Source organism: Heteronotia binoei, chromosome 1 (genome assembly GCF_032191835.1).
Source record: "Heteronotia binoei isolate CCM8104 ecotype False Entrance Well chromosome 1, APGP_CSIRO_Hbin_v1, whole genome shotgun sequence".
Lineage (NCBI taxonomy): Eukaryota > Metazoa > Chordata > Lepidosauria > Squamata > Gekkonidae > Heteronotia > Heteronotia binoei.
Window position 1 is genome coordinate 265,642,506 of NC_083223.1, and position 136,690 is coordinate 265,779,195.

The 136,690-nt window shown below is 48.8% G+C and overlaps 2 protein-coding genes and 1 non-coding gene across 3 annotated transcripts; 1 reads left to right on the forward strand and 2 right to left on the reverse strand.

Annotated features, from left to right (window-relative positions):
- Positions 1 to 35,556: 35,556 nt before the first annotated feature.
- Positions 35,557 to 35,623, reverse strand: TRNAS-GCU (transfer RNA serine (anticodon GCU)). The gene has a single exon. It is a non-coding gene; the product is annotated as a tRNA-Ser (tRNA).
- A 4,217-nt stretch (positions 35,624 to 39,840) lies between these two features.
- TRIM46 (tripartite motif containing 46) lies at positions 39,841 to 79,392 on the reverse strand. The gene is made up of 10 exons (XM_060255274.1): positions 79,234 to 79,392; positions 70,409 to 70,664; positions 67,047 to 67,393; positions 63,344 to 63,487; positions 61,109 to 61,204; positions 54,774 to 55,027; positions 51,479 to 51,600; positions 47,420 to 47,719; positions 44,284 to 44,581; positions 39,841 to 40,411 (listed from the first exon to the last, which is right to left on the reverse strand). The coding sequence occupies exons 1-10, from the start codon at positions 79,294 to 79,296 to the stop codon at positions 40,036 to 40,038; spliced, it is 2,256 nt and encodes a 751-aa protein (XP_060111257.1). The 5' UTR covers positions 79,297 to 79,392; the 3' UTR covers positions 39,841 to 40,035.
- Positions 79,393 to 80,345: 953 nt separating this feature from the next.
- Positions 80,346 to 97,704, forward strand: KRTCAP2 (keratinocyte associated protein 2). The gene is made up of 5 exons (XM_060260651.1): positions 80,346 to 80,449; positions 85,929 to 86,082; positions 88,906 to 88,970; positions 93,275 to 93,341; positions 97,477 to 97,704. The coding sequence occupies exons 1-5, from the start codon at positions 80,446 to 80,448 to the stop codon at positions 97,595 to 97,597; spliced, it is 411 nt and encodes a 136-aa protein (XP_060116634.1). The 5' UTR covers positions 80,346 to 80,445; the 3' UTR covers positions 97,598 to 97,704.
- The last annotated feature ends 38,986 nt before the right edge of the window (positions 97,705 to 136,690 follow it).

Here is a 136,690-nt window from a genome sequence, read left to right on the forward strand (position 1 = left end):
TGTATGAGAGTGGGAGATAAACTGTAACGAATGAGCAAGCTACGGCTTAGATAAAGCTTACAGCAAATCAGAGAAACAGACTGGTTTTGCCTGTCAGCTCTGTGTTTTTGTGGGTGCTGTGTGGTGTTCCAGGTTTTTCACCCACAGTTTTTGCTGCATCACCTTACAAAACTTCATACTCACACGCAACACATTCAAAGAATTTTCACTGCTCACCCGAATTTCAGTTCCTTCATACACAGACACGAAGTTCAGCGCTTTCACAAATAAATCAGTTGGGTTCTCAAACCCCTTCGCAAATGGAGGGTCCTTTGAGTCAACTCATCTCCCTTTGGGTCTTCCCCTTTTCCTGCGACCTTCCACTTTTCCCGTCATGGATGCAGGAGGGAAGCCATGTTGGTAAAGCAGGGATGGCCAAACCTGCTTCATGTAAGAGCCACATAGAATAAACGTCAGATGTTTGAGAGCCGAAAGACATGAACATCAGGTGTTTGAGAGCTGCAAGCAGATGGGGGAAGAGAGAGGTAGAAAGAAAGCAACTTTAACTTTAAATGCAATCTCCAAGCCAGCCAATGAGGTGTTGGGGGCCTCGAGAACTACATGAAGAGTGTGCAAGAGGCATGTGTGGCTCCTGAGCTGTAGTTTGGCCACCCCTGGTATAAAGCAATAGGAGAAAGTTTGAATCCAGTGGCACCTATCATTCTTTTCACGTTTGGCTACAGCTCTAGTTTTTTTTTCACACTCTGAAAACTCACCTCTGAGTTTTTGCTTTGCTTTATTTATTTATTTATTTGTCTGATTTTTTTTCTTGCAGAAGGCTTTAGTAATTTTGAATCTAGATGGCTATGCTTTCTCTTTAAGTTGTAATAAATAATCTTTGATAAGGTGCTCTTTGTACCGTACAGCGGCCCCATGGCGCAGTGTGGTAAAGCAGCAGTACTGCAGTAGTGTGGCCTGAACTCTCTGCTCACGACCTGAGTTCGATTCCGGAGGAAGCCGGATTCAGGTTGCCGGCCCAAGGTTGACTCAGCCTTCCATCCTTCCGAGGTCGGTAAAATGAGTCTCCAGCTTGCTGGGGGGAAAGTGTGAAAGAATGGGGAAGGCAATGGCAAACCACCCCGTAAAAAGTCTGCCGTGAAAACGTTGGATGTTGGATGTACCTGTTTGTTTTCATATATTTATCTCAATAAAAACCATTTTTCTGTTAAAAAAAGAAAGAAGAATCCAGTGGCACCTTTAAGATCAATAAAGTTTAATGCTAGGGTAGTCTGTATATTCCCAGATGGTATTCCCAGTAGTAATGTATGGCTGTGAGAGCTGGACCATAAGGAAGGCCGAGTGCAGAAGAATAGATGCTTTTGAGCTGTGGTGCTGGAGAAGACTCTTGAGAGTCCCTTGGACTGCAAGAAGATCAAATCAGTCAGTCCTAAGGGAGATCAACCCTGACTGTTCCCTGGAAGGTCAGATGCTGAAGCTGAAGCTCAAATACTTTGGCCACCAAATGAGAAGGGAGCACTCACTGGAGAAGACCCTGATGCTGGGAAAGACAGAAGGCAAAAGAAGAAGGGGACGGCAAAAGACGAGGTGGCTGGATAGTGTTACTGATGTAACTAACACGAATTTGAGCAGACTTCAGAGGATTGTGGAAGACAGGACCTGGGGTGACTTGGTCCATGGGGTCGCAAAGAGTCGGACTCGACTGCGTGACTGAACAACAACAAATAAGCTTTCATTGGTGTTCAAGGTTCCACTGAATTCACACTTTGTTTTACTTTTCCTAGCATCGTCTTTTTCAGTGACTCCCGTCTTCTCACAATGGAACTGAAGTTCAAAAGTCTCCGCTTGGTCATTTTAGCTTCCAGGGAGAGTCCAGGCTTGATTTGATCTAGAACCCACTGATTTGCCTTTCCGGCTGTCCAGGGCCGCATGAGTAATAAAGAAAACACACCATCAAGCAGAAGCATAAATTATGGTGCATAGAAGCAGAGCAGTTCAATAACATTAATTGGAATGCACAGAAGCAGCAATAAGTCACGTACAAAGACATTCATTGTAATGCCCAAACGGACGCAACAGTAGACGTTGATGGTAGCGCGCGAAATATACAGCAGTGATTGAGAGGCTGGGCCTAGGATTTCATGCATGGGTCTGGGGACACCCCATTTTCGAGGCCGGTGCATGGGAGTAGGCCATGTAGGCAGCTGCATAGGGCACTCCTAGGCACCCCCTCCCCAAACACCAGCTGGCCCACAGGGTCTTTCCCCCACCCCAGAGCGGGGCAGGGGAAAGAGGCAGCTTGGCTTTGCTCCCAGGCTGCCTTCCCTTGTAAGCAAGGCAGCCTGAGAGCAAGGTGGAGGCCCCACACCGCCTCTTTCCCCCGCTGGAGGCTTACTCGTGCCGCAGGAAAGTTGAGGGGGGGGCCTTTGCACGGCAGGCTCTTCAAGAGGAGCCCATTGCGCAAACAGGGCTGTCCGGCCCTGCTCGGCTTCCCTGCGCCATGGGGAGACTGAGCGGGGGGGGGGGACACGTTTGCCCGGAGGACTCCATGCAAATAGGGCCATCCAGCCCCGCTTGTCTTCTCTGCTCCGCAGGGAGGTCAAACGGGGGTGTGGGCACTTGCATGGAAATTAGGCTTCCCAACCCCCCCGCCCTGGCGGGGGACCCCCGAATTTGCAGCCTCCTCCCCCACTCTCCAAAAATCCGGAAGCGGGGGTGTGTGTGTGTGGGAAGAACATGCGTGTAGGCATCATGTAGTTGTAGAGCTTCTGATCCGTTTGTAAAATGTGTGCCTTCAAGGCTGCGCAGGAAACAGGAAGGGCTTCATTGGAAAGGGTCAGTAATAGTTTCCATGGAGAAGGGCCCCTCCCTTTCTTTTGCTTTCATTTTCACAGCAAGTGAAGTTCCGCAGGAAGAAGATCTAGTAAGTATTTGTGTGTGAGAGAGAGGGAGGGGGCAGGGGATTCCCTGGTTTGGAGGCCCTCCCCCCCTTTAGAAAGCGTGGGGGGAGGGAAATGTCTACTGGGCACTCTATTATTCCCTATGGAGAATGATTCCCATAGGGAATAATTGGGAATTGATCCGTGGGTATTGGGGGCTCTGGGGGGGCTATTTTTTGAGGTAGAGGCACCAGATTTTTTGTATAGCATCTAGTGCCTCTCCCCAAAATACCCCCCAAGTTTCAAAACGATTGGACCAGAGGGTCCAATTCTATGAGCCCCAGAAGATGGTGCCCCTAACCTTAATTATTTCCTATGGAAGAAAGGCATTTTAAAAGGTGTGCTGTCCCTTTAAATGTGATGGCCAGAACTCTCTTGAAATTTAATTATGCTTGTCACATTCTTGTTCCTGGCTCCACCCCCAATGTCTCCTGGCTCCACCCCCAAAGTCTCCTGGCTCCACCCCCAAAGTCCCCAGTTTTTTCTTTAATTGGACTTGGCAACCCTAATGGAAATGGGCCCACATTTGGGTGGGTGCTGGGGGCCCTCCCCCCACTGGAGGGGCAGGGGACGGAGCCTTGCCAGGGCGGCAAAAGCCCCAGTGCCGGCCCTGCCAACTTTGGAGCAATTAGAGTAAGAACTGGGCTTTGGATCAGGAAATAGCATCTGTCCTATTGGAGGGGGGAGGGCAGGCAGCCATTCCAGTTTCTTATCATAGAATCATAGCATCATAGAGTTGGAAGGGACTTATAGGGTCATCTAGTCCAACCCCCTGCACAATGCAGGAAACTCACAAATACCTCCCCTTAAATTCACAGGATCCTCATTGCTGCCAGATGGCCATCCAGCCTCTGTTCAAAAACCTCCAAGGAAGGAGAGCCCACCACTTCCTGAGGAAGCCTGTTTCACTGAGGAATTGCTTTAACGATCAGGAAGTTCTTCTTAATGTTGAGCTGGAAACTCTTTTGATATAATTTCGACCCATTGGTTCTGGTCCTACCTTCTGGGGCCACAGAAAACAATTCCACACCATCCTCTATAGGACAGACCTTCAAGGACTTGAAGATGGTGATCCTATCACCTCTCAGCCGCCTCCTCTCCAGGCTAAACATGCCCAGCTCCTTCAACCTTTCCTCATAGGACTTGGTCTCCAGACCCCTTAACATCTTCGTTGCCCTCCTCTGGACCCGTTCCAGCTTATCTATATCCTTCTTAAAATGTGGTGCCCAAAACTCAACACAATACTTTTTTGCAATACAGGCTTCTTGGTGGCAAACAGAAGTTTGTAGTGCCAGAACCAGTGTTTCAATTGGGCATTGCTGCATGTCTCCTCATACGGGGCAGTCTCCGATGCATAGGAATGTGTGATTTTGGGGTGCTCCGAAGATGGTCTTGACCGGGCACCACTGTATGTCTCTGTGTAGGGGGCAATGTCTGGAGTGGGGGGGGTATGAGTTCGGGTGGTCCAAAGATTGTTTTGGGGTGCAGTTTGGCCCCAGGGACAAGGAGGAGAAGGAGATTGGATTTATACTCCACTCTTCACTACGCAAAGGAGTCCCAGAGTGGATTACAATCTCCTTTCCCTTCCCCTCCCCACAACAGACACGCTGTGAGCAATGTTCCCTCTAAACTGCAGTCTTGTGAGCTTCTGGCATTCAAGTTGTGGGCTACTGCAGAAATTAGTGCTCTGGGGCCATCCTTCCTGAGCGAAGGCAAAAATGTGTGAGCTGGAGGCTAAAAATTTGTGAGCTAGCTCACGCTAACTCAGCTTAGAGGGAACACTGAGGTAGGTGGGGGTGAGAGAGCTCTGAGAGAACTGGGACTGACCCAAGGTCACCTAGCTGGCTGCCTGTGGAGGAGGAGTGAGGAATCAAACCTGGTTCTCCAGATTAGAATCTGCCACTCTTAACCACGGCACCAAACTGGATCATATTTATGAGCATGAGTAATAAACAAAACAACACAATCAAGCAGAAGCATAAATTATGGTGCATAGAAGCAGAGCAGTATTCAAAAACAGTAAGAGAGAGAGTTTGGTGTGGTGGTTTAGTGCGCAGACTCTAATCTTGGAGAACCGGGTTGGACTAGATGACCCTGGAGATCCCTTCCAACTAGGATTCTAGGATTCTATGGTAAGGGTGGGAGCGAAATGTGTGTGTTTGCCTATGCAATTTCAATCTGGACTTGGGCGTTTCTGAGGTGGCCCAAATTGACCGTCTGGACCCAGCCTGAGTCTCCTTCAAATAGTGAAGGGCAGAGTATAAATCCAATCTCTTCTTCTTAATTGGAATGCACAAACCCAGCAATGAGTCATGTACAAAGACATTCATTGTAATGCACAAAAAAAACACAACAGTAGATGTTGATTGTAGTGCACAAAATACACAGCCGTGGAAGAAATGCTGGCTCCCATTTAAAAATCTCCTTCTTCCAACAGTGACCTCCTGCTTTGTAGCTTTCAGTCAAATTGAGAAGAACATCCTCCTATGTTGAGCTCACTGCCACTAACAGCCAAATTGAAGGAATTATCCTATGTCAGGGGTGGGCAAACTGTGGCTTGGGAGCCACACATGGCTCTTTCACCCACATTGTGTGGTTCTCAAAGTCCCACCCTGTCACTCTGTGTCACACAGTGGCCAAAAAACTAGGTGCCATCAGGAGGTCCATCAGTGAGGCCAGGACATGAGAAGCCATTCCACTGTTGCCCTACCCCAAGCACCCAGAATACAGAGCATCACTGCCCCAGACAGAGAGTTCCAACAATACGCTGTGGCTAATAGCCACGGATGGACCTCTGCTTCAGATGTTAATCCAATCCCCTCTTGAAGCTGTCTGTGCTTGCAGCCGCCGCCACCTCCTCTGGCAGTGAATTCGTCACCCTTTGGTGAAGAAGCACTTCCTTTTATCCGTTCTAACCCGACTGCTCAGCAATTTCATTGAATCTCCACCAGTACTTGTACTGTGAGAAAGGGAGAAAAGTCCTTCTTTCTCTACCTACTCTATCCCATGCGTAATCTTGTAAACCTCGATCGTGTCACCCCTCAAATATAAAGCCTAATCTTCTAAGCGGCCATTTTCTCCAGGGGAACTGATCTTGGTCTTCTGGAGAACTACTGTAATTCCAGGGAGAGGTTCTCCAGGCCCCAGCTGGAAATTGGCAACCCTCTCTTGTATCCCATTTCCAGTTGCGGCTAGCCAGATGCCCACTGAAAGCTCCGCAAGCAAGGAACGGCTGTAAAGTCTCCTTCATCATTTGCTCCTGGAATTCAGGGGTACGCTGCCCCTGCCCATGGAGGCTCCACGACAAAGAGACTCCAACGGACCCATCCTTTGCGAGTTGCTGAGATCCTCTTTTAAAGCTAGCCTGCAGGGACTATTTTTTTGGAGAAGGGATGAAAAACCAAACCGAGAAGGCTGGGGGCGGGGGGGGGAGGTGGCAAGAGGGGATGTTTTTGTTTTGCTGCGTGGTTACCCTTGGCAACGTCCAATAGTAAACATTCCTTGTTCCAATTAAGGACTGGTGAATCGTTTGGCTGTGAGAATGGACCTCTGTGTGTGTTTGTGTGTGAGTGTGTGTTTTGCAGGAAGCATGCAAGAGAACTGTTGTTGTTGTTGCTTTTCCTGGCAAGGCACTGAAGCTTTTAATTGGCGGGCCCTGGATTCAGAAGAGAGAGAGAGAGAGACCAAAGGAAAAGCATTTGTCCATGCAATGCATAATTGGCTTCAGGAATTTGCCCAGCTGCAAGACCCGTGCATGGCCGGCCCTAGACTATCTAGCAACCTAGGCAAGGCTAACTTCTGATTCCCCCCCCCCCGGCACTGATGATGTCACCGAGTCACATGGGGGAACCCAATTCGGTGCCCTCAGAAGGCCAGTGCCCTAGGCGATCACCTAGTTTACCTAGTAGCAGAGCCGGCCTGCACCCGCTGTGGCACAGGCTTAGTCAGCTTTCAAAGGGGTTAGGCCAGCGGTCCCCAACCTTTTTGGAACCAGGGACCAGTTTTGTGGAAGACAGTTTTTCCAGGGACCAGGGGTGGGGGTGGTGGTTTTGGGATGATGCAATTGTGCACTTTATTTCCATTCGTTTGGCACGGTGGTTAAGTGTGCAGACTCTTATCTGGGAGAACTGGGTTTGATTCCCCACTCCTCCACCTGCAGCTGCTGGAATGGCCTTGGGTCAGGCATAACTTTTGTAGGAGTTGTCCTTGAAAGGGCAGCTGCTGTGAGAGCTCCCTCAGCCCCATCTACTTCACAGGGTGTCTGTTGTGGGAGAGAAAGGTAAAGGAGATTGTGAGCTGCTCTGAGACTCTGAAATTTGGAGTGGAGGGCAGGATATAAATCCAGTGTCTTCTACTTATTATTATTATTACTACATTGCAATATATAATGAAATAATTATACAACTCACAGCCCAGTTGCTAACAGGCCACGGACCGGGACCAGTCCACGGACCTGGGGTTGGGGACCCCTGGAAGAAGATAGGGCTCTCTGGGGCTATGGGATCTTAGCAGAACCTCCAGGTTCAGGGCAGTGTACCTCTTTGGGTTGCCAAGTCCAATTCAAGAAATATCTGGGGACTTTGGGGGAGGAGCCAGGAGACTTTGAGGGGGTGGAGCCAGGAGACATTGGGGTGGAGCCAGAAGCAAGGTTGTGACAGACACAATTGAACTCCAAAGGGAGTTCTGGCCATCACATTTAAAGAGATTGCACACCTTTTAAAAGCCTCCCCTCCATTGGAAATAATGAAGGATAGGGGCACCTTCTTTGGGGGCTCTTAGAATTGGATCTCTAGTCCAATCCTTTTGAAACTTGGACAGTCTTTTGAGGAAAGGTACTAGATGCTATGCGGAAAATTTGGTGCCTCTACCTCAAAAAAATAGCCCCCTCCCGAGCCCCAGATACCTGTGGATCAATTATCCATTAAACTCTATGGGAATTGGTCTCCATAGGGAGTAATGGAATGCCCAGCAGACATTTCTCTCCCCCCCCCCCTGCTTTCTGATGACCCTGAAGTGCGGGGAGGGCCTCCAAACCAGGGGATTCCCTGGCCCCACCTGGGGATTGGCAACCCTAGGCCTTCATAACCAGCTAATGGCCTTGCTGTAAGGTTGCCAGCACTGGGGTGAGCATAGGGTTGCCAACTCTAATTCAGGAAATATCTGGGGACTTTGAGGATAGAGCCAGGAGACATTGGGGGGTGGAGCCAGACTTTCCCATTTCCAAAATAAATGCATAAAAATACAGCAGTGCAGTTCACCTGAATAGTCATCATTTCCTCATCCCCCAGTAGCTGCAATTCTAGTAAATGAAAGTGTAAACACACAGAAAGCAGCCAAAATGCACAGAGTTTGCAAGCTCACATTTTTGTGATCTCACTGGAGCTTTATTCTTCAGGCGAATACAGGCAAATAAAAAGAGAGAGAGGTGGAGTTTTCCTCCATCCCATAAACAAGCTTCTATACAAAGACTCTGAAAACAATGCAAAACAAGCACAGACACACACTATTACTGCCTCCCCTACAAAGACTTCTGAAAAGTACACACACACTCACTCTCTCACTGGGTCTGGTTTCTCCACAACGACATCTGAATATTACAGGGGCTACGCTGCTCTCTCTCTCTCTTTACTCACACACACACTCTTACTTGCACTGAAACGAAAGCAAAACAAACTGAGGGACTCTGTTCCCAGAGACTGTGCTGCTGACCCTTCCCCATGAAGTACTTCCTGCTTCCTGCTCAACTTTAAAGGCACGCACACACACACACATTTTGAAACGGGACCTGTTTGCAGGTTTCTAAACCTGCGGGAGATCTAGAGGTACTGGTGGCTTTGGGGGTGGGGCTTGCCCCTGCCAGCCAGCTGGCTGGGGGCAAGGGGAAGCCTGTAGAACCTGGGGATTCCTGGCTGGGACCTGGGGATTGGGAAGCCTAGGTGAGAAATACCTGGAGATTTAGGGGGTGGAGCCTGGGGAGGATGGAGTTTGGGGAAGGGAGGAGTCTTCAGCAAGGTCCACCCTCCAAAGCAGCCATTTTCTGCAGGGGAACCTATCTCTGTGGTATAATTCCAAGGGATCTCCAGGTCCCTCGTGGAAGTTGGCAATCCTACCTTGCCAGCATGAGAAGAAGAAGAGGAGGAGATTGGTTTTATAATCTACCCTTCACTACCTCAAGGAATCTCAGAGCAGCTTCAATATCCTTCCCTTCCCACAACAGACACCCTGTGAGGTAGGTGGGGCCAAGAGAGCTCTGACAGAAACTGCTCTTGAGAGGAACAGCTCTGAGAGAACTTAGGACTGGCCTAAAGTTACCCAGCTGGCTGCACGTGAAGAGTGAGGAATCAAACCCAGTTCTCCAGATGAGAGTTCGCCCCCCCCTTAACTACTACACCACAGCTGGCTCCCTCAAATGAAACCTCAATACAAAGCCTCTTACAAATAACCCTCCGCAATACTGAAAGAATTCTGCAAGAATGAACTCTCAAAGCCGTCAAGAGTCAAAAAGCCAAACCAAAAATGACTCAGTAGTGAAACCACAAAAGCCTACTGAAAAATTTTTTGGTTCCAAAGGCTCGTTGAAAAGGATCGCCTTACAAAGCTTCTCAGATCGTGCCAGAGAGGTTACCTCATGAATCTCCTTTTGCTTGGGTGCCAGAGAGTGCTGGAGAGTTACACAAAAAGAATCCCCATGTAACCACAGTTACGATTGCATCAAGGCTGAGTTTGGGAAGGGCAGTTTGGTCAGCGTGTTCTTGTGGCACTCTCGACTCAACCGCTAGGGAAACTGAGGGGCCATCACCTACAATGCCAGAATTAGAGGGGGCCCCAAAAGCCTGTGTTGAGTGAAAGGAGTGATGTCTTACACCAGGGATACCAACACAGTGCCCGTAGGTACTGTGATGCCTATCAATACTTCTTTTGGCAGCCAGGAGCTTTTCAGAGCTGCTTACAATCCCCTCCCCTTCCTCTCCCCAAAACAGACACCCTGTGAGGCAGGTAGGGCTGAGAGAGCTCTGAGAAGACTGCTCTTGAGAGAACAGCTCTGAGAGAACGGGCACTGGCCCAAGGTCACCCAGCTGAATGCATGTGAAGGAAGGAGGGGGGAATCAAACCCGGTCTTCCAGATTTGAGTCCACAACACCGCTCTTAACCACTATAGTTTCATTTAGGTTATTCGATTTATATCCCGCCTTCCCTTCCAAAGCAGGCTCAGGGCAGCTCACAATTCATAATAATAAAAACAAAATCAGTATAAAAAACATTAAGCTAAAATGTTACGATCAGGTGCTAATTACAATAAAATTAAATAAATAAATAAATAGGTGACATTCAGAAAGTCTTAACCAGGGCTTTTTTTGTAGCAGGAGTTCCTTTGAATATCAGGCCACACACCCCTGATGTAGCCAATCCTCCAAGAGCTTACAGGGCTCTTAGTACAGGGCCTACTGTAAGCTCCAGGAGGATTGGCTGTATCAGGGGTGTGTGGCCTAATATGCAAAGGAGTTCCTGCTACAAAAAAAAGCCCTGGTCTTAACAGACATCCTAGTCTTAATAGACATCCTATATCACACTGCCTCTTTTGTTTCAAAACAATTTATTGTAATATATTGTAATAGCATATTTTCGTTTGTCATTAAATGTTAATACACAAATATCACATTGTCCCCACCCCACCCTTTTGTGACCCCCAACAGTGCATGTTCCCCCTTATCAAACGTCCCCATATTATTATTTAATCTAATTTGTTATAAGGTAAAAAGCTTTACCTCATAAGGTAAAAAGCTATTAGAAAATCTTTCTCCAAAAAACTCAAAAGTTATAATCCATCTTCATGGTATTTCTTCTTAATCATTTTCTTTTAAATTATAATCCATACATCGTTTCTTTAAAGATTAATCATTGTCAAAAATCACCAAATGTCCTTTAACGTTCCATTGTTTTTCAAAAAAATTTTGAAACTATCCCGAGTCGTTTTTAAATTTCTCTAAATCTTATTCTTTTAAGATTCTCATAAGTTTGTCCATTTCACTCCAATGCATAAGTTTCAAAATCCATTCCCATATTTCTGATATTTTTTCTTGTTTCCACATTTGCACATACAATGTCCGTGCAGCTGAAAGCATATACCAAATTATTTAACCATTGTCAAAGATCGCCAACTGTCCTCCAAAGTCTTTATGCTCCCTCAAAAAATTTGTCATTTGCTGAATGGTTGTGATGGTAAATATCCATCCTTTGAATTCAAAACTCAAACCTCTGGAAGTTCCCATCTGTATCTTATTTCTTTTTCTCTCAGCTTTTCTGTCAGCCTTTTATAGTATCTCCTGTCATTTCCAGTATCTCCTTTTCAGCCATTTCCCTATCCTCCTTCAGTAATCCTTTGACCCCTTGGTCATCCAAGGGCCCCACTGCCTCCCGGGCTGGTTTCCTGCTTCTAATATATTTGAAGAAATTTTTATTGTTGGTCTTTATGTTTTTTGCAATATGCTCCTCATAGTCCCTTTTTGCCTGCCTGATCACAATCTTGCATTTGATTTGCCACTGCCTGTGTTCCCTTTTATTAATCTCACTTGGACTAGCTTTCCACCACTTAAAGGAGTCTTTCTTACCTTTTACAGCTTCCATTACTTTGTTTGTTAACCATGCAGGCCTTCTCTTATACCTGTTTGTCCATTTCCTAACTTGTGGTATATATTTTATCTGAGCTTCTAGGATTGTAGTTTTAAACAGCCTCCAAGCTTCCCCAGGGGTTTTGACTGTATTTACCTTTTCTTTCAGTTTCCTCTTCACATGCCTCCTCATCTCAGAGAATTTACCCCTTTTAAAGTTAAACATGGTTGTGCCGGTCTTTTGGGGCAACTCTCTATTTATACAAATGGTGAAATCAATAACGTTATGGTCACTGCTCCCAAGCAGTGCGATCACTTTTACATCTCTCACCAAGTCTTGGGCATTACTTAGGACTAAATCCAAGCTCGCCCCACCCCTGGTAGGTTCTGAGACCATCTGCTCCATAGCACAGTCATTGAGAGCATCTAGAAACTGAATCTCTTTCTCTCGACCAGAACACATATTGACCCAATCAATCTGCGGGTAGTTAAAATCACCTATTACGACACAGTTTTTACGTCTAGCCATGATCTTTAAGCCTTCCATCATATTACAGTCGTCCTCTATCTTTTGATTTGGTGGGCGATAACAAACTCCCATAGTTAAATTGCCCTTTGGGCTCTCTATTTCAACCCAAAGCATTTCTAGAAGGGAGTCTAATTCTCTGACCTCAGTCTTACTGGACCGTATGCCCTCTCTGACATACAGAGCCACCCCACCTCCAACCCTTCCCTCCCTATCCTTCTGGTATAACTTATATCCAGGAATCACCGTGTCCCACTGATTCTCCTCATTCCACCAAGTTTCTGAAATTCCCACAATGTCTATGTTTTCTCCCAACACTAAACATTCCAACTCACCAATTTTACTTTGAAGACTTCTAGCATTTGTGTACAAACATCTATAATTTCCCAGGCAAGCTAGGCCCGCAACCTTCCTCCTGCTGCCTCGAGACTTTGGCAGACAGTCCATTCTGTTTGTCACCATCTCAGTGGACAACTCTGATCCATTACCCGGTAGAAAAGTATCAGCTAACCCTTCATCTCTTTGAGATGAGTCTTCCCAAACAAGAGACATTTCATCTCCTGTCGGCTTTCCCCCAAGATTTAGTTTAAAAGCTGCTCTGCCACCTTTTTGATTTTAAGCGCCAGCGGCCTGGCTCCTTCTGGGGACAAGTGGAGACCGTCTCTTTTGTACAGCTCCTGCTTGTTCCAGAAACCATCCCAGTGCCTAACAAAGTTAAACCCTTCCTCCTTACACCATCGTCTCATCCACACATTGAGACTTCTAATTTGTGCCTGTCTCTCCAGCCCTGCACGTGGAACAGGTAGCACTTCCGAGAAGGCCACCTTGGAGGTCCTGGCCTTAAGTCTCCCACCTAGCAGCCTAAATTTTTCCTCCAGGACCTCACGACTGCATTTCCCCACATCATTGGTGCCAACATGAACCACGACCACCGGCTCCTCCCCAGCACTGTCTATCAGCCTACCTACTACACACGTAATGTCCGCTACCTTCGCACCAGGCAGGCAAGTCACCATACAGGCAGGCAAGTCACACAACCAGGAAAAGCTTGACGTGACTTTCAGCCAATCCCTCTCTCATCCTAACCCACTTCACCGGGTTTTTGAGAGCATAAATGAGGAAGAGGGAGCAACATCTTGTGCCCTTATGCCCCCTGAGGGAAAGAGGTGGGTCAACAATGTGACAGGCAGATCTAGCTTGCCCCTCTTTGGAGCAGGAAGCTGGGCTAAGGGAACCTCTTACAGGATGGTTCTTTCTAATAGCATAGCAGGGAGAAATGTCCACAGGAAGAAATACACACCGCAAAAGGTGTTATGTGCTTATTACTTGCCCGTTACACAACCGGAGGGAATGTAAACACGTTTGGGAGGGAGGTGTGACGAAAGGCATGCAACCTCTCCTCTAGATAATGCCATAAAATGGTGCAATTGTGTCAAATTCTGGGTTGGGTGCGGCAGGTGAAAAGGTAAGGAGGTTGGCTGTGTGGGGGGAGAAGTAGGTATCAGTGAAGTAGAGTGACTTTGAGAAACAGAATGAGAGAGGAAGAGCCAGGGAGAGAGAGAGAAAGAGAGAGATCAGGGGTGTGAAGTCATCTGACTGGACAAAAGCAGGGTTGTCAACTCTGGATTGGAAAATACCTGGGGATTTTGGGGGTGGAGCCTGAGGAGGTGGAGCTTAGAAGATGATGAAGAAGAAGATATTGGATTTATATCCCGCCCTCCACTCCGAAGAGTCTCAGAGCGGCTCACAATCTCCTTTACCTTCCTCCCCCACAACAGACACCCTGTGAGGTGGGTGGGGCTGGAGAGGGCTCTCACAGCAGCTGCCCTTTCAAGGACAATTTCTGCCAGAGCTATGGCTGTCCCATGGCCATTCCAGCAGGTGCAAGTGGAGGAGTGGGGAATCAAACCCGGTTCTCCCAGATAAGAGTCTGCACACTTAACCACTACACCAAACTGGATTAGGGAGGGGAAGGACCTCAGTGGGGTATAATGCCATAGACTCCACCTTCCAAGGCAGCCATTTTCTCCAGGAGAATTGATCTCTGTTGCCTGAAGAAATCTGAGAGATCTCCAGGCCCCACCGGGAGGCTGCCAGCTGTTGTCTTGTATTAGAATTAGGCTAGGCAAGTAGGATTTTTGTAAAGTGAGGCAGTTCGGAAAGGAATATATTTCTGCCAGGGTTTGGGAAGAACAAAGTTTGACTCCAGTGGCACCTTTAAGACCAACAAAGTTTTTTTCAAGGGATAGGCCTTTGTGGGCATGAATACTTTAGATATTTTCATAGCATGTTTTAAAAATTAAGTCTGTTCCTACTTGATTTATTTTTATAAACACTGGGCCCTCAAAAGTTCTTCTCTGTCCTCAGTGGTTTTGCTGAATTGAATTGCCCCCCCTACATTAAGGCTACGTCATCTGTCTTATACCAGCTGGGGGATGCGTGGGAGGAGTGGATGCAATGTGATATCGCCTTCTGCAGAATTTGACTTGTTTTTAGATTGTCGTATTATTTTATAAGGGTAAAGGTAGTCCCCTGTGCCAGTCGTTTTCGACTCTGGGGTGACACATCACAACATGACGTTTTCATGGCAGACTTTTCTTACAGGGTGGTTTGCCATTGCCTTCCCCAGTCAAGCAAGCTGGGGACTCATTTTACCGACCTTGGAAGGATGGAAGGCTGAGTCAACCTTGAGCCGGCTATCTGAACCCAGCTTCTGCTGGGATCAAACTCAAGTCGTGAGCAGAGCTTAGGACTGCAATACTGCAGCTTTAGAATCATAGAGTTGGAAGGGACCTCCAGAGTCATCTAGTCCAACCCCCTGCACAATGCAGGAAATTCACAAATACCTCCCTGTAAATTCACAGGATCTTCATTCCTGTCAGATGGCCATCTAGCCTCTGTGTAAAAAACTCCAAGGAAGGAGAGCCCACCACCTCCTGAGGGAGGCTGTTCCACTGAGGAATCGCTCTAACGGTCAGGAAGTTCTTCCTAATGTTGAGCCGGAAACTCTTTTGATTTAGTTTCAACCCACTGGTTCTGGTCCTACCTTCCGGGGCCACAGAAAACAATTCCACACCATCCTCTATATGACAGCCCTTCAAATACTTGAAGATGGTGATCATATCACCTCTCAGCCACCTCCTCTCCAGGCTAAACATGCCCAGCTCCTTCAATCTTTCTTCATAGGACTTAGTCTCCAGACCCCTCACTATCTTATTCGCCCTCCTCTGGACCCGTTCCAGCTTGTCTATATCCTTCTTAAAACATGGTGCCCAAAACCGAACACAATACTCCAGGTGAAGTCTTACCAGAGCAGAGTAAAGCGATACCATCATTTCACGTGATCTGGACACGTTGATACAGCCCAAAATTTCATTTGCCTTTTTAGCCATCACATCACACTGTTGATTCATGTTCAGTGTATGGTCCACTAAGACCCTAGATCCTTTTCGCACATACTACTGCTAAGACAAGTCTTCCCCATCTGATAACTATGCATTGGATTTTTCCCACCTAAATGCAGAACTTTACATTTCTCCCTGTTAAAATTCATTTTATTGATTTTAGCCCAGTTTTCCAGCCTGTCAAGGTCATCCTGTATCCTGTTTCTGTCTTCTACTGTATTTGCAACCCCTCCCAATTTAGTATCATCTGCAAACTTAATAAGCATTCCCTCTATTCCTTCATCCACATCATTGATAAAGATGTTGAACAAAACAGGGTCCAGGATAGATCCTTGAGGGACTCCACTTGTTACTCCTCTCCAAGAGGATGAGGAACCATTCACAAGCACTCTTTGGGTGCGATCTGTCAACCAGTTACAGATCCACCTAACGGTAACAGGATCCAAACCGCATTTTACCAACTTGTCAACAAGGATAGTATGTGGAACTTTATCAAAAGCCTTACTGAAATCAAGATAAACAATGTCCACAGCATTCCCCTGATCCAGCAAGGTAGTCACTTTCTAAAATAAAAGAGATCAGGTTCGTCTGACATGACTTGACTTCACCACTCTGACATGACTTTGCCACTTTGTGCCACGGGGCTCTTCATTGTTTTATAGTATGAATTAATTTTAACTCTGTTTTTGTATTAATTGTTGTCACCTGCCCTGAGCCCATTAAGGGAAGGGGAGGTTATAAATCGAAAAGAAGGAAGGAAGGAAGGAAGGAAGGAAGGAAGGAAGGAAGGAAGGAAGGAAGGAAGGAAGGAAGGAAGGAAGGAAGGAAGGAAGGAAGGAAGGAGGTTAAGGTTTTCAGCTATAACCCTCACACTAGTCGCTCTTAGTTACCAGATGAGGATTGAACTGAATGTGGATCCAGTGTGATCCTAATGGTAGAGTAGCTTGAGAGAATTAGGAGGCAAGGAGTGAGGGGGAAACAGCATTTCAGTGAGGGGAGTGTTAATGGAGGGAATGAGCAAACACCAGCAGACAGGAAGGAGGGAGGCAAAGTGGCCCCATGAGCATAGGAAAATAGAGACATAGAGCTGGAAGAGACCCCCAAGGGTCATCTAGTCCAACCCCTGCACAAGGCAGGAAACTCACAGCTACCTCCCCCTCCCCTCCAGTGACCCCCAGCTCTATGCCAAGAGGAAGGCAAAAAACCTCCAGAATCCCTGGGCCCAACTGGCCTGGAGGAAAATTCCTTCCTGACTCCAAAGTGAAGATTGGCATTTCCCTGGACATTCAGAAATATCTGGCGCATCTACATGACTGGGCAAACCACGGACACCTGGCCCTGGACCTTGCACTGCGCGCTTTACTTTACTCTGCACTGACTAGCCGACTATTGACTGTGATCTGTATATCTATCGGTGGCTGCTAACCCACAAAACTGCACTCACATTGCACTTTAAGATCTGCCAACCCACTCCGGAACTGAATAGTTGGTAATTTATTACTAATTAACTCATAGATTGATTATTATATATTTGAATTAGATTATACAAACATTTAGCAAATTGATGGGAATTGGGGAGGGGTAAATTAATTGCTCTTAGAATAAGTTTTTATCAAATATATATAGGGAACTGGAGGGGATTTTGGGTTAATTGGAATTGGGGTCTAATTAGACGGAGTGAGGAAGGTGTGTAATTGGCTGCCAGCCTGATAACGGTTTCATTGCAGCTGCTGCCAGCGAGGAATGGCTGGCTCAGGGATTCCGGTGCTCCTGGGGAGGGGGAGGTATGGCGGTGGGAGCAGATATTATAAGGGAGGTGGACAGAGACAAGTCGGTGCTCGGCCCCCCTCCAGTCTGCGGCCCATCCCAAGGGTGACAGGTAGCAGGACCAGGAGTAACCCGCCTCCGTCATTGGTGTTATGCAACGCCAGGTCCATTAATAACAAGACCTCAATTCTCCGAGAGTTCATGCTCGAGCAGAATGCGGACCTGGCTTGCGTGACCGAGACCTGGATCCGGGAGGGCGATACAGTGGCCCTCTCGCAAACAGCTCCCCCAGGTTACTCGGTCTTCCATCAATCGCGGACTAGCGGGCGGGGGGGAGGAGTGGCATTATTTGCACGGGAGGCTTACTCCTTTAGGGCGCTCCCGGCCCCAAAGATTGAGGGCATTGAATGTGCCGGACTGGCGTGGGGGGATGAAGAGGGGTTGGCGATTTGGCTGGTGTACCGTACGCCTAACGCACCGGCCAACGCCTTGCCGTCCCTGCTTGAGGCGGCGACAGGCTGGGCGCTGGAGCACCCAGGGTTGATAATCCTGGGTGACTTCAACGTCCATGCCGATGACCCGTCCTCCAGCCAGGCGATGGACCTAGTGTCTTCCATGGCGACACTGGGACTCTCTCAATTTGTTGTAACCCCCACCCACCAGGCCGGGCACATGTTAGACCTGATCTTCGCGGCCGGGATTGTAGTGAGCGATATAACCACAGAGGTTGTGCCATGGTCGGATCACTTCGCCCTCAAGGCCCGTGTAAATATGCCCCCCCAAACCTGTTTAGGCGAGGAGCCGATTATGGCTCGCCCGCGGAGCCAAATGGACCCGGAACGGTTCCAGATGGCCCTGCGGGACTCCTGGCCCTCTGGTGACTCTCTTGATGGCCTGATAGAGACCTGGAATAGCCGGCTCTCTGGGGCCATCGAGGAGATCGCACCTCGGCGCCCTCTGCGACCTCGGATTAAGCTGGCTCCGTGGTACACCCCGGAATTACGCCAGCTGAAACAAGGCCTTAGACGGCTAGAGAGGCAATGGCGACGCACTCGTGACGAGGCGACTGGAACATCTTATAGGAAGTTTATGAAATCCTATGAGATGGCAATCAAGGCTGCAAAGAAAACATACTTTGCAGCTAGGATTGCATCTGCAAATTCGCGCCCAGCCCAATTATTTAGAATAATTCGGAATTTGACTACATTGCCTCAAGGCAATTCTAAAGCTAAGGAATTGGAAATTGGCTGTGAGGCTTTTGCGAAATTCTTTGCGGATAAGGTCCAATCGCTCCGCCAGGACTGCCCCGCCAATTTGGAGGCAGTAAGTGGACTCGAAGCCCAATGCGTGTCTTCTGATTCAACTCTGGATTGCTTCGACCCGCTCAGCTTGGACGAAGTCGACAGAATTCTTGCCACTGCACGTTCCACGACTTGCGATCTGGACCCTTGCCCCTCCTGGCTAATTAAGGCCTGCCAGGAGGAACTAAGATATCCTATACGGGATATTATAAATCGATCCCTTTCAGAAGGTGCCTTTCCAACACCTCTGAAAGAGGCATTGGTCCGCCCTCTCTTGAAAAAACCGTCATCAGACCCGGCCGAATTGGCACACTACCGGCCGGTCTCAAATCTGCCTTTTTTGGGCAAGATTATTGAGAGGGCCGTGGCAGCGCAGTTGCAGGAATTCCTGGAGGACGCTTCCGTCCTAGACCCATGCCAGTCCGGCTTCCGCCCGGGCCATGGGACAGAAACAGTCCTGGTCGCCCTCATGGATGACCTCCGACGGCAACTGGATCGAGGCGGCTCGGCAGTATTGCTGCTGTTAGACCTATCGGCGGCGTTCGATATGGTCGACCACCGGCTGCTGACCCGTCGCCTCGCCGACGCAGGAATTCGGGGGCTAGCCTTACAGTGGCTCTCCTCCTTTCTTGAAGGTCGGGGACAAAGGGTGGCAATTGGGGGGGAGCTGTCTCAGAGATACCCACTTCATTGTGGAGTGCCTCAGGGAGCAGTTCTCTCCCCGATGCTGTTTAACATCTTTATGCGTCCCCTTGCCCAGATTGCACGGAGGAATGGGCTGGGTTGCCATCAATATGCAGATGACACCCAGCTCTATCTATTGATGGACGACCGGACTGGTGATGTCCCAGCAAACCTGGACCGGGCACTACGAGCCGTGGCTGACTGGCTCAGGCTGAGCGGGCTGAAGTTGAATCCGGCGAAGACTGAGGTCCTTTGCATGGGCCGCGGCGAGCCAGGAGGGGAGACTATTCTACCGGCCTTCGACGGGGCGCCACTGGTACCGGTGCGCAAAGTCAAGAGCCTGGGAGTGCTACTGGAGTCCTCCCTATCAATGGAGGCCCAAGTAGCTGCCACTGCTAGATCCGCCTTCTTTCATCTTAAGAGGGCGAGGCAGTTGGCTCCCTTCCTGGAGCGCGCCGACCTAGCAACTGTGATCCACGCAACGGTCACTTCGAGGTTAGACTACTGCAATGCCCTCTACATGGGGCTGCCCTTGTACCGGACACGGAGGCTTCAGGTAGTCCAGAACGCGGCGGCCAGGCTGTTGGAGGGACTACCACGGTGGGAGCCTGCACGGCCTGGGCTGCGTAATTTGCACTGGCTGCCGGTTGTCTACCGTGTCCGATATAAGGTGCTGGTTATCACCTTTAAAGTCCTATATGGCCGAGGACCTGCCTACCTAAAGGACCGCCTCTCCCCGTATGTACCCCGGAGAGCACTGAGATCTGGTTCCCAGAACTTACTAACAATCCCTGGGCCAAGAGAAGTTAGGTTGAAGGCCACTAGGGAGCAGGCCTTCTCGGTGATAGCCCCTCGTTGGTGGAACGATCTACCAGAGATGGTGCGAGCCCTGCGGGACCTGAACCAATTCCGCAGGGCTTGCAAAACATTTCTCTTTCAGTTGGCATTTGAGACAACATGTGGTAATTGAATTGATATAGAACCGGATCAACGAATGAACAGATATTTAGCCATCCTAAATACATCTGGATTACATCATTCTAGCACCTACCTTAATATATCTTATTATATTTTATTTGTTTTTATGTATTTTAAATAACTATTTGTAATTAATGTCAAATTATTATGTTTTATGAATCATGGGACTCCCATGTCTGTTATACTGTCCAATAAGAATCATGGGATTCCCGTGCCTGTTAGCCGCCCTGAGCCCGCCTGGCGGGGAGGGCGGGATATAAAAATAAAATATTATTATTATTATTATTATGTAAGAGACAGTCATGAGGACTAAGCCCTTATGCGACCCTTCCTGCCCTCCTTCTCATGATCTGCCTAATTCACAAAATCAGCATTGCTGTCAGATGGCCATTGAGTTTCTGTTTGAAAACCTCCAAGGAAGGAGAGCCCACCACCTCCTGTTCCACTGAGGAACCACTCTAACGGTCAGGAAGTTCTTCTTAATGTTGATCCGGAAACTTAATTATTTATTTGTTTGTTTGTTTTATTCAATTTATATCCCTCCCTCCCCACCAAAGCAGGCTCAGGGCTGATTTAATTTCAACCCATTGATTCTGGTCCTGCCTTCTGGGGCCACAGAAAACAATTCTGCACCATCTTCTGTATGACAGCCCTTCAAGGACTTGAAGATGGTGATCCTATCACCTCTCAGTCGTCTCCCCCCCAGATTAAACATCCCCAGCTCTTTCATCCTTTCCTCATAGGACTTGGTCTCCAGACCCCTCACTGTCTTCGTTGTCCTCTTCTGGACACATTCCAGCTTGTCAACATCCTTGTTAAACTGCAGTGCCCATAAACAAACACAAGTGAGGTCTAACCAGAGCAGAGTAAAGCGATAACCGTCACATAACATGATCCAGACACCAAACTTCTGTTATGCAATCCAAATTCAGAAATTTGGTCAGAAATTCCACTGTTGAACAACTCTTACAGTAATTTTTGCACTAATATCCAGCCTCCTCTGATTTGAAAGCAAATCAGCCAGTATCATAATGCTCCTGTATACTGTGTGCAATTCTGGTCACTGTGCCTCAAAAAAGATATTATAGCATTGGAAAAGGGCAACTATAATGATTCAAGGGTTGGAACACTTTCCCTATGAAGAAAGGTTAAAACACTTGGGACTCTTTAGCATGGAGAAACGTCGTCTGAGGGGTGACATGAGAGAGGTTTACAAGATTATGCATGGGATAGAGAAGGTAGAGAAAGAAGTACTTTTCTCCCTTTCTCACAATACAAGAACTCATGGACATTCAATGACATTGTTGAGCAGTCGGGTCAGAACTGATAAAAGGAAGTCCTTCTTCACCCAAAGGGTGATTAACACATGGAATTCATTGCCACAGGAGGTGGTGGTAGCTACAAGCATAGCCAGCTTCAAGAGGGGATTGGATAAACATATGGAGCAGAGGTTCATCAGTGACTATTAGCCACAGCGTATTGATGGAACTCTTTGTCTGGGGCAGTGATGCTCTGTATTCTTGGTGCTTGGGGGGGCACTGTGGGAGGGCTTCTAGTGTCCTGACCTCACTGGTGGACCTCCTGATGGCACTTGGGTTTTTTTGGTCACTGTGTGACACAGAGTGGTGGACTGGATGGGCCATTGGCCTGATCCAACATGGCTTCTCATCTGTTCTTCTGTTCACCCTTAACTTAAATCCATTACTGCAAGTCTTCTCCTCTGCTGCCAACAGGAACAGCTCCTGCCCTCCTCTAAGTGACAGCCCTTCAAAGACTTCAAGAGAGCCATCATGTGTCCCCCGTCCCCTCAACCTCCTCTTCTCCAGATTGAACATTTCCAAGTCTTTCAGCCTTTACTCCTAGGGCTTGGCCTTGAAGGAAGTGTGACAGCAAGAAGTAGTTCACCCAGCTTCCAGGTCTTTCCAGACAACCTAGTAGCAGCCAGGCTTCCTTTTGGCCTAGGATCTGCGAGTCCTAGGTTCAGATCACCACTCTGTCATGGAAGCTTGCCGGATGACCCTTGGGCCAGTCACTATCTCTCAGTCCCACCAACCTCTCAGGGCTGTTGTAGGAACAAAAGCAAAGGGAGAAAGAACCATCAGCTGCCCTAGTTTCTTTGGAGGAAGGGTTGGATTAAAATATATTGATCTTTGTTGTTGTCGTTCAGTCGCACAGTCGAGTCCGACTCTTTGCAACCCCATGGACAAAGTCACGCCAGGCCTTTCTGTCTTCTACCACCCTCCAAAGTCTGCTCAAATTCGTGTTAGTTACATCAGTAATGCTGTCCAGTCATCTCATCTTTTGCCGTCCCCTTCTTCTTTTGCCTTCTGTCTTTCCCAGCATCGGGGTCTTCTCCAGTGAGCGCTCCCTTCTCATTGGGTGGCCAAAGGATTTGAGCTTTACAGTTGTAGAAATTAATGATAAAGCTTCAGTCACCCGAATACCGCAAGAAAAGTACGTGTTCATCTTTGGTCACAAAAATAAACTTAGAATCTTACGGCGCCTGAAAGATAAACAGATTTATCGGGATCGAAGCATTTGTGGCTTTGAGCCGGTTTTAATTGCCGAACTATCCGATTAGTCTCTTTTGATAATGTATAATTTCGAAACTCTCATTATCTTGGGCTTATTTAACATGAGATAATATGGCAATATTATGGCGTTACAATTTATAATGGTTTACAGAGCTGAACAACAGCTGAGCGTAACTTTATTGACACTGGGCTACGAGATTTCGGCTGCAATCCCAGCACACAGCTATCAGGAAGTAATTCCCATTGAGATTGATCATGGCATATACATGGGTAAGCTCTCACTGCTTATGTAACATTCTTTGCATGTTGTCCAATGTTTTCACAGCTCTGAACATAAGAACATAAGAGAAGCCATGTTAGATCAGGCCAATGGCCCATCCAGTCCAACATTCTGTGTCACACAGCAGCCAAATATAAACCACACACACACACACTGTGGCTAATAGCTACTGATGGACCTCTGCTCCATATTTTTATCTAACCCCCTCTTGAAGTGGCTATGCTTGTGGCCGCCACCACCTCTTGTGGCAGTGAATTCCACATGTTAATCACCCTTTGGGTGAAGAAGTACTTCCTTTTATCCGTTTTAACCTGCCTGCTCAGCAATTTCATCGAATGCCCACGAGTTCTTGTATTGTGAGAAAGGCAGAAAAGTACTTCTTTTTCTACTTTCTCCATCCCATGCATTATCTTGTAAACCTCTATCATGTCACCCCGCAGTCGACGTTTCTCCAAGCTAAAGAGCTATAAGTGTTTCAACCTTTCTTCATAGGGAAAGTGTTCCAGCCCTTTAATCATTCTAGTTGCCCTTTTCTGGACTTTCTCCAATGCTATAATATCCTTTTTGAGGTGCAGCGACCAGAACTGCACACAGTACTCCAAATGAGACCGCACCATCGATTTATACAGGGGCATTACGATACTGGCTGATTTGTTTTCAATTCCCTTCCTAATAATTCCCGGCATGGCGTTGGCCTTTTTTATTGCAAACGCACACTGTCTTGACATTTTCAGTGAATTATCTACCACGACCCCAAGATCTCTCTCATGGTCAGTCTCTGCCAGTTCACACTCCATCAACTTGTATTTGTAGCTGGGATTCTTGGCCCCAATGTGCATTACTTTGCACTTGGCCACATTGAACCGCATCTGCCACATTGACGCCCACTCACCCAGCCTCAACAGATCCCTTTGGAGTTCCTCACAATCCTCTCTGGTTCTCACCACCCTGAACAATTTAGTGTCATCTGCAAATTTGGCCACTTCACTGCTCACTCCCAACTCTAAATCATTTATGAACAAGTTAAAGAGCATGGGACCCAGTACCGAGCCCTGCGGCACCCCACTGCTTACCATCCTCCACTGCGAAGACTGCCCATTTATACTCACTCTCTGCTTCCTATTACTCAGCCAGTTTTTGATCCACAAGAGGACCTGTCCTTTTACTCCATGACTCTCAAGCTTACTAAGGAGCCTTTGATGAGGAACTTTATCAAAAGCTTTCTGGAAGTCAAGGTAAACAACATCTATCGGGTCTCCTTTGTCCACATGTTTGTTCACCCCCTCAAAGAAATGTAGCAGGTTAGTGAGGCAAGATCTTCCCCTACAGAACCCATGCTGAGTCTTCCTCAATAACCCGTGTTCCTCATTGTGCCTACTCATTCTGTCCTTGATAATGGTTTCTACCAACTTTCCCGGTATTGAAGTCAGACTGACTGGCCTGTAATTTCCCGGATCTCCTCTGGAACCCTTTTTAAAGATGAAGATGACATTTGCTACCTTCCAGTCCTCAGGAATGGAGGCAGATTTCAATAAAAGATTACAGATTTTTGTTAGAAGATCCACAAGTTCAACTTTGAGTTCTTTCAGAACTCTCGGATGTATGCCATCCGGACCCGGTGACTTATTAGTTTTTAATTCGTCTATTAGTTGTAGGACCTCCTCTTTTGTCACCTCAATCTGACTCAGGTCTTTCAACATCCCTTCCAACATTAATGGTTCTGGGGAGGGCAAACACTTCTCATCTTCAACGGTGAAGACGGAGGCAAAAAATGCATTCAGCCTCTCAGCCATTTCCCTATCCTCCTTCAGTAATCCTTTTACCCCATGGTCATCCAAGGGCCCCACTGCCTCCCGGGCTGGTTTCCTGCTTCTAATATATTTGAAGAAATTTTTATTGTTGGTCTTTATGTTTTTTGCAATATGCTCCTCATAGTCCCTTTTTGCCTGCCTGATCACAGTCTTGCATTTGATTTGCCACAGCCTGTGTTCCCTTTTATTAATCTCACTTGGACTGGTTTTCCACTGCTTAAAGGAGTCCTTCTTACCTTTTACAGCTTCCATTACTTTGTTTGTTAACCATGCTGGCCTCTTCTTATACCTGTTTGTGCCTTTCCTAACGTGGTATGTATTTTATCTAAGCTTCTAGGATTATAGTTTTAAATAGTCTCCAAGCTTCCCCAAAGGTTTTGACCGTATTTACCTTTCCTTTCAGTTTCCTCCTCACATGGCTCCTCATCTCAGAAAATTTACCCCTTTTAAAGTTAAATGTGGTTGTGGCGGTCTTTTTGGGCAACTCCCTATTTATACAAACGGTGAAATCAATAAGATTATGGTCACTGCTCCCAAGCGGCGCAATCACTTTTACATCTCTCACCAAGTCTTGGACATTACTTAGGACCAAATCCAGGATCGCCCCACCCCTGGTAGGTTCTGAGACCATCTGCTCCATAGCACAGTCATTGAGAGCATCAAGAAACTCAATCTCTTTCTCTCGACCAGAACACATATTGACCCAATCAATCTGCGGGTAGTTAAAATCACCTATTACGACACAGTTTTTACGTTTAGCCGCTATCTTTAATCCTTCCATCATATTATAATCGTCCTCTCTCTTTTAATTTGGTGGGCGATAACAAACTCCCATAGTTAAATTTCCTTTTGGGCCCTCTATTTCAACCCAAAGCATTTCTAAAAGGGAATCTAATTCTCTGACCTCAGTCTTACTGGACCGTATATCCTCTCTGACATACAGAGCCACCCCACCTCCAACCCTTCCCTCCCTACCCTTCCAATATAACTTATATCCAGGAATCACTGTGTCCCACTGATTCTCCTCATTCCACCAAGTTTCTGAAATTCCCACAATGTCTATGTTTTCTCCCAACACTAAACATTCCAATTCACCAATTTTACTTCGAACACTTCTAGCATTTGTATACAAACATCTATAATTTCCCAGGCGAGCTAGGCCCGCCACCTCCCTCCTGCTGCCTCGAGAATCTGGCAGACAGCCCATACTGTTTGTCACCATCACAGTGGACAACTCAGTTCTGTTACCCGGTAGAAAAATAGCAGCCAACCCTTCAACTCTTTGAGACGAGTCCTCCCGAACCAGAGACATTTCATCTCCTGTCAGCTTTCCCCCAAGATTTAGTTTAAAAACTGCTCTGCCACCTTTTTGATTTTAAGCGCCAGCAGCCTGGTTCCATCCGGAGACAAGTGGAGACGGTCTCTTTTGTACAGCTCCCGCTTGTTCCAGAAAGCATCCCAGTGCCTAACAAACTTAAACCCTTCCTCCTTACACCATCGTCTCATCCACACATTGAGACTTCTAATTTGTGCCTGTCTCTCCAGCCCTGCACGTGGAACAGGTAGCACTTCCGAGAAGGCCACCTTGGAGTTCCTGGTCTTAAGTCTCCCACCTAGCAGCCTAAATTTTTCCTCCAGGACCTCACAACTGCATTTCCCCACATCGTTGGTGCCAACATGCACCACGACCACAGGCTCCTCCCCAGCACTATCAGCCTATCTACTACACGCGTAATGTCCTCTACCTTCGCACCAGGCAGGCCAGTCACCATACGGTCAGTATGCGGTTTTGCCACCCAGCTGTCTACTTGCCTAAGGATCGAATCACCAACTACCAAGACCCCCCCCTCTCCCTCTGCCCAGGGATGGCTCCTTGGCGCGAAAGGATACCTGCTCACCAAACGAAGAAGAGGTCCCTTCTGAGGGCACATTCCCCTTATCCTCAGCAAGGTGCCCTGTTCCCTCTCAACCCTCACGCTCTTTGGCAGCAACCGGGCTGCCACGTTCAGAGCGGGGCTCATCTAATATGCCCCCGAGAGTCTTCCCCAATTGCCTAACTGACCGTCTCTGCTTCTCCAGGGCAGTCACCTCGGCCTCAAGGGTACGAACTTGTTCCCTGAGGACCAGGAGCTCCTTACATCAAGCACACACCCAAGACTTCTGTCCTGTGGGCAGAATAATTCAGCTCCAAAATGTAGGCACAAGAGGGGGGAATCAAGGAGGAGGTCTGTGTTGAGGGGAAGATGTGGGGTTGCCAGTCCCCAGGTGAGAAGAAGAAAAAGGAGAGAGGTCACTTAAAGACTGAGGAGAAATACACAACCGCACAGTTATAGTGACCATATAACGAAATAATAATGCTAGATATATTAACAACAAAAATTGAAATAGACAACAATAGGAGTCCCAGTGTGCAGGGGGTCAGCTTGAAACTTTCTGCTTCGCTCAGTCTTCGTACATGGGGTACTCCAATAAAGTTGATTCGAAAAGACCCCGACTCAAAATTAACACTGATATTTCCACAGCGTTCCGTGACCGCAAATGGTTGGCTCTTCATAAGAACACAAAAGTGTTTCTAACAAATTTCAAAAACCGGCACTACACAGGCCTGTGAGCCAGTGTGAGTGTAGCGCCAGTTTTTGAAATTTGTTAGAAACAATTTTGTGTTCTTATGAAGAGCCAACCATTTGCGGTCACGGAACGCTGTGGAAATATCAGTGTTGATTTTGAGTTGAAATGGAGTCTTTTTGAATTAGCTTTATTGGAGCACCCCATGCATGAAGACTGAGCGAAGAAGGAAGTTTCAAGTCGACTCCCTGCACATCGGGACTCCTATTAGAGAGCCAGTTTGGTGTAGTGGTTAAGTGTGCGGACTCTTATCTGGGAGAACCGGGTTTGATTCCCCACTCCTCTGCTTGCACCTGCTGGAATGGCCTTGGGTCAGCCATAGCTCTGGCAGAGGTTGTCCTTGAAAGGGCAGCTGCTGTGAGAGCCCTCTCCAGCCCCACTCACCTCACAGGGTGTCTGTTGTGGGGGAGGAAGGGAAAGAAGATTGTGAGCCGCTCTGAGACTCTTCGGAGTGGAGGGCGGGATATAAATCCAATATCTTCATCTACCTCACAGGGTGTCTGTTGTGGGGGGGGGGGAGGTAAAGGAGATTGTGAGCCACTCTGAGACTCTTCAGAGTGGAGGGCGGGATATAAATCCAATATCTTCATCTACCTCACAGGGTTTCTGTTGTGGGGGAGGAAGGGAAAGGAGATTGTGAGCCGCTCTGAGACTCTTCGGAGTGGAGGGCGGGATATAAATCCAATATCTTCATCTACCTCACAGGGTGTCTGTTGTGGGGGAGGAAGGGAAAGGAGATTGTGAGCCGCTCTGAGACTCTTCGGAGTGGAGGGCGGGCTATAAATCCAATATCTTCTTCTTGTTGTCTATTTCAATTTTCGTTGTTAATATATCTAGCATTATTATTTTGTTGTATGGTCACTACACAACCGCTCTGAGACTCTTCGGAGTGGAGGGCGGGATATAAATCCAATATCTTCATCTACCTCACAGGGTGTCTGTTGTGGGGGGGGGGGAGGTAAAGGAGATTGTGAGCCACTCTGAGACTCTTCAGAGTGGAGGGCGGGATATAAATCCAATATCTTCATCTACCTCACAGGGTTTCTGTTGTGGGGGAGGAAGGGAAAGGAGATTGTGAGCCGCTCTGAGACTCTTCGGAGTGGAGGGCGGGATATAAATCCAATATCTTCATCTACCTCACAGGGTGTCTGTTGTGGGGGAGGAAGGGAAAGGAGATTGTGAGCCGCTCTGAGACTCTTCGGAGTGGAGGGCGGGCTATAAATCCAATATCTTCTTCTTGTTGTCTATTTCAATTTTCGTTGTTAATATATCTAGCATTATTATTTTGTTGTATGGTCACTACACAACCGTGGGGTTGTGTATTTTTTCTCAATGCCCAGGTGGGAGAAGGGAATCCCCCGGTTTGGAGGCCCTCCTCCTGCTTCGGGGTCATCAGAAAGTAGGGAGGGGAGGGAAATGTCTGCTGGGCACTCCATTATTCCCTATGGAGACTGATTCCCATAGGGCAGGGGTGGCCAACGGTAGTTCTCCAGATGTTTTTTGCCTACAACTCCCATCAGCCCCAGCCAGCATGGCCAATGGCTGGGGCTGATGGGAGTTGTAGGCAAAAACATCTGGAGAGCTACCGTTGGCCACCCCTGCCATAGGGTATAATGGAGAATTGATCTGTGGGTATCTGAGGCTGAGGTAGAGGCACCAAATTTTCAGCATAGCATCCGGTGCCTCTCCCCAAAATACCCTCCAAATTTCAAAAGGATTGGACAAGGGGGTCCAATTCTGTGAGCCCTCAAAGAAGGTGTCCCTATCCATTATTTCCAGAGGGAAGGCATTTAAAAGGTGTGCTGTCCCTTTAAATGTGATGGCCAGAACTCCCTTTGGAGTTCAATGATGCTTAGCCTTAGAGCTGTTCCTCAGTGGAAAAGGCTTCCTCGGGAGGTGGTGATTTCTCCTTCTTTGGAGGTTTTCAAAGAAAGGCTAGATGGCCGTCTGACAGCGATGCCGATTCTGTGGGTTACAGAATTACAAAATGATAACACCTGTTGACCATTTACAAAACCGTTCCAAACAATGTCCACTGAGAATCTTCAAAGTATATCAGTCCGTATATCTTGCAATCCTGAGCTGACAAGTTTGAAGCACGTGCTCCTTGTTGGAAAAGAACTGTTTGAATGAGTGGTTCCAAATATAGAAATCTGTATGTTGTGAAAACAGCCTCTGAAGAAACTAAAGTGAAACGCCTACAATATCCAGGATCGGCATTAGACTGTAATCCATTGAGACCTTAGAAACACAGAAATAGGAACCTTCTGTATATTCGAATCTATCTGTCTGTCTGTGGTGGCGGCCACAAGCATAGCCACCTTCAAGAGGGGTTTAGATAAAAACATGGAGCAGAGGTCCATCAGTGGCTATATATAATTTTTTTTTTTTGCCACTGTGTGACACAGAGTGTTGGACTGGATGGGCCATTGGCCGGACCCAACATGGCTTCTCTTATGTTCTTATGCCCACTGTGTGACACAGAGTGTTGGGCTGGATGGGCCATTGGCCTGATCTAACATGGCTTCTCTTATGTTCTTATGGCCACTGTGTGACACAGAGTGTTGGACTGGATGGGCCATTGGCCGGACCCAACATGGCTTCTCTTATGTTCTTATGGCCACTGTGTGACACAGAGTGTTGGACTGGATGGGCCATTGGCCTGATCTAACATGGCTTCTCTTATGTTCTTATGGCCACTGTGTGACACAGAGTGTTGGACTGGATGGGCCATTGGCCTGACCCAACATGGCTTCTCTTATGTTCTTATGGCCACTGTGTGACACAGAGTGTTGGACTGGATGGGCCATTGGCCTGACCCAACATGGCTTCTCTTATGTTCTTATGGCCACTGTGTGACACAGAGTGTTGGACTGGAGGGGCCATTGGCCTGATCCAACATGGCTTCTCTTCAGTTCTTATGGCCACTGTGTGACACAGAGTGTTGGACCGGATGGGCCATTGGCCTGATCCAACATGGCTTCTCTTATGTTCTTATGCCCACTGTGTGACACAGAGTGTTGCACTGGATGGGCCATTGGCCTGATCCAACATGGCTTCTCATGTTCTTATGGCCACTGTGTGACACAAGAGTGTTGGACTGGATGGGCCATTGGCCTGATCTAACATGGCTTCTCTTATGTTCTTATGTCTGTCTGTCTTTATTACCTATATTAAGAGCCCCATGGTGCAGAGTGGTAAAGCTGCAGTACTGCAGTCCTAAGCTCTGCTCACTACCTGAGTTCAATCCCGGCGGAAGCTGGGTTCAGGTAGCCGGCTCGAGGTTGACTCAGCCTTCCATCCTTCTGAGGTCGGTAAAATGAGTGTCCAGCTTGCTGGGGGGAAAGTGTCGATAACTGGGGAAAGCAATAGCAAACCACCCCGTAAAAAGTCTGCCGTGAAAGCAACATCACCCCAGAGTCGGAAAGCAACATCACCACTGCCTGCACAGTGGACTACCTTTACCTTTTTTCTTTTTTTACTATCTATCTATCCTGCCTTCCATTTCAATGTATCTGAAGAAGTGTGCATGCACACAAAAGCTTACACCCAGAATTAAACTTTGTTGGTCTTAAAGGTACCACTGGATTCAAACTTGCTTCTGCTGCTTCAGACCGACACAACAACTCATTTGAACACACACACACACACACACGCCTATAATATACACACGCATATATGTGCTGCAACGTTTTCTCTCTTTGCTGTTCTGTACCATGTATCTGTCTTTGCCAAAGGAGGATACATTTCATGCATCTGAGAAAGCCAGATCCCCCAAAACTCTTACTCCCATCAGCCTTTAGACGCCACAAACTTCTTTTTCCTGAAAAGCTGGTTTAGTGAACTGCCCACTATATTATAGGCTTGGAGCCACAGCCGGACAACCAAACAAGTGTAATTCCTTTTTACAGCGATGTCTCCTGAAGATTACAAAAAAACCACAAACAAACCACCACCTTGCAAAATGACACCCGACCTCTTTCATGACGCAAGTCCAACCAGGCTTTGCTGAAGCAAAAGGCAAAGGGGGCGTTTCAGAAACCGGCTCACCTCCTTGTGTTTTGAGAGCTCTTTGAGCGTTCAGAACGTTTTGTGCGCGTTATCTAATCACAGTCCTTACGACGGCCCTGCACAGCAGTGCGGCCGCACTACCGTTTCTGCGGCTTGCAGAAGGGCCCCTGAATGAGTTTCCCGCGGCATTTCTTTAAAATATCCCTACCTCTCTTTTCTCCTGGATTCAGATATATCATTTGAACCCATAGCCTCGGGAAACACAGCTTAACTGTGACTCTGCACCAGCTCCCAGTGCTCTTTGCCTTCCTCTCTGCCTTTAAAGTCCACTCTCCAAATTCAAGGAAGCCACAGAATGAATGCACAAGCTTGGCCTATGTATAGTTGCCACCTTCCTATTACTTTCCCCGCTCCTGTGCTTTTTACAGTGGCCTACTGTTAAGGGGGAGCGGTGACAGACTTCACATTTCTGGGATCCAAGATCACTGCAGATGGTGATTGTAGCCATGAAATTAAAAGATGTTTGCTCCTTGGGAGGAAAGCTATAGTAAACCTGGGCAGTATAATAAAAAGTAGAGACATCAGTCAGCCAACCAGTGTCCGTATAGTCAAAGCGATGGTATCCCCAGTAGTAATGTATGGCTGTGAGAGCTGGACCATAAGGAAGGCTGAATGCAAAAGAATAGATGCTTTCGAGCTGTGGTGCTGGAGAAGACTCTTGAGAGTCCCTTGGATTGCAAGAAGATCAAATCAGTCAGTCCTAAGGGAAATCAACCCAGACTGTTCGCTGGAAGGTCAGATGCTGAAGCTGAAGCACAAATACTTTGGCCCCTAAATGAGAAAGGAGCACTCCCTGGAGAAGATCCTGATGCTGGGAAAGACAGAAGGCAAAAGAAGAAGGGGGCGGCAAAAGATGAGACGGCTGGACAGCGTTACTGATGTAACTAACACGAATTTGAGCAGACTTTGGAGGACGGTGGAAGACAGGAGGGCCTGGCGTGACTCGGTCCATGGGGTTGCAAAGAGCCGGACTCGACTGTGTGACTGAACAACAGAAACAAAAAATGTTAAGGGGGGAAAGGATGTGTTTTACCTGGGGCTGCAGCACCCTGGGCTCCAGGGTGTCAGGATGCTAGACATATATGCCTGAAAAGGGGCAGGAAGGATCAAAATATCGTTTTGGAGTATGGGTACCTGACCCCTTGCGGTCTTGTCCACACAAACACTGCGCTGCAGTATCAGACTAACAGCTACCTAGCAGATGTGGCAAGCAGCCATGGAGAAACCTAGGGATTTAGGAGCATGCTGCAAGAAATATGTTCAGTCAATACTGAAAGACTCCTCTCTGAGATCAGCAGCCATTTGCATCTCTGCATGAGTCTCTGGTCTGGGCATGCCTGTGTCCGTTCAGCCTCTGCAGGGGTTGGGGAAAAGGTAATTCTGCCACATCTGGATGCAGTCGAATCGATTCCCACCCCCTGCATAGAGGCCATGGGATGGCCCATTCTGAAAGGCTGGATGCTGTGTCTCTGTATGAGTTGCTGCTCTGGATCGGTCTTCTCCCAGTCAGAACATGGGCACACACTCATGAGAAGAATTGTCTACAAGGAAATCATTCTGTTGTACACGTATTCTAAAAATGGAACATTTTTCGATGTTAAATGAGGGACGTCCTCGTTTTAATTCAGGGGGAAGAAAAGACATCCTTTCCAGCTCTCAGATATTTTAAAAACTTGAATTTTCTTCATTTGGTCCTGCTAAATTCTTTGGACAAGAACTCAGCCTGGCCACTTCATCATCCTTTCTCATGGTTCCGCCTGCCCAGCAAACTGGAAGGTAATAAAACCAACCGGCCCCGCCTAATGACTTTACACATAGAGATAAGAGTCTGGACAATTACTTGTACTGAATCAAAAGCCAAAAATAGAAACAGATGGCACGCCATCTCTGCCTGCAGCCCCGCCTAGGACTGTATACTTAGGGCCTTCTTAAGAGAAGATGTACTCACTGTTGCGTTGTTAGCCACATAAACAGTTTCCTGCAATGACGAGATTCTCTGATACCAAGACAAAGCACCAGGCCCCATTCGTGTCAATCAGCTTGGGAGAAAAAGCAGTACGGACATATTTAAAATAAAGCCAATCAGAATCTCCATGTTCAGTAGCGTTCCAAGGTCCAATTCAAAAAATATCTGGGAACTTTGGGGGTGGAGCCAGGAAACATGGAGGGTGGAGTCAGGAGCAAGGTTGTAACAAGCGGGACTGAACTCCAAAGGGAGCTCTGGCAACACATTTAAAGAGACCTCTCTCTCTCTCTCTCTCTCTCTCGGCTTGACTTCGCGAACGAAGATTTAAGAAAGGTGCAGTAGTCCACGTCTGTTGCAGGCTCGCTGGTGGCTGACAAGACCAATGCGGGACAGGCAGGTCCGGCCACAGTGGCTGCAGGGAAAAGTCTGATTTGGGGTTGGTGCTGTAGCAGTACGATTCTGCCTCGATCTCCTTTTGTCCTCAAGACCAGCTATGCGTGCGTTCTCGAAGGAAGAGACAGCCTGGTGGATGGTGTGCCTTAAAGAGACCACACACCTTTGAAATGCCTTCCCTCCATCTGGAATAATGAAGGATAGGGGCACCTTCTTTCGGGGCTCATTGAATTGGACTTTCCCAGTCCAATCTATTTGAAACTTGGTGGGGGGGGTATTTTGAGGGGAGTCAACAGATGCTATGCTGAAAATTTGGTGCCTCTACCTCAAAAATACAGCCCCACCTCAGAGCCCCAGTTACCCACAGATCAATTTTCCATTATACCCAATAGCAGGGATGGCCAAACATGCTTAACATAAGAGCCACAAAGAATAAATGTCAGATGTTTGAGAGCCACAAGACATGAACATCAGATGACTGAGAGCCGGAAGGGAGGGAATAAATACATAGGGAGGGGGAAAGAAAGCAACTTCAGATGCATTCTCCAAGCTACCAGCCAATGGGGCGGTGGGGGTTCCAAGAGCGACACAATATGTGTGAAAGAGCCACAGTTTGGCCACCCCTGCCCTATAGCAGGGGTGGCCAACGGTTAGCTCTCCAGATGTTTTTTGCCTACAACTCCCATCAGCCCCAGCCAGCATGGCCAATGGCTGATGGGAGTTGTAGGCAAAAAACATCTGGAGAGCTACCATTGGCCACCCCTGCCCTATAGGAATCAGTCTCCATAGGGAATAATGGAGTGCCCAGCAGACATTTTCCCATCCCCATTTCTGATTACCCTGAAGCAGGGGGAGGGTCTCCAAACCGGGGAATCCCCTGCCCCCAACTGGGGCTCGACAGTCCTATACCAGCTACCAAATGCAACTGAGAAGGCCAAGAGTTCAAGGCCCGATTCCCCCCACCTGAAGACTAGAAGACCCACCCTATGTGCTTTTGGGGGGAGGGGGCAGTCACACACGTTTGTTTTTAATGTTTAAAAAAACATTTCTGGCATGCATTCTTACAGAGGACAAGGCCACCCCTTGCTGCTGTCCCACGGACAAGCGGCATTTCGAGGCATATGCTGCCCCTGAACATTAGGGTTGGCACCCCTAGGCTGGTTCCTTCTAGCTACACCCTGCGCAAGACCAGCCTTTCTGGAAGGCAGCGGTTAGTGGCCTGTTTTGTGAGTGGGGGGTTTTAAAAGGAAAATTTGCAATCAGCTTGTCTTGTCCGATTCTTCCCTGCTTCGTTTGCATCTTTAAGGAGAAAAAAACATATATAAAATATTTAATGTGCTCTTAAGTTGTCTCTCCCTACTATACAAATAGAACAAAAGGTAGAGTCCAGTGAAACCTTTAAGACCAATAAAGTTTCATTCAAGGGGAGCTTTCCTGTGTTTATTGCAAGGGTTACAGTGCCCTCTGGTGGCTACTAGTAGAATCACAAACTCCTTTAAGGGAGACAAGGGTCGGTGTGCTTATTTATTGAACATATATGAACATATGAAGCTGCCTTATACTGAATCAGACCCTGGGTCCATCAAAGTCAGTATTGTCTACTCAGACTGGCAGCGGCTCTCCAGGGTCTCAAGCTGAGGTTTTTCACACCAATTTGCCTGGACCCTTTTTTGGCGATACCAGGGATTGAACCTGGGACATTCTGCTTAGCAAGCAGATGCTCTACCACTGAGCTACCGTCCCTCCCCTACTTACTTTATATCCCATCTTTCTTCCTAACAGGAACCCAAAGCAGCTCACATCGTTCTCCTCTCCTGTGTTTTAATCCTCACAACAACAACCCTGTGAGGCAGGTTAGGTGGAGAATGTGTGACTGGCCCAAGGTCATTCAACAAATTTCCATGGCAGAGTGAGGATTTGAACCTGGGTTTCTCAGGTCCTGGTCCGACACCATTTAATGATAATGATTAAGACATTAATTCATAGAGTTGTCATAAGTTAGAAGCAAAACCTATTTCAGAACCAGAAACTTATTTCATCCCTTTCATACTTACAGCTTATAGCAATACATTTTTACGTGCTTTTATTTAGAAAGCATTCTAAGTGAAAAAAAAGAGAAGAGGTTGGATTTATACCCTGCCTTTCACCGAGTCTCGGAATGGCTTACAATCTCCTTCCTTTCCTCTCCCCACTACAGATAGCCTGTGAGTGAAGTGGGGCTGAGAGAGCTCTGAGAGAACTGTTCTTGAGAGAACAGCTCTGAGAGAACTTATGACAGACTTATGGTGACCCAGCAGACTGCATGTGAAGGAGGAGTGGGGAGTCAAACCTAGTTCTCCAGATTAGAGTCCACCTCTCTTAACCACATCACCAAACTGGTTCTTAACAAATGAAATGTGGGTGGCCATGGATGGTGCATCTGATGTAGACATATTTCTGTAAGCAGTGGTAGAGCACACACAATGCCATGTTTGCAAATAGCAGGAAAAGAGGCCCTGGAGCTGCTGCAGCTGAGTGTTTCTGGACCAGGGGTGGCCAAACTGTGGCTCAGGAGCCACATGTGGCTCTTTCACGCATACCTTGTGGCTCTCAAAGCCCCCACCACCCCATCGGGCAGCTTGGAGAAAGCTTTTCTGTCTTTAAATAACTTCTCCAAGCAAAGCCAGCCAGTGGCTTGGAGAGTGCATTTAAAGTTAAAATTGCTTTCTTTCCATTTCTCCCTCCCTCCTTCCTCCCCCTATTTATTTGCCTTCCTTCCTTGTCTTGCAGCTCTCGAACATCTGACATTCATGTCTTGCGGATCTCAAACATCTGACGTTTATTCTATGTGGCTCTTACGTTAAGCAAGTTTGGCCACCCCTGTTCTGGACTGTGTGGGCAAAGATGCCCGCCAGCCAGAAGGAACCAGCCACAAGCGTTCCTTGCCCCTCTAGGAAAGGCAGTTCAGCCTTGGTTTTGATGTGATTTGGGGCAAGCAAGGAATCCATTCCAAAATTCAGCACTCCCGTTTCATTCCCAGCAGATCAATGCTCATCCTATGGCCATAGTTGCCAACATCTTTCCCTGGCTGAGTTCCTACACTTTTCTTTTTTCTTTATATCCCCTTTTCTCCTTAATGGAGACCCTTCACCTGGTAGGCAAACACTGAGAGCCAGTTTGGTGTAGTGGTTAAGTGTGCGGACTCTTTATCTGGGAGAACCAGGGTTAATTCCCCACTCCTCCACTTACAGCTGCTGGAATGGCCTTGGGTCAGTCATAGCTCTCGCGGAGCTGTCCTTGAAAGGGGAGCTGCTGTGAGAGCCCTCTCAGCCCCACCCATCTCACAGGGTGTCTGTTGTGGGGGGAGAAGATATAGGAGATTGTAAGCCACTCTGATTCAGAGAGAAGGGTGGGGTATAAATCTGCAGTCTTCTTCTTCTGAATGGATTCTTGCCCCCCCTCCACTTTGGCTGAAGAAATGAGGGGGCAACTTTGCCCACTAAAATGGCTGCCTCTCAGGCAACTGTTTAAGGAAGAGGAATGAGGAAAAGAAAAATGTGGCAACCTCCTCTATGCCTCTTTTAAACTTTAAAATAAAAAGGATGACTGCGCTGCGATGTGAGAGATAATCCATTTTATCCTTGTTGGAAATTAAATATATTGCATTTGTTGTTTGAAGGGGGGAAGAGATGCATCTGTGTTTTGAAGAAGCAGGGATGTGAAATGAGGGAATCGCCTGAAAGAACCAGAATGGTCTGTTGTGAAAGGCTTTATGCCTTATATTCTATTTGGGGGGGGGGGGGGGTGTTAAAATGATTGTTTCCCCCACTTGTGATCCTGAGTGAAGGAATGAGCAGCCCGTATGCCTCAAGAAACCCTCCTTTCCACTAAAGCCTGTGACCTTTTGTGTAAATTTTCCAAGAGGCCTACACTTCCCCTCGAGCCTTGGGATTGGACTGGGAGGAAATGGAGGGAAAAGCAGAAGCCAATCACTGGTGAGGAGGCAGATCTGACAGAGCATATAAAGGCCCCAAGGCAGAGACTGAGGGCACTCTCTGAAGTTGAGCAGTGCTGAGGCTGGTTTTGGAGGGAGTTGAGCCCTTGTCTTGTGGTGGGGTCAGTCTGGCCTCCTGGGATCAAGCAGAGAAACAGAGCAGGAACCAAGTAAGGCACTTGGCATGAGGGAGTTTTCTTGGTTGGTTTCTGGCTAGCTTCCTTCTTCACGAGTTTTGCCCTGTATCAGTTCCTCCCCATTTGTGTAACTTTGCTCCTATTATTTTGCTTGTTATGCTATTTGTGCTTGTTCACCCTGCCTGACTTAATACCTAGGGTTGCCAAGTCCAATTCAAGAAATATCTGGGGACTTTGGGGGTGGAGCCGGGAGACCTTGGGGGTGGAGCCAGGAGCAAGGTTGTGACAAGCATAATTGACCTCCAAAGGGAGTTTGGGCCATCACATTTAAAGGGACTGCACAGCTTTAAAATGCCTTCCCTCCACTGGAAATAATGAAGGATAGGGGCACCTTCTTTTGGGGCTCACATAGAAAAAGATGATATTGGATTTATATCCCGCCCTCCACTCCAAAGAGTCTCAGAGCGGCTCACAATCTCCTTTACCTTCCTCCCCCACAACAGACACCCTGTGAGGTGGGTGGGGCTGGAGAGGGCTCTCACAGCAGCTGCCCTTTCAAGGACAACCTCTGCCAGAGCTGTGGCTGACCCAAGGCCATGCTACCAGGTGCAAGTGGAGGAGTGGGGAATCAAACCCGGTTCTCCCAGATAAGAGTCTGCACACTTAACCACTACACCAAACTGGCTCTCCCTCTGGTCCAATCCTCTTGAAACTTGGAGGGTGTTTTGAGGAGAGGCACTGGATGCTGTGCTGCAAATGTGGTGCATCTACCTCAAAAAACAGCAACCCCCCCCCCCCCAAGACCCAGAGACCTGCAGATGAATTCTCCATTATTACCTATGAGAAATCTCCTAGGGTTTCCCAAGACAGAGATGGCAATGCTTCCCACAATAAAGTCCTATGACCCGAGTGATGGCAACTAGGGAAGGCCTTTGCTTGCTCCAGGACTGAAGCGGGCAGGAGGAAAGGAACGTTGTGTGTGAGGAGGGAGAGATCCTTGGAAGGGAGATCTCATCTGTGGCAAACCCTACTCAGCCCCATCCCAATCCACGATAACCCTCCCAGCCGCCAAGTGCCCCTGACAAAGGGCCAGAGAGAAGGGTGCAATTCATTGTCAGTTTAATGGGCATCACAATGATCTAAAAGTCTGCAATCGCATCTACAGTACAAAAGTCATACTCGCCTAAAAACAGTTTACACTGCCATGGCTTCCCTCCCCACCCCCAGGAATGCTGGGAATTGTAGTTTTAGAACTCCTTCCTCAAAACCGTCAAATCCTCGGTCGGGAGCAGAGACTGTTCAAACAGCTTGTAATGTGTTGAAGATTTGACGTGGTGGATAGCCAGCTTCAGAAGAATAGGGATCTTCGTGGGGGAGGGATCGTTTAAAAAAAAAAAAAAAAAACAGTTCAAATCCGGTCACAGTCAAGACTCAGGAAAGGTGGGAGCCAATCACCCCGCCAGGGGGGTCAAGGGAAGGGGGATGGAATAACACAATTTGAAGAAGGACATTAAAATATCTCAACCCGCCCCCACCCCACCCCCATGCACCCAATCAACCCCCTTCCCTTCCCCCAAACAGATCAAGACCTTAGCCCCACAGCCTGCGAGAGTCACCGGAGCAACTGGAGAGAAAAAGGTGCTCTTCCAAGGCACAAGGGAAAATGCGTGCCCTGCATAGGATTTTCGTGGGGGCAACACTGCTCTCGGCCCCTTCCTTTTTTACGGCAACCTTCAAAGAAACTCATTAAGCCTCGGGGGCTCCATCTCTGCCCCAATGCCAGAGACAGAGTTTGTCTCTGTCTCTCTCTCTCTCTCTCTCCTGGAAGCACGATCAGTCCACCAAAGGGAACTCTTAGTCCTCCTGCTCCACAGTGGAGGGGCAAGCCTTTTGCAGGCTCCAGCCAGCCTCTTCCTCTCACTCCCCCCAATCCCCTTTGCAACATGCCCTGGAGGGGGACCATCTCGTGCACTGCCTCGGTAAACTTTCTGGCCCCGAGGAGCCATCTTGCGCAACATGCCAAGCCCCTCATGGGCTAGCTCAGTCCAGCTTGGAGAATCCGCCAATGGTCACTTTCCGCTCCTGGCGGTTAGCTACCAGCTCCTGGAGGTGAAGGGCACCCCCGCCGATGAAGCAGAAAGCCGGGCAGACGGGCCCCGAGCAGTCGATGCCACATTCCCACAGACTGCGGAATGACACGGCGTCGTAGAACGTCACCTTGCTGTGCTCGTAGTCCAGGCAGATGCCCACCCGGGGTGGCAACGGCACAGTGCAGTTGCCAGGGTCCCGTGAAGTTAGCGCCACGCCGTGCGACAAGAGGATTTTCCCCATGCCAATGGTCAGGAAAGCGAAGGGCGGTGCCGTGTCCAAGGTGGTGTCCTCGGCCCCACTGTCATGGCCACTGTCAGGGTCATATCTGAGCCAAGAGAGGTGAGAACAGAAAATGTTAGGTTTCCATAGCAACACAGACACATGTGCAAATGCTGCCTACTATGCCTTTCAGCAGCTCTCTATGGTTTAAGAAACAGAAGAAGATATTGGATTTATATCCCGCCCTCCACTCTGAAGAGTCTCAGAGCGGCTCACAATCTCCTTTCCCTTCCTCCCCCGCAACAGACACCCTGTGAGGTAGATGAAGATATTGGATTTATATCCCGCCCTCCACTCTGAAGAGTCTCAGAGCGGCTCAAAATCTCCTTTCCCTTCCTCCCCCACAACAGACACCCTGTGAGGAAGATGAAGATATTGGATTTATATCCCGCCCTCCACTCCGAAGAGTCTCAGAGCGGCTCACCATCTCCTTGACCTTCCTCCCCCACAACAGACACCCTGTGAGGTAGATGAAGATATTGGATTTATATCCCGCCCTCCACTCCAAAGAGTCTCAGAGCGGCTCAATCTCCTTTCCCTTCCTCCCCCACAACAGACACCCTGTGAGGAAGATGAAGATATTGGATTTATATCCCGCCCTCCACTCCGAAGAGTCTCAGAGTGGCTCACAATCTCCTTTCCCTTCCTCCCCCACAACAGACACCCTGTGAGGTAGATGAAGATATTGGATTTATATCCCGCCCTCCACTCTGAAGAGTCTCAGAGCAGCTCACAATCTCCTTTACCTTCCTCCCCCACAACAGACACCCTGTGAAGGTAGATGAAGATATTGGATTTATATTCCGCCCTCCACTCCGAAGAGTCTCAGAGCGGCTCACAATCTCCTTTACCTTCCTCCCCCACAACAGACACCCTGTGAGGTAGATGGAAGATATTGAATTTATATCCTGCCCTCCACTCCGAAGAGTCTCAGAGCGGCTCACAATCTCCTTTCCCTTCCTCCCTCACAACAGACACCATGTGAGGTAGATGAAAATATTGGATTTATATCCCGCCCTCCACTCCGAAGAGTCTCAGAGCGGCTCACAATCTCCTTTACCTTCCTCCCCCACAACAGACACCCTGTGAGGTGGGTGGGGCTGGAGAGGGCTCTCACAGCAGCTGCCCTTTCAAGGACAACCTCTGCCAGAGTTATGGCTGACCCAAGGCCATTCCAGCAGGTGCAAGTGGAGGAGTGGGGAATCAAACCCGGTTCTCCCAGATAAGAGTCCGCGCACTTAACCACTACACCAAACTGGCTCTCCAAGCTCACCCAGCTGGCTGCATGTGGAGGAGGACTGGGCGAATCAAGCTCTGTTCTTCAGATTGGAGACTGCCGCTCTTAACCACTAGACTACACTGGCTCTCTGTAGACCAGACTGCAGTAGTATAATCTACATGGAACCAGGTCATGCACGACAGTGGCCAGATCTTTTCTGCTTAGGAAAGGCTGCAGCTGGTAAAAGGCACTCGTGGCCACAACTCCCACCTGCTTTTCCAATAGGAGGCCTGGATTCAGGAGAACCCCTGGACAATGGACCTGTTCCTTTACATATTAAGCCACACACCCGTGATGTAGCCAATCATCCAAGAGCTTACAAAAAAAGAGCCTTGTAAGCTGTTGGAGGAATGGCTACATCAGGGGTGTGCGGCCTCATATGCAAAGGAGTTCCTGATAGAATTCCATCCCTGGCGACAACCGTGCCCAAATCTCTGGATGACTTCACCCAGCAGTTGATGCTGAAGAGCAAAGGGACAAGATGGAACCTTGCAGGATACCTTAAGCCAAAAGCTAATGGGCTGAAGAGCAGTTCCCCAGCACAGCCTTCTGAGACCTACCCTCCAGGTAGGACCAGAACCACTGCAGAACAGTACCTCTGTGGTCCAGAAAGGCAGTTCAGAAGAATGCCATCACTGCTGTTATTAAAAACCACAGAAAAGTCCAGGAGAATCAACAGTCATATCGCACTGTCTCCTGGTCCAAGTGATCCATCAGGCTGTTTTAGTCTCATAACCAGGCCTAAACCCAGTTTAGAAAGGATCTAAACAATGTGCCTTATCCAGGAAAGCTAGGAGTTGTCCAGCCACCACCTGTTCAGTTACCTTGCTCAAGACTGGAATATCTGAGGTTGGTCAATAATTATTGAGATCTTCCGGGTCCAAGGCAGGCTTTTTCGGAAATAGATGCCCCACGTCCTGTTTAAAAGCTGGGCAACTGGTCCCTCTCTTAAGAAAGTATTAACTACCTCTCAGAAGAAGATTTAAGCAACCAGAAAGCGGGCAAAGGTGGTAGGGCTCAAACTTCCAAGGAAGTAGCACCATGAGGCATTTTTCTGCCCCCCCCCCCACCTTCTTGCAGGTGGGCATGCCTTTTATTGGCCCTTTTTTTTGGGGGGGGGGTCTCAAACCCTTAGGCTCTGAATTTATTTGCAATGTGCTTGTTGGAAGGAATTTCCCAGCCACTGCCTTGTCTGTGGACTACCCGTTCCCATACAAGCATGCTTGATAATTCAGATCAGCATTTGAGGCCGTCTGGGTGTGTCCCTGCACTTTTAAAAGCATGAAAGGTGGTAACCAAAGAGGGATACTTCTTGCTAATGTCATCCCAGCTGTGGAACACGGCCTGTTATCAGTGGTTCATCCGGCACCTCACTTCTTTGTTTTCACCCCGGAATGAAAACTTTTTTGCTCAGGTTTTGGGTGTTGTTACATCACAGTGCTGTTTTCTAATCTCACTCCTTTTATCATTGCTGTTGGCTGCATACTTCTGAGAGCATCTCTAATGGAGTTTTCTTAAACAAACTCTCAGAAACTTTGATACGTTTGCACCACGAACACCTCTCTTGAGAAGGCCATGCCATTTCTTCGCTATTTTAAACACATCACTTTCCCATTTTTCCTCCAGGCACAATTCACGGCGTTAGTTTAAAGCCATAACTGGCTTAGGATCCCAAGAAGGACCTGCCTTGGGAGGAACCTACATACACAGCATTTGCGTTCCATCACTGTCCAAAGTTTGGCATGCATTTACAAGCAGGGTCTTTGCAATAGTGGTGCTGGGAATTACCAGGACCATTCATTTGGTTCTGTGCCTTTCAAGTTTTAGAGGATCACCAAAAAACAGTTTTTGGGTTTTTTTACAATTTAAATTTTATTAAAACTTTTATGTGCAAACCCAACACAAACAACAATAAAAAAATAAAACAAAGCACATAGTGCATAGTTACATCGTAATATAAATAAAAAGCAAGGAATAAAAAAGTTGTCCAATACACCACCACGCCATAAGGCAAAATAGTGCACAATGTTAAGACATATAGTTAATAAATCATAATATTAATGTATTTTAGTGGAATTTTGCCAAAATTAGATTCCTTATTATTTACGTATTCTAGAAAGACAAACCGTTTTTCAATAAACCAGTCACCCGCTTTGGAATTATCTTGCAGTACGATACTTGGGAGCGAATTTATCTTGGATCAGAATATCCCAAACCTTGTTAAACCAACATTTTAAAGTAGGAACTTTAGATACTTTCCAGCGACTGGCTATAACAATTTTTCCTGCCAGTAAAAGTAAAGCAATTAACTCTTTTTTGGAGTGCAAAGAAGTTAGAATTAGGCCAAAAATTTAACAACAGAGATTCGGGTGTAAATGGAATTGTAAACCCAACTATTTCTATTATTTTTTCCAGGACCTCCTTCCAGAAAGCCAGTTCTTTTTAAACAAGAATTCTGTTTGCAGTGTTGGTCCTCGGTACTCTTTTGGCTTTGTTTGAGTTATCGGATGTTAAATTAGGACATACACACTTGGTAAGGGTTTGTTTATAAATTTGCCAGTTCCCTACACCGGAGTATATCCACCCAAAAACCTCTTGACACCAAGCAGCAGAGGCAAGGAATGTGGGCACTGGCTCACCTGGGGCTCACCACGTCCTGGGGCACCTGGAACCACTCCTGCAGCTTGCTCTCGAGCCCTACGCCCACCTTGACCAGGTACGAGCTGGGATCCACGCAACAGGCCCAGTAGCTACGCCCTTGGGTGACAGCCACGTCTCCGATCACCAGGTCAATGGACAGATGGCAGCTGGTCATTAGCCGCTCGGCGGCAAAGAGCATGGGCAGCCCCGGAACGCTGCGGACTGCCCGCTGGTCCTTGCTGATAGCCAAGCGCTCGCGGTTGAAACCCCACCGATTGTCCAGGAAGAAATTCAGCACTGAAGGGAGGGAGGACATAAAAACTGGCATCAGAAACATTCAGCTTTAAGAAAGGCTAAAGCATGGGAGTCAAACTCATTTGTTATGAGGGCCAGATCTGTCATAAATGAGACCCTTCCGGCCGGGTCATGTGTCATAAAATGCAGTGCCAGGTAGTGGAGATATAAACTTTATAAAGGACACAATTAAATTATACAGAACAAACACAATTAAAGATTTTTTAAAAAAACATGATTAAAAGATTAGCATTATTGCAATATTTTGTTTAACAGTCTCTGATAACTTGACACCTCTTGCTCTGAATTATTACATCAAAATCTGGAGACAATGTCTGTACTGTAGCAATTTTGAGTATGCTGTTCAAGTGTTGATCAGGTGCATATCTGTAAGTTGCAAACTTACTTTTGATTTATTGAGATTCACTGCTGAAGTCCCATGAGCCGAAGACCCAGGAAAGGTCCCCTGTGCAAGCACTAGTCGTTTCCGACTCTGGGGTGACGTTGTTTTCATGGCAGACTTTTTACAGGGTGGTTTGCCATTGCCTTCCCCAGTCATCTACACTTTCCCCCCAGCAAGCTGGGCCCTCAATTTACCAACCTCGGAAAGATGGAAGGCTGAGTCAACCTCAAGCCGGCTACCTGAAAACTCAGCTTCCGCCGGGGATTGAACTCAGCTCGTGAGCAGAGCTTAGGACTGCAGTACTCCAGCTTTAACGCTCTGCGCCACGGGGCTTCCTCTAAGACCCAGGGAAAAAATGAAATAGCTGGGCATTGTGAGCTTTTGTACGTAAGTTTCTTCATGTGCTGGTCAGCCAGTGGAGACCACAGAGGCTCTTGTATGACTGTGCAAGCTCTTGTATGACTGTGCAAGCCTGGCAAAGCAAGCTGTGATGCTGAAGGAAAGCAAGAGAGAAAGAAGGCAGATGACAGTGAGTCACTCGCGGGCCTGAAAAGAGCCCTCCAGGGGCCTGATCTGGCCCTCGAGCCACACGTTTGACACCCCTGGGCTAAAGTCTAGACTGAAAGGATTGACAGTCTACGCTAGACACAATGGATCTCCCTAAGACTTTTTCTAAACTGCAGAAAGTCATGCATGGAGGAGACAAAGTTTAACTTTTCCCCTTCAGTCAAATGGTGGTGGAAAGCACCATCAGGTCACAGACAACTCATGGCAACCCACAGGGGTCTGAAGGCAGCTCATGAACAGAGGTGGTCTGCCATTGGCTGCCTCTGTGTAGCAATGCTGGACTTTCTTGGCAGTCTCCCATCCAAATACTAGCCATGGTTGATCCTGCTTAGCTTCTCAGATCTGATGAGATCAGGCTAGCCTGGGCCATTCAGGTCATAACTCCACAGGGGTGGAATTCTAGCAGGAGCTCCTTTGCATATTAGGCCACACACCCCTGATGTAGCCAATCCTCCAAGAGCTTACAAGGCTCTTTTTTGTAAACTCTTAGAGGATTAGCTACATCAGAGGTGTGTGGCCTAATATGCAAAGGAGCTCCTGCTAGAATTCCACCCCTGCAACTCTGTCAAGTGGGTGGTACTGCTTGGGGGTCAGGCAGTTTTGCCACGAATCCTGGAGGGGTGGTGGTTGTTTTTCTGGGCATGAAGCAGGGGTCATTGGAGGAGTGGGGGGAGGTATTTGTGAATTTCCTGTATTATCCAGGGGGTTGGAAGAGATGGCCCTGGAGGTCCCTTCCAACTCTATGGTTCTATCCCCCTGCTTTCTCCAGTGCTGTTCTTAGCCTCGGAGGTGGGGGAAAGACAGACACTCATCTGTTGTCTGTCTTTTTCTTATGTGTCTGATGTATTGAGGGATGAAGGTTTACGATACCTCCCACCCACATGGGGGTGCTGCAGAATAATTCAGCTTTTTAGAATCTCCAGGAAGACCTGATTACAGATCTTTCCAATTTTGTCTGTTCAGACTTGGAGACTGCCCTCCAGTATCTAGCAGCATATCTATTAATTCAGAAAAAAATAAATTCCATTTATTAGCTTTGAGGAGCTCTAAAACACCTCCCTAAGTTCACTGGAGGAACCTTGCCAATAACTTCGCCATTTTCGCACATACTTTTAATATAGTTGCATTCGAAGAAGAAGAAGAAGATGATGATGATGAAGAAGAAGAAGATGATGATGAAGATGATATTGGATTTATATCCCGCCCTCCACTCCGAAGAGTCTCAGAGCAGCTCACAATCTCCTTTACCTTCCTCCCCCACAACAGACACCCTGTGAGGTAGATGAAGATATTGGATTTATATCCCGCCCTCCACTCCGAAGAGCCTCAGAGCGGCTCACAATCTCCTTTCCCTCCCTCCCCCACAACAGACACCCTGTGAGGTAGATGAAGATATTGGATTTATATCCCGCCCTCCACTCCGAAGAGCCTCAGAGCGGCTCACAATCTTCATTCCCTCCCTCCCCCACAACAGACACCCTGTGAGGTAGATGAAGATATTGGATTTATATCCCGCCCTCCACTCCGAAGAGCCTCAGAGCGGCTCACAATCTCCCTCCCTCCCCCACAACAGACACTCTGTGAGGTAGATGAAGATATTGGATTTATATCCTGCCCTCCACTCCGAAGAGTCTCAGAGCGGCTCACAATCTCCTTTCCCTTCCTCCCCGCACAACAGACACCCTGTGAGGTGGGTGGGGCTGGAGAGGGCTCTCACAGCAGCTGCCCTTTCAAGGACAACCTCTGCCAGAGCTATGGCTGACCCAAGGCCACTCCAGCAGCTGCAAGTGGAGGAGTGGGGAATCAAACCCGGTTCTCCCAGATAAAGAGTCCGCACACTTAACCACTACACCAAACTGGCTCTTTCTTACCTGGTGCTGGTGGCGTATGCAAGTAGATGTCCTCACTGTAGTCCCCAAACCCAGCCTTATTGCAACCCCTCACGCGGAGCACATAGATGCAGTCGGTGTCCAGGTACTCGACAATAGCGCTGGTGCCACGCACCTCCTCTCGCCGCTGCCACAGCTTGAGGGCCTTGCCCTTAGGCTCGGCCCGCCGGAACTCCACCGTGTAGTGCCAAGCGGGTGGGGAATGTTGCGGCAGGCGCCAACACAGGAAGATCTGGTCGTAAGCGTAGGTGCGCTGCGTGTCAATCACAGGGGCCTCGGGTGCTGTGGGTAGGGGAAGGAGAAAGAGAGGGGAGAAAGGGGAGGGGGAGACGCACGGTAGTCAGACAGCAGTTGCGGGCAAGCTCTAGGCGTTCGGGACTGACCGACAAACAACCAGCTACAGGCTAAGGGTTTCCAAAAGGCAAAAAAAAGAGAGAATGGCGCATAGCCACTGGAAAGAGCGGCAGGAAGAAGGGGGGACGGAATCGGGAGGAAGAGAGCGAGCTGCTGAGAGACTTCAGGGAGCAGAGAGAGGCTGAGTGCGAGTGGGGGAGCGGGGTGGGATGGGAAGAGGGACGGACTGAGAGAAAGAGAGAGACAGCAGGCGACCATGGGGGTGGAGAGAGAGCAGGATGAAGGAAGGACGAAGGTGGGTCCGGGGCGTAGGGGGAAGACGATGGTTGAAAGGGAAGAGGAAGGGACAAGCGGGAGAGCTGCCAAACTGGAAAGTGGTTCAGAGTTATATAGGACTGCCTATCCAGAAGGGCCATTCAAGACATATTAAAATTCTACTGTCCGTCGAGGTCCTCCACTTATTTTTTATAGCTTAGCTTTACCACCGAGCAGCAACAACATCGTCCTCACAATGGTACAAAGTTGTCAGGTGAAAACTGTGCCTGTCCCACGTACTCCTGGCCTACCTCACAGGGTCGTCGTGAGGATAAAACAGGGGAGGGAAAACTGCGGGAGCTGCTCTGAACTCCTTGGAGGAAGGGCTTGATAGAAACAATTTCTAGCAGATAAAACAATATCCCACCCCACCCCCACCCCAATCGTGCCTCGATACAGCCCCAGCCAATAACTTTTTCCTCTTCCGAGCTATCAATTGCCGTCAGCAAGGCTGGAAATAAAAGCCACTGGGTACCGCACTGCACACCTAGCCTGAGAATCCCACTCCCCAAGCCTGAACACATTTTGTTACGCTTTAACTGATACCTGTATTTTTTTTTTTTTTGTAAATTGCTCTGAACTACATTGAGAGTTCTGGCTGAAAAGTGAGGAGGGGAAGAAGAAGATATTGGATTTATATCCTGCCCTCTACTCCGAAGAGTCTCAAGAGCGGCTGACAATCTCTTTTACCTTCCTCCCCCACAACAGACACCCTGTGAGGTGGGTGGGGCTGGAGAGGGCTCTCACAGCAGCTGCCCTTTCAAGGGCAATCTCTGCCAGAGCTATGGCTGACCCAAGGCCATGCTAGCAGGTGCAAGTGGAGGAGTGGGGAATAAAACCCGGTTCTCCCAGATAAGAGTCCGCACAATTAACCACTACACCAAACTGGCTCTCCAGTTTGGGAAAAGACCCCAAACATAAAAGCCCACATTAAAAGGTCAGAAGTTGGTTGTGATAGGTGTCTTTACTTTTTAGTGTACTTTTTAATTTCTGCGGCTAGCTTTAGTCTCTCCTTTACACCATCTGGTCTATGCTCCGAGCGGCCAGCAGAGGGTAGAAGGCTCTCAGTTCCATCTCTCTGAAGAGCAGGGGGACACAAGGCAGCCAATGGGATGCCCAGCACTCTCTCGCCATTTTCTCCCAGAGAGCAGATAGATTCTCTCTTTCAGCCTCTTGCGCTGAATTTTTTTTAAAATGTGCCTTTAAGGTTGCTGGGTGACCTTGGGCCAATCACATTCTCTCTCTCTCTCAGCCTAGCCTACCTCATGCAGAAGAAGAAGAAGATATTGGATTTATATCCCACCCTCCACTCCGAAGAGTCTCAGAGCAGCTCACAATCTCCTTTACCTTCCTCCCCCACCACAGACACCCTGTGAGGTGGGTGGGGCTGGAGAGGGCTCTCCCAGCAGCTGCTCTTTCAAGGACAACCTCTGACAGAGCTATGGCTGACCCAAGGCCATTCCAGCAGTTGCAAATGGAGGAGTGGGGAACCAAACCCAGTTCTTCCAGATAAGAGTCCGCACACCTAACCACTACACCAAACTGGCTCTCCTGCAGCTGTTGTGAAGAACAAAGAACCACGTACGCTGCTCTGAGCTCCCTAGAAGAAGGGTGGAATGGGTTCATGGGATACCAGGGCGGCAACTACAAGTTTAAAAGGCAGGGAGAGGTGCAGAAACGAAGCAGCTGTGAAATGCAGCAGGCCTCTGCAGCTCTTTACCAGGGCCGGATTAAAAAATAGGCCAAGTAGGCACTGGCCAATGGGCCCCCACGCCTTTAGGGGCCCCGGGCTGGTTTCTCCTCCCAGTTCCCCCCCTGCTTGCAGCCCTCCCAGCCTGCACACGCAGCCAGCAACTGAGCCGCTCTTTGCCCGATTTGCCTGGTGCGGCTGCTGCTGGCGTCATCGCCAAGTTTGCCTCTCTGTGCCTCTCCCCTGCAGCTTTGTCAAAGGGGCTTTTGAGAAGGGGCCTGCAGGCTGCAGTGAGGGCCGCAGGCAGTGGAGTGGGCGCTCCGACTCCGAGATATAATTTGCGAGGGGGCCACTGAGATTTTGACTGCCTAGGGGCTGCCCCCGGTTTTAATCCGGCACTGCTCTTTACACAACACCCCCTTTCGGTTTACCAAAAAAATAGTCCCCCAGCCCATAACTGTAAAGACTACAAAATTCGCTTTTGTTAAAAGTATAAAAAAAACAGCACTGTGTGAGGTTCCATCAATGTCTCCTCCCATTCCCCACATGATCTCAAGGACCCCAATCTAATTACCCAGAGGATGGGGAGGGAGGGCAGAGCCAAGGGGGTGCAGGATGGAGACACGAGGATGACCAATGGGGAGAGAAAGAGAGAGAAAAATGGGGCGGCTGAAAGGGTCGGGTGGAGGGGTCGGGCAGGAAGGAGATGACTTGCCTCATGTACTTCAGTGATGACTCAACAGCAGCCATAGCCTATAAACAAAGAGAGGTAAAGCAGGTCTGAGATGGATCAACAGCCAGGCACGGAGCGGAAACGGGCCAGCAAGAGACCGGCAGCCACCAGGGGGAGCTCTGCACCTGGAATCTTAGGTTGGCAATGGATCATGGGATGCAGGGCTCGCAAGTGGGGTGGTGGTGGGAAGATGGAGTCGACCGGGGCGCAAAGCCCCAGGGCATCGGTGGAACAAAACAAAAACCAAAAAACCAGCTGATGTTTAGCAAAGATGTCTCACCCGCCCCCATGGTTGGGAAGTGAACTGGAGCGAATAAACATGGTACCCAACCCCATGAGGTAATACTCACCCACACCGCGGAGTTGTATTCCATCAGCGCTTCAACAGATCGCACGCTGCGCTAACATCAACCCCCCTCCCCCAAGCCCTCAGCAAGAAGCCTGTGCTAGTTCCCCCATTGCAAGGGGGTTTGGGGTTCTATGATAGGGCTTATCCTAGGATCCCAAGCAGAAAGGCATTTTCTCATCGCAGTAAAGGTGTAAAGGTATCTCCTGTGCAAGCACCAGTCGTTTCCGACTCTGGGGCGACATTGCTTTGGCAACGTTTTCGCGGCAGACTTTTTTTACGGGGTGGCTTGCCATTGCCTTCCCCAGTCATCTACACTTTCCCCCCAGCATGCCGGGGACTCATTTTACCGACCTCGGAAGGATGGAAGGCTGAGTCGACCTCGAGCCGGCTACCTGAACCCAGCTTCTGCCGGGATCGAACTCAGTGCCAGCTATTTTTCAACCAGGGAAAGCTGAGCCCAGCACTTCTGAAACTGCAACCACCAGTTTCATTGTCACAGAACATGGGCAAAAAAGGGCAGCGCAACCTAGCACGGAGTTCCCACCCCTCGGAGACTTACCATGCAAAGACCCCTTTGTCCAGCAAGGAGTTTGCACCTACCTTTGATAAAAGTGAGGTCTGTGAGCAGTTTCAGCTCCCGGCTCACATCCACCTGGAAGTGGCTGAACGAGGCATTAGCGGCAGGCTGGAAACTCTGCAGCGAGTCGGTTGCCCTGGTGATCCTGCCAATGAGGAAAGACACCAGGGATAGAGGGAAAGCAGGGCATGGGGTGTGTGGCTGTCATGTGGGAACAATAATCTCCAAGCAGCTCTGACCTGGATAGCCCATCTCATCAGATCTTGGAAGCTAAGCAGGGTCAACTCTGGCAAGTACTTGGATGGGAGACCTCCAAGGAATACCAGAGGTGGGAGGGAGAGGCAGGCTTTATTCAGCCACCTCCCTGAATATCCTCCGGGCCCCTAGTAGGGGTCAGTCACCAGAAGCCACCATGACTTCCAGGTGCACACATGCTCACACACGCACACATAAAATACAAAACTACCCCCTGCAAAAATCTCCAAATGCAATTTCAATGCCCTCCTTGGGGGTAAAGGGGGTGGTAGTAACACTCTTTGCATACAATTTCTGTTCCTCTTGACATTTGTAGGGTTTATTTTTAATCTTTTTAATTTACACCTTTAATGATTGTGGGTTTTTTTAATGCTGCTGGGATTCATTTACTCCTTTCTCTCCCCACCTCTCCAAAAAACTGCCCAAAGCAGCATGCAAAAACAGTGATCGACAGCAAAAATTGAGGCGCAACCCAATTAAAACAGAACTCTAAAGAGGAACATTCAGGACGAAAGTGGTAGAATGTCATCAACGTACCTTAAATCATAATAATTACTAAACCATAATTATTAATAATTATGCCTTATGTGCTTACCCCATCCAGGCCGTCCTAAATTAATTCTGATCTGTGGTTTTGTTCAATTGTACTGATGTTTTATTGTTGGTTTTATTATGTTGGGATCTGCCCTGAGCCCTTACGCGAAAGGGCAGAATATAAATGTACGGAAATAAATAAATAAATCAACAGTTCCCAATCTTTCTGGGTATGGTGGCCCACGAGTCCAAATAAACTTGGCATGGTGACACAACCAGGGCTGGCCCAAGGGTTTTTTTGGCACCCTAGGCAAACTCTGACCTCTGCACCCATCTAGTTCAGCATTCCCTTTTCTACAGATGTTTTTGAGAAAACAACAAGCATTGCACAAAGGGCACAGCTGCCGTCCAATAGCAATCCCAACCAACAGGCGTTTGGTCATACATTCCAGAAGATTCCATTCCAGTTTTTAACCACCCTCTCTTCTCCATGACTCATTCTAATCCCCTCTAAGACTCTTACTTTAGTATCCATCAGGACATGTTTTATTGGATCCACTTATATATGCCATGAAGGAAAAACAGAAGATACTCTTCCCCAGGGCGCTTTTTTTAGAAAAATCCCAGCAGGAACTCATTTGCATATTAGGCCACACCCCCTGATATCACCATTGTTTCACGTGGGGCTTTTTTGTAGAAAAAGGTCAGCAGGAATTCATTTGTATATTAGGCCACACACCCCTGACATTACCATTGTTTCACACAGGGGGTTTTTCTGAAGAAAAAGCCCAGCAGGAACTCATTTGCATATTAGGCCACACACCCTGTCATCACCATTGTTTCACACAGGGTTTTTTGTAGAAAAATCCCAGCAGGGACCATTGTTTCACGAAGGGCTTTTCTGTAGAAAAAGCTCAGCAGGAACTCATTTGTATATTAGGCCACACACCCCTGACATCACCATTGTTTCACACGGGTTTTTTCTGTAGAAAAAGCCCAGCAAAAACTCATTTGCATATTAGGCCATACCCCCTGTCATCACCATGGTTTCACAGGGTTTTTTTGTAGAAAGAGCCCAGCAGGAACTCATTTGCATATTAGGCCGCACACCTCTGACATCGCCATCGTTTCACACGGCTTTTTTGTAGAAAAAGCCCAGCAGGGACTTATTTGCATATTGGGCCACACCCCCTGATGCCAAGTCAACCTGAACTGCGTTCCCGTTAAAAAAAAAAAACCCTGCTCTTCCTAAGGTTAGACTTTTTAAGATATAAAGAAAGCCAATGGAAAGGGCAGGGGTGCCCATTAGAAAGGACTGACCCACGATCTACTTGCAGACGTTTTCCACCTACTTTTGGATCCCGACCCACAGGTCAGAAAACATTGCCTTAAGTAGCTGCAATATTGTTATATTATTACTCGTCATTTAAGAATCTCCTAATTTCATGGTATTAACGTTTTCCCCTCCTGACGTGAAATTTTTATTGAATTGTCTATTCACAAATGCGGAAAATAAAAGAACATGAATTACTTCGAAGGTACCTAACCTTTGGACTACAACTGGAGTATCTAAACAACAATCAATAACTATCAAGAATTGGTTTCTAACTCTGTGCTACTTTGCATGCTTAACCACTACCCACCAGCTATATGTAGCACTGCTCACTGTACTCCATTTTGTTGTCTGACAAAGTGCGCACGCACACAAAAGCTTACATTTTGAATAAAACTTTCTTGGTCTTAAAGGTGCCACTGGACTCCAACTTTGTTCTGTCAAGAATATCCATATTACAAGAATAATAGCTCTCTATCATATGGATTTTTGAAGGATATCCGAGTTAGCGAGATATTCTGTTACAGGGTACCACAGCGCTTGAAAGTTTTGTTGATAATGCTCCATATTAGGTAGAATAGAATGGATTGCAACTCTGCTAAATACAAAGATTTCCCACAGTTTGTTTTGCCACACGTCTGACTTGGGAACGCTGGAATCCCGCCATTGTTTTGCTATTACAGTTCTAGTAATTACAAGTGATATTAATTTTGTCTTGATTTCATCACCAGCAGGAACATTCCACGATGAGAGAAGTGCTGTTTCCCATGTTTCAGGTAAGGTTATGTCAGTTATTAAGTAATTTTGTTGAAAAATAGTTTTCCAAAATTGTCTAACATTTGGGCAATTTCATGGTACTAACAATCGACAAAAGCCTCCAGGAGCAAAGGAGAAGAAGAAGAAGATATTGGATTTATACCCCGCCCTTCACTCTGAAAGAGTCTCGGAGCGGCTTACAATCTCCTTTACCTTCCTCCCCCAGAACAGACGCCCTGTGAGATAGGTGGGGCTGAGTGAGCTGTTCCAGAAGCTGCCCTTTCAAGGACAACTCTGCGAGAGCTATGGCTGACCCACGGCCATTGCAGCAGCTGCAAGTGGAGGAGTGGGGAATCAAACCCAGTTCTCCCGGATAAGAGTCCACGCACTCAACCAGTACACCAAATGTGCACCAACATATGTTGGAAATATACAAATACCTGTTATGTATCTGCTTAGCAGCCTGCACAAAGCACGGCTGATCGGTCTCCTTCAGCACCTCCTGGGTGTAGCCCACCATACCAGAATTTTCCATCATGGCCCGATGCTCGTGCAGCTGCACACGGAGGTTGGAGACCCGTTCTTGCCGGCATTCCTCAATGGCGTTCAGAAGAGATGCCTGCTTCTCCTCCAGCAGGGCGCTCAGGCCCCGCATCAGCCGTGCCACCTCTTCTTTGGCCTGCATCCCGTTCGCCTGCGGCAGGACAGAACACAAAGCAAGCGTGACCAAAAAGCTATATGTGCATAAAGCATATTCTGACAAGGAAAGATGCTCACAAAGATGTTCCAATTCTCCAAAAAGCACTTAACCCCTTTGACTTGAACCTTTGGAAAGCTTTATGAGAACATGTGGATGGAGGTTGACCCACCGCTTCTGAGCTCTGCACAGCAGAGCAGCAAGACAAACAGGCTGAGACTGGCCATCAGAAGGAGGAGAAGAAAGAGGAGGAGGAGGAGAAATTGAATTTATATCCTGCCCGATACTCTGAGTCTCAGAGCGGTCACAATCTCCTTTACCTCCCCCCCCCCAACAGACACTCTATGAGGTAGGTGGGGCTGAGAGAGCTTTTTACAGCAGCTGCCCTTTCAAAGACAACTCCTGTGCACACACTTAACCACTACACTACACCAAACTGGCACACACTACACCAAACTGGCTCACACTACACCAAACTGGAAGCACAAGAGTTTAACTGGGAGGGGGCCAAAAGTCTCAATGGCGAGCGTATTATGGAGGCTGGCCACTCAGAGAGAAAGCCAGGGCAAGACAACCTGCACCATGTTTGACGCAACAGTCAAGATGCAGTAAAGGAAGATCAGAAGCCTCATGGTAAGAAATGGAAACCTGAAGGTCTTGAAAGATATAGGACCAAAAGACACAAGTGCCAACCCTCAGTCGGTCTAAGGCTGGGCAAGAACCCATCAGAAGAGCCCTGCTGGATCAGACTAGTGGTCCCTCTAGTCCAGCATCCTGTCTCACACAGTGGCCTCAACCAGTTCCTCTGGAGGGCTAATAACAGGGCAGAGAGGGCAAGGCCTTCCCCTCATAAGAACATCAGAAGAGCCCTGCTGGATCAGACCAGTGAGGGGCCATCTAGTCCAGCCTCCTGTCTCACACAGTGGCCACAACCAGTTCCTCTGGAGGGCCAACAACGGGGCAGAGAGGCTGAGGCCTTCCCCTCAGAAAAACAGAAGAGGAGCCTTGCTGATTCAGACCAGTGAGGGTCCATCTAGTCAAACCTGTCTCACACAGTGGCCTCAACCAGTTCCTCTGGAGGGCTAACAACAGGGCAGAGAGGCTGCGGCCTTCCCCTCATAAGAACACCAGAAGAGCCCTGCTGGATCAGACCAGTGAGGGTCCATCTAGTCCAGCCTCCTGTCTCACACAGTAGCCTCAACCAGTTCCTCTGGAGGGCCAGCAACAGGCCAGAGAGGCTGAGGCCTTCCCCTCATAAGAACATCAGAAGAGCCCTGTTGGATCAGACCAGTGAGGGTCCATCTAGTCCAGCCTCCTGTCTCACACAGTAGCCTCAACCAGTTCCTCTGGAGGGCCAGCAACAGGCCAGAGAGGCTGAGGCCTTCCCCTCATAAGAACATCAGAAGAGCCCTGTTGGATCAGACCAGTGAGGGTCCATCTAGTCCAGCATCCTGTCTCACACAGTAGCCTCAACCAGTTCCTCTGGAGGGCCAACAACAGGGCAGAGAGGCTGAGGCCTTCCCCTCATAAGAACATCAGAAGAGCCCTACTGGATCAGACCAGTGAGGGTCCATCTAGTCCAGCCTCCTGTCTCACACAGTAGCCTCAACCAGTTCCTCTGGAGGGCCAACAACAGGGCAATACCAGATATTTTATATCCGATCCCTTTTCTAATAATCCCTAACACAGAGTTTGCCTTTTTTACTGCTGCAGCACTCTGGGTCATCACGTTCATTGAGCTATCCACTACGACCCCAACATCTTTTTTCCCTCTCTGTCTTAGTACATTCAGACCTAATTAGGCTATACTTGAAGCTGGGAATTTTTTTTGTCCCAATATGCATCACCTTACAGAGTGGCATATTGACCCCTCTTCCATCCTCAGTCAGGGGCAGTTGACAGCTAGTATGATGTAGCATTTAGTGGGGTTGGAATTCTAGCAGGAGCTCCTTTGCATATTAGGCCACACCCCCCCCCCCGATGTAGCCAATCCTCCAAAAGCTTACAAAAAGCAGCCTTGTAAGCTCTTGGAGGATTGGCTGCATCAGGGGTGTGCAGCCTAATATGCAAGGAGCTCCTGCTAGAATTCCACCCCTGGTATTTAGCAAGACCCAGATAAAGTCTCTACTCTGAAATGGGAGCTTGCTGGGTGACCTTTGGCTAGTTAGATGCTCTCAACCTCAGCTACCTCACAAAGTTATAGGGAGGAATATGGAGGGGAGGGAAACTATGTAAGATGTTTTGGGTTCCCATTGTAGAGAAAGGCAGAGTGTCAGCGTAATAAATAACTAACCAAAAGGGAGACCTGTAAAAGAGAGTACCCTAAACAACACTCATAGAATCATAGAGTTGGAAGGTGTCTCCAGGGTCATCTAGTCCAACCCCCTGCACAATGCAGGAAACTTACAAATACCTCCCCATAAATTCACAGAATCCTCATTGACGTCAGATGGCCATCTAGCCTCTGTATAAAAACCTCCAAGGAAGGAGAGCCCACCACCTCCCGAGGGAGCCTGTTCCACTGAGGAACTACTCTAACGGTCAGTACGTGGTTTTGCCACCCGTCTGTCTACTTGCCTAAGGATTGAATCACCAACTACCAAGACCCCCCCCTCTCCCTGCCCAGGGATGGTTCTTTGGCACGAAAGGATACCCGCTTACCAACTGAAGAAGAGGTCCCTTCTGAGGGCACATTCCCTTTATCCTCAGCACAGTGCCCTGTTCCCTTTCGACCCTCATGCTCCCTGGCAGCAACGGGGCTGCCACGTTCAGAGCAGGGCTCATCTAATGCGTCCCCAAGAGTCTTCTCCGAGTGCCTAACTGACTGTCTGCTTCTCCAGGTCAGTCACCTCAGCCTCAAGGGTACGAACTTGTTCCCTGAGGACCAGGAGCTCCTTGCATCGAGAACACAACCAAGACTTCTGTCTTGTGGGCAGATAGTCATACATGTGACACTCAGTGCAAAACACTGGAAAGCCCCCACCCCCCTGCTGGCATTCTACCTTCATGATAGCTTTTTAAAAAATATATACAGTCCCCTTTTAAATCCTGTTTGTTTATGTGGCTCCCCTTCTGGAGGGTCAACTTACCTTTTTGGGAACACAAGGAAATACAGATCTGGGTTCCTGGTCCTTTCACAGCTCCCAGGCTAAGAGCCACAGGCCAAGGAGCAGCTTAAGAGGGTGGGGAACACAGCCACTCCTAATCAATCAGCAACAATCACCTTCACCCCACTCAAACCAAACAGACAGCAGTTCCCCAGGAACCACAAACTCAGCATTTTCAGCAATCACACAATCTCAGAAATTCTCAGCAACTTCCCGAGCTGCTTAGAAAGCGAAATCTCACCCTTATAGCACTTATTCTCTGCTCTCTCTCAGAGCTCTCTGAAATGTGCTCAGCCTATGGCAAGGCGCAGCTTAATAATGCAAAGAGGGTGGGGAAAACAGCCACTCCTAATCAATCAGCAACAATCAGCTTCACCTTCAGCCCACTCAACCAAACAAACAGCAATTCCCCAGCAACCACAAACTCAGAATTTTCAGCAGTCACACAAACTCAGAAATTCTCAGCAACTTCCCCAGCTGCTTAGCCAAACCTCACCCTTATATCACTTCTTCTCTGCTCTCACTCAGAGCTCTCTGAAATGAGTCAAGAGGCATAAGTATAACTGAGCGATAAGTATAGGTAAGATTGGATTAAAGCAAGTGGTAAGACCTGTGAATACCAGCAAGTTTTTTTTTGTTTCAATAAAAATTATTAATTGAAACAAAAAAACCCCCAGCAAGTTAGCATACAGCACTGTCCCCTCATATATCTCGTAAAAGAAGAAGACTGCAGGTTTATACCCCGCCCTTCTCTCTGAATCAGAGACTCAAGAGTGGCTTACAATCTCCTCTATCTTCTCGCCCCACAACAGACACCCTGTGGGGCTGAGAGGGCTCTCACAGCAGCTGCCCTTTCAAGGATAGCTCCGCAAGCGCTATAGCTGACCCAAGGCCATTCCAGTAGTTGCAAGTGGAGGAGTGGGGAATCAAACCCGGTTCTCCCAGATAAGTGTCCGCGCACTTAACCACGACACCAAACTGGTATAGGTAAGATTGGATTAAAGCAGATGGTAAGACCTGTGAATACCAGCAAATTAGCATATAGATAATGATAGAAGACCTGAAATAGCAGTTTGGTGTAGTGGTTAAGTGTGCGGACTCTTAACTGGGAGAACCGGGTTTGATTCCCCACTCCTCCGCTTGCACCTTCTGGAATGGCCTTGGGTCGGCCATAGCTCTGGCAGAGGTTGTCCTTGAAAGGGCAGCTGCTGTGAGAGCCCTCTCCAGCCCCACCCACCTCACAGGGTGTCTATTGTGGGGGAGGAAGGGAAAGGAGATTGTGAGCCGCTCTGAGACTCTTCGGAGTGGAGGGCGGGATATAAATCCAATATCTTCATCTACCTCACAGGGTGTCTGTTGTGGGGGAGGAAGGGAAAGGAGATTGTGAGCCACTCTGAGACTCTTCGGAGTGGAGGGATATAAATCCAATATCTTCATCTACCTCACAGGGTGTCTGTTGTGGGGGAGGAAGGGAAAGGAGATTGTGAGCCGCTCTGAGACTCTTCGGAGTGGAGGGCGGGATATAAATCCAATATCCTCATCTACCTCACAGGGGGTCTGTTGTGGGGGAGGAAGGGAAAGGAGATTGTGAGCCGCTCTGAGACTCTTCGGAGTGGAGGGCGGGATATAAATCCAATATCTTCATCTACCTCACAGGGTGTCTGTTGTGGGGGAGGAAGGGAAAGGAGATTGTGAGCCGCTCTGAGACTCTTCGGAGTGGAGGGCGGGATATAAATCCAATATCCTCATCTACCTCACAGGGTGTCTGTTGTGGGGGAGGAAGGGAAAGGAGATTGTGAGCCGCTCTGAGACTCTTCGGAGTGGAGGGCAGGGTATAAATCCAATATCTTCATCTATCTCACAGGGTGTCTGTTGTGGGGGAGGAAGGGAAAGGAGATTGTGAGCCGCTCTGAGACTCTTCGGAGTGGAGGGCGGGATATAAATCCAATATCCTCATCTACCTCACAGGGGGTCTGTTGTGGGGGAGGAAGGGAAAGGAGATTGTGAGCCGCTCTGAGACTCTTCGGAGTGGAGGGCGGGATATAAATCCAATATCTTCATCTACCTCACAGGGTGTCTGTTGTGGGGGAGGAAGGGAAAGGAGATTGTGAGCCGCTCTGAGACTCTTCGGAGTGGAGGGCGGGATATAAATCCAATATCTTCATCTACCTCACAGGGTGTCTGTTGTGGGGGAGGAAGGTAAAGGAGATTGTGAGCCGCTCTGAGACTCTTCGGAGTGGAGGGCGGGATATAAATCCAATATCTTAATCTACCTCACAGGGTGTCTGTTGTGGGGGAGGAAGGGAAAGGAGATTGTGAGCCACTCTGAGACTCTTCGGAGTGGAGGGCGGGATATAAATCCAATATCCTCATCTACCTCACAGGGGGTCTGTTGTGGGGGAGGAAGGGAAAGGAGATTGTGAGCCACTCTGAGACTCTTCGGAGTGGAGGGCGGGATATAAATCCAATGTCTTCATCTACCTCACAGGGTGTCTGTTGTGGGGGAGGAAGGGAAAGGAGATTGTGAGCTGCTCTGAGACTCTTCGGAGTGGAGGGCGGGATATAAATCCAATATCATCATCTTCTTCAAATCAGCATACAGATAATAAAAGAGTTAACAGATATGAGAACTGAATGATCTTAACATCATCTTAGCACTTATAGCATAAGAACCCAATATCTGTTCCATTGTCCTGAGTGTTGTAATAACTTGTCATTCAGTAATCTCCCATTCCAGTCTGCTTCTGAAATTCCTTAGCAATAAAACAAACTTCTCAACCTGTGCATTCATCAGCAATGTATCACAAAGACGCTACTACCATTATCGGTTCTCTCCCCACTGAAGGAAACTCATCCCACTCCCATTGCGCGGAAAGGGAAGGGGAAGGAGGTGTGAAAGAACCCTGTATATGAAAAGTTCCCTCACTCGAGATTGGCTTGAACCCTGAAATGCACACCAAGATATCCATACCTCGGTGAGCCGAAGGGTCTCTTCCAGCTCACTGATCTGAGCCTGCACGGTGTCTTGATTGCTCAGGATGTAGGTCAGGCTTTTTGTCAGCTTGTCCTAAAGGCATGAAAAAACAAGGAGAAGAGTAAAGGAAGTTCCCGGTCCTTCCTGGCTGTGCCGTGGAGACCCTTTGTGGGTCACCTGGGCTTTCCTTGCCTCTGTTTTTGTCCCCCAACCGTCAGGACTCATTAATTAGAATGGAGCTAGGAAGGGAAACCCCCTCCTTCAAATGCTGCAGCAATGATGCTACTGAGAGAGTGCTGCCATAGCCATTTTAGGGTCCTGAGGCCAAGGCTTGCTTTGAGATGAACATCAGAAAAGCCATGTTGGATCAGGCCAATGGCCCATCCAGTCCGACACTCTGTGTCACACAGTGGCCAAAAAACCCAGGTGCCATCAGGAGGTCCACCAGTGGGGCCAGAGCTCCAGAAGCCTTCCCACTATGGCCCCCCAAGCACAAAGAACATAACATAACATAAGAGAAACCATGTTGGATCAGGCCAATGGCCCATCAGCATTCTTGTCAAACAGTGGCCAAAACCCAGGTGCCATCAGGAGGTCCACCAACAGGGCCAGTACTGCATAAGCCCTCCCACTGTTGCCCTCCAAGCACCAAGAACATAACAGAACATAAGAAAAGCCATGCTGGATCAGGCCAGTGGCCTATCAGCACTCTTGTCACACAGTGACCAAAACCCAGGTGCCACCAGGAGGTCCAACAGCAGGGCCAGAACTTCAGAAGCCCTCCCACTATGGCTCCCCAAGCACCAAGAACATAACAGAACATAAGAGAAGCCATGTTGGATCAGGCCAATGGCCCATCAGCACTCTTATCACACAGTGACCAAAACCCAGGTGCCACCAGGAGGTCCACCAGCAGGGCCAGAACTTCAGAAGCCCTCCCACTATGGCTCCCCAAGCACCAAGAACATAACAAAACATAAGAGAAGCCATGTTGGATCAGGGCAATGGCCCATCAGCACTCTTGTCACACAGTGACGAAAACCCAGGTGCCACCAGGAGGTCCACCAGCAGGGCCAGAACTTCAGAAGCCCTCCCACTATGGCTCCCCAAGGAACAAGAACATAATAGAATGCAAGAGAAGCCATGTTGGATCAGGGCAATTGCCCATCAGCACTTCTGTCACACAGTGGCCAAAACCCAGATGTCATCAGGAGGTCCACCAGTGGGGCCAGGACACTAGAAGCCCCCCCACTGTTGCCCCCCCCCCAATATTGCGGATGCCCACAGAGGCAGCCCAAAGGCTACCCATGATATGAAGCTGCCTTATACTGAATCAGACCCTTGGTCCATCAAAGTCAGTACTGCCTACTCAGACTGGCAGCAGCTCTCCAGGGTCTCAAGCTGAGGTTTTTCACACCTATTTGCCTGGACCCTTTTCAGTTGGAGATGCCGGGGATTGAACCTGGGACCTTCTGCTTCCCAAGCAGATGCTCTACCACTGAGCCACCGTCCCTGATAATACCAGTCTCGTCATGCGATAGTTCTCCCACCAAGTTGTCTCCAGGTTTGTTACAGAAATGATGGGTCATTATGGTGGACAGGGCCGTCAAGTCACAGGTGAGTTATGGCGACTTCATAGGGTCTTCAAGGCAGGAGGCAAACAGGTAGGTTTGCCCTTGCCTGCCTCTGCGTAGCAACCCTGAACTTCCGTGGTGGTCTCCCACCCAAGTACTAACCAGGGCCGACCGTGCTTAGCTTCTGAGATCTAATGAGATCAGGCCAGCCTGGGCCATCCAGGTCAGGGCAAAGATGAGGCAGGAAAGCTGAAATGCATCAACACCTCCCCATCCACCATCATCAGCCCCTGTCACAGCACAAACGGTCCCAAATTCCACAGTCAAACCATCTCAGGTGTCCCCTTCTTAAATCACTGACTGGAAATCCTGCTTAGTTTGGAAATTTGGTCCCATCACCAGAGGTGGAATTATAGCAGAAGCTCCTTTGCATATTAGGCCACACACCCCTGATGCAGCCAATCCTCCAAGAGCTTACAAAAAAGAGCCTTGTGAGCTCTTGGAGGATTGGCTACATCAGGGGTGTGTGGCCTAATATGCAAAGGAACTCCTGCTACAATTCCACCCCTCCCCATCACCCACCTCCTTTCCTTGGGCTTTTTTATTTGGGGGGGGGGGGAGGGAGGAGAGAAGGGTCAAAATCCTCCCAACGTCTCACCTTGAGGGCCTGATAGGCGCTGAGCACAGGTGTGATCTTGTGGCCCGTATGCGTGCGACGCACTCGACACAGCTGGCACACCAACCGCTGACAGGTCTTGCAGTAATGCGTCACTTCTTCCCTGTGTTCTGGGCACGTCAGACCCTGCGAGGAATGAGAAAGGTGGCAGTTGTGAGCCCCTTGCTGTCCTGAATGGCAAACATCCCCAAACTTGTAGATCCCATTCAGACTTTCATTGGTTAAAAAGAGAGAAAGTGAGCACACAATTCTGGCTCCTGTGGGTGGAAAGATCTTTGGTAGGTGGCTTCTTTGACCAAGAACTGCAAGTTGAGAACAGGCTGTTCTGTTTTTTTTAAAAAAAGCTTGCATGCATCTGGATCCCACACCTGGATGCGACGCCGAAATGTGACAGATCAGCCGCTACCTTTGTACTTTTTCGTTCTTCCACTTTCTTCTGTCAGCAGAATACTACGTGTACCACAGGACAGCACTATAAATGGTGCTGCAGAAAATCCAATCTGTAGACTACTGGCTATACCGATTACAGATATCTTTATCTCATCTGTAAGGATTTTTACACACGGAGCCAAACAAGACGCAACTGAGAGAGATCTGTGATCCGGATCTCTCCTGTTTCTAAATTATACAAGCAAGTACAGCAGAGGAGATGACTGAAGAAGACTGCAGATTTATATCCTGCCCTTCTCTCCGAATCAGAGACTCAGAGCGGCTTACAATCTCCTATATCTTCTCCCCCCAAGTCAGACATCCTGTGAGGTGGGTGGGGCTGAGAGGGCTCTCACAGCAGCTGCCCTTTCAAGGACAACTCTGTGAGAGCTATGGCTGACCCAAGGCCATTCCAGCAGCTGCAAGTGGAGGAGTGGGGAATCAGACCCGGTTCTCCCAGATAAGAGTCCACACACTTAACCACTACACCAAACTGGCTCTCAAAGAGAAAAGGAAGATCTAGATCAGTGTAACCGTATTGAGGTGAAGAGAGATCTAGATTGGAGTAACCGTATTGAGGTGAAGGGCTGTCATATAGAAGATGGTGTGGGATTGTTTCCTGTGGCCTCAGAAGGTAGAACCATAACCAATGGGTTGAAATTAAATCAAAAGAGTTTCCGGCTCAACATTAGGAAAAACTTCCTGACCATTATAGCGGTTCCTCAATGGAACAGGCTTCCTCAGGAGATGGTGGGCTCTCCTTCCTTGGGAGTTTTTTAAACAGAGGCTAAATGGCCATCTGACAGAAATGAGGATCCTGTGAATTTAGGGGCAGGTATTTGTGAGTTTCCTGAACTGTGCAGGGGATTGGACTAGATGACCCTGGAGGTCCCTTCCAACTGTATGATTCTAACCCTTTTCTCCCACATTATCCCGGCCATTGTTGTGTGTCTCTCCTGATCTGAACTGCTACTTGCCCTATGAGATCCCTGGAAGCAACCTCAAGTCCAGGGATGCATGATGGATGTTAGCAGGGCTTTTTCTGTAGCAGGAATTCCTTTGCATTTTGGGCCACACACCCCTGATGTAGCCAATCCTCCAAGAGTTTACACTAGATCCTGTATAAAGAGCCCTTAAGCTCTTGGAGGATTGGCTATATCAAGGGTATGTGTGGCCTAATATGCAAAGCAGTTCCTGCTACAGAAAATGTCCTGGATGTTGGGAAAATGTCTGGGAGGGAGAAGGGTTGGGTCAAAGCCTTCTGACACGTGACCTTAAAGTCTTGATTGGACATGAATGCCAATCACCGGTGGCTCCTTTTAACATTTTAAAAAAGAAAACATGGGAGATCCTGATGAAGAAGGAGAGATTGGATTTATACCTCGCCCTTCACTACCCGAAGGAGTCTCAGAGCGGCTTACAATCTTCTTTCCCTTCCCCTCCCCACAACAGATACCCTGTGAGGTAGGTGAGGCTGAGAGAGTTCCGACAGAAACTGCTCTTGAGAAGAACAGCTCTGTGAGAACTTGTGGCTGACCCAAGATCACATCATTAGGTGCAGGTGGAGGAGTGGAGAATCAAACCCAGTTCTCCCAGAGAAGAGTCCACGCACTTAATCACTACGCCAAACTGGTTTTTATCATAGATCTGATCATATATCTCCCCAATACATTACAAGGAACGTGCTCTGGTCTATGAAATGTTGTGCCCTGAGAACTGTAGGTTTTCCTGCAACTTATATCCCTTCAAAGGACACTCATTCAGCCCCTGAACTACCCCACCCACCCACCTGCTTCCTGCAAATTGATCATTTTGTGATTCCTCACCCCACCCTAACTGTTCTAGTAAATTCCCCAGCATTTATGCAACAACCCACTAAAAAAAAATCTTAGCATTTTCTATACAGCTGAAAAATTGCTCCAAGAAGAATTGCAGACTTATACCCCACCCTTCTCCCTGCATCAGAGACTCAGAGCAGCTTACAATCTCCTATATCTTCTCCCCCCACAACAGACACCCTGTGAGGTGGGTGGGGCTGAGAGGGCTCTCACAGCAGCTGCCCTTTCAAGGACAACTCCTACAAGAGCTATGGCTAACCCAAGGCCATTCCAGCAGCTGCAAGTGGAGGAGTGGAGAATCAAACCCGCTTCTCCCAGATAAGAGTCCGCACACTTAACCACTACACCAAACTGGCTCTCAAGAAGCAAGAGGAGGTGACTTAATGATTGACATAAGGGTCAGCCAATAAGTACTGTGTTCAGCCTCTTCAGCTTTGGAGGAGAAAACAAATTTCCTGAAGCTCAGTTTGGGAGGAGCAAAGAGAGAGGAGCACGTGCCCCCCCCCCCCCCCGCAAATGTGGTAGATGGGATTCTGCAGCAGGTACAGTTTTTCTACGCATTTATGCACTTATTTATTGACTTAATTGATACTCCGTCTTTCTTGCCAGTGGGGACCCAGAGCGGCTCACGTTGTTTTCCTCTCCTCCATTTTATCCTCACAACAACCCTGTAAGGGATGTGAGGCTGAGAGGATGTAACCCAACAAGGTTACCCACCAAGCTTCCAAGGCACAGTAAGGATTTGAACCTGGGTCTCCAAGATCCGAGTCCAGGGTTGGCCAAACTTGCTTAATGTAAGAGCCACATAAAATAAACATCAGATGTTTGAGGGGAGGGAGAAAGAAAATAGATGGGGGAGAGAGAAGTGGAAAGAAAGCAACTTCAAATGCATTATCCAAGCTGCTGGTTGGCTTGGGTTGGAGAAGTGATTTAAAGGGAGAAATGCTTTCTCCAAGCTGGCAGACAGGATGGTGGGGGCTTCAAGAGCCACACAATACATGTGAAAGTGCTGCATGTAGCTCCCACGCCACAGTTTGGTCAACCCTGTCCTACTCCAACACTCACTATACCCGGGGGTGGAATTCTAGCAGGAGCTCCTTTGCATATTAGGCCACACACCCCTGATGTAGCCAATCCTCCAAGAGCTTACCAAAAAAAAAGCCTTGTAAGCTCCAGGAAGATTGGCTACATCAGGGGTGTGTGGCCTAATATGCAAAGGAGCTCCTGCTAGAATCCCACCCCTGACTATACCATACTGGCTCTCTGAATAGCTCACATCTGGGTCTGGATGAGCCATCTGCAGATGCCATCGCAACGCCCCCTCTGGATCTTCAAGGAACGCAGCATTACATCAGCCTGCCAGTCTTTCCTGCTTCAAGGAGGTGCCCCAAATCCACTCAAGCTTTTGCCACTCTTACCTTGGGCCGGAAAGTAAGCGTCGGGGGCGTGGGCTCGTGCTGTGCCTTCTGGGTGCCCCAGGGGTGGTAGAGCTTGAAGCATTCATTGCAGAAGCTAGATTTGCACTCGGTGCAGCCTTTGGTTGCCTCCTGCTGCGGCGGCTTGCAGAACTGGCACATGATGGCCGTGCTGACGTTGATGGTGTGACGGTAGCGCTCGACTACCCTCTCCAGCGTCAGGTTGCGGAAGAGGCTGCCCAAACCTCGCTCGCCCAAGTCCACATCCCGCTGGCAGGATGGGCACGGGAACAGCACATTCTGTGGGTGCACGATGCCACCTCGTTTCCGCCCAGGGTACGTGCCGAAACCTAGAACAGAAAAGAGGCAGAGGATGGGGCTCTTCAGCTTGGAGAAACGTCCACTGAGGGGTGACATGAGAGAGGTTTGCAAGATTGTGCATGGGATAGAGAAGGCAGAGAAAGAAGGACTTTTCTCCCTTTCTCACAATACGAGAACTCATGGGCACTCAATGAAATTGCTGAGCAGTTGGGTTAGAACTGATAAAAGGAAATCCTTCTTCACCCAAAGGGTGATTAACACAAGGAATTCACTGCCACAGGAGGTGGCGGCAGCTGCAAGCATAGACAGCTTCAAGAGGGGATTGGATAAGCACATGGAGCAGAGGTCTATCAGTGGTTCTTAGCCACAGGGTATTGTTGGAACTCTGTCTGGGGCAGTGATGCTCTGTATTCTTGGTGCTTGGAGAAGGGCACAGTGGGAGGGCTTCTAATGTCCTGGCCACACTGGTGGACCTCCTGATGACACTTGGATTTTTTTGGCCACTGTGTGACACACAGTTGGACTGGATGGGTCATTGGCCTGATCCAACATGGCTTCTCTTATGTTCTTATGCCGTGGACAAGAATGAGACAGTGCTTCAAGCCACAGGGAAGAAGTCTATCAGCAGCTGTTCCTTATGAGACAGAAACAGAGCCTCCAAGTTCAGAAGCAGTATACCTTGGAATACCAGCTGCTTGGAGGCTAACCAGAGGGGGGGGGACTATTGTAAGCTCCCTATGGGGGCATGTGACCAGTGTTCCCTTTAAGCTGAGTTAGTGTGAGCTTTTTAGCCTCCGGCTCACACATTTTTGTCTTAGCTCAGGAAGGATGGCCCCAGAGCACACTAATTTATGCAGCAGCTTACAACTTGAATGCCAGTAGCTCACAAAGTAGAATTTTTGCTCACAAGACTTCACAGCTTAATGGGAGTGTTGCATGTGACTGGCACTGCTAGGGAAAAAGATGCTAAACTAGATAGATAGAGTCCTAGAATCACAGAGTTGGAAGGGGCAATACAGGTCATCTACTCCAACCCCCTGCTCAATGCAGGATCAATCTAGAGCATCCCTGATGTTTGTCCAGCCCCTGCTTAAAGACTGCCAATGAGGGGGGAACTCACTACCTCACTTGGAAGCAAATTCCACCGTAGAACAACTCTTACTGTGAAAAAGTTTTTCCTGATATCCAGCTGGTACCTTCCTGCCCTTAATTTAAACCCTTTCTTGCAAGTCCTCTCCTCTGCTGCCAACAGGAACAGCTCCCTGCCCTTCTCTAAGCAATCCTGTTCCCCTCAACCGCCTCTTCTCCAGACTGAACATTTCCAAGTCCCTCAGCTTCCAGAGTGAACATTTCCAAGTCCCTCAGCTTCTCCTCATACTCTTCTCCAGACTGAACATTTCCAAGTCCCTCAGCTTCTCCTCATACTCTTCTCGTGACTGAACATTTCCAAGTCCCTCAGCTTCTCCTCATACTCTTCTCCAGACTGAACATTTCCAAGTCCCTCAGCTTCTCCTCATACTCTTCCCCAGACTGAACATTTCCAAGTCCCTCAGCTTCTCCTCATACTCTTCTCCTGACTGAACATTTCCAAGTCCCTCAGCTTCTCCTCATACTCTTCTCCAGACTGAACATTTCCAAGTCCCTCAGCTTCTCCTCATACTCTTCTCCAGACTGAACATTTCCAAGTCCCTCAGCTTCTCCTCATACTCTTCTCCTGACTGAACATTTCCAAGTCCCTCAGCTTCTCCTCATACTCTTCTCGTGACTGAACATTTCCAAGTCCCTCAGCTTCTCCTCATACTCTTCTCCAGACTGAACATTTCCAAGTCCCTCAGCTTCTCCTCATACTCTTCCCCAGACTGAACATTTCCAAGTCCCTCAGCTTCTCCTCATACTCTTCTCCTGACTGAACATTTCCAAGTCCCTCAGCTTCTCCTCATACTCTTCTCCAGACTGAACATTTCCAAGTCCCTCAGCTTCTCCTCATACTCTTCTCCAGACTGAACATTTCCAAGTCCCTCAGCTTCTCCTCATACTCTTCTCCTGACTGAACATTTCCAAGTCCCTCAGCTTCTCCTCATACTCTTCTCCTGACTGAATATTTCCAAGTCCCTCAGCTTCTCCTCATACTCTTCTCCAGAGTGAACATTTCCCTAACCCTACAGGGTCACCTTAAGTCAGCTATGACTGGACAGCACTTCCCACCAGTAATTTATTATAACAGTTAAGAAGAAAACCACATTCAGAGGCAATTTATCCCTGAACAGCAAGAATAGTCCAAAACCAAGAACAGTTGTTGCCAGTTTGGTATAGTGGTTAAGTGCACTGAGAACCAGTTTGGTGTAGTGGCTAAGTGCACAGTCTCTTATCTGGGAGAACTGGGTTTGATTCCCCACTCCTCCACTTGCACCTGCTGGAGTGGCCTTGGGTCAGCCACTGCTCTCATAAGATCAGAGAAGCCATGTTGGATCAGGCCAATGACCCATCCAGTCCCAACACTCTTTGTCACACAGTGGCCAAAAAACCCCAGGTGCCATCAGAAGGTCCATCAGTGGGGCCAGGACACTAGAAGCCCTCCCACTGTTGCCCCCACAAGCACCAAGAATACAGAGCACCGCTGCCCCAGACAGAGTTCCAACAATACGCTGTGGCTAGTAGCCACTGATGGATCTCTGCTCCATATGCTTATCCAGTTCCCTCCTGAAGCTGGCTATGCCTGTAGCCGCCACCACCTCCTGTGGCAGTGAATTTCCACTTGTTAATCACCCTTTGGGTGAAGAAGAAGGAGCTGTCCTTGAAAGGGCAGCTGCTGGAAGGGCTCTCTCAGCCCCACCCACCTCACAGGGTGTTTGTTGTATGTGGAGGGGAAGGTAAAGGAGATTGTGACCACTCTGAGATTCAGAGTATAGGGCGGGATATAAATCCAATATCTCCTCCTCCTTCCATGCCACACTTCCTAAGAAATGTTCTTATCACTCTCAACAGTCCACAGTCCACCAGCTACAGGGGTTGAGCTACCCACCCCAAGCCCCTCCAACACCCACCTGATTTGAGGAGCCGGTCCAGGCGCTCCGGCTTGGGTACAACCCGGCGACCTAGGCGGGGACTCCGCGTCGCTGGTGTGGAAGCTGGCGAAGTGGGCTCAGAGGTGGGGTCCGGACAGACATAGCCCTGTTGCAGCAGGATCTCGGTGGCACAGATGTGGCACACGTTATGCATGCAAGGTAGCACCACGGGCTGCTTGTACATCTCCTTGCACACAGGACACAGCAGCTCCCGCTCCATGTTCTTCATGCCGGTCTGCGTGGCGAGAAAAGGGGGACAGAAAGGTGGTGGGGAGGGGAGAAATGAGGTAACGAATCATTCCAATCATACTAATGGCAGCTTGTTATATTACCAACTCTGCAACGTTTTCACCACCTGTTTGGCAGAGGTAGAAAAGATTATCTGAAGATGTGAGCGGTGACTCACGAAAGCTCATCCCCGACCACAAATCGTGTTAGTCTTCAGGGCTTTTTTTGAGCAGGAATGCACAGGAAAACAGTTCTGGCTGGCTTGGTGTCAGGGGGTGTGGCCTAATATGCAAATGAGTCCCTTCTGGGCTTTTTCTACAAAGAAAGCCCTGTTAATCTTTAAGAGCCAGCTTGGTGTAGTGGTGAAGTGCGTGGACTCTTATCAGCCATAGCTCTCATAGTTGTCCTTGAAAGGGCAGCTTCTGGGAGAGCTCTCTCAGCCCCACCCACCTCACAGGGTGTCTGTTGTGGGGGGAGAAGATATAGGAGATTGTAAGCTGCTCTGAGTCTGATTCAGAAGAAGGGCGGGGTATAAATCTGCAGTCTTCTTCTTCCTACCGGTGGGGCTTTGCAACTGCGTTCTGGAGTCCAAAATTTTGTATCATAAAGACATGCTCGCCTGGGGTGAGCAAGGGACATTTCCAGGAGACCCAGCAGAAAATCCAGGGTTGAAAGAGACCTGGGTCACTTTTTCTTTTCGAATTGTTGGTTTTCAAATCAATCTCCAAGCAAAGCTTTGGGTTCTTTGGAACCTTATCAAGACATCCCTGATGAAAATAACCACGCCAGACCTGCTTCCCCAGAAAGATGGCTTGTGTCAGCATGACTATATTCCTGCTGCACACAGCTGCAGGGTTCATCCAAGGACTCCCAAGTCACACGGAGCAACAACCCAGGCCCCACAGGCTAGTACCCCCATGAACGGAGGCTGCACCCTCAAACATTTCCCAGAATCCTCTACAACCTACAACAAAAATGTTTCTTGGCCACCAAGGTCCCCTTCCTTGTAATTTGAAAACAAGATATATGTACTGTATTTGCTGTACATTATGTGTTAACTTTCCCCAGAGAAAGAAGAGGCAGCAATTAGCCCTCTCTCTGTCATACTTGGATGAGTCCATGCCCAGTTGAACCCTGCCCTCTTCTTCCAACTGCCATGAATGGAGCCATCAGTAGTAGGAATGGAAGCAAACACTCAGGTTGGATCATGTCTGGATCCGACCTGAGCTCAGCTCTCCTCCCTCTAGCTCCCAGTTGTCTTCAGAAGGAAGGAAGGCAACAGCAAGGCATACTTAAGAACATCAGAAGAACCTTGCTGGAACAAAACAGTGGTCCATCTAGTTCAGCATCCTGCCTCACACAGTGGCCTCAACAACAAGGTCAACAACCTGGGTCAACAACAAGGCCTTCCCTTGAGAAGAACATCAGAAGAGACCTGCTGGATCAGACCAGTGAAGGTCCATCTAGTCCAACCTCCTGTCTCACACAGTGGCCTCAACCAGTTCCTCTGGAGGGCCAGCAACAGGGCAGAGAGGCCGACAGGGAAGAGAGGCTGAGGCCTTCCCCTCATAAGAGCATCAAAAAAGCCCTGCTAGACCAGACCAGTGAGGGTCCATCTAGTCCAGCCTCCTGTCTCACACAGTGGTCTCAACCAGTTCCTCTGGAGGGCCAGCAACAGGGCAGAGAGGCCGACAGGGAAGAGAGGCTGAGGCCTTCCCCTCATAAGAGCATCAAAAAAGCCCTGCTGGACCAGACCAGTGAGGGTCCATCTAGTCCAGCCTCCTGTCTCACACAGTGGCCTCAACCAGTTCCTCTGGAGGGCCAGCAACAGGGCAGAGAGGCTGAGGCCTTCCCCTCATAAGGACATCAGAAGAGCCCTGCTGTGAGGTTCCATCTAGTCCAGCCTCCTGTCTCACACAGTGGCCTCAACCAGTTCCTCTGGAGAGCCAACAACAGGGCAGAGAGACTGAGGCCTTCCCTTGAGAAGGACATCAGAAGAGCCCTGCTGGATCAGACCAGTGAAGGTCCATCTAGCCCAGCCTCCTTTCTCACACAGTGGCCTCAACCAGTTCCTCTGGAGGGCCAACAACAGGGAAGAGAGGCCAAGGCCTTCCCCTCATAAGAACATCAGAAGAGCCCTGCTGGATCAGACAAGTGAGGGTCCATCTAGCCCAGCATCCTGTCTCACCTGGTGGCCAGCCAGTTCCTCTGGGTCAACAACAGGATAGAGAGGCTGAGGCCTTCCCCTCATAAGAACATAAGAAGAGAACAACATCTAGTCCAGCATCCTGCCTCACACAGTGACCTCAAACAATTCCTCTGAAAGGCCAACAACAGGGCAGAGAGGCCAAGGCCTTCCCCTGATGTTGCCTCTTGGCTCTGGGATTCTGTCCCCATGGCTAGTATCCACTGACAGACCTCTTCTCCGTGAATCTATCTCACCCCCCATGTCCATCTACTTTCACTGTACCTGGATCCAACCACAACACACCAGGAGTCTGGTATAGGGATGGGCACAAACTAGCTCACAAACTATTGTTCGTAACAAATTTCAGCCAGTTCACGGTTCATGAACTTCACTTTGTGGCAGGTCAATTGGCATGAACTTTCTAGCAAGTTTTTGGCAGGGGTTGAATTCTAACAGGAGCTCCTTTGCATATTGGGCCACACCCACCTGATGTAGCCAATCCTCCAAGAACTTACAAAAAAAACCCTTGTAAGCTCTTGGAGGACTGGCTACATCAGGGTGTGTGGCCTAAAATGCAGAGCAGCTCCTTGCTAGAATTCCACCCCTGGTTCTTGGAGGTTGAGTGAAGTTGGTGAATTGATACATTTCCAGGCTGTGTCTCTGCTCAATCAAAATCTTTACCAGTTTCAAAGCAACATGCGGGTAGAACGTAGAGGACATGTAGGGGAGCGTCCAGAGGAGGTGCCCTGTGTCTTTGGTGTCTCTAGCTTGCGCAGAATCCATTCTATAAACTCCTAAACCTACACCTGTCATTTCCCCAAAAAGTACTTTCCTGGGGGCACCCTTGGGGGGTGAACCAATTTGTTTGGTAGCTAGAAGAGAGAGGGAGAAGGAAGTAGACAAGAACCAGTTGCTCGGGGGCCTGATAGGAGCCCTCGGGAGGCCTGATTTGGCCCTCGGGCCGCATGTTTGACACCTCCACTTTAAGCCATTTCGGGAGACAGGGGGTTTTTTGTGGTTGAAAAATACAGGTGCCAGTGCAATAACGGCTTGGAATATTCGACGCCTTCACAAAATCCAGCACCAGCTTGAGAATAGCGCTGCTTGCTAGGCATTATGGTGCTTGACGGGGTTCAAAGAACGTCACCTACACTCTCGTGATACGCCTTACAACAGCCCTATAGGGCAGGTCTGGATTATTCATCCTGTCTTTGAAGATGCCAGGCGAGGGCTGAGGCATAACTGCTTGCTGGAGAGCTAAAGTGTCTCAAACGCCAGGCATGTAATTTGGCCTTTAAAACACCTGGGGGAGGGCAAACCTACAAAGGAACGAGTGTTAAGTCTTTCCCTCCCTGCTATTTCCCTGTTCAGAGACATCCTCCTTCAAGGCTGCTTTTAAGTCCCCCAAAAGGGGTTGGGGAAGCAAGCGCAATATGTCTGCCTTCCCCCCCTATTGGGATTGAAAGCAACTCAGCGGGAGCACTTCTGATTGGGGAACCTGCACAATGGGGAAGATTCTGAAGAGGGAAATTGCACAGAGGGGAAGATTTAAACCCGCCCCTTCCATAGTATCGCAGTCCTTGATTCAGATTGGACACACACCCCCCACATACACGCATGCAGCCAGGCTGGGTTTATAGGGGGCTAATTAGACATCAGGAGTTCAAGCACAAAAAGTAACAGCTTGGCTCTAAATTCATGGCGGAGGGGAGAACTGAGATGTTCACTCATCAGGTACTGCCAGGGCTTTTTTTTGTAGCAGGAACTCCTTTGCATATTAGGCCACACACCCCCTTTGATGTAGCCAATCCTCCTGGAGTTTACAGGAAGCCCTGTAAGAACAGCCCCGTAAGCTCTTGGAGAATTGGCTGCATCATGGGAGTGTGGCCTAATATACAAAGGAGTTCCTGCTACAAAAAAAAGCCGTGGGTACTGCCCTGCAAATCAACAACCGCCCTTATTTATATATCAAATGTATATGCTGCTCCCTCTTTCCTAAACGGGACTTGGGGCAGCTAACAGCATATAAAGGAAAGGAAAGGTCCCCTGTGCAAACACCAGTCATTGTCGACTCTGGGGTGACATCGCTTTCACAACGTTTTCACGGCAGACTTTTTACGGGGTGGTTTGCCATTGCCTTCCCCAGGCATCTACGCTTTCCCCCCAGCAAGCTGGGTCCTCATTTGACCGACCTCGGAAGGATGGAAGGCTGAGTCAACCTTGAGCTGGCTACCTGAAAACCCAGCTTCTGCCAGGGATCGAACTCAGGTCGGGAGCAGAGCTTAGGACTGCAGTACTGCAGCTTTAACACTCTGCGCCACGGGGCTCTTCCAACAGCATATAAAGCACACCAATAAAAAGAAAACAAAGATACCATGAGTTATCTTTAAAATATAAAGATAGTGGTTAAAAATCTATCCCCATGAAATCTATCTACTATCATGCAAAGTAGGATGTGTGAATGGTGAAGACGCAGCTGAAGTATACCAGCTGCCTGGTGGATCACAATCACCCAAAGGCTGCCCGAAAAAGAGCAAGCACACACCTCTTTGAGCAGTTGTTTCCGCAGGACAGGGGCCACTACTGAGAAGGCTCTCACGCTCAGGGGGGGAATTCTAGGAGGAGGTCCTTTGCATATTAGGTCACACACCCCTGATGTAGCCAATCCTCCAAGAGCTTACAAGGCTCTTTTTTGTAAGCTCTTGGAGGATTGGCTACATCAGGGGTGTGTGGCCTAATGTGTAAAGGAGCTCCTGCTAGAATTCCACCCCCACTCACACTTGTTGACACAAGGCAAAGCAGTTCATGGACCAGAGATCTTCAATAAATGCTGAGATGAAGATTGGAGAAGATATGAAGGAACATGCTGGGTGAGGCGGTCCCAAATATAAGCAAGTCCCAGTCCATTTCTCTGGGGTGTCGCTTTCACAACGTTTTCACGGCAGACTTTTTACGGGGCGGTTTGCCATTGCCTTCCCCAGTCATCTACACTTTCCCCCCAGCAAGCTGGGTACTCATTTTACCGACCTCGGAAGGATGGAAGGCTGAGAGTGTGGCGCAGAGTGTTAAAGCTGCAGTACTGCAGTCCTAAGCTCTGCTCACGACCTGAGTTCGATCCCCAGCAGTAGCCGGCTCGAGGTTGACTCAGCCTTTCATCCTTCCGAGGTCAGTAAAATGAGTACCCAGCTTCCTGGGGGGGAAGTGTAGATGACTGGGGAAGGCAGTGGCAAACCACCCTGTAAAAAGTCTGCCGTGAAGACGTTGTGAAAGCAACATCACCCCAGAGTCAGAAACGACTGGTGCTTGCACAGGAGACTTTTCCTTTCCCAGTCCATTTAGGGCTGCCCACATACATGCCTTCTCCATTGTGGCCCCTGCCTTATGGGATGGCTTGCCTAAGGAGGTCAGGAAGGCTCTCAATCTCCTGGCATTCCCCAAACTGCAAAACCAAATTATCCAGAAGGGATATTCTTGCACAGGGAGTAGATCTATATCAGGGGTGGCCACAGTTGCTTAACGTAAAAGCCACATAGAGTAAATGTTTGAGGGCTGCAAGACGTGAATGTCAAATGTTTTGATAGCCACAAGACAGGAAGGGAAGGACAGAGGGAGTAAGGCAGACAAATAGATGGGAAGAGGGAGGAGAGGTGGAAAGAAAGCAACTTTAACATTAAATGCATTCTCCAAGCTTGGCTTGGAGAAGTGATCTAAAGAGACAAATGCCTTCTCCAAGTTGGCCAGTGGGGTGGCGGGGTCTTCGAGAGCCACACAATATGTATGAAAGCGCCACAAGCGGCTCCCAAACCAGAGTTTGGCTACCTCTGGGCTATATTATAGCAGAACAGTTCAGGAAGATGCTTAGGGAAAGGCATTGTGGATTTTATTATTATGTACCATATGTACTGTCTCTTGATGTATATATTATCCTGCTATGAAATTTCTGCATTGTTTAATATGTTGCGTTGAGAGTGATGCTGAGTTTCGGCTTTGTTTTTGCTTTCTGCTTCGTCTCAGATCTCCACAATCCTAATCCTATTACATTTCTTCTTGGATGCCCCATCCTGTTGATTGCATTGACTCAGAGCTGTGTAATCCGCCTTGAGTCTCAGGGAGAAAGGTGGGCTATAAACAGGGCTTTTTTTGTAGCAGGAACTCTTTTTGCATATTAGGTTGCATGTAGCCAATCCTCCTGGAGCTTACAGTAGGCCCCGTACTAAAAACCCTATAAGCTCTTGGAGGATTGGCTACATCAGGGCGTGTGGCCTAGTATGCATAGGAGTTCCTGCTACAAAAAAGCCCTATAAATAATGTCAATAATGAAATGAATGATGCTACAGTATCTCCTTTTCAAAAAGAGTGCCCTTGACCATGTACAGAATGCTGCTCCACACACACACACATACACGCACACACCAAGACTTCACATCTCTAATACCAGGAGAAGAAAATGGGTGGGATTTCTATGCAGATTTGGAGAAAGAATGGACTTGGAGAAAAATGAAACAAGGACAAAGAAGACAAGAGAGCATCAGAGAATACACAGAGTGCCTCTATCGCAACACAGTATCTCTGCAATCAATCATTCTGGGGGCATATAGGGACAGGTTTCCCAAAGTAGGTGTTTTAAAAGAAATTCTGCCCCAGCACCTTACCGTTTAATCACAGTGGAATTTATTGGACAGGATTGGAACTCAGAATTTTGGGGGCTTGGGGTGATTTCCTGCAAGGAGAGGCTAAAGCAATTGCGGCTTTTAAGGTTGGGGAGGGGATCATGGTAGCAGCTTACAAAATAATGATCAACAGGGCTGGAGAATATTCATTCTCGGCTATAATACTGACACTCCACAAAGCCGGTTTGACAGCACACCCTGGCAGACCAAAGAAAGCACTTTGTTGCACACTGAATAAACTATGGAACTCACCACCACAAGAAGTGGAGACACCCATTTAGAAGCCCTTAACAAGATAACTCAACCACAACAGAAGAAAAACTTATTAGCAGCTGTCTGCTGTAATGGCTAAATGAAACCTTCCTGCTCAGAAACAATTTATCTGACCACCTCCCCTCCAAAAAAGCAGTAGGTGCTTCCCACAAGCACCTAACAGACACTCTTTGGAACCAGGATACTGGATTAGTTGGTTCACACAGGGCTCTTATTTTTGTTCTTACAATAATGTACTATTTCTGCAAAAGTGGGTGTGGACATTTCGGTTCTTAACCTTGCTAGCAGGGAAGAGATCTGCCCAAGCTCTAGAACCTGTCTCTGTTGGGGCCATTTCTCCGGTTTTCCTGAGCCTGCAGCAGACCAAAAGGCTTTGTGTCTGTCCGGAAATGCCCTCCGGCCAGACTCTCTAGGAAAAAGAAAGCGGCACAGCAGATCTGGAACTGGTGGCCGATTTCCCCCTCCGCCAGGCACAGAGACCACGCCTCCTGATTGCAGGCAGCCTGGCACGCTGCCCAGCTCCTGCCATGTCCCATTCAAGGACACTCAACCCTGGATTGTAGCTCTGGAACCTGAGATGATGATGCCCCCCTATCCCCCCTCCGTGCCCTTCCAATGTGTCAGTGCTCCTTGCAGACCCTTGGCGGCTCAGAAGACACCCAGCATGCCATGCCAAGGTGGAAGGAAGCCCGGGAGCTGCACACCAGTAGCAGATCTTTCTCCAAACCATAACCCCAGGCTCATTACTTATAGATCACCACCCCAAACTGGGGTCTTCTGCACCCCCAGGACGGGCACTCACCTTCCCAGGTCCTCGCCTTGATGCCATCTCTCTTTCTTGGCGAGAAAAAGGGATCGCACAAAAGCACCGGAGAGGAGAGAGGGAGGGACAGAGAGGAGGAGGGAGGGAGGGAAGGGGGGTGGGGAGAGAGAGAACCAGAGCACAGGCAGGCGCTGGACCAGGCCTGGCAGGCAGCCCCGCGGTTGCCATGGCGACGGTGGGATGTGCTCGGATGCTCACAGCATCCCCGGCTTGGTCCCGAAGGGAAGGGAAAAGAAGCCCAGGGGCCACTGGGGGTGGGGCGATGGGAGTGCCCATGCTGGGTGCCGACAGTGAGAAGGGGCAACACCCAGTTGGGAGGGGGGAGGCTGATTATAGGGGGGGGCAATTCCTAGACTGTCAATGGCAGCTATAGCCTGCAACAATAGAATTCCCCCCCCCCCAGCTCCCACCTCGAAGAATCTGTCCAGCTTTTGCGTTGCCCCCCTCCCCCGTTCCAGGAGGCGAATTTTCCTCCTCCTCTCGGCCGCATCACAACGCACCGCACCCCACTGTTTTGTCTTCTCATTCCAGACTAGCTTCCCCCCCCCCCACCACCACCACCACCCCGAGTCTGTGCAGTGCAATGCAATGCAAGGGAAGACCGCCCCTCCCCGGTTCTCACACTGATCCGGACGAGGGCATCCATGATCGAGGTGAAGGAGTGGAGATCTTCGCCTTCGGCCATGGTTCCCGGCGGCGTGGTGGGGGGAGCTCTCCCCAGTCGCTGCACCCCCGGCGGCCGCTGCAAGCGCCTCGGTCTATTGCAGCCAAAAGCTGAGCCGTTGGGTGGTGGTGGTGGGAAGGCGGGGTGGGTGAGTGGGGGGGGGGGTGAGAAAGAGAAGGAAACGATGCGCATGCTCCCCGAGAAAGGCTCAACCCCACACTCCCTCTCTCTCCCCCCCCCTCCCCTGAAGTGCCGGGGGGCGGATCGTCGGGTAGCGCTCTTGCATTCCTGCACGCTTGACGCTTTCGAGGCGAACAAAAGGCCAAAGCAAGGCGCAGGCTCTGCCCCGAGGGGCTTGCAGGCGCAGGCTGAGAGGCGCGCGTCCGTCGTTCCCGGGGTGCGGCGAGCATGGTTTTGAAGCAGACCTTTCCCACTTGCCTCTGCCCTCGGGCTTGTAGTCAAAATGCTGGGCTCTGCCTTGGACGATCATGGAGATTAAAGGCGCCCGCGAGCATGTGCAGAGTGCCCTTCCCTCCCCCCTGTCTGCAGTAGGTGGCTTCAGCAACAGTGTAGAAACGCTCCCATTCGTAGCGGCAGAAGCAGCGGGTGCAGCTTCAAGGAAAGCCTGCGGAGACTATGTGTGTGCGTATGTTTTAACTCTACCCGCCAGATCACTGCAGTATTTGGTATTTGGCCAAATTTCATAATTGTTCACTCGGACGAAGCGGGACTCGAACCTGCCACGCTGCGAGCGGCTTAGCTCCTTTGTTCCAAACCTCCAGAGGGCGGTGGAGCAAGTCCATTGTGCGCACGCGCGCTCCTCCGCGGGCCGGGCGACGGAAACACAGTACAGCCTTGCAGTGACACGCCACGACCGCCAGGAGAGGCCCATCCAATCATCTTCGACTGCGCATGCGGAAGATACGACACCCGCTACTATAGCTATTCAATCCCGGTAAGAGGGCATGGGAGTTTTTCTACGCATGCGCTTAAGGGCTCGTTACTTACACGTCGCCGTTGGAACAGCGGGGAGGCCTGCGCGTGCGCAGAAAGCATAGCCTTTCTGCGGCGAGGGAGGCGCATGCGCCGTTGGAAGGGACGGAACTTTGATTCAGACTCGTTGGATCCGGCGGTGAACAGCTAGATTAAAGGGGCACAACGCTGGGCATTATGGGTAACGTACTGTTGGCAACTGGAAATGAGGGAGTAATGCGTTAGTTGCAAACTGTGGGGATTAAAAAGATGTGCCCAGGTTTTTGCTATTAATAAATGTCCATGCCGTGCACCGGGAGGGAGGGAGTTATTGGGATGCTTTGGAGGGAGAAAATTGGAGCTCAATACTTACCCCTTGCATTATGCTTTCAAGTGTTTTAAGCCCTTGGTTGTGACCTACACAACAGCCCTGTAAAGTAGGCCAGTGTTATTAATCCCTCTCCAAGCTGTGCATGAACTGCGTGTGAAAGCTGTCTTCCTTAAGGGTTGCAGGGAAGGTGGGATTTGAACCCATGGCTTCCTTCCTTGTTAGTCCCTTAAGCTTCTGTGCAACGCCAGCTCTTAGTGTGCGAGGTGAGCTTGCAGCTCTCTCAGTTGTCACGCCCAACCACTGGGCACTGCCACCTGTGCCAGAGCTTTTGCTGTCATCTGCGTGCGAAGGCTCTGCCAAAGCAGTGCCCAGGTCCTAGCGTAGACCAGAATTGACCGTTCTTATAAGAGCATTGGAGTTCTGCTGATGGTCTGCTAGACTAGACCATCTAGTCTAGCATCCAATTTCCTTTAGAATCCAGATAGATGTCCCTGAAAGACCCCACATTAGGGATCCAACACCAAACCTCCTCATGTTATTGACGCCCCCCAGCAATTGAATTCTGAACATGGAAGTTCTGTTTAACTGCTATGCCTAATATCCGCTGGTGGTCCTGTCCACCAGTTTGGTGTAGTGCTTAAGTGTGTGGACTCTTATCTGGGAGAACTGGGTTTGTTTCCTCACTCCTCCACTTGCAGCTGCTGGAATGGCCTTGGGTCAGCCATAGCTCTGGCAGAAATTGTCCTTCAAAGGGCAGCTGCTGTAAGTGCTCTCTCAGCCCCACCTACCTCACAAGGTGTCTATCGTGGGGGAAGAAGATAAAGGAGATTGTAAGCCACTCTGAGACTGATTCAGAGAGAAGAGTGGGGTATAAATCTATGTTCTTCATCTTATTCTTCTCTGTGAATTGTCAAATTCCCTTTTAAAGCCATGTAAACTCGCAGCCATAGCTAAATTCTGTGCAGCTGAGTCCAGCAAGTGAATTACACATATAAAGAAATCCTTCCAGCAAGTATGAATTTTTGCCCACTGGGGTAGAACCCCTTTTTCACTCATTAAATTGTATAAGAAGAAGAAGATATTGGATTTATATCCCGCCCTCCACTCCGAAGAGTCTCAGAGCGGCTCACAATCTCCTTTACCTTCCTCCCCCACAACAGACACCCTGTGAGGTAGATGAAGATATTGGATTTATATCCCGCCCTCCACTCCGAAGAGTCTCAGAGCGGCTCACAATCTCCTTTCCCTTCCTCCCCCACAGCAGACACCCTGTGAGGTGGGTGGGGCTGAAGAGGGCTCTCACAGCAGCTGCCCTTTCAAGGACAGGGTCTCTGAGTGGTCACAATCTCCTTTACCTTCCTCACCCGCAACAGACACCCTGTGAGGTGGGTGGGGCTGAAGAGGGCTCTCACAGCAGCTGCCCTTTCAAGGACAATCCCTGCCAGAGCTATGGCAGACCCAAGGCCAATTGATGGTGCGGCCTCATTTGAAGTACTGTGTGCAGTTCTGGTCACCACACCTCAAAAAAGATATTACCGCATTGGAAAAAGTGCAGAAAGGGGCAACTAGTAGGGTTAAAGGGTTGAAACACTTTCCCTATGAAGAAAGGTTAAAGCGCTTGGGACTCTTTAGCTTGGAGAAATGTCGACTGAGGGGTGACATGATAGAGCGGAGTGGTCAGGCTTAATGTAAGTGCCACATAGAATCAATGCCAGATTTTTGAGAGCTGCAAGACATGAATATCAGATGCTGGAAGGAAGGAAGGAAAATAGATGGGGGGAGGGAGGGAAAAGTGGGGAAAAGGCAATCTTTACTTTTAAATGCATTCTCCAAGCCACCATGTGGCTTTCCTTGGAGAAGAGATTTAAACAGAGCAATGCCTTCTACTAGCCGGCCAATGGGGCACTGGGGGCTTTGAAAGCCACACGATATGTGTGAAAGAGCCACATGTAGCTCCCGAGCCACAGTTTGGCTACCCCGTGATAGAGATTTACAAGATTATGCATGGGATAGAGAAGGCAGAGAAAGAAGGACTTTTCTCCCTTTCTCACAATACGAGAACTCATGGGCATTTGATGAAATTGCTGAGCAGTCAGGTTAGAACAGATAAAAGGAAGTGCTTCACCCAAAGGGTGATTAACACGTGGAATTCACTGCCACAGGAATTTCAAGAGGGGAAAGGATAAACATACGGAGCAGTGGTCTGTCAGTGGCTCTTAGCCACAGCGTATTGATGGAACTCTGTCTGGAGCAAGTGCTGCTCTGTATTCTTTGTGCTTGGGGTGGGGGGACACAGTGGGAGGGCTTCTAGTGTCCTGGCCCCAATGGTGGAGCTCCTGATGGCACCTGGTTTTTTTTTGACCACTGTGTGGCACAGAGTGTTGGACTGGATGGGCCATTGGCCTGATCCTGTTGGGTTTCTATTGCAATTTCACTTCTTGTTGTCATGAGTTAATTAAATGAATGTATATGCATGCTGATGTTTAGCCAGTGAGAGGTATAGCCAATGAGAATGTTTGCACGTACTTCCCGCTCAGGCTGGGTGTCAATATGAACATAAGAACATAAGAGAAGCCATGTTAGATCAGGCCAATGGCCCATCCAGTCCAACATTCTGTGTCACACAGCGGCCAAATATATATATATATATACACACACACACACACTGTGGCTAATAGCCACTGATGGACCTCTGCTCCATATTTTTATCTAACCCCTTCTTGAAGGTGGCTATGCTTGTGGACGCCACCACCTCCTGTGGCAGTGAATTCCACATGTTAATCACCCTTTGGGTGAAGAAGTACTTCCTTTTATCCGTTTTAACCTGTCTGCTCAGCAATTTCATCGAATGCCCACGAGTTCTTGTATTGTGAGAAAGGGAGAAAAGTACTTCTTTCTCTACTTTCTCCATCCCATGCATTATCTTGTAAACTTCTATCATGTCACCCCTCAGTCGACGTTTCTCCAAGCTAAAGAGCCCTAAGCGTTTCAACCTTTCTTCATAGGGAAGGTGTTCCAGCCCTTTAATCATTTTAGTTGCCCTTTTCTGAACTTTTCTGAACTTTCTCCAATGCTATAATATCCTTTTTGAGGTGCGGCGACCAGAACTGCACACAGTACTCCAAATGTATAGTGACCATTGAAGGAAAGCCCTAATAGGCTAATCCATATATTTGGGAGGTGGTCTGGGGGAAGCCATTTGGTCAGTTTTTATTGCCCTTTGTGTAAAGCCCTCAGATCTCCATGCAGTTAGAGTTTGGACTCCACAGAGTCGAGATGTAGCTTAGAAGCTAGAAAGGATATTGAGTCCTTATTTGTTTTCTACAAATCCCAGTCACCTTTCCTCATAGTAAAAGTAAACTACTTTATTCTTAAGCTAAAACGTGTGCCTGGCTTGTTTATTTGTGGTTCTCCCCACACAACTCTGCTAAAGGTATCTGTAAACCCTAACAGATCCAACATGGCCTCTCTTATGTTCTTAACATATCTAGATTGTCCTTCTCCAGTGTTAGACAGGGGCTGTGGAAGTCTTTATACAGTGGAAAATTGCAGTGATGGCTTTCCAAGGGAATGAGGCAATGAATGAGGGATTAGAGAGATTCATGGAGGAGAGGTCTATCAGCGGCTACTAGCCATGGTGACTGAGGGGAATCTCCACATTCAGAGGCACGAAGCCTCTGAATCCCAGAGTCAGGAGCAGCATCTGGGAAAGGCTTTGGCCTCTACGCCCTGTTTGTTTGGCCCTTCAGAGGAATTGGCTGGCCACTTTGTGGCATCTGCATAGATCAGAAGAAGAAAAAGGAAGACCGCAGATTTATACCACGCCCATCTCTCTGAATCAGAGTCTCAGAGCAGCTCACAATCTCCTTTACCTTCCTCCCCCACAACAGGCACCCTGTGAGGTAAATGAAGATATTGGATTTATACCCCGCCCTCCACTCCGAAGAGTCTCAGAGCGGCTCACAATCTCCTTTCCCTTCCTCCCCCACAACAGACAACCTGTGAGGTAGATGAAGATATTGGATTTATATCCCGCCCTCCACTCCGAAGAGTCTCAGAGCGGCTCACAATCTCCTTTCCCTTCCTCCCCCACAACAGACACCCTGTGAGGTAGATGAAGATATTGGATTTATATCCTGCCCTCCACTCCGAAGAGTCTCAGAGCGGCTCACAATCTCCTTTCCCTTCCTCCCCCACAACAGACACCCTGTGAGGTAGATGAAGATATTAGATTTATATCCCACCCTCCACTCCGAAGAGTCTCAGAGCGGCTCACAATCTCCTTTACCTTCCTCCCCCACAACAGACACCCTGTGAGGTAGATGAAGATATTAGATTTATATCCCGTCCTCCACTCCGAAGAGTCTCAGAGCGGCTCACAATCTCCTTTACCTTCCTCCCCCACAACAGACACCCTGTGAGGTAGATGAAGATATTGGATTTATATCCCGCCCTCCACTCTGAAGAGTCTCAGAGCGGCTCACAATCTCCTTTACCTTCCTCCCCCACAACAGACACCCTGTGAGGTGGGTGGGGCTGAGAGAGCTCTTACAGTAGCTGCCCTTTCAAGGACAACTCCTGTGAGAGCAATGGCTGACCCAAGGCCATTCCAGCAGCTGTAAGTGGAGGAGTGGGGAATCAAACCTGGTTCTTTCAGATGAGAGTCCGCACACTTAACCACTACACCAAACTGGCCCTCTGATGTGGGAGGGGCATTCATGAGGGGGACTTCTACCTACCATGGCCTGTAGCCATTGATGCACCCTTCCTCCATGCATATATCTAATCCCCTTTTAACTCCCTTCAGTGGTGGTGGAGGGGAGGTACCAAAAAGTGCCGTTCCAAGAACGATTATGTCCCTGCTGCAATGATGGTGTCAAATCTTTAGTCCATGTCATATTTGACTGTAAAGCTGATAATGATCATCACGAAGCACTTCCGTTTTCCACAGCCATGCCTTTTACCGGTAGTCAAAAACTGCAACTCCTTAAGAATCTTCTTGGCGATAAGAGCCCTGAGGTTACATACGAATGAGCAAAATTTGGCTGGCTTGCCACAAGAATAAGGAAAACTCTACTAATTCAGTCAGGAAACGGCCAAACACCTTTGCCGTTAACTGCCGTGCTCTGTTGTATTTGTAGTTTCACAACGGTATTTTATGCCTTTTTATGTACAATTTTATGGTCATTCAGTTTTAAATTTGTACGATTTGACTGTTTCAAATGCTGGCTTAGGCTGTAAATAAACTAAACTAAACTCATCCCCTTTTAAAGCTGTTTATTCCTGAGGCCGTCACTTCAGCCGTGAGAATGCCCTCCCTGTAATAAATGTTCTTTTTCTGTCTCACCAGCCGTCGGCACGGGAACATCCTTGGTTCTGTCTTCACTGCTCTGTCTCCTGCTCTTCACCGGCATGCAGATGTACAGCCGCCAGCTCGCCTCCAGCGAATGGCTGACCATCCAGGGGGGCCTCCTAGGCTCCGCCCTCTTTATCTTCTCCCTGACAGTATCCTTCATGTGGCCTGGTTGGGAGTACAGCAGGGCCAGACTTATCGGAGTGGGTGTCAGAGGAGGCCAGCGTTCTCCCACATTTTGTCATCTGTCCCCAAATGTTTTTTTTCAGAACTCTTCCTCAAATGCCGCTTTTGTTCCCCCACCGAAGGAACGTGTTGAAGCTACGCAAGAGAGGGAGTGGGTATCGTCTAACACGGGAGCTGTTGGGCCGTCCGAAAAGCAGGGTTAAAAAATAGAAAAAGAAATCCATTCCTTCCCTGCAAGTAGAAAGCCAGCGCTTCAAGGCAGAACAGTTCTCACCGCACCTCAAAAAGGATATTATAGCATTGGAGAAAGTGCAGAAAAGGGCAACTAGAATGATTCAAGGGTTGGAACACTTTCCCTGTGAAGAAAGGTTAAAACGCTTGAGGGTCTTTAGCTTGGAGAAACGTCGACTGAGGGGGTGACATGATCAAGGTTTAGAAGATTATGCACGGGATAGAGAAGGTAGAGAAAGAAGTACTTTTCTCTCTTTCTTATAATACAATAACTCGTGGACATTCAATGAAATTGCTAAGCAGTTGAGTTAGAACTGATAAAAGGAAGTCCTTCTTTACCCAAAGGGTGATTAACACATGGAATTCACTGCCACAGGAGGTGGTGGCGGCTACAGGCTTAGACAACTTCAAGAGGGGATTGGATAAACACATGAAGCAGAGGTCCATCAGTGGCTATTAGCAACAGCGTATTGGTCGAACTCTCTGTCTGGGGCAGTGATAATCTGTATTCTTGGTGCTTGGGAGGGCACAGTGGGACGGCTTCTATCCCCACTGGTGGTCCTCCTGATGGCACTTGGTTTTTTTGGCCACTGTGTGACACAGAGTGTTGGACTGGATGGGCCATTGGCCTGATCCAACATGGCTTCTCTTATGTTCTATTTATTTATTTTATTTATTTACTTTAAATTTGTATGCCGCCCACTCCATATACGGACTCTGGGCGGCTCACAGTCATAATACAACAGTACAGTACGTTATGATCATAAAATTAAAACACATATAAAACAATTTATAAGTTAGAGCTTAAAAATAGTGCTACATGCCACTATTTCTATGCCAGCTTCGCCCTGCGGTGCTAGCTTTCTACCTGCAGAGAAGCTTCTTTTCTTCAAAGTAACTGAAGAACTTGCTCTGCCGTTCTGCTCTGAGGAGGTACATTCCACCCTCTGCCATGCAGGTTTCTTTTTGTAGCAGGAACTCGTTTGTATATTAGGCCATGCCCCCATTGTAGCCAATCCTCCCAAGATCTTACAGGGCCTGCTGTAAGCTCTTGGAGACTGGCCACATCAGGGGGGCGTGGCCTAATATGCAAAGGAAGCTCCTACAAAAAAAGCCATGCTGCTGCATCATTTTATTGCATGAGTGGAAATGGTCTTGAGATTACGGAACGCAAGGCATTTGCCTCTCTTGAAAGGAAGTAGTCCTGAATTTTTGGCATGCAGACAGAGTTCCGGTAGGGTGAGGAAACTGGGGATAGGACTTTTAGACTGGAGATGAAAATCCCAATAACAATTCATTTGAGTCCTGTATTGCTTTAGGAGACCAACAAGATTTTCAGAGTATCAAAGCTCATGCCGCAGGGTTTTTTTGTTAGTCTCTAGACCAGGGGTGTCGAATTCATTTGTTATGAGGGCCAGATCTAATAATAATAATAATTTTTATTTATACCCTGCCCTCCCCGCCGAGGCAGGCTCAGGGCGGCTTACAGAGCATGATACAGTATCATGGTATAACAATAACAGATAAAATCAATCAACAATATAAATACAAAATATAAATTAATTTAAGAATTTAAGAATAAGTTAAAACAATACAGTGGTGCTACAGTCTCTTTTCATCCAGGCAGCGTAATATTCATTCTGGTTACATCTTAAAGGCTTCTTGGAAGAGGGTAGTTTTGCAGGCCCTACGGAACTGGTTGAGATCCCGTAAGGCCCGCACCTCCTCTGGCAGCTGATTCCACCATTGGGGCGCTTTTATAGAGAAGGCCAGCTCCCTAGTTGTTTTAAGTTTGGCCTCCTTAGGCCCAGGGATTTCCAAAAGATTTTGTGAGCTGGAACGCAGTGCTCTCTGGGGGACATATGGAGAGAGGCGGTCCCTGAGGTAGGCAGGTCCTCGGCCATATAGGGCTTTATAGGTCATAACCAGCACCTTGTAACGAACCCGGTATACAATTGGCAGCCAGTGCAGTTCCCGCAGCCTAGATCTGACATAAATGAGACCTTGTCAGGCCGGGCCATGTTGGGCCAGGCCATGTGTGCCCCTTTTTAAGATTATACAGCAGAGATACCTAAGAGCGCCGTGGTGCAGAGTGGTAAAGCCGCAGTGCTGCAATCCTAAGCTTTGCTCATGACCTGAGTTCAATCCCGGCGGAAGCTGGGTTCAGGTAGCTGGCTTGAGGTTCAGGTAGCTGGCTCGAAGTTGACTCAGCCTTCCATCCTTCTGAGGTCGGTAAAAAGAGTCCCCAGCTTGCTGGGGGGAAAGCTTAGATGACTGGGGAAGGCAATGGCAAACCACCCCGGAAAAAGTCTGCCGTGAAAATGCTGTGAAAGCAACGTCACCCCAGAGTCGGAAACGACTGTTGCTTGCACAGGGGACTACCTTTTTTTTTTAAAAGAGGTTATTCCTTTCTCACAACAATCCTGCCAGGTAGGTGAGGCAGAGAGAGAAGGTGAGGGGTCACCCAAAGCGCTTTGTATCCTCATCTGACACTCTTAACCGTTGACACCACGCTGGCTTCCGTCCGGTCCTTTTCCTTGACTCCAAAACCCTTCCTGGCCTTCAACAACCTGGAAAACTTGATTTTTGGCAAAGGATTCCAAGCCAAGATCTTTCCGGAAAGTGAGTTGTCTGAATGTAGGATCCATGTGGGGGGCGGGGGGTCGACCTTGTGTGGGGCAGGAAGGGGAGGGGGGGTTGGAATCATTCCATTGGAGCCTTGTGAGCAAAAATTCTGCTTTGTGAGCTACTGGCATTTAAAGTTGTGAGCTACTGCATAAATTAGTTTGCTCTGGGGCTATTTTTCCAGAGCCAAGACAAAAAAGTGTGAGTCGGAGTCCAAAAATCTGTGAGCTAGCTCATGCTAACTCAGCTTAGAGGGAACACTGGTTGCATCCTGCCGGTTTTTCCCGCTTGATCTTCTCTGGCTTGGAAGTAGAAGAAGAATCGCAGATTTATACCCCGCCCTTCTCTCTGAATCAGAGACTCAGAGCGGCTTGCAATCTCCTATATCCTCCCCTACCTGTGAGGTGGGTGGGGCTGAGAGAGCTCTCTCAGAAGCTGCCCTTTCAAGGATAACTCTTGTGAGAGCTATGGCTGAGCCAAGGCCATTCCAGCAGCTGCAAGTGGAGGAGTGGGGAATCAGACCCGGTTCTCCCAGATAAGAGTTCATGCACTTAACCACTACACCAAACTGGCTCTCTGCCAGCCCCCTACCACCCCCCACCTTCTGTCCTGCATAGCTTTTATCTGTGTGGGTCTTGTGACCCCCAGCATAACTGTTTTGGTGTTTAAACAGGGTCGGTCCTTTTTCTTTTTGCCAAGTAGGATCCAGCCTGTTGTTCCAATTAGTTTGTCAAAAGCAAACACAAACCCATTTAGAACTTGCAAAAGCCAGATGAAGTGGGTGTGTGTGTGTGTAGAAACCACTGATGTAGCAAAACAGATGTTTGTGGTACAGTCCTAAATAAAGTTCCACCTTTCTAATTGCATTGAAGTCAGTGGGCTTAGAATGGTATAACTCAGTTTAGGATTGCACTGTAAATTGTTTTCTTTATATCTCTCTTCAGTTTGGTGTAGTGCTTGAGTGCGCAGACTCTTATCTAGGAGAACCAGGTTTGATTCCCCACTCCTCCACTTGCAGCTGCTGGAATGGCCTTGGATTAGCCATAACTCTCGTAGGAGTTGTCCTTGAAAGGGCAGCTTCTGTTAGAGCTCTCTCAACCCCACCTACCTCACAGGGTGTGTGTTGTGGTGGGGGAGGAAGGTAAAGGAGATTGTAGGCCACTCTGAGACTCTGTTCTTGAAAGGGCAGCTTCTGAGAGAGCTCTCTCAGCCCCACCTACCTCACAGGGTGTCTGCTGTGAGGGAGGAAGGTAAAGGAGATTGTAGGCCGCTGTGAGACTGTCCTTGAAAGGCCAGCTTCTGGGCGAGCTCTCTCAGCCCCACCTACCTCATAGGGTGTCGGTTGTGAGGGAGGAAGGTAAAGGAGATTGCAGGCTGCTTTGAGACTCTGTACTTGAAAGGGCAGCTTCTGGGAGAGCTCTCTCAGCCCCACCCACCTCACAGGGTGTCTGTTGTGGGGGAGGAAGGTAAAAGGAGATTGTAGGCCGCTCTCTGTCCTTGAAAGGCCAGCTTCTGGGAGAGCTCTCTCAGCCCCACCCACCTCACAGGGTGTCTATTGTGGGGGAGGAAGGTAAAAGGAGATTGTAGGCCGCTCTGTGTCCTTGAAAGGCCAGCTTCTGGGAGAGCTCTCTCAGTCCCACCCACCTCACAGGGTGTCTATTGTGGGGGAGGAAGGTAAAAGGAGATTGTAGGCCGCTCTGTGTCCTTGAAAGGCCAGCTTCTGGGAGAGCTCTCTCAGCCCCACCCACCTCACAGGGTGTCTATTGTGGGGGAGGAAGGTAAAAGGAGATTGTAGGCCGCTCTGTGTCCTTGAAAGGCCAGCTTCTGGGAGAGCTCTCTAAGCCCCACCCACCTCACAGGTTGTCTGTTGGGGAGGGGGAAGGTAAAGGAGATTGTGACTGCTTTGAGATTCAGAGGGAAGGGTGGGATATAAATCCAATATCTTCTTCAGATTTTTCTCAACCTCCTTGTATCCCACATTCACAGAAACCTAACCAGTCAAGGCACAATACAAACTGTCGAAATGTGTATTGCTTTAAAAAAGACAGAGAGAGATTGAGAAGCCATCAAAAAAGTCCAAGCGTTAATCAAGCCCTGAAGGATGTCAGTTGTCACTAAATCCCTTGGAAAACTTTAAAAGTTCTGATGGGATCGAGACGTCTGTGTCAGGTTAACCTGTAACCCGACACAGAACTCTGAATCTCATCAAAACCTTTTGTTCTCCCATTGATTTAGGAGCATTTGCAAACACGCCTGGATAGCCCAGGCTAGCCTGATCTCGTCGGATCTTGGAAGCGAAGCAGAATCAGCCCTGGCTAGACTTTAGATGGGAGACTGCCAAAGAAGACCAGGCTCTCGGAGGAGTGTGACTTAATATGCAAAGGCGTTCCAGCTACAAAAAAGCCCTGGTCACAATATATATATTTTAATATTTTGTGTGTGTGTGTGTGCATGTGCATTTGTGAATGTGTGCATACCTGGATGTCATCGCGACCTCTGGTGACTGACCCCCGCTGGGGGCCTGGAGGATATTCAGGGAGGTGGCTGAATGAAGCCTGCCCCTGCCCTCCAGAATGCTGGTATTCAAAGGTCTCCCATCCAATTATTAAGCTTAGCTTCCGAGATCTGATGAGATCGGGCTTGCCTGGGCTATTCAGCTCAGGATGGGTCACAAGATCTTTCCTGCGGTCCACTTTCTCTCAGGTTCTGTCTAAGACCCTGGGAATGTGGATTTTAAGACTGCAGGACCGTGCGGTCTCATAGACCAGTCAGAAGACTGTGCCGAGAAGGGAACGGAATTGTCCCCTTCTGTATGGCGGCCCCGTCAATCTGCAGGGCTCTTTGCCAGTTTGGGTCCTGCAGCCCGCATAATTGTAGAACAAAGCTCGAATCGAAGGAGGGAAAAGGCTCCTTGCAAGGAGGGAAAAGTGCTCTTTTGAGCCTTATCCCTCCTTATAAGTGCTTGGACTTTATGGTCACATTATTTTATCTTCTGTCAGAACGGGACTAATTGAACTGAGACATTCTTGCTGGAGCTGGGCTCCATTCATCCTTCTGCACTTTTGATTGTGTTTTGTGAGAGATGTTTGAATACAATTTATTGTGATATAAACGATTTTGGGCCATACAGTTTTGTATTTTTGTGCAATTGAGAGAGCCTGGCAAAGCAAGCTATACTTCCCCCTTCCCTCCCCAAGGGAGGAGCCTCAGCCAATGGAGAAAATAGAGGCTTTGCTCTGTAGCTCCTGTATGACTGAGCAAGCCTTGCAAAGCAAGCTGTGATGTAGAAGGAAGCAAGAGAGAGGGAGAAGGAAGCAGATGACAGCCAGTTGCTCGGGGGCCTGATAGGAGCCCTCCAAGGGCCTGGTTGGGCCCCCGGGCCACATGTTTGATACACGTGCTCTAAGCTGAGTGAGCGTGAGCTAACTCACAGATTTTTGGACTCCGACTCACACATTTTTGTCTTAGCTCAGGAAGAATGACCCCAGAGCACAATAATTTCTGCCAGTAGCTCACCAAGTAGTATTTTTGCTCACAAGACTGCAACTTAGAGGGAACATGGCCCGCAAGCCATCCAGTTGAGCCTTTGCTCAGAATGTTCTGAGGGAAGTGGGAAGAAAGTCCGCAGCCTTCAGCATCTTCTGCAGGCAAATGGCCGGACGGCCTTCTTATCGTTCGAGATAATTCCTCGTTATTGATGCCGTCATTCAGTTTGTCACGTCCCATTCATTCCCGGCGACTGAAATTTCACTAAATAAATCATAGAATAAAACTTTTTTTTGCATCCGTTGGGAGATCGTTGTAGGCTGACGGTTTAAATTATTTTAAATCGTTTTTTGAACCTCAGTGCTTCTCTGCAGTTGGCCGTCTAATAATTCTGAACGCTGCTTTATAGCTGACCGGGTGGCGCCTTATTGATTGGGCCACCTCTGTGGACGGCCGGCTGGATTGTTTTGTGTGTCGTTGATGGATTCCCCCCCCCCTCCCTCTTTGGTTTATTGGGACCAGTTAGCATACGGGCATTTGTGTTTTCTATCGAATTTGGAAACTGTCCATCATCACCGTAAGAGAAGGGACCGTTTTAAATAAATGAAAGAATCGATCGATGCACTTGCTCAAATGGGCGGTATTTTCTAAGAGCGTACTGGCTTGAAGTGGATATCCCAGTGCGACGCAAACCGATTCTGATCTCCGGAACAGATTTAAACTTATCTGGGCTTTTGGCGTGAAATCTGACTCGCTTGCTAAGGGCTTTTTTCTGATCGCTTTCCCCAACCGGTCTGCCTTTCTTCCCTCCGTAGTCATCGTCTGCCTCCTGCTGGCCTTGTTTGCGGCAGGATTGATTCACCGAGTCTGCGTCACTACCTGGTAAGAATAAGGGACTTCCAGCCTGCGGGTGAAATTCATGGGGATTTGAAGCTGGGTCTCCCAAGTCCTAGACCATCACTCAAGACAGCACTGGTGACGTAGCACACGTTGCTCTGGGAAAACGGTCATCATCAGGGAAGCCACTGCGGAAGAGTGGTTAGAGCAGCGGTCCTTGACCTTTTTGAACCCACAGGGCCCTGCGAAGTTCTGTCACAGCACGGTAGGCGCAGTCACAAAATGGCCGCCGCAAAAGAGCGACAGCAGGAGCTGGAGCCAATTTTAGTATAGTGGTTAAGAAGAGATTGGATTTATACCCTCGCCCTTCACTACCCGAAGGAGTCTCAGAATGGTTTACAATCTCCTTTCCCTTCCGTTTCTCACAACATACACTCTGTGAGGGAGATGGAGCTCAGAGAGCTCTGGCAGAAATTGCTCTTGAGAGGAACCGCTCTGTGAGAACTCAGGGTCACATCAGCAGGCGCAGGTGGAGGAGTGGGGAATCAAACCTGATTTTCCCAGATTACAGTCCACTCACTTAACCACTACACCAAGATGGCTCTTCTACACCAAGCTGGCTCTCTTAAGAGCAGTGAACTCTAATCTGGAGAACTGGGTTTGATTCCCCCCTCCTCCTCCACCTAAAGCCAGCTGGGTGACGTTGGGCCAGTCCCAGTTCTCTCAGAGCTGTTCTCCCAACAGCAGTTCTCTCAGCGCTCTTTCAGCCCCGCCTGCCTCAAAGGATGTCTACTATGCGGGGAAGAAGATTCTAAGCTGCTCTGAGACTCTTGAGTAAAAGGTGGGGTATGACTCCAATCTCCTCCTGCCTCTGCTTACCTTTAGTCACACAATGAAGATACTTGGTGCTGTGGTAGCAGCTGCCACCAAAGCAGTGTTTTTAAAAATCTGCACAGCTGAACTCCCAATGGCTAGTTAGAAGCCCTGCTAGCAAAAGCCCCATATGGCCCCACACTTGATGGGCACCAAGATGCCCACAGACGTCATGTGGGGGACCCCTGGTTGAGAGTGTCACACTGGGATCCGGGAGACCTGAGCTCAGATCTCTACTCTGCCATGAAGTCTGCTTGGGCCAGTTTGAGGCAGGATGCTGGACTAGATGGACCCTCAGTGGTCTGATCCAGCAGGGCTCTTCTAATGTTCTTATGAGGGGAAGGCCTCAGCCTCCCTGCCCTTTTGTTGGCCCTCCAGAGGAACTGGCTGAGGCCACTGTGTGAGACAGGATGCTGGACTAGATGGAGCCTCACTGGTTTGATCCAGCAGGGCTCTTCTGATGTTCTTATGAGGGGAAGGCCTCGGCCTCTCTGCCCTGTAGTTGGCCCTCCAGAGGAACTGGTTGAGGCCACTATGTGAGGCAGGATGCTGGACTAAATGGACCCTCACTATCTGATTCAGCAGGGCTCTTCTGATGTTCTTATGAGGGGAAGGCCTCAGCCTCTCTGCCCTGTTGTTAGCCCTCCAGAGGAACTGGTTGAGGCCTCTGTGTGAGACAGGATGCTGGACTAGATGGACCCTCAGTGGTCTGATCCAGCAGGGCTCTTCTGATGTTCTTATGAGGGGAAGGCCTCAGCCTCTCTGCCCTGTTGTTGGCCCTCCAGAGGAACTGGTTGAGGCCACTAGTATAGCCACCTTCAAGAAGGGTTTAGATAAAAATATGGAGCACAGGTCCATCAGTGGCTATTAGCCACAGTGTATGTGTGTATATAAAATTTTTTGCCACTGTGTGACACAGAGTGTTGGACTTGATGGGCCGTTGGCCTGATCCAACATGGCTTCTCTTATGTTCACTATGTGAGACAGAATGCTGGACCACATGGACCCTCACTGGTTTGATCCAGCAGGGCTCTTCTGATGTTCTTTTGAGGGGAAGGCCTCGGCCTCTCTGCCCTGTTGTTGACCCTCCAGAGGAACAGATTGAGGCCACTGTGTGAGACAAGAGGCTGGACTAGATGGACCCTCACTGGTCTGATCCAGCAGGGCTCTTCTGATGTTCTTATGAGGGGAAGGCCTTGGCCTCTCTGCCCTGTTGTTGGCCCTCCAGAGGAACTGGTTGAGGCCACTGTGTGAGGCAGGATGCTGGACTAGATGGACCCTCACTGGTCTGATCCAGCAGGGCTCTTCTGATGTTCTTATGAGGGGAAGGCCTCAGCCTCTCTGCCCTGTTGCTGGCCCTCCAGAGGAACTGGTTGGCCACTGTGTGAGACAGGAGGCTAGACTAGATGGACCCTCACTGGTCTGATCCAGCAGGGCTCTTCTGATGTTCTTATGAGGGGAAGGCCTTGGCCTCTCTGCCCTGTTGTTGGCCCTCCAGAGGAACTGGTTGAGGCCACTGTGTGAGGCAGGATGCTGGACTAGATGGACCCTCACTGGTCTGATCCAGCAGGGCTCTTCTGATGTTCTTATGAGGGGAAGGCCTCAGCCTCTCTGCCCTGTTGCTGGCCCTCCAGAGGAACTGGTTGGCCACTGTGTGAGACAGGAGGCTAGACTAGATGGACCCTCACTGGTCTGATCCAGCAGGGCTCTTCTGATGTTCTTATGAGGGGAAGGCCTTGGCCTCTCTGCCCTGTTGTTGGCCCTCCAGAGGAACTGGTTGAGGCCACTGTGTGAGGCAGGATGCTGGACTAGATGGACCCTCACTGGTCTGATCCAGCAGGGCTCTTCTGATGTTCTTATGAGGGGAAGGCCTCAGCCTCTCTGCTCTGTTGTTAGCCTTCCAGAGGAACTGGTTGAGGCCTCTGTGTGAGGCAGGATGCTGGACTAGATGGAGTGTCACACTAGGCTCTGGGAGACCTGAGTTTAGATCTCCCCTCTGCCACGAAGTCTGCTTGGGCCAGTCACACCTTTTCAGCCCTCCCTGCCTGGCAGAAACTAGAATTCCGCCTATATTAAAACTCTGAAAAGTTTTAATGTAATTTTAAATGCTAAGTTTTATTATTTTAATACCATAACTTATAATTGGTGCTTTAATTATTGTTAGCTGCCCCGAGTCCATTCGCGGAGAGGTTAAACAAATTAAAAAATTGTTTTAAATGGGGAAGAAGGACACAGATATCCCTGTTCTAGAGCGCCTTGGAAGAAGGACCTGTGAGGAGAAGTCACTAGAATTGTTCCTTAGCTGTTTCCCCCCATAATATACACTCAAACAAGCTTACCTCAAGATTTTTTAAAAAGCCCCTAAAAATATGCAATAAATTAACCAGAATCGATACGAGACAGCCAACCGGCATAATAAAAACACTACGATAGGAAGCGCAGTAAAACAATCTTGGCAAATACAGTCTAACAATAAATTTAACTAACATACAAATGACTCTTTTTTTTCCAATTAGCAGACTGTTTAGATGAAAGCAGTTTGCTTCTGGTGCCTCAGACTTGAAAGACACCAGGTGAATCACTGCAAGAAGGGGAATCCAAAGGTATGAGACTACCACTGTCTGCAGTCTTGCTTGAGGATTTGTATTGATTTAGTACATTTTTAAAACCTCTTCTTCCTCCAAGCACCTCAAGATAACATATAACTCCCTTCCTTTTTCTACTTCTTAATGTGCCTATGCTCACCCTACGCTTCAGTTCTTTCTGGTGTTTCCAGACTTCAAAAATACGAACATCAGAAGAGGCCTGCTGAATCAGACAAATACTCCATCTAGTCCAGCAACCTGTCTCACAAAGAGGCCAGCCAATTCCTCTGGAGGGCCAACAACTGGACAGAGAGGCCGAGGCCTTCCCCATTAAAGAACATCAGAAGAGCCCTGCTGGATCAGACCAGGGTCCATCCAGTCCAGCCTCCTGTCTCACACAGTGGCCTCAACCAGTTCCTCTGGAGGGCCAACAGCAGGGCAGAGAGGCTGAGCCTTTCCCCAATGAAGTTTCCTGGCACTGATATTAATAGGTTTCCTTTAATCCCTATGGCTCGTTGCCACACTGATAAACCTTTCCACGTCTCTGTCTAATCCTCCATTAAAGCCATCTGTGCCTGTGGCCATTGTACATCCACTGGCAGTGAACTGCATATTTTAATCATTCCTCGCGTAAAGACACTCTCTCACCTTTTCTGAATTCCCCTTACTCTGGAATTGGCATGAACAGTCGCAGTCTTCTAAAACTTCCTCCTTTCCCATAGCTTCATCTTCTCCCTGGTGGGCCTGTACTACATCAACAAGATCTCCTCCACGCTGTACCAGTCGGCGACTCCGGTGCCCGCCCCCGTCAAGGCTGTCAGCAAAGGCAGGAAGAGGAATTGATGCCCCGGAGGGAGGCCGTTCCTTCCTTCTTAGTTCTGGGTAGGGGAGAGGATTCTGTTCAGCACAATCGACTCATCGAATAAAACTTTTTTTCTTAATAAAACAAAGATGGCTTCTTCTCTGTCTTTAAAAAAGTAAAGGTAGTCCCCTGTGCAAGCACCAGTCGTTTGAACCTATGAAGCTGCCTTCTACTGAATCAGACCCTGGGTCCATCAGAGTCGCTATTGTCTACTCAGGCCGGCAGAGGCTCTCCAGGGTCTCAGGCGGAGGTTTTTTACACCTACTTGCCTGGACCCTTTTTAGTTGGAGATGCCGGGGATTGAACTTGGGACCTTCTGCTTACCAAGAAGAAGATATTGGATTTATATCCCGCCCTCCACTCCGAAGAATCTCAGAGAAGCTCACAATCTCCCTCCCTCACAACAAACACCCTGTGAGGTGGGTGGGGCTGGAGAGGGCTCTCACAGCAGCTGCCCTTTCAAGGACAACCTCTGCCAGAGCTATGGCTGACCCAAGGCCATGCCAGCAGGTGCAAGTGGAGGAGTGGGGAATCAAACCCGGTTCTCCCAGATAAGAGTCCGCACACTTAACCACTACACCAAACCAGATGCTCTACCACTGAGCCAGTGTCCCTCCCCAACTCTGGGGTGACGTTGCTTTCACAATCGTTTTCACGGCAGACTTTTTACAGGGTGGTTTGCCATTGCCTTCCCCAGTCATCTACACTTTCCCCCGTCATCTACACTCATTTTACTGACCTCGGAAGGATGGAAGGCTGAGTCAGCTTCAAGCCGGCTACCTGAACCCAGCTTCCGCTGGGATCGAACTCAGGTCGTGAGCAGAGCTTAGGACTGCAGTACTGCAGCTTTACCACTCTGTGCCACAGGGCTCGCTCTTTAGGAAACTAAAATTGGGAACCCCCCCCCCCTTTTTGCCAAAGTCTTGGGGCAAGCGCCAGTACTGTATATGAGGTTAGTGTTCAGTAAGGAAACTTCCCAAATGTGAAGACGAGAAACCTTGTGGATGAGACAGTCAGAGGCTGGAAGAACTTATCGCTGCTTGTGCGCCACATTTTGCGGATATAAGACGCAACAGCAGGCTGGTACGATGTCCAGGTTGTGGAAAGGCTTCAGACCGTATAACGTGTTGATGATATGACATGATTCAAACTGGGAACTTCAGGGCTGACATTTTTGCTGGCTATGTCCATCCAGTTTCTGTCGATAGGCAGAGTTTTGGGTTTTCATCTCTTCCCCTCCCTCTTCCAAGCTACTGGTATTTTCCGAGAGCCAAACTCTACGCTTTCTCCCACTCATTTGCACACGTTTCACCATGCTCTCTGCAGCTTTGCAACAGCTGCCAGGGAACTTTCTGAAATAAAAGCAGAGGCCAAATGGGCTTGGAACAGGGTTGCCAGCTCTGGTTTGGGAAATACCTGGAAATTTGGTGGGGGGGGGTGGATCCGGGAAAGGGCAGGGTTTGGGGAGGGGAAGGACCTCAGCAGGGTATAATGCCAGGAACAGGGTTGCCAGCTCTGGTTTGGGAAATACCTGGAAATTTGGTGGGGGGGGGTGGATCCGGGAAAGGGCAGGGTTTGGGGAGGGGAAGGACCTCAGCAGGGTATAATGCCAGAGTCCCCCCTCCAAAGCGGCCATTTTCTCCAGGAGGGACCCAATCTGGAGATCAACTATAATAGCTGGAGATCTCCAGGTACCAGCTGCAGGTTGGCAACCCTAGCCTGAGGGTGCCTTTGGGAAGGGGAGGCCCTGCCTCCCCTCTAAACAGTTTTCTTGCACCAAAGCTGTGGCAAGGGGGAGTTATTTTGCCTGTTCTGCTGCTCCGTGTGCACAGGCACTCAACACGGAGCTGAAAAACTGGCAAAATAATTCCACCACTACCCTATGGTATTGCTGCAAGAAAATTGTTTGGAGGGGAGGCAGGGGCCCTTCCCTTCCCCAAGGCACCGTTCCAAGCCCATTTGGGCTCTTTTTGTTTTAGAAGCAGTTCCCTGAAGCTGTTGCAAGGAACACAGGAAAACAACCATAAAGAAGTAGAAAAAACACAATGTAGAAGATGAAGATGATATTGGATTTATATCCCGCCCTCCACTCCGAAGAGTCTCAGGGCAGCTCACAATCTCCTTTCCCTTCCTCCCCCACAACAGACACCCTGTGAGGTAGATGAAGATATTGGATTTATATCCCGCCCTCCACTCTGAAGAGTCTCAGAGCGGCTCACAATCTCCTTTCCCTTCCTCCCCCACAACAGACACCCTGTGAGGTAGATGAAGATATTGGATTTATATCCCGCCCTCCACTCCGAAGAGTCTCAGGGCAGCTCACAATCTCCTTTCCCTTCCTCCCCCACAACAGACACCCTGTGAGGTAGATGAAGATATTGGATTTATATCCCGCCCTCCACTCCGAAGAGTCTCAGGGCAGCTCACAATCTCCTTTCCCTTCCTCCCCCACAACAGACACCCTGTGAGGTAGATGAAGATATTGGATTTATATCCCGCCCTCCGCTCCGAAGAGTCTCAGGGCAGCTCACAATCTCCTTTCCCTTCCTCCCCCACAACAGACACCCTGTGAGGTAGATGAAGATATTGGATTTATATCCCGCCCTCCACTCCGAAGAGTCTCAGGGCAGCTCACAATCTCCTTTCCCTTCCTCCCCCACAACAGACACCCTGTGAGGTAGATGAAGATACTGGATTTATATCCCGCCCTCCGCTCCGAAGAGTCTCAGAGCGGCTCACAATCTCCTTTATCTTCCTCCCCCACAACAGACACCCTGTGAGGTGGGTGGGACTGAGAGAGCTCTGACAGAAGCTGCCCTTTCAAGGACAACCCCTGCCAGGGCTATGGCTGACGCAAGGCCATTCCAGCAGGTGCAAGTGGAGGAGTGGGGAATCAAACCCGGTTCTCCCAGATAAGAGTCCGCACACTTAACCACTACACCAAACTGGCTCTCCTGGTAGTAGTCTGAATTCTCCCTAGAAGCTAAAATGAGCAAACAGGCTATCATGCTTTGGACCGGGGCAGTGAAACTGCGGCTTGGGAGCCACATGTGGCTCTTTCACATATGTTGTGTGGCTCTTGAAGCCCCACTGCTCCATCAGCCAGCTTGGAGAAGCCAGCCAGCAGCTTGGAGAATGCATCTAATGTTAAAGTTGCTTTCTTTCTACTTCCTCCCTCCTCCCATCTAATTGCCTGCCTTCCTTCCATCTTGCTTTCATCCTCCTTCCTTCCTTCCTTCCTTCCTTCCTTCCTTCCTTCCTTCCTTCCTTCCTTCTGCCGCGGCTCTCAAACATCTGACATTCACGTCTTGTGGCTCTCAAACACCTGACATTTCTTTGTGGCTCTTACATTAAGCGAGTTTGGCCACCCCCGCTGGGGTCACATTGTGAGAAGACAAGCAGCCCTGGGAAAGGCAATCCTGCTAGGAAAAGTGGAAGGCAGCAGGAAAAAAAGGAAGACCCAACAGGAGAGGGATCGACTCAATCGAAGAAACCACGGCTCTCAGCTTGCGAGATCCAAGCAAGGCTGTTAACTGATAGGATGTTTGGGAGGTCATTAATTCATCATTCAAAAGCCACTTAGCAGCCCTTAACACTCGTGGGCACTCCATGAGAGTTCGACTCGTGGGCACTCCATGAAATTGCTGAGCAGTTTGGGTTGGAATGGATGAAAGGAAGTCACCAAAGGGTGATGAACACATGGAATTCACTGCTACGGAAAGTGGTGGCAGCTACAAGCATAGACAGCTTCAAGAGGGGACTGGATCAACATCTGGAGCAGCAGTCCACGGTATAGATGGAACTCTTTGTCTGGGGCAAGTGATGCTCTGTATTTTTTGATGCTTGGGGGGCAGCAGTAGGAGGGCTTCTAGGATCTTGGCCCCACTGGTGGACCTCCTGATGGCTCCCTTTTGGGGGGGTTTGCCACTATCGCACAGAGGGTTGGACTGGATTGGCCATTGGCTTCTCTTATATTGTGTTATATTCTCGGTGCTTGGGGGGGGGCAACAGTGGGAGGGCTTCTGGCCCCACTGGTGGAGCTCCTGATGGGCTCTGGGTTTTGGCCACTGTGACGCAGAGTGTTGGACTGGATGAGCCGTTGGCCTGATCCTACATGGCTTCTCTGACGTTGCTTCCCGAAGAAAATTTGGTTTGCTTTGTTATCATCACGACACCATCAGCCCGCCTTCCCAGCAAGATGCCGAAGGCAATGTCTGTCGCTTCCCTTTCCCCTATTCTGCCCTCGCAACAACAACCCTGCCAGGTAGGCTAGACTGACCCAAAGTCCACCCGCCGTGCCCTACCACTAGCCAATCTAGTCCGCTTCTAGCTGTCGAAGGCAGCAGGACCAGAGGAAGAACCCAAAGGAGATGGGTTGACTCCGTCAAGAAAGCCGTGGCCCTCAGTTTGCAAGACTTAAGCGAGGCTGTTAACAAGAGGCATTCATGTGGTCACCATAAGTCGGAAGTAGGGGTGGAATTCTAGCAGGAGCTCCTTTGCATATTAGGCCACATCCCCCTGATGTAGCCAATCCTCCAAGAGCTTGCAGTATGCCCTGTACTAAAAGCCCTGTAAGCTCTTGGAGGATTGGCTACCTCAGGAGGTGTGGCTAATATGCAAAGGAGCTCCTGCTAGAATTCCACCCCTGGTCGGAAGTGACTTGAAGACACTTAACATGTAGTTTGGCTCTAAATTAAGAAAAAGGCAGGGATGAAATGAACATATTTCTTACCGGGGCTGAGCCTTGGTGAGGGGTACAATTTTGGCCATTTTCTTATGAGTCCTCTTGGAAACGACTGGTGCTTGCACAGGGGATTTACCTTTTTACTGGCTGAGAATAGCAATAGCCTTCCTGGTCTTGCCACAGTTGTTTTATTAAGCTGCAACCAGTAGGGGGCACTCCAGGACTGGCAGAGAGTGGCATTTTGAGCACAAAAGAAAATTGCAAGCCTTAATGCATTTCTTTTTTCTGGGGAGGAAAAAAGTGGGCAAATTTGGTTAAAGGTCTACCGAGCTGTTATTAATAATAGTTATGTGCAATAGAAATACTTGACATTAGTATATCATAGAGCTGAGCATTTCTATAGCACCTGCAAATTCAAAATGCTTCACAAATATTTTCTCATTTGATTTTGCAACATTCTTATAAAATAGGCCGGGGTGGCCAAATTGTGGCTTTTTCAGGAGCCACATGTGGCTTTTTCACACATATTGTGTGGCTCGCGAAGTCCCCACCACCTCTCGGCTGGCTTGAAGAAGGCATTTGTCTCTTTAAATCAATTCTCCAAGCCAGCTTTGAGAATGCGTTTAAAGTTGCTTTCTTTCCACCTCTCCCTCCCCTAACTATTTGCCTGCCTGTAAATCACTTTTTCTCTTATGTGGAAACAGGGCTTTTTTTTGTAGAAAAAGCCCAGCAGAAACTCAGTTGCATATTAGGTCACAATAGGGTTCCCAAGTCCCCGGAGTCCTCCGGACACTCTAGCAATTTGAGAGTGGGAAAACTCTATGGTACATATTGTACCATTGAGTTTTCCCTCCCAAATTGCTAGAGCATCCAGGAAAACCGTAGAGTTTTCCCAGAAATGGCTAAGTGGCTGGCGCACAATGTCGCTGGTACAATGATGTCACTTGTACTAAAAGCCCTGTAAGCATTGGATCCTTGTCAGTCGCATAGAGATCAAAGTTTGAGAGCATAATATATTGAGGCAATACTAGCCCAACAGACTTTATTTCATGCACTTTCTAGCCTCAAACTCTCACTGAAATTGCATTAAAGGACCAGTTGCTGTTCTGGGAGCCATTATGTAAAAAATATTTATGTACATTGAGTTATTACTGTGCATATTGTATTAGACTGTCTTTGTACATACACCCGTTGGTGTGAAAGTTGAAGAAATTTTTAGTGTTAGTTTGTTTCCATGTTTGATTTTCTCCAGGGGAGCTGATCTCTGCCAGCTGGAGAGCAGCTGTAAAAGTGGGATGCCTCCAGGCCCCACCTGGAGGCTGGCAACCCTAAAATTGTGCTGTTATTATCCCTAATAAGAAAGAAATCCATGAGAGCCGTTTATTGCAGAGTTCCCGCAGCTGGTTGTGTGCAATTTCTCACTAATCCTACACCAGATTTTTAAAGCTCCTCGATTTAAAGGAACAAATCTCTCCCAGGGGTTTTCCCTGTTGGGTCAACCTTGTGCCCCCTCGAATTCCGAACCCGGGGAGCCTGTACTCGCCTGAGGGAACTGTGCCCCACGCCCGCCCCATCTCCAGGTAGGGTGAAATGTCAACCTGGCTCTCCGCTTTCCTGCCTGACCCCTGTGCCAGACCCTGAGGAGGGGAAAACAGTTGCCAGGCCAACGGGGCCAAGGCAGAGAGGGGCTGTGGACGTAGGAGGGGAGTGGCTTAGCCCCTCTCTGAGGATTTGCATTCCAGAAGAAAGCCGGCCAGAGCTCTGTTTGTTTAGTAACTGAAACCTCAGCAATTGCCTCCCCTGTTCAGGTCTCTGTATACTTTCGGAGGGAGCCAAAATCTCCTTCCGACCCCTCTTCTCTGAGGCCTGGATAGGGGGTGCAAAGAAAATGGGGAGTGTAGGTTGGAGGGAGGGAGGGCAAAGCACACAGCTGCCTTGGGGCAGCGGACAGAAACAGGGGTGGCCAGAAACTGCCTAATTCTTCAGCAGTTAAGAAGGTGGATAACATTTCCGCTTAGGGGGAAACAGGGTTGTTGTGTTTTTTGTAGAAAAAGCCCAGCAGGAACTCATTTGCATTTTAGGCCACACCCCGTGACATCACCATTGTTTCACACAGGGCTTTTTTGTATATATATTTTTAATTTTGTACTTCATATGCTCCCAGTATTTTAAAGGGTAGAGGTAGTCCCCTGTGCAAGCACCAGTCGTTTCCGACTCTAGGGTGACGTCGCATCACGTTTTCACAGCAGACTTTTTACGGGGTGGTTTGCCATTGCCTTCCCCAGTCATCTACACTTTCCCCCCGAGCAAGCCGGGTAATCCTTTTACCGACCTTGGAAGGATGGAAGGCTGAGTCAACCTGGAACCGGCTGCCTGAACCCAGCTTCTGCTGGGATTGAACTCGGGTCGTGAACAGTTTAGGACTCCAGTATTACAGCTTTACCACTCTGCGCCACAGGGCTCTTATTTGATTTTATATTTCCATAAATGGCTTTTATGTTATATTATATTATATAGCAAATAGCTCTTATTTTATTTATATTTCTGTAAATGCCTCAATGCCACAATAAATCTTGGCTGACTGGCCCAGCAGAAACTCATTTGCATATTAGGCCACACCCTCTGTCATCACCATTGTTTCACACAGGCTTCTTTGTAGAGAAAGCCCAGCAAGAACTCATTTGCATATTAGGCCACCCCCCCTGACATCATCACCATTGCTTCACACAAGGCTTTTTTGCAGAGAAAGCCCAGCAAGAACTTATTTGCATATTAGGCCACACACCCTGCCACCAAGCCAGCCAGTGCTTGGGAGGGGTAACGGTTTCTGTGCTTGTGAGGGGCAACAGTGTGAGGGCTTCTGGTGTCCTGGCCCCATTGATGGACCTCCTGATGGCACCTGGGTATTTTGGCCACTGTGTGACACAGAGTGTTGGACTGGATGGGCCATTGGCCTGACCCAACATGGCTTCTCTTATGTTCTTATGGCCACTGTGTGACACAGAGTGTTGGACTGGATGGGCCATTGGCCTGACCCAACATGGCTTCTCTTATGTTCTTATGGCCACTGTGTGACACAGAGTGTTGGACTGGATGGGCCATTGGCCTGACCCAACATGGCTTCTCTCATGTTCTTATGGCCACTGTGTGACACAGAGCGTTGGACTGGATGGGCCATTGGCCTGACCCAACATGGCTTCTCTTCTGTTCTTATGGCCACCGTGTGACACAGAGTGTTGGACTGGATGGGCCATTAGCCTGACCCAACATGGCTTCTCTTATGTTCTTATGGCCACCGTGTGAGACAGAGTGTTGGACTGATTGGGGCATTGGCCTGACCCAACATGGCTTCTCTTATGTTCTTATGGCCACTGTGTGACACAGAGTGTTGGACTGGATGGGCCATTGGCCTGATCCAAGATGGCTTCTTACGTTCTTATGCTCTTAACTGCATTCCTGTGTGACCCTGCTCAAAAAAAGCCCTGGTGTGAGAGAAGGCTTCCCTGCTTGGGTTGCCAGGTCCAGGTTGGGAAGTAACTGGGGATTTTGAAGGTGGCGGCTGAGGAGAGCGGGGTGTAGGGAGGGGAGGGAAGACAATGGGGTAGAATGACATTTGCTTTCACCACGGAAAGTAACACGTTTTCAATCCACAGTTTAATAAAACCATTTAAGAAAAACCTATTTAGAATCATATAATCTTTTTATGCTGCACTAGAAATGTCCATTCACATAATAATATTACAAGAAAAGTTGAAGGAGCTGGGGATGTTTAGCCTGGAGAGGAGGCGGCTGAGAGGTGAGAGGATCACCATCTTCAAGTCCTTGAAGGGGTGTCCTATAGAGGATGGGGTGGAATTGTTTTCTGTGGCCCCAGAAGGTAGGACCAATGGGCTGAAATTAAATCAAAAGAGTTTCCGGCTCAACATTAGGAAGAACTTCCAGACAGAGCGGTTCCTCAGTGGAACAGACTCCCTTGGGAGGTGGTGGGCTCTCCTTCTTTGGAGGTTTCTAAACAGAGGCTAGATGGCCATCTGACAGCGATGAAGACCCTATGAATTTTGGGGGAGGTGTTTGTGAGTTTCCTGCATTGTGCAGGGGTTTGGACTAGATGACCCTGGAGGTCCCTTCCAACTCTATGATTCTAAGAAAGGTCCAATGAGCACCTGGATATAGGCTCATTTAATCAATGGACTTCCTCACCTTTTCTCCCCTTGGAGCTTGGCTGCTACACCCATTTCCCCCGCCTTCCTCAGAAAGAGATCGTGACTGTGCTGAAACTCCAGCCAACCCCCCAGGGACCCTGAAGGTAGAATGCTAATAAATCATCACCTTTGTTTTCTCAAGAAGGTAACTGAGATGACCCAGCTGTGTTGTGAGTCAGCGCAGAGAATCTGAAAGCTGCAAGATCCCCAAGGGGCCCTGCTCCTAGAATCCTAGAGTTGGAAGGGACCTCCAGGGTCATCTAGTCCAACCCCCTGCACAATGCAGGAGACTCACAAATACCTCCCCCTAAGCTCACAGGATCTCCCCCCCTCCATGTTCACAGCCCCTCTCTGCCTTGGCTCTTCTGCACCATCTTCTACCTCAAGTTCTCTCATTCACTCAATGACACTTAAGTCAGTACAAACATCTTCTTTGAAACAGAGGCTAAAGCCTTCTGAAGTCTGCTGGCCAATAAAAATTGATAAAGGTAGTCCCCCGTGCAAGCACCAGTCGTTTTCGACTCTGGGGTGACGTTGCTTTCGCAACATTTTCACGGCAGACTTTTTACGGGGTGGTTTGCCATTGCCTTCCCCAGTCATCTCCACTTTGTCCCCAGCAAGCTGGGGACTCCTTTGACTGACCTCGGGAGGATGGAAGGCTGAGTCAACCTGGAGCCGGCTGCCTGAACCAGCTTCTGCTGGGATCGAACTCAGGTCGTGAGCAGAGAGCTCTGACTGCAGTACTGCAGCTTTACTATTCTGCGCCACGGGGCTCCCTTTGCTGGCCAATAGCAGGTGATAAAAGAAACAAACACTGTGATGTATTGGCTACAATGCTTAAAATGCTCTTATGCTCTCTACAATCATTTCTTTCTTTCTTTTTAATTACAAGCAAGCCATTCCTGATTGGCAGCAAATTGCTTATTGCCACTTAAGTGTATAATTTTAAGCAAGCCAGTCCTGTACCTCTTCTATATCTAAATGAAAAAGCCCTTTAGAGTCTGCTGGCAAATGCTCTCTGCCCTGATGCAAGTTTTTAAACAGAGGCTAGATGGCCATCTGACGGCAATGAAGATCCTGAGCCCCCAATGAAGGTGCCCCTATCCTTCATTATTTGCAGTGGAGAGAAGGCATTTTAAAAGTTTGCAGTCCCTTTAAGTGTAAGGAGAGCCAGTTTGGTGTAGTGGTTAAGTGTGCGGACTCTTATCTGGGAGAACCGGGTTGGATTCCCCACTCCTCCACTTGCAGCTGCTGGAATGGCCTTGGGTCCGCCACAGCTCTGGCAGAGGTTGTCCTTGAAAGGGCAGCTGCTGGGAGAGCCCTCTCCAGCCCCACCCACCTCACAGGGTGTCTGTTGTGGGGGAGGAAGGTAAAGGAGATTGTGAGCTGCTCTGAGATTCTTCGGAGTGGAGGGCGGGATATAAATCCAATATCTTCATCTACCTCACAGGGTGTCTGTTGCGGGGGAGGAAGGCAAAGGAGATTGTGAGCCGCTCTGAGACTCTTCGGAGTGGAGGGCGGGATATAAATCCAATATCTTCATCTACCTCACAGGGTGTCTGTTGCGGGGAAGGAAGGTAAAGGAGATTGTGAGCCACTCTGAGACTCTTCGGAGTGGAGGGCAGGATATAAATCCAATATCTTCTTCTTCTTCTTCTTGATGGCCAGAACTCTCTTCGGAGTTGAGCTATGCTTGTCACAACCTTGCTCCTGGCTCCACCCCCAAAATCTCTTGACTCCACCTCCAAAGTCCCCAGATATTTCTTGAATTGGAGCTGGCAACCCTACCTGGAGGCCAGTCACCCTACCTGCCCTCCTTCTCAGGTGCAAGGACCCCTCTTGTCTGCCATCCAATAGCTATCTACAATATTTTAAGCAAGCCGTTCCTTTTGTTGGCAAAATGCTCTTTGCACCTGGGTTTTCCTGTGTGAAATGGCAAGCGGTCGCTGAAGTGGATTGTAACTGCATTACTTAGCATGTGTGAAAGCACCTAGAGTCTGCCTTCCAAAGCGGCCGTTGTCTCCAAGTGAACTGATTTCTGTCGCCCAGAGTTCAGTTGTAATCCCAGGAGATCTCCAGCCATCACCTGGAGGTTAAGTAACACAACGAGAGAACCACGGTGGTAGGTAGCAAGAAAATAAAGCACAAAGCTTCCGTGATTACCAGCCTCAGACACTAAAGAAACAATAACCATATCATCAAAAGCTTAGTGTATTCTATGTAACGTAAAGCACAGACACAACTCAAGTTGCTCACAGTGACTTGAGCAGACAGGTTAAAACGGATAAAAGGAAGTCCTTCTTCACCCAAAGGGTGATTAACATGTGGAATTCACTGCCACAGGAGGTGGTGGCGGCCACAAGCATAGCCAGCTTCAAGAGGGGGTTAGATAAAAATATGGAGCACAGGTCCATCAGTGGCTATTAGCCACAGTGTATGTGTGTGTGTGTGTGTGTGTATATAAAAAAATTTTGCCACTGTGTGACACAGAGTGTTGGACTGGATGGGCCATTGGCCTGATCTAATATGGCTTCTCTTATGTTCTTATGGCCACTGTGTGACACAGAGTGTTGGGCTGGATGGGCCATTGGCCTGATCCAATATGGCTTCTCTTATGTTCTTATGGCCACTGTGTGACACAGAGTGTTCGACTGGATGGGCCATTGGCCTGACCCAACATGGCTTCTCTTATGTTCTTACAGCCACTGTGTGACATAGAGTGTTGGACTGGATGGGCCACTGGCCTGATCCAACATGGCTTCTCTTATGTTCTTACGGCCACTGTGTGACACAGAGTGTTGGGCTGGATGGGCCATTGGCCTGATCTAACATGGCTTCTCTTATGTTCTTAAGTTTGGAGACTTGAATTTCTTGGCGTTCATACCCTTGTATCTGAAATTGATTACCTGATGCTTGAAGAAGCAATTGCGAGACAAGACAATAGTGCATCCTTGTCGCAATAATTGGACTGCGGGCTGCCTTGGAATTTGAATCTACTTGGACATCACTCATCGTTCTTCTCCAGGGCTACAACAGACCTTTCATCAAGGAAACAGCATTGGACTGCTTTAAATTGGACTTGATTTCTGATGGCTACTTTGGGATGTTCTGTTTCCTAAATTATTGAGTTGTGTCTGTGCTTTATGTACATAGAATATACTAAGCTTTTGATAATATGGTTATTGTTTCTTTAGTGTCTGAGGCTGGCAATCACCGAAGCTTTGTGCTCTATTTTCTTGCCACATGGAGGGTAGCTGATGAAATGCCAGATACCTGCTTGCGTTCGGGATGCCAGCCCAACCTCCAGATACCTGCAGGTCAATTCTCCATTATATGCTATGGGAATAAGAGAACATAAGAGAAGCCATGTTGATCAGGCCAATGGGTGGGCATTCATTTTCTCCACACAAACTGATCCCTGTCAGCTGGAGAGGAGCTGTAATTCCGGGGACTTTAAAGGAGAACAATAATATCGTCCAATCTTTTTGAAACTTGGAGAGTATTTTGGGCACCGGATGCTAAGCTGCAATTTTGGTGCCTCTACCTCAAAAAGCAGGCCCCCCAGAGCCCCCACTACCCTGTCCGCCAGCTTGGAGAAGACATTTGTCTCTTTATAAGAACAGAAGAGAAGCCATGTTGGATCAGGCCAGTGGCCCCTCCAGTCCAACACTCTGTGTCACACAGTGGCCAAAAAAAAATTATCTATCTACATACACACACTGTGGCTAATAGCCACTGATGGACCTCTGCTCCATATTTTTATCTAAACTCTTCTTGAAGTTGGCCATGCTTGTGGCCGCCACCACCTCCTGTGGCAGTGAATTCCACATGTTAATCACCCTTTGGGTGAAGAAGTACTTCCTTTAAATCACTCTTCCTCTTTAAATCACTTCCTCTTTAAATCACTTCTCTATCTAAGCCATGCCAGCTAGCAGCTTGGAGTTGTGTTTAAAGTTGCTTTCTTTCCACCTCTCTTCCCCATCTATTTTCCTTCCTTCCTTCCATCTATTTCCTTCCTTCTTTCCTTCCTTGCTTCCTTCCTTCCTTCCTTCCTTCCTTCCTTCCTTGTGGCTCTCAAACATCTGATGTTTATTCTATGTGGCAACTGTGGCCATCCTTGTTATAGAGCCCACCTTCCAGAGAGGTTATTTTCTCCAGGCGATTCTCTCTGTCGCCTGGAGGTCAGTTGTAATTCCAGGAGGTCTCCTGCCACCACCTGGAGGAGGCTGGCAACCCCAAAGCACGCCCAGAACTGGACTGCAACTTCCAGTGTTTCACAAAAGGGACTGCACCTGTTTAAGCACAAATACCCTGATATTCTGGCAGGACAGACCACGTCCCCGGCCGGTTTCCCCAGCGTTTTGGACATCTGCTCTTCCAAAAGAGCCATTCCCCCCAGACCCAGAAAATTCGACAACACAATAGGGTTGCCAAGTCCACTTCAAGACATATCTGGAGACTTTGAGGGTGGAGCCAGGAAACATTGGGGGTGCAGCCAGGAGCAAGGGTGTGACACGCATCATTGAACTCCAAAGGGAGTTCTGGCCATCACATTTAAAGGGACCACACACCTTTTAAATGCCTTCCCTTCACTGGAAATAATGAAGGATAGGGATACCTTAAGAACATAAGAACATAAGAGAAGCCATGTTAGATCAGGCCAATGGCCCATCCAGTCCAACATTCTGTGTCACACAGCGGCCAAATATATATATATATATATATATATATATATATATATATACACACACACACACACACACTGTGGCTAATAGCCACTGATGGACCTCTGCTCCATATTTTTATCTAACCCCTTCTTGAAGGTGGCTATGCTTGTGGACGCCACCACCTCCTGTGGCAGTGAATTCCACATGTTAATCACCCTTTGGGTGAAGAAGTACTTCCTTTTATCCGTTTTAACCTGTCTGCTCAGCAATTTCATCGAATGCCCACGAGTTCTTGTATTGTGAGAAAGGGAGAAAAGTACTTCTTTCTCTACTTTCTCCATCCCATGCATTATCTTGTAAACTTCTATCATGTCACCCCTCAGTCGACGTTTCTCCAAGCTAAAGAGCCCTAAGCGTTTCAACCTTTCTTCATAGGGAAGGTGTTCCAGCCCTTTAATCATTTTAGTTGCCCTTTTCTGAACTTTCTCCAATGCTATAATATCCTTTTGAGGTGCGGCGACCTTCTTTGGGGGCTCATAGAATTGGACCCCCTGGTCCAATCTTTTTGAAATTTGGAGGATATTTTGAGGAGAGGCACCAGATACTATGCTGAAAATGTGGTGTCTCTACCTCAAAAAAACAGCCTCCCCAGAGCCCAGATACACACAGATCAATTTTCCATTATACCCTATGGGAATCGGTCTCCATAAGGCCCAGCAGACATTTCCCATCCCCCGCTTTCTGATTATCGTGAACTGGGGGGAGGGCTTCCAAACCGGGGGATCCCCTGCTCCCAACTGGGGATTGGCAACCCTGCATCACGAAGGTTGTGTCAGCTGAGAAGCACCATGGGGAAGCGACTGAGACGCTGGGCTGAAAAGGATTCCCTCGGAGAGGGAAGCACGAATAGACCGACCAAGTTTGTTGGGACCTGGAAGGAGAGCTAGGGAGATCCCAGAAATAGCAGACAGGCAGAAGCAGGCCCTGGCAGGGAGAGTCTACACATTTCAAAGTGGGAGGGAGGGAAATCTATTTCCTCTAAAGGGATTGGAGAAGATGCCACTACGCTTGCCAACCTCCAGGTGGGGCCTGGAGATCTGTTTTAACAACGGATTTCCAGCTGGCAGAGATCAGCTCCCCTGGAGAAAATAATAAGTGAAAAAACACCAGAATAACGATAATGCTTTTACACAATATAGTGTGTACGCAACCTACATTTATCAAAATACATGCATAGCAGTAGTCATCATTAGTAATTTATAAACCACTCCTGCTACTAAATTCACAAATGCTCATCATACAAACGCAGCTGGGAAAAGAGTTCTTTTCACTCGCCCAAACTGCCTGCTGTTTGAAGATAATAAGGTACAGTTCCTCAGAGGCAATTGCCTTCCTGCTGTTCTTCCTTCGGTTCAGCAACTTGGGTGGAGTTCTCAAATCGCCAGCACAGCTTGTCTCCGAGAGAGTAAGGGACCGCAGCCCGGGATTCCTCACGGTTTCAGACCTTCGTCAGCCTTTTTCTCTGTGTTTTATCCTGGAGCCTCTGTACAACATTCAACTACTTGGATCAACGCATGTTAATTGCTCTTTCTGTTTCCGGCTCTCACATTCCTGTTCCCATTTTGCCACCAAAAGCCGCCGGCTGACCTTGGGGCCAGACACGTTCTCAGTCTGGCCTCCCTCGCAGGGTTGTTTTGAGAATGAAATGAAGGACCGAATAAAATAAGCCACCTTGGCATCCCTTTGGAAAGAAAGGCGGGGCATGACGCTCGTTGCCAATCTCATTTTGCCCACAGTTTTCCAGGAAAAAGGGGATCTCTGAGGCTGTTGCTTCATTCAGTACTGCTACAACTCTTTCGTCAGGAGGCAGAGGTGGTGTTAGCAGCTCCAGATTGGGAAATTCCTGGAGATGTGGGAAAGGAGCCATGGGATGCGATGGTTTCTTGAAGAGAGGGACCACAGCGGGGTGTAATGTCACGGAGTCCACCCTCCAAAGCTGCCGTTTCCCCAGAGGAACTGATCTCTGTAGTCTGGAGATGAGCTGGAATTTGGGGAAGTCTCTGTTGGGTCTGGTTTAGGATGGCTGGATGGTTGCCAAGTCCCCCCAGCCTCTGGTGCAACGGCGCACGACGGCCACTCTAGCCACTTCCGGGAAAACTCTATGCTTTTCCCGGACGCTCTAGCGTTTTGGGAGGGAAAACTCTATGGTACACCATAGAGTTTTCCCTCCCAAATTGCTAGAGCGTCCGGGAAAACCACAGCGGCCAGCACAAGACATCGCCGGGGCAATGATGTCAGTCGTGGGTGACGTCATCACGCTGGCAAAGTCGAGGGAGGTTCCCCCCCACCAGCCCAGTGTGGGCCGGTGGGTTGGGAACCTCCCGTGTGGGAGAACTCCCACACGGACCGGAGGCTTGGCAGCCCTATGACTGGTCAGGCAACTGTCCTTACCTTCGCTTAGCAGAGCGCTCTTTCTGAACTTCAATGCAGCAGCATGGCCTAGTCTAAGGTAGGCTTCCCAATCCCCAGGTCCCAGCGGGGGATCCCCCAGTTTTACAGGCTTCCCCCCTCCCCCAGCCAGCTGGCCGGCGGGGGAAGCTCCTCCCCCACAGCCATTATGCACCTCCATGAACAATTCCCATAGGGAATGATGGGGAATTCATCTGCGGAGATCCGGGGCTCTGGGGGGGCTGTTTTTTGAGGTAGAGGCGCCAAATTTTCAGTATAGCATCTAGTGCCTCTCCCCAAAATACCCCCCAATTTTCAAAAGGATTGGACCAGGGGGTCCAATTCTACGAGCCCCAAAAGAAGGTGCCCCTATCTTTCATTATCTTCTATGGAAGGAAGGCATTTTAAAAGGTGTGCTGTCCCTTTAAATTAATTAATTAATTAATTAATTAATTAATTAATTAATTAATTAATTTTTATAATTTCTATCCCGCCCTTCCCAACAAGTGGCTCAGGGCGGCTCACAGCACAAGTTCCACATAAATACAGTTTAAGCATAAAACAGTTAAAATAATTAATACATTTAAAATTTTAAAACATTTAAACCATTTAAATATTTAAGACATTAGGGACAGTAACCTCTATTATAGCTACGCCTGATTTCTTGTTTCTTGTACCAGCTAGTCATAGGCCAGCCGGAAGAGGGTTGTCTTACAGGCCCTGCGGAACTGGGCAAGGTCCCGCAGGGCCCTCACCTCTTCCGGCAGCTGGTTCCACCAGGAGGGGGCCATGACAGAAAAGGCCCGGTCCCTGGTGGATTTTAAGCGGGCTTCTTTTGGCCCGGGGATAACTAGGAGATTTCGAGTTCCTGATCTCAGTACTCTCTGGGGAACGTGTGGGCGAGAATGTGATGGCCAGAACTCCCTTGGAGTTCAATTCTGCTTATCACACCCTTGCTCCTGGCTCTGCCCCCAATGTCTCCTGGCTCCACCCCCAAAGTCCCCAGATATTTCTTGAATTGGACTTGGCAACCCTAGTCTAAGGGCTACCACACTATCCCACCAATTGCACAGAGAGCCTTTGCTTTAAGTTAAGAAACCAATACTGGTGGATTTATTTAAAAGAAATATAACATATAGCTATAGCGGAGAGAAAGAGTGTCTAAACCAGGGGTAGCCAAACTTGCTTAACATAAGAGCAGGGCTTTTTTTTTTTTTAGCAGGAATGCAGTTCCGGCTGGCTTGGTGTCAGGGGGTGTGGCCTAGTATGCCAATGAGTTCCTGCTGGGCTTTTTCTACAGAAAAAAGCCCTGCATAAGAGCCACGTGGCATAAATGTCAGATGTTTGAGAGCCACAAGGCATAAATGGCAGAGGGAGGGAGGAAGGGAACGGAAGGAAGGAAGGCCTTGCCCCCCTGATGTAGCCAGTCCTCCTGGAGCTTACGGTAGGCCCTGTACGAAGAGCTCTGTAAGCTCCAGGAGGATTGGCTAATCAGGGGGCGTGGCCTAATATGCAAAGGAGCTTCTGCTAGAATTCCATACCTGGGCCACACACCCCTGATGTAGCCAATCCTCCTGGAGCTTACGGTAGACCCTGTACGAAGAGCCCTGCAAGCTCCAGGAGGATTGGCTACATCAGGGGTGTGTGGCCTAATATGCAAAGGAGTTCCTTCTACAAAAAAAGTCCTGGGCTCTCCCTAGAAGTAGCAGGGAGGGGGGCAGAGACAGCCTGGCGGCATTCCCCAAGCGCCCTCCCTTGCCCTGTCCTTTTGTCAGCTGCCTACAAGAGACAGAGGACGTGTATGAGGGTTTTTTGGCAGGACAACAAAGGCGCCCGCCGCGCCGCCACAGCTGGTATTTTCTCTGGCTGCAACCATTTTGCTGACGGATGGAACAGGTGGCAGGACCTCGCCCAGGCCGGAGGTGTCTCAGCGCCGCTTCTGTCTGCTGCTTCTCTCTCTATTTCTCTCGGTCTGCAGATTCAGCATCTCCAGCTGGAGCTCCTGGGCTTTCCTCCTTCAGATTAGGGTTCCCAAGTCCAGTTCAAGAAATATCTGGGGACTTTGGGGGTGGAGCCAGGAGACTTTGGGGGCGGAGCCAGGAGAAAGGTTGCGATAAGCATCACTGAACTCCAAAGGCAGTTCTGGCCATCCCCTTTAAAGGGACCGCACACCTTTTAAACGCCTTCCTTCCACTGGAAATAATGAAGGATAGGGGCACCTTCTTTGGGGGCTCATAGAATTGGACCCCCTCGTCCAATCCTTTTGAAACTTGGAGAGTATTTTGAAGAGAGGCACCGGATGCTATGCTGAAAATGTGGTGCCTCTATCTCAAGAAACAGCCCCCACAAAGCCCCAGATACCCATGGATCTTGAACATGTGAACAGACACAAAGCTGGCATTGGTCCATCAGTGTCAGTACTAGACCAACGGCATCTTTCCAGGGTCTCAGACAGAGGTATTTCACATCACCTACCGACTGTTCCTTTTAGGTGGGGATGCCGGGGATCGAACCTGGGAGTGGACCTTCTGAAGCCAAGCAGACGCTCTTCACTGAGCCACAGGCCCTCTCCTTAAATAGGGTTGCCAATCCCCAGGTGGGGGTAGGAGATCCCCCGGTTTGGAGGCCCTCCCCCCGCTTCAGGGTCATCAGAAAGAGGGGGGAGGGAAATGTCTGCTGGGTACTCCATTATTCCCTATGGAGACCGATTTCCATAGGGTATTATGGAAAATTGATCTGTGGTTCTCTGGGGGGGCTTTTTTTTTTTTTAGATAGAGGCACCAAATTTGCAACATAGTACCCAGTGCCTCTCCCCAAAATACACTCCAAATTTCAAAAAGATTGAACCATGGGGACCAATTCTGTGAGCCCCAAAAGAAGGTGCCCCTATCCTTCATTATTTCCAATGGAGGGAAGGAATTTAAAAAGTGTTCAGTCCCTTTAAATGTGAGGGCCAGAAATCCCTTTGGAGTTCAGTTATGCTTGTCACACCCTTGCTCCTGACCCCCAATGTCTCCTGGTTCTGCCCCCAAAATCTCATGGCTCCACCTCCAAAATCCCCAGATATTTCTTGAATTGGACTTTGGCAACCCTATCCTTAAAAGGGCAGGATAATACCAGTAAAGCTAGCAATCTGTCTAATTCAGGTGGGCGGCCATGTTAGTCTGAAGCAATGGAACAAGGTTTGAGTCCAGGGGCACCTTTATGATCAACACATTGCATTCTGGGAATTAAACTTAAAGGTGCCAATGGAGTCAAACTTTGTCTGATCCGTAGGGAGGGAGTCTGAATTGAAATTAGGGCTGCGTGGCAATCCCCAGGTGGGGGCAGGGCACCCCCCAGTTTGAAGGCCCTCCCCCTGCTTCAGGATCATCAGAAAGCGGGGGGGGAGGGAAATGTCTACCAGGCACTCCATTGTTCTATACGGAGATTAATTCCCATAGGGCATAATGGAGAATTGATCCATGGGTAACCGAGGCTCTTTGGAGGGGGGGGTTGTTTTTTGAAGTAGAGGCACCAGTTTTTCAGCATAGCATCCAGTGCCTCTACCCAAAATACCCTCCACGTTTCAAAAGGATTGGACTAGGGGATCCAATTCTATGAGCTCACAAAGAAGGTGCCCCTATCCTTCATGATTTCCAATGGAGGAAAGGCATTTAAAAGGTGTGTGGTCCCTTTAAATGTGCTGGCCAGAACTCCCTTTGGAGTTCAATCATGCTTGTCACACCCTTGCTCCTGGCTCCACCCCCAAACTCTCCTGGCTCCACCTTCAAAGTCCCCAGATATTTCTTCAATTGGACTTGGCAACCCTAATTGAAATCCAGATTTTACCAAGTCTTTGCCCTTAGCCAGAAGTTTAAAAAAACAGAGAAGACAATGGAATTTAAGCATTTCAAAGGAGATCCAAAAGTAGTCAGATCTGAGCAATCGGGAAAGGGGATTTAATACACAGACTTGAAAAGAACTGAAGTGCAAACATTACAAAATGCCTGTTACGGCAAAATAAAATCCAGCAGCACTTTAAGGACTAATAACCTTTGTTTCCATATGGATATGAGCCAAGACACACTTCTGCTATATGACAAAAGGAGTTTTGACTCTCTTGAATGCTCATACCTGAAAAATCTTGCAACTGAACTCAAATGTGCTTGCAAACCAGCATTGTTACTCCTTGAAACTAACTTCTGGGCTCTGACTTACAAACATTAATCTGGAAATAAATGTAGTTAGACTTTAAAGGTAGTTAAATGCTACCGTTTTGTGTTGTGTGTTGGCATGGCATGACTAATACAGCTACCCCCTGGAAATCCAGCTAAGTTAATTGGATTCCCTTCAACTGGCTCTGCAGGTCGAAGAAGACTGAAGAATCGCTGAATCCACTTTCACAAAATCCTCATCGAGGGCAAAGTGATCCACAGAAATCCCTCTGAGTCCCCCCATGTGTCCCACTGCAATTATTCTCGTTTTTAAACTGACACCACAATTGTCTTGGGCAATTTCTATCTGTTGGGGATACACAGGTGTCTTTCTTTCTTTCTTTCTTTCTTTCTTTCTTTCTTTCTTTCTTTCTTTCTTTCTTTCTTTCTTTCTTTCTTTCTCTCTCTCTCTTTCTCTCTTTCTTTCTCTCTTTCTGCCAGTCTTTTCCCCTGTCTTTTTCCTTCCTTCCTTCCTTCCTTCCTTCCTTCCTTCCTTCCTTCCTTCCTTCCTTCCTTCCTTCCTTCCTTCCTTCCTCTCTCTCTCTCTCTTTTTCTTTCTCTCTTTCTTTCTCTCTCTCTCTCTTTCTGTCAGTCAGTCTTTTCCCCTGTCTTCTTCCTTCCTTCCTTCCTTCCTTCCTTCCTTCCTTCCTTCCTTCCTTCCTTCCTTCCTTCCTTCCTTCCTTCCTTCCTTCCTTCCTTCCTCCCTCTCTCTCTCTCTCTCTCTTTTTCCTTCCTTCCTTCTCCAAAATCTTCCCAATGCAGTCGTTCTGCCTGTAACTAGCCAGACCTCCATGGACCTATCCTGCTGATGGAGCTGCCTTCCTCTGGTGTGAGCGGGACAGATCTGTGGCCTCTGAACCTCTCTCCTGTATTAAAGTTGGTGGTGAGACAACCAATCATAGGGTTGCCAAGTCCCTCCACTGCCGACTTAGGGCTACCAGTTAGAGCTACCAAGTTCCTGCTGGGGGCGAGGGATTCCCCACGCGGGAGGGCCCCAACCCACTAGCAGGGAGCAGGCCGCTGGGGGGAACCCCACCCCCGAAGAGCCCCATTGGCACATGCTGTCCCTGGCACGATGACATCACCCGGAAGTGGCATAATCGCACCAGAGAGGTTGTGCGGGGATCCTCTAGGACTTGTGCTAAAACTCTATGTTACCATAGAGTTTTTAGCGTAAGTCCTAGAGCATCCCTGCATGACCTCCCCGGCGAGATGACGTCACCCCAGATTTTCCAATTATTTTATACAATCAAATATCCTCATAGAATCATACAATACCAAAAGCGCAAATATAAGACACAAAGTCCATATACTTATAGCAACAGTCTATTTCTTTGGAATAAAAATCCTTGCAATTGTTCCTTAAAGCGGGGACTCCGAGACGTGGCGCGATGAGCCGTGAAGGTGGAGTCCTGTGCTCCAAATCTTCTTGTAGCCAGTGTAGAGATGACAAGCAGCAAGGCAAAAGAACACAACAGGGAGGCGCCTGATGCCCTGTTTCACAATAGGCTTCTACGAGCTTCAAAACATTTTTACAACTTATGTGGAAGACCAACGCTCCAACTATTCTGCAGACAAAGACGGCTTTGAATAACAAAATTTTGAAGCTCGTAGAAGCCTACTGTGAAACAGGGCATCGAGCGCATCCCTGTTGCGTTCTTTTGATTTGGCGCACAGGACTCCACCTTCATGGCTCATCGCACCACGTCTCGGAGCCCCCGTTTTAAGGAACAATTACAGGGATTTTTATTCCAAAGAAATAGACTATTGCTATAAGTATATGGACTTCCAAAAGGGATCCCCTGGTCTGGAGGCCCTCCACCTGCTTCAGGGTCATCAGAAAGAAGTGGGGAGAGGAGGGAAAAGTCTGCTGGGAACTCTGCTGGGATTCCCTATGGAGACTTATTCCCATAGGAAATAATGGAGAATAGATCTGCCAGTATCTGGGGCTTGGAGGGGCTGTTTTTTGTGGTAGAGGCACTAAATTTGCAACATAGCATCCAGTGCCTCTCCCCAAAATACCCTCCAAGTTTCAAAAAGATTGGACCAGGAGGTCCAATTCTATGAGCCCTCAAAGAAGGTGCCCCTATCCTTCATTATTTCCTATGGAAGCAAGGCATTGAAAAGGTGTGCGGCCCCTTTAAATGTGATGGCCGGAACTCCCTTTGGAGTTCAATTATGCTCGTCGCAACCTTGCTCCTGGCTCCGCCCCCAATGTCTCCTGGCTCCACCCCCAAAGTCCCCAGATATTTCTTGAATTGGACTTGGCAACCCTATATCCAGACACGGAGTTCATAGCATAAAGATAAAATCAAGGGTTCTCACCCCTGCTCTATGGCATTGCACCCCACTAAGTCCTTCCCCTCCCCTCCCCGAATCCAACCCTCTCCAGGCTGTGTCTCTCAAATCTCCAGGAATTTCCCCGTTCAGAAGTGGCAACCCTGTGGGTTGACTGGATCAGACTGCAGGCCAATTCGCTCCCCAGCAAGCTCAGGCCTGTATGGGCTGTTCGCTGTCAGAAGGCTTCCTGTTTTAAGGCGAACGAAGGTCACGCTGCGCATATAACGCTCTCTGAGCAGTGACGTTCCGAAACCCGGAGAAAGAGGGGGCAAGACCCCATTTGGAGGCGATCCATCATTCGGGAAGGACCTCCGGTTGCTCTAGGTGTGTCTCCCCGCCAGCGCCACCTCGAACCCTCACCCTGTTCCCATCCCCGTTCTTTCTGTCTTGAAAACAAAAACAAACCCACTCGCTTCCCAGCAAAACCTCCGTCCCATCTGACTCATGACGGGTCTTCTGCTCGCTTCCCTGACCCCACAATGAGGGATGGGCCTAGACTCTCCGGCACCCTAGGCACGGCCAACTTCTGGCGCTCTCGCCCCCGCACTGCTAACATCACGAGTCACATGGGGGCACCCGATTTGGAGCCCCCAGAAGGCCGGCGCCCTAGGTCATCGCCTAGTTTGCCTAGTGCTAGGGCCAGCCCTGCCTACAAAACAGCAGCCCATGTCTGAAGGTCCGCTGCCCAGCTACGAATGCACACGGGAAAGACTGCGGTGGTCAAAACAGCCTCAGAAAAAGTCAAGTTGAATGGCCCCTGCAGTTGCCACAGCGACTGGGACTTCTCCTGGCTGACAGTAGCCCTGTGAGACAGCAGCCCACAGGGAAGTTTCCCTGTGAGTTAAACAGCCAATCCACCCCTAAGTCCACAAATCGTACATGAAGCTCTCTGATACTCAGGGCTTTTTTTGTAGCAGGAACTCCTTTGCATATTAGGCCACACACCCCTGATGTCGCCAATCCTCCTAGAATTTATAGTAGGCCCTGTAAGAAGAGCCCCGTAAGCTCTTGGAGGATTGGCTACATTAAGGGTGTGTGGCCTAATAGGCAAAGGAATTCCTGCTACAAAAAAGCCCTGCAGGTACTGAATCAGGCCCTTGGTCCATCAAGGTCAATATTATCTACTCAAACTGTCCATGAATCTCCAGGGACTCAGATGGAGGTCTTTCCCATCACCTTCTACTGGTCCTTTGAATGGGAGATGCCGGGGATTGAACCTGGGACCTTCTGCATGCCAAGCAGAGGCTCTCCCACTGAGCCATGGCCCTACTCTGATGGTTGGTGGCTCTCTGGGGTCTCTAGCAGAGGTCTTTCACATCATTTAAAGCCTGGTCGTTTTAACGGATGATGCTGGGGATTGAACCTGGAACCTTCTGCATGCCAAGCAGAGGCTCTCCCACTGAGCCACAGCCCCTTCACTGAAATCACATGCAGCTACCTGGTTTGGTTGCCAAGCACAGAGCCACAACAAGGAAGACAGGGGGCAGTGCCCCCATTGGCTTTATTTCAGGGGTCATTTTGTAGAAAAAGAGGTGCTGGAGCTCTAGGCTTAAGAACATAAGAACTTAAGAGAAGCCATGTTAGATCAGGCCAATGGCCCATCCAGTCCAACATTCTGTGTCACACAGCGGCTATATATATATATATATATATATATATATATATATATATATATATATATATATATATACACACATACACACACACACACACACACACACACACTGTGGCTAATAGCCACTGATGGACCTCTGCTCCATATTTTTATCTAACCCCCTCTTGAAGGTGGCCATGCTTGTGACCGCCACCACCTCCTGTGGCAGTGAATTCCACATGTTAATCACCCTTTGGGTGAAGAAGTACTTCCTTTTATCTGTTTTAACCCCCTCTTGAAGGTGGCCATGCTTGTGACCGCCACCACCTCCTGTGGCAGTGAATTCCACATGTTAATCACCCTTTGGGTGAAGAAGTACTTCCTTTTATCTGTTTTAACCTGACTGCTCAGCAATTTCATCGAATGCCCACGAGCTCTTGTATTGTGAGAAAGGGAGAAAAGGACTTCTTTCTCTACTTTCTCCATCCCATGAATTATCTTGTAAACCTCTATCATGTCACCCCGCAGTCGACGTTTCTCCAAGCTAAAGAGCCCCAAGCGTTTCAACCTTTCTTCATAGGGAAAGTGTTCCAGCCCTTTAATCGTTCTAGTTGCCCTTTTCTGGACTTTCTCCAATGCTATAATATCCTTTTTGAGGTGCGGCGACCAGAACTGCACACAGTACTCCAAATGAGACCGCACCATCGATTTATACAGGGGCATTATGATACTGGCTGATTTGTTTTCAATCCCCTTCCTAATAATTCCCAGCATGGAATTGGCCTTTTTTATTGCAAACACACACTGTCTTGACACTGGCTTGCCAATCCCCAGGTCCCAGTGGGGGTTCTTCAGCTTTCCCAGGCTCCTTCCTGCCCCCAGTCAGCTGACCAGTGGGGGCAGCGCCATTCCCACAGCCACCATGTGACTTTCCACCTCCAGAGGCTTCAGTCTCCAATTGGAAAGGCTCCTCTTGGGATGGTGTGTCTGTGTTACTTTGAAGAAGCTGGCAGCAACTCGTGAGTAGAGACGCCAATCCCTCGCTTCAGAGTCACCAGAAATGGGGTGAGGGGGAGTAAATGTCAGCCCAGTGGTAGGACTGGCCCTGCCTATGTGGAGATCATTATTCCCTATGTGGAGATCGATTCACATAGGGTATAATGGGGAATTGATCTGGAGGTATCAGGGGCTGTGGGTGGGCTGCTTTTTGAGGTAGAGGCACCAACTTTAAAGTATAGCATCTAGTGCCTCTCCCCAAAATTCCCCCCAAGTTTCAAAACGATTTGACCAGGGAGTCCAATTCTGAGCCCCAAAACAAGGTGCCCCTATTCTTTGTTATTTCCTATGGAAGGAAGGCATTTAAAAAGGTGTGCTGTCCCTTTAAATGTGATGGCCAGAACTCCCTTGGAGTTCAATTATGCTTGTCACACCCTTGCTCCTGGCTCCGCCCCCAAAGCCTCCTGGCTCCACCCCACAGTCTCCTGCCTCCACCCCCAAAGTCCCCAGATATTTCTTGAACTGGACTTGGCAACCCTATGGAGTTCATTTGCTCATTTTGTAGAAAAGGAGGTGCTGGAGCTCATTTGCACAATTCATTTACATCTGCCACATACCCCTGACATCACCAGAAGGTAATGCTCTGTATTCCTGGTGCTTGTGGGGGGGTACAGTGGGAGGGCTTCTAGTGTCCTGGTCCCACTGGTGGACCTCCTGATAGCACTTGGGTTTTTTGGCCACTGTGTGACACAGAGTGTTGGACTGGATGGGCTATTGGCCTGATCCAACATGGCTTCTCTAATGTTCTTATGGCCACTGTGTGACACAGAGTGTTGGACTGGATGGGGCCATTGGCCTGATCCAGCATGGCTTCTCTTATGTTCTTATGGCCACTGTGTGACACAGAGTGTTGGACTGGATGGGCCATTGGCCTGATCCAACATGGCTTCTCTGATGTTCTTACGGCCACTGTGTGACACAGAGTGTTGGACTGGATGGGCCATTGGCCTGATCCAGCATGGCTTCTCTTATGTTCTTATGGCCACTGTGTGACACAGAGTGTTGGACTGGATGGGCCATTGGCCTGATCCAACATGGCTTCTCTGATGTTCTTATGGCCACTGTGTGACACAGAATGTTGGACTGGATGGGCCATTGGCCTGATCCAACATGGCTTGTCTGATGTTCTTATGGCCACTGTGTGACACAGAGTGTTGGACTGGATGGGGCCATTGGCCTGATCCAACATGGCTTCTCTGATGTTCTTACGGCCACTGTGTGACACAGAGTGTTGGACTGGATGGGCCATTGGCCTGATCCAGCATGGCTTCTCTTATGTTCTTATGGCCACTGTGTGACACAGAGTGTTGGACTGGATGGGCCATTGGCCTGATCCAACATGGCTTCTCTGATGTTCTTATGGCCACTGTGTGACACAGAATGTTGGACTGGATGGGCCATTGGCCTGATCCAACATGGCTTGTCTGATGTTCTTATGGCCACTGTGTGACACAGAGTGTTGGACTGGATGGGGCCATTGGCCTGATCCAACATGGCTTCTCTTATGTTCTTATGGCCACTGTGTGACACAGAGTGTTGGACTGGATGGGCCATTGGCCTGAACCAACATGGCATCTCTTATGTTCTTATGGTGTACTAAATTATATCAGTTCAGCATCTACATAAAAATGCTTCTTGAATTATAATTGTCATAATAAAACCTTACTCCCATCATACTTTTAAAATTACTTTCTCCTATGTGGCCTCAACAATCAATCCTATGAGGATTTCCATCTGTCTGCTTTATATGTTTTGGTTATTTTCTATTTTTTGCAGGGGGAAATATTAGAAAGTTTGCCAAATCTTAGAGTTCAAAGGGGTTTAAACATAAGAACATAAGAGAAGCCATGTTGAATCGGGCCAATGGCCCATCCAGTCCAACACTCTGTGTCACACAGAGGCAAAAAAAAAAACACCAGATGCCATCAGGAGGTCCATCAGTGGGGCCAGGACACTAGAGGCCCTTCCACTCTATATCTCTATGGTACCATAGAGTTTTCTCCCAAACATCAGAAGAGCCCTGCTGGATCAGACCACTGAGCGTCCATCTAGTCCAGCATTCTGTCTCACACAGTGACCAGCCAGTTCCTCTGGAGGGCCAATAACAGGGCAGAGAGGCTGAGGCCTTCATAAGAATAAGCTCTGCTGTTATCAGACCAGTGAGGGTCCATCTAGTCCAGCATCCTGTCTCACACAGTGGCCTCAATCAGTTCCTCTGGAGGGCCAACAACAAGGCAGAGAGGCTGAGGCCTTCCCCTCATAAGAGCTTCAGAAGAGCCCTGCTGGATCAGACCAGTGAGGGTCCATCTAATCCAGCATCCTGTCTCACACTGTGGCCTCAACCAGTTCCTCTGGAGGGCCATCAACAAGGCAGAGAGGCTGAGGCCTTCCCGTCATAAGAACATCAGAAGAGCCCTGCTGGATCAGACCAGTGAGGGTCCATCTAGTCCAGCCTCCTGTCTCACATAGTGGCCTCAACCAGTTCCTCTGGAGGGCCGACAACAGGATATGGAGGCCGAGGCCTTCGCCTCATAAGAACATCAAAAGAGCCCTGCTGGATCAGAGCAGTGAGGGTCCATATAGTCCAGCATCTTGTCTCACACAGTGGCCTCAACCAGTTCCTCTGGGGGGTCAACAGCAGGATATGGAGGCTAAGGCCTTCCCCTCATAAGAATTTAAGGAGCCCTGCTGGATCAGACCAGTGAGGGTCCATCTAGTCCAGCATCCTGCCACACACAGTGGCCTCAATCTATTCCTCTGCAGGGCTGACAACTAGGGTTGCCAAGTAATTCAATAAATATCTGGGGACTTTGGGGGTGGAGCCAGGAGACATGGGGGTGGAGCTGGGAGCAAGTCTGTGACAAGCATAATTGAACTCCAAAGGGATTTCTGGCCATCACATTTAAAGGGATCGCACACCTTTTCAAATGCCTTCCTTTCATCGGAAATAATAAAGGATAGGGGCACCTTCTTTTGGGGCTCATAGAATTGGACCCCCAGTCCAATCTTATTGAAACTTTGCAGGTATTTCGGGGAGAGGTGCTGGATGCTATACTGAAACTTTGGTGCCTCCACCTCAAAAATCAATCCCTGAAGAGCCCCAGATACCCGCGGATCAATTCTCCAGTATTTCCTATGGGAATCAGTCTCCATAGGGAATAATAGAGTTCCCAGCAGACATTTCCCTCCCCTCCCCCCGCTTCCTGATGACCCTGAAGCGGGGGAGGGTCTCCAAACTGGGGGAATCCCCCGCCCCCACCTGGGGATTGGCAACCCTACTGACAACAGGGCAGAGAGGCCGAGGCCTTCCCCTCATAAAAACATCAGAAGAGCCCTGCTGGATCAGACCAGTGAGGGTCTATCTAGTCCAACATCCTATCTCACACAGTGGCCTCAACCAGTTCCTCTGGAGGGCCAACAACAGGACAGGGTGGCTGAGGCCTTCCCCTCATAAAAAGGTAAGAAGAGCCCTGCTGGATCAGACTAGTAGCATAAGGATACTGGTGAAGCGTATGCTTTGTGTTATTGTTGGAGGCTACTACGTTTCATTAGAAGAAAATTTGTCTGAGACACTAATGAGAAAGGACAGAGCTCTTGAAGAAACTGCTTATATTCAAATAGCAAGTCGGGCTCAGGGATCCTTTTCTCCTATACAGAAGCTTATCTCTTGTTCTAGAGAAGCCCCATTGGCACCTGTGGAAGAAAGGTGGAAAGAACTATTTCGTTTTGATATGGTTCTGGGACTGTTCTGGAGAGCCAGTTTGGTGTAGTGGTTAAGTGTGCGGACTCTTATCTGGGAGAACCAGGTTTGATTCCCCACTCCTCCACTTGCACCTGCTAGCATGGCCTTGGGTCAGCCAGAGCTCTGGCAGAGGTTGTCCTTGAAAGGGCAGCTGCTGTGAGAGCCCTCTCAGCCCCACCCACCTCACAGGGTGTCTGTTGTGGGGGAGGAAGGTAAAGGAGATTGTGAGCTGCCCTGAGACTCTTCGGAGTGGAGGGCGGGATATAAATCCAATGTCTTCATCTACCTCACAGGGTGTCTGTTGTGGGGGAGGAAGGTAAAGGAGATGGTGAGCCGCTCTGAGACTCTTCGGAGTGGAGGGCGGGATATAAATCCAATATCTTCATCTACCTCACAGGGGGTCTGTTGTGGGGGAGGAAGGGAAAGGAGATTGTGAGCCGCTCTGAGACTCTTCGGAGTGGAGGGTGGGATATAAATCCAATTTCTTCATCTGCCTCACAGGGTGTCTGTTGTGGGGGAGGAAGGTAAAGGAGATTGTGAGCCGCTCTGAGACTCTTCGGAGTGGAGGGCGGGATATTAATGCAATATCTTCATCTACCTCACAGGGTGTCTGTTGTGGGGGAGGAAGGGAAAGGAGATTGTGAGCCGCTCTGAGACTCTTCGGAGTGGAGGGCGGGATATAAATCCAATATCTTCATCTACCTCACAGAGTGTCTGTTGTGGGGGAGGAAGGGAAAGGAGATTGAGAGCCGCTCTGAGACTCTTTGGAGTGGAGGGCGGGATATAAATCCAATACCTTCTTCTTCTTCTGCATCTATAGAACACCACACTGGGCTGAAATTGTTTTTCATCATCATGGTCTGTGACTATAGCGTTACCTCTTCTTGAAGTTTTATATAACAATATGCTTGTATGGCATTTTTAAGTTGCATGGTCTTATTATTGTCTTTGCTCTGTGGGTCTAGGATCTAGGAGACCCAGGTTCAAATCGCCACTCTGCATGACCCCGGGCCAGTCACTCTCTGTCTGCCTCACCTACCTCATAGGGTTGTTGTTATAAGAATTAAGTGGAGGGTGGGAGAACAGTGCCGTAAGCCACTGCGGAGCCCCGCCGGAGAGCAAAGTAGGGAGTATCTTAGTTAATTTGTGTGTGTGGTTGTGAGAAGTGCCATCAAGTCACGTCTGACTTAAGAACATACCCCCCAACTACCACACACCACGGCAAATACTTAAAATCAGATATTTTAAGCCGGGGTGGGCAAACTTGTTTGACAAAAGAGCCGCACAGAGTAAACTTCAGACATTTGAGAGCCGAAGCAGCCTGTCACTAATAACACAGGTCAAGATGCAGCACAGGAACCCGGAAGTGACCGAAAGGCTGCTTCAGCGGGCCGCTGCGCCGCTCCCCTGGGCCCCACAATGATGGGACCGATGCCACAGGGACGGGCTCGAAACACTCTATAACCCCTCAAAAGAACAGCAGTCTAGCTCGCTTCCCCCGAGCCCTGCCGCCATAAGCCTCAAGGGGGCTCATTTTGCGGCATCTCCCGGCGGGAGGGTGGCACCCGCACGGGACACATATCAAATGAAAGAGGGGGCGCAGGGCTATCAGAAACAGCCGGCGGAGGGAGTCGGGAGACCACCCCACTGGGGGATCCACACCCCGAAAGTGATGAAGGTGGCGCAGATAGAGCCAACAGAGCAAACAGGACAAAATAAATAGGCTGCATTATGCAGCACAGTTGAGAAAGTGCCTTATCCCATATACTGATGAAGTATATACAGGATTTGAGAACAAAATTGTTTCCGGCGGTGATATTTGGGGGATTTTTGGGGACGTCACAGGAAGTGCTGTGAAGTCACTTCCTGTTTCCGGCAGTGGCATTTGGGGGAAATGATGTCATTTGGGGGAAGTGATGCCACAGGAAGTGATGTCACTTCCTGCTTCCGGCAGGTGGCGCGGGGGAAATGATGTCACAGGAAGTGATGTCACTTCCCGTTTCCGGCAGGTGGCGCGGGGAAAAATGATGTCACAGGAAGTGATGTCACTTCCTGTTTCCGGCGGTGGCATGACGTCACCGGAAGTGACGTCACTTCCTGTTTCCGGCGGCGTGCGCACACGTAGGGGGGCCCACATAAATCTTGGGCCCCGGGCCCCGAAAGCCCTAGCTACGCCCCTGGCCAGAGCTATGGCTGACCCAAGGCCATTCCAGCAGGTGCAAGTGGAGGAATGGGGAATCAAACCCGGTTCTCCCAGATAAGAGTCCACACACTTAACCACTACACCAAACTGGCTCTCGAGAATATGCTGGAGTTGCTCAGTACAAAGTATTTTTGAAAGGGTCCCTATTGAAGGAATATCTCATACTATTTTATAACATCTAATGTATATATCCGAAATTATAAATCAACATTACAATAAAGCATTTGCCGTTTTTCATCATGAAAGAGTCCATGTAGGGTAAAGACTCCAAGGAGTGCAAAGTCCTAGTAGGCGCACTTTGACCTCTCCTGATGGATGATGATGTTGTCTGCGATGTTAAAAGCTACTTTGCAGCACATTGAAGGCTCGACACCTGAGGCGATGTCTTCATAACGAAGTGTAAAAGACAACACGTCCCCTGGGTTGAAAAAGCCATGTTTCGGCTGTAGGCCTTCGTCTGGATCAATTCACTTCATATTATCCGGAACCAAGACTCACAACAAGATGCACGCGACTAGTCAGTTTCTTTATCTGGAGAACTGCTAATGCCAGCCATTGCCTCATGTGTTGAGTCTTCAATGCGCACCTACTAGGACTTTGCACTCCTTGGAGCCTTTACTCTACATCGGGGGTGGCCAAGCTGTGGTTCGGGAGCCACATGTGGCTCTTTCACTCGTATTGTGTGGCTCTTGAAGCCCCCTTTGCTCCGTCAGCCAGTTTAGAGAAGGCATTTGTCTCTTTAAATTGTTTCTCCAAGCCACCAGCGGGCAGCTTGGAGAATGAATTTAAAGTTCAAGTTGCTTTCTTTCCACTTCTCCCTCCCTCGTCCCATGTATTTGCGTTCCTTCCCCCTTCCCTCTCGTCCTCTCTTGCAGCCCTCAAACATCTGGTGTTCATTTCTTGCGGCTCTCAGACATCCGACGTTCATGTCTTGCAACTCTCAGACATCTGATGTTTATTCTACGTGGCTCTTAAGTTAAGCAAGTTTGGCCACTCCTGCCCTACATGGACTCTTTCATGATGAAAAATGGCAAATGCTTTGTTGTAATTTTGATTTATAATTTTGGATATATACATTATATGTTACAAAATAGTATGAGAGATTCCGTCAACAGGGAGTCTTTCAAAAATTCTTTGTACTGAGCAACTGCAGCATATTCTTGTAGATTTCACTGAAATTGTAGGACAGGGGTCTTCTCTGCTTCCCACCTGGGGATTGGCAACCTGAGCGAATGCAGGAAGTTGCTTTATATTAAGTGATACCATGGACTCATTTTGCCCAGGACTTTCTATTCCAGGGGAAGATTCTCAGTGTTAACGGGCTCTGGGTGTCCCTTTTGACCTCAGCAACACCTGCCAAACTTGTCCTGCCACCTTTGCAGCTAAAATTGACAGAGGAAGAGATCTTGGCGATTGCCCCAAGGGAGTGCATCCACCTTCCTCAGCCAGGCAGGCAGCTGCGGAGGAGACGCCAAGTCGAGCCGGGGAGGGCCTGCCAGGTTTGCTGGCTTCATCGTTTTTTGGATAAGTGTCTCCGGGAAGCCTTAGACTAATAGGAGTCCGTTCCTGATCGGATACAGCCCGAGGGAGGAAAGATGCTCAGGTGTTGCTAAATGGAAGGAAGGCTTTCTCTGTAAGAAGGGATAAAGGCACTCACCACATGCTCAGAGGCACGGCTGTATGAAGAACAGCTGGATTCAAGTCCAGGAACCCCTTATACCAGCTTGGAGAAACGTCAACTGCGGGGTGACATGATAGAGGTTTACAAGATTAAGCATGGGATGGAGAAGGTAGAGAAAGAAGTCCTTTTCTCCCTTTCTCACAACAAAAGAACTCGTGGGCATTCAATGAAATTGCTGAGCAGTCGGGTTAAAACGGATAAAAGGAAGTCCTTCTTCACCCAAAGGGTGATTAACATGTGGAATTCACTGCCATAGGAGGTGGTGGTGGCTACAAGCGTAGCCAGCGTCAAGAGGGGTTTGGATAAAAATGTGGAGCAGAGGTCCATCAGTGGCTATTAGCCACAGCATATTATTGGAACTGTCTGGGGCAGTGATGCTCTGAATTCTTGGTGCTTTGGGGGAGGGCACAGTGGAAGGGCTTCTAGCCTCACTGGTGGACCTCCTGATGGCACTTGGTTTTTTTGACCACTGTGTGACACAGAGTGTTGGACTGGATGGGCCATTGGCCTGATCCAACATGGCTTCTCTTATGTTCTTACCAGGGGTCTCTACCCCCGGTCCGTGGACCGGTACCGGTCCGTGGCCTGTTAGCAACCGGGCCGTGAGTTGTCTAATTATTTAATTATATATTACAATGTAAGAAGAAGAAGATGACATTGGATTTATATCCTGCCCTGCGCTCAAAATCTCAAAGTGGCTCACAATCTCCTAGCATGGCCAATGGCTGGGGCTGATGGGAGTTGTAGGCAAAAAAACATCTGGAGAGCTACTGTTGGCCACCCCTGTCCTAGGGAACCTCCCAAGCGGGAGAACCCCCACCCGGCCTGGGGGTTTGGCAGCCCTACTAGCTCATGGGAGGGCTGGCAGCCCGTGGGGGAGATAAAGGCCTTGCCAAAGGATCTCCCACAGGGAATGGAAGGTAGACTTCAAGCAGCTCTCTTTCCAAGCCGCACTGTTTTATCATGTGACCGCCGCCAGTTTGCCCTCTTAAACAACAAACTGCATGTATTTCAGCCCCCAATACCTGATCCCCGGCCTCGTCTGATGAAGTGTGCTTAGAGAGCACACGAAAGCTTACGTTCTCAATAAAACCTGGTTGGTCTTAAAGGTGCCACTTGGCTCCTGCTTTGTTCCCGTCAGCTGTTCTCTCAGGCAGGTACCCTGAGATTCCTTTTGAGAATAGACCATATAAATATTGCTTCTTGGAACCGGATTCCATTACCCATATTTTTCTCCGTTGCCCTATGTTCTGTCAGATTCGTCAGCAACTTCTTGATCCTGTTATTTCTAACTTTTTTGGCCCTCTGGGAAGAATTACCCGGTATTTCCTTGCTGATAAATCCCCCAGTCTGACGGCACTAGCAGATAAATATTTGGCTACTGTACTGTATAAGGGCTATTACATACTTAGACCAAGGCACTGAATGTTGGATCAATTCCGTTTCTACATATTGTTTCTCCGCGATACTGCCTTAATTACCTTCTCTCATTCTAGATCCTGTTTGTATTGTATTTATTTTTATGACGCCATTAGAGGTTTTGGATCTGAAGTTTGCTCTGACTGTCCGGGGCCAAGCATCAAAAGGGCAGCTCTGTTCACCTCTTAGCCTCCCACGATCTCTCTCCCACTTGCCTTTTGCCGGATTTTAGCTGCTCCCACCATAATCTCAACTCAGGCGGATGCAGAAGGAAGCAGATGCATCCTGCCACAGTCAACTCCTTCTTCCAAAGAACCACAAACAAAGATTTCATCGGCAGTCCGTTCCCGGAATCGGACACCATTTAGGGGATGCGAGTGGGAATCCTGCAAAACTGCTGTACACCCCTGCTCGACAGTGCGTCCATTTGGAAACCCTAGCAGGAGGTCTCTATCCCACAGAGCCTGAATCGCAAGGTGCCCACTGCCTTATCACAAGTGGGCATTTCTGCCCCCCTGGCAGAGAGCCCGCTCCATATCTCACTAGCTGGCTGGCACCGCAGTGGGAACCCCTGAGAGGCCGGTTCCCATCGCCTGTTGCCAGTTTGTGGCCAAGCTTCACAAAAGAAGGTGGAGACCAGCTGATGGGAAATGAGGAAGGGGCAGAAAACAGTGCCAGCCAGATTGCAATTGAGCCAAGACTCGGGCAACCTCTTCTCAGCCTCTTGACCCAGACAACCACTTCCTGCATCGATGCGGTTATGACACTATGGTTGCCAGCTCCAGGTCGGGAAATTCCTGGAGACTTGAGGGTGGAGGCTGGAGATGGTCAGTGTTGGGGAGAGGACAAACTTCAGTGGGGTATCTAATATCAAGTGGCCACACTCCAGGAGACATCTAGAGAGCCTGTTTGGTGTAGTGGTTAAGTGAGCAGACTCATATCTGGGAAAACCAGATGTCATTCCCCACTCCTCCACATGCAGCTGCTGGAATGGCCTTGGGTCACTTATCGCTCTCACAGAGCTGTCCTCGAAAGGGCAGCTTCCGGGAGAGCTCTCTCGGCCCCACTCACCTCACAGGGTGTCTGTTGTGAGGGAGGAAGGTAAAGGCGATTGTAAGCCACTCTGAAGAAGAAGACAAAGAAGATATTGGATTTATATCCCGCCCTCCACTCCGAAGAGTCTCAGAGCGGCTCACAGTCTCCTTTCCCTTCCTCCCCCACAACAGACACCCTGTGAGGTAGATGAAGATATTGGATTTATATCCCGCCCTCTACTCTGAAGAGTCTCAGAGGGGCTCACAATCTCCTGTACCTTCCTCCCCCACAACAGACACCCTGTGAGCAGATGAAGATATTGGATTTATATTCCGCCCTCCACTCCGAAGAGTCTCAGAGGGGCTCACAGTCTCCTCTACCTTCCTCCCCCACAACAGACACCCTGTGAGGTGGGTGGGGCTGGAGAGGGCTTTCACAGCAGCTGCCCTTTCAAGGACAACCTCTGCCAGAGCTATGGCTGATCCAAGGCCATGCCAGCAGGTGCAAGTGGAGGAGTGGGGAATCAAACCTGGTTCTCCCAGATAAGAGTCCACACACTTAACCACTACACCAAGCTGGCTCTCCTGAGATTCTGAGATTCAGAGTGAAGGGTGGAGTATAAATCCAATTTCTTCTTATTATTATTTCCAGATGACCAGGGGTGGAATTTTAGCAGGAGGTCTTTTGCATATTAGGCCACACACCTACTGATGTAGCCAATCCTCCAAGAGCTTACAAAGCTCTTTTTTTGTAAGCTCTTGGAGGACTGGCTACATCAGGGGTGTGTGGCCTAATATGCAAAAGAGCTCCTGCTAGAATTCCACCCCTGCAGATGACAGAGATCTGTTCTCCTGGAGAAAATGGCTGCTTTGGAGGGTGGACTCTGCGCCGTTATACCCTGCTGAGGTCATGAGCTCAAGAGCAGCATCAAATGCCAGCCTGAGGTGTGATCAGAAGGTAACAGCCGCAGCCACTGGGGAGAAGCGGAGCCAGTCGGGCCGGTGCCCGGATGGGGGAGCTCCTGGGAACCTGATCTGTGTCACCTTGAGTTCCGAGGGGGAAGTGGAGCTGAGCAGAGATGCAGGGAATCAATAAAAATATAATATTATGCACGGTGCAAAGAAAGGGGAATATTTCCTCCTGTAATACTAGAACCTATGAAATTGCAGGGCAGCATTCTCAGGAGAAACAGAAGGAAGCACTTCTTCATACCATGCGTAAGAACATCAGAAGAGCCCTGCTGGGTCAGCCCAGTGGTCCAACTAGCATCCTCTCTCACACCGTGGCCCTAACCAGTTCCTCTGGAGGGCCAACAACAGGGCAGAGAGGCTGAGGCCTTCCCCTCAGAAGAACATCAGAAGAGCCCTGCTGGGTCAGCCCAGTGGTCCAACTAGTCTAGCATCCTCTCTCACACAGTGGCCCTAACCAGTTCCTCTGGAGGGCCAACAACAGGGCAGAGAGGCCAAGGCCTTCCCCTCAGAAGAACATCAGAAGAGCCCTGCTGGATCAAACCATCGAGGGTCCCCTCAGAAGAACATCAGAAGAGCCCTGCTGGATCAGACCAGTGAGGGTCCATCTAGTCCAGCATCCTGCCTCACACAGTGGCCTCAAACAGTTCCTCTGGAGGGCCAACAACAGGGCAGAGAGGCCGAGGCCTTCCCCTCATAAGAACATCAGAAGAGCCCTGCTGGATCAGACCAGTGAGGGCCCATCTAGTCCAGCCTCCTGTTTCACACTGGCCTCAACCAGTTCCTTTGGAGGGCCAACAACAGGACAGAGAGGCCATTCCCATGATGTTGTCTCCTGGCACTGGGATTCAGAGGCCGACTCCCTCTGAAAGTGGAGATTCCCCTCAGTCACCATGGCTAGTAGCTTCTGATAGACTGATCCTCCATGGATCCCCCCTTTTAAGTTTTTTTTTTCCTGAGTCCATGCATCTATGTAGAGAAAACAATCTGGGGGGATTTTCAAAAGGCAGGTGACTCTGGGGATAGGGTTGCCAACCGTGGGTTGGGAAATTCCTGGAGATTTGGGGATGGAGCCATTGACTCAAATAAACTATTTTCTCCAGGGGGACTGACCTCTGTTTTCTAGAGGTAAGTTGTAATTCCAGATCTCCAGTCCCCAGCAGGAGGTTGGCAACCCTATGTAGACTCCAGAGATCTAGTCCCCTGGAGGCGTGGGCGGTGGGGGGGGGGGTGAAGGCAGCATCTGAGTTTGGTCCCAGGATCTGAGCCAAATGTTTAAGAGCTTCATAAACACCCTGAAAAGTTGCAGATACAGAACCTGAGAATCAGCTTCTCTCACTCCAGATGTGCGGCTGCTCTGTGTGATTCTGACAGCGAGCGAAAATAGAACAGTTGTCCACCAGCACCTAATGGATTAACAACATTTCTTCCATCAGAAGCTGAGTCAGCAGCTGCGTGTGAAAACAGGCAGGCCGCACCGCTCAAAGAAGTGAATTCTGACTCACCGACACTTATGCTGGAGGAAAAAGATGTTCCCAGACCTAGTCGGGGTTGCCAATCTCCAGGTGGCCAAAATGCAAAAGCGGTAACACAGTATGAAATAAGCAAAATAGGCAAGCCCAATCCTCCCCCCCCCCCCCCGAGCAATAACTGTGTGCACAAATAAATATAACAAGCAGCGGTCGTTTTGTAGGAAAATAGGTGGCGATGCTCATTAGCATAACTCATTATATCGCAATTTTGATATCTCAAAATATATAACATTTTCTGAATAGCACCAAATGCATAGTTTTAAATTTTTTTTTTTTATCATTTTAAAATTGTATCTTGAAAGGGTTGTTTTAAAATGACTGTTAGCTGCCCTGAATCCGCTTGTGGAGACGGCGGGATAAAAATCTAAGGGGAACAAATGAAGAAATAAGCACATGCCCCCATCCCCAGCCAAAATCAACCTGATGCAAGAAAGGAGAGCCCTTGGCGAGCGACACCTTCTTGGGCTGGGTAGAGATCTGGCCAGCCCAAGCAGGCCTCACTCGACTGGGGCTCTCCTGGGTCACCCCCCCCCCCCCAGTCAAAAGGCCAGTAAGCCACCCGCCATCCAAAATCAGATAAGAAGGGGAGAAAGGGTGGTGTGGGCTTCTCCAGGGGTTAATGAGGGCTGCTGGGTGTGTGGCAAAGGCCCTGGGGGCTGGCTGGCTGCCCGCTCTCCTAATCCAGGGATTGTTATGCAGCTGTGCCTACTATTCAATGGACAAGGTAGGTGGGGAGGAAGAGGGGGAACCCTCAGAAAGCTTCAGGAGCTGCGCTCCTGTGAGCTCCTGCTGAATCCGAGGCCTGATAACAAGAACAGCAAGTTTTATAAGATAGAAAAATGTACTAAAAATCTCTAAGTGGAACAGTACGTAAAGGACCCCAGAGAATTCTCAACAGTTCCAAAAGAGCGAACACAGTCACTGTTCCAAATAAAGCAGTAAGTCCTTCAAGGATCCACGACATGGAATGTTCAAAAGTCCCTCTTTGGGTCCAGAAAATTAAATCCACCAAAGAGTGTAGTCTGTAGTGGAGTGAATTCAAAAATCCGTGCTCTCTCAGATCATAAGTTCACGCTTTCAACACGTTTGCTAGCTAATTGTTTCCGCATTTTGGGGCTGTTCCTTACAGCCAAGACTTTATCAAGAGTTTCCAGCAACTGGTTGTAGACACACTCAAAGGTAAATCATTCCATGGTGACCAGGCAACAGCCGCCTTGTTTGGAACGGTGACTGTCTGTGTTCACTCTTTTGGAACTGTGGGAATTCTCTGGGGTCCTTTATGTACTGCTTCACTTCCATGTAGAGAT

Excerpts from the sequence above, each read along its gene's own strand:
- KRTCAP2 (XM_060260651.1), top strand. Across the intron at positions 86,083-88,905 it reads CTCTTTATCTTCTCCCTGAC|GGCCTTCAACAACCTGGAAA; the intron begins AGTATCCTTCAT and ends AAAACCCTTCCT. Across the intron at positions 93,342-97,476 it reads CGAGTCTGCGTCACTACCTG|CTTCATCTTCTCCCTGGTGG; the intron begins GTAAGAATAAGG and ends CCTTTCCCATAG.
- TRIM46 (XM_060255274.1), bottom strand. The coding sequence starts at position 79,296 with ATGGCCGAAGGCGAAGATCTCCACTCCTTCACCTCGATCATGGATGCC. Across the intron at positions 70,665-79,233 it reads ATGCCCTCGTCCGGATCAGT|ACCGGCATGAAGAACATGGA; the intron begins GTGAGAACCGGG and ends CTCGCCACGCAG. Across the intron at positions 44,582-47,419 it reads GCATACGCCACCAGCACCAG|TGCTGAATTTCTTCCTGGAC; the intron begins GTAAGAAAGAGC and ends CCCTCCCTTCAG.